At 40.8% G+C, this 142,532-nt stretch overlaps 12 protein-coding genes and 2 long non-coding RNA genes across 16 annotated transcripts; 3 read left to right on the top strand and 11 right to left on the bottom strand.

The window, feature by feature from the left end:
* Positions 1-13,785: 13,785 nt before the first annotated feature.
* On the top strand, positions 13,786-14,829 carry LOC115686737 (uncharacterized). The gene has a single exon (XM_030612124.2). The coding sequence runs from the start codon at positions 13,836-13,838 to the stop codon at positions 14,613-14,615; it is 780 nt and encodes a 259-aa protein (XP_030467984.2). The 5' UTR covers positions 13,786-13,835; the 3' UTR covers positions 14,616-14,829.
* A 10,784-nt stretch (positions 14,830-25,613) lies between these two features.
* On the top strand, positions 25,614-29,237 carry LOC130134496 (receptor homology region, transmembrane domain- and RING domain-containing protein 2-like). Its single transcript, XM_030612191.2, has 4 exons — positions 25,614-25,915; positions 26,272-26,502; positions 27,776-28,180; positions 28,779-29,237. The coding sequence occupies exons 1-4, from the start codon at positions 25,774-25,776 to the stop codon at positions 29,195-29,197; spliced, it is 1,197 nt and encodes a 398-aa protein (XP_030468051.2). The 5' UTR covers positions 25,614-25,773; the 3' UTR covers positions 29,198-29,237.
* Positions 29,238-34,315: 5,078 nt separating this feature from the next.
* Positions 34,316-39,487, top strand: LOC115686788 (receptor homology region, transmembrane domain- and RING domain-containing protein 2-like). The gene is made up of 4 exons (XM_030612190.2): positions 34,316-34,516; positions 34,898-35,128; positions 37,539-37,943; positions 38,615-39,487. Exons 1-4 carry the CDS (start codon positions 34,375-34,377, stop codon positions 39,184-39,186), a joined length of 1,350 nt encoding a protein of 449 aa, XP_030468050.2. The 5' UTR covers positions 34,316-34,374; the 3' UTR covers positions 39,187-39,487.
* A 786-nt stretch (positions 39,488-40,273) lies between these two features.
* Positions 40,274-51,287, bottom strand: LOC115686786 (tRNA nucleotidyltransferase cca2). Of its 3 annotated transcripts, none has more exons than XM_056308979.1 (16): positions 51,086-51,287; positions 50,425-50,877; positions 49,007-49,137; positions 47,653-47,773; positions 46,853-46,905; positions 46,119-46,168; positions 45,919-46,017; positions 45,112-45,221; positions 44,788-44,921; positions 43,713-43,779; positions 42,578-42,661; positions 42,327-42,389; positions 42,084-42,228; positions 41,137-41,304; positions 40,776-40,873; positions 40,274-40,704 (listed from the first exon to the last, which is right to left on the bottom strand). In XM_056308979.1, the coding sequence occupies exons 2-16, from the start codon at positions 50,722-50,724 to the stop codon at positions 40,600-40,602; spliced, it is 1,728 nt and encodes a 575-aa protein (XP_056164954.1). In that variant the 5' UTR covers positions 50,725-50,877; positions 51,086-51,287; the 3' UTR covers positions 40,274-40,599. The 3 variants fall into 3 exon arrangements, with proteins under 3 accessions (XP_056164954.1, XP_056164955.1, XP_056164953.1); XM_056308980.1 differs by having other exon boundaries at positions 50,425-50,824; XM_056308978.1 differs by having other exon boundaries at positions 50,425-50,816.
* A 3,474-nt stretch (positions 51,288-54,761) lies between these two features.
* LOC130137448 (putative receptor-like protein kinase At3g47110) lies at positions 54,762-56,491 on the bottom strand. Its single transcript, XM_056308754.1, has 2 exons — positions 55,309-56,491; positions 54,762-55,211 (listed from the first exon to the last, which is right to left on the bottom strand). The coding sequence occupies exons 1-2, from the start codon at positions 55,370-55,372 to the stop codon at positions 54,865-54,867; spliced, it is 411 nt and encodes a 136-aa protein (XP_056164729.1). The 5' UTR covers positions 55,373-56,491; the 3' UTR covers positions 54,762-54,864.
* On the bottom strand, positions 55,464-57,599 carry LOC130137498 (LRR receptor-like serine/threonine-protein kinase EFR). The gene is made up of 3 exons (XM_056308931.1): positions 56,625-57,599; positions 55,624-56,521; positions 55,464-55,523 (listed from the first exon to the last, which is right to left on the bottom strand). The coding sequence occupies exons 1-3, from the start codon at positions 57,584-57,586 to the stop codon at positions 55,464-55,466; spliced, it is 1,920 nt and encodes a 639-aa protein (XP_056164906.1). The 5' UTR covers positions 57,587-57,599.
* A 2,007-nt stretch (positions 57,600-59,606) lies between these two features.
* Positions 59,607-60,405, bottom strand: LOC130137419 (uncharacterized). Its single transcript, XR_008815864.1, has 2 exons — positions 60,174-60,405; positions 59,607-59,912 (listed from the first exon to the last, which is right to left on the bottom strand). It is a non-coding gene; the product is annotated as an uncharacterized LOC130137419 (long non-coding RNA).
* A 2,959-nt stretch (positions 60,406-63,364) lies between these two features.
* Positions 63,365-66,718, bottom strand: LOC115668799 (putative receptor-like protein kinase At3g47110). The gene is made up of 3 exons (XM_056308928.1): positions 65,095-66,718; positions 64,002-65,026; positions 63,365-63,902 (listed from the first exon to the last, which is right to left on the bottom strand). The coding sequence occupies exons 1-3, from the start codon at positions 66,684-66,686 to the stop codon at positions 63,766-63,768; spliced, it is 2,754 nt and encodes a 917-aa protein (XP_056164903.1). The 5' UTR covers positions 66,687-66,718; the 3' UTR covers positions 63,365-63,765.
* An 8,951-nt stretch (positions 66,719-75,669) lies between these two features.
* LOC115665899 (alpha-(1,4)-fucosyltransferase-like) lies at positions 75,670-116,485 on the bottom strand. The gene is made up of 5 exons (XM_056308927.1): positions 116,186-116,485; positions 114,890-115,033; positions 112,579-112,665; positions 76,361-76,534; positions 75,670-76,259 (listed from the first exon to the last, which is right to left on the bottom strand). The coding sequence occupies exons 1-5, from the start codon at positions 116,483-116,485 to the stop codon at positions 75,690-75,692; spliced, it is 1,275 nt and encodes a 424-aa protein (XP_056164902.1). The 3' UTR covers positions 75,670-75,689.
* On the bottom strand, positions 94,546-97,857 carry LOC115665071 (putative receptor-like protein kinase At3g47110). Its single transcript, XM_030586955.2, has 2 exons — positions 95,110-97,857; positions 94,546-95,010 (listed from the first exon to the last, which is right to left on the bottom strand). The coding sequence occupies exons 1-2, from the start codon at positions 97,793-97,795 to the stop codon at positions 94,847-94,849; spliced, it is 2,850 nt and encodes a 949-aa protein (XP_030442815.2). The 5' UTR covers positions 97,796-97,857; the 3' UTR covers positions 94,546-94,846.
* LOC130137470 (uncharacterized) lies at positions 105,075-107,842 on the bottom strand. The gene is made up of 2 exons (XR_008815898.1): positions 107,620-107,842; positions 105,075-105,532 (listed from the first exon to the last, which is right to left on the bottom strand). It is a non-coding gene; the product is annotated as an uncharacterized LOC130137470 (long non-coding RNA).
* Positions 108,929-112,305, bottom strand: LOC115669406 (putative receptor-like protein kinase At3g47110). Its single transcript, XM_030590619.2, has 2 exons — positions 109,558-112,305; positions 108,929-109,458 (listed from the first exon to the last, which is right to left on the bottom strand). Exons 1-2 carry the CDS (start codon positions 111,836-111,838, stop codon positions 109,112-109,114), a joined length of 2,628 nt encoding a protein of 875 aa, XP_030446479.2. The 5' UTR covers positions 111,839-112,305; the 3' UTR covers positions 108,929-109,111.
* A 1,768-nt stretch (positions 116,486-118,253) lies between the features above and the next one.
* LOC130137497 (putative receptor-like protein kinase At3g47110) lies at positions 118,254-120,548 on the bottom strand. Its single transcript, XM_056308925.1, has one exon. The coding sequence runs from the start codon at positions 120,546-120,548 to the stop codon at positions 118,254-118,256; it is 2,295 nt and encodes a 764-aa protein (XP_056164900.1).
* Positions 120,549-138,166: 17,618 nt separating this feature from the next.
* On the bottom strand, positions 138,167-141,229 carry LOC130137496 (putative receptor-like protein kinase At3g47110). Its single transcript, XM_056308924.1, has 2 exons — positions 138,613-141,229; positions 138,167-138,513 (listed from the first exon to the last, which is right to left on the bottom strand). The coding sequence occupies exons 1-2, from the start codon at positions 141,227-141,229 to the stop codon at positions 138,167-138,169; spliced, it is 2,964 nt and encodes a 987-aa protein (XP_056164899.1).
* Between the last annotated feature and the right edge of the window lie 1,303 nt (positions 141,230-142,532).

Raw genomic sequence — 142,532 nt, 5'->3', positions numbered from 1 at the left:
TAGTCCTTCTATCAACTCCGTCCAACTTGACACACGAAAAATGCTAACAAGTTTTAGGTTTTGATTTCACCAACTTGATAAATTTCGGGACTTGATTGTACTTTTGTGATAAGTTTTAGGGCTTTCGATACACTTATCCAAATAAAATATATAAATTCTTTTTGGCTTTCACTTTTTTGTTTTTTTTGGCTTTCACTTCCAGCAGCCTTCCTCTTTTCACTTCTTTTGGAGGGCCCCGGGTGAAAAAAGGGGAAGGACGCGTGTCTTCAAAGCGAGGCATAGAACGTGATGCCCACTCAATTTTGCCCTAAATATTTAGGACCCCACTCAATCTTCCTACCTCACCCCCAAACCTTTCTTTTCACCACACCGCCCCAAAGAAATCATTTATTGTCATCACGGCCACTTTGGCACTTTCCGGAATTTCTAAACTCTTACCGGGTCAAAATAGAAAAGAGAGAGAGAGAGAGAATTTTCCAAATGACTTTTTCCTTAATTTCACTTTTTTCCTTCGGAAGATTTTGGTGTCCGCAGTGGGACGATGGATTAGAGCTGGCAAACGAATTATTTGCATGAAGGCCCCTGTAGTTGAAATTCGTCACGTATCTATTCGACCACGTACTCCACTTAAGCTTTTGGCTTTGCTCGGCCACCCTTCCAAAAAGTGCTTTTGCATCTCCTCCCACTTTATCTTTCCCTTTCACTCCTTTTGTGCGTCGACAGCATTTTTTCTCCCTTTTTGGAAATTATTATTTCTTACCAAATTTCGGGCTATCTTTCGACATTTCGAATCGAAAAATTTAAGTGCTCAGCATTAGGTGAAAGGTCCTGTTGGTCCTATGCTCAACCTTAAACCAAAACGAGGGTCGACATCGACAGTCGGGATTTCCTGGTATCGGACGCGGAAATGGAAGTCTCTCGGGAAAACGGGAAGATTCAACTCACCAATTTTGCTTGTGGAGTTCACATTATAATTCCATGTTGTGCATGGTAGACAGCGCAAAGTGACGCATCAGATGATCTCGATTCGGATTGTGCGCACCTTATCGCACCTTTTGGAGCGAGGCCATACGTCAGATTAGCATTTTCGATCGAGTATAGGGGAGGGGGAGAGGGACAGGGGGAACATTCCATTCGTTCTGGAGATGATATGTTCCTGATAAGGGAGCTCGTGCTTGCGTTGCGACACCTTATGTCTGTTCTCCCACCCTTTCATGCAATGAACTAGAAAAAAAAGAAGGGTCGAGAGCTGCGGCGATGTCCTTCTCATGCTTGACAAAGGTATTTTCGCGCGGTTGGGTGTGTGTCTGCGCGACGATGGTGCGTGGAGAAATGAGTGAAAGAGAGATGTGGGGTTTCGAGGTCGAACCCGAATGTGAAATCGGCTGAGATGTATATCACAAGGATAATGTGATCGACTACACTGTTTGTATCGACCGTGTCGCGATGGATGGATATGTCGATCGACTTGTGATTCGTGATTGCTGCTGCGTATGTATTTGAAAATGCGGATGCAGGGAAAAGGATGCAGCGAGATGGAGGAAAAGGAGTGGTGTTGTCTAGTCAGATTGATCTCCACTTCTCGAATCATCGATCCTTTTCTTTATGAACTATTGTGGACCTACAAGATGAACTGAAATCACATATCATCCCGGAAAATCTGAGCATGATATGGGACACGCAAGTCTTATCCAAAGTTGGAAACATAAGAGATGTCCTAATCGATCCTCAAAAGTCCTATTGTTCTGCACGTCGAGAAATTGACGTAGACACGAGTTTGAACGAGAATAACGAGAGATGAGTTGATATAAGAAAAATATGTTTTCCGTTTGAAATGACTTTCGATTTATAAGTTTTATGTAGGTACTTTTGTTTCTGATTTACTCAATTCGGATTTAACAAGTCACGTTTCACCAGGCAATTACCGAGGAGACTGTTGCTGAGGATGCAATTTGAACTTCATTTCTCAGCCCGAGGGTCTATGTTAAAATAGTAGAAACCCATCTGTCGAGGAAAATGCAGAAGGAGATGCTAGAACTTCTCGCACACGATCTTGTCCAGAAGATAAGATTTGCCGGCGAAAGTTAGCCGGAAAACATGCTAAGAACGATGATGCTAGAGATTGTAAGATTTAGTTTACAAAATGACACGACGTACTCTTGTCGGACATTAAATAAAGCCCACGTACGACATTAATACATATCTAATTCGCGAAAGGAGTTCCAGCATATATACGTAGCATTGATTATGGTGAGAAAACCATATTATATCTGTATGGATCCACTGAATGGAACTTGGACTTCCCCTTTGACTGAAAAGGCAATCTACGTTAATGAATTTATTACTCACAAGACTAGATAAATTCTGTGTACTGCGAAATCTCTCTCTGTCTGTCTGTCTCTCTCTCTCTCTCTCTCTCTCTCTCTCTCGCTCTCTGGCATCCCCATGCAGAGTTTTTCGAACATCTTTGTGTATTTATAATTCCTAAAAGGTGACTGCTTGACTTGGAAAGCCCATACAGGAGCAGAAGAAGGTGGGCATGTGAAGGGCTTGTTTACTTGTCTCCAAAGACCCATTGGATGTAGACAGAAGCTTTTCCTCTTCCTCTTCGTTCTTTCCCTTTTGACTCTAGTATGGAGTGTAGTTGGATTCTCTCTATAAGAATTGAAAATGTGATGATTCACTAGCTGGAACATAATCGATGAAGTCAGTCTTTTGAGAGGAATCTGAAACGAAGTTGTCTGCCTGGAAGTCACCAAGGCCAGCTAAGTACTAAAACACTGTTTCAGAGGAATGGTAGGGTTGGTCACGTTGTCTTATAACTTACACACTCATTAGATTCGCTTCTAGGAGTTTGCTTTCTCCTTCAATGACACGATTATTTCATTTCTCCATCACCATGGAATACAAGAAATATCGTCCGATAGACATCCATGTGCACATGTGTTACTCATGGACTTCTTATTGTTTGAGTCATTCTATCATAATTTCCTTCGAGTTTTAAGGTAGTCGGACAATACGATGTTCCGCGAAACTCGCAAACATATGGATTTCCTTTCTAAACCTTAACGAAAGTTGAATGCATGCAGATTATAGATTTCCATGAGAATGACAAGATGTATGAAACACAGTTGACACCCCCTTAAAAGGGAGCTTCTATTGAAGACGATTCCCATTTGGATTTTCAAATCTTGCTTAAACTTGCTTGCTGGCCCAATGGTGAAGCTAGAGGATGGAGAAAACTGTCAGATGCATGGATGTCATCAGCTTAATAAGGACTATGGACATTGAAGGAAAAAAAAGTACTTGATTCTAGAGGACACCTTTCAATTGTTCTTTTCATTATCTCTTGTTTCCTAAATACATAAAAATGAAAGGAATGAGAACTGGGAACATTTAGAACTTTAGATGGATGCAACTTAGCTTAACATGTTAGCAAATCACTTTGTTACGAAATATATAAATCATCGAGTGACAGAAGGAAATTATCGATAAAATTACATAAAGAAATCGTATCAACACAAGCGGAAAGGGAAGAGCATTTCAAGATTCGATAACTTCCTGAGGAAGGTTGTCGTATGATAGAAAATCTACATGTATCTTGATATATACCGATGACGTTCGAGGGACGAAATAAAATTACGAATTACACGCATTTGTCCGTATACGTAACATACGTAAGTAATTAAAGTCATTACAGGTATTTGGAGGACGAAAGAATGATTGAGATCCTTAAAAGCAAGAGGCTCTATCTTTGCTTTATACAACAAAGTATGAATAGCATAGACTACGCATGGCTAATGGGTAAGGCCTAGTGGCATATTGTCTATGAACTATGTGAAATAAGCCCACAAAGTAAAGCATTGTACAGAACTCTTTCAGGGTTGGCTTCATGGAAGTCCATAAGAGACGGGAGCGCAACATCTTGACCTCTTTGAGAAATTTTCTTCACAAATTACTGTATCACATGTTCATAAGTACTCGTTTTTCTCTCTTTTCGTCGATTTTTGAGTGAGTCCGATAGCATCTTTCCTGCCGTTAAAGGATTTGCTGCCCTCCAAACCATTTGACACGACAAGAGCTCGTTAGCAGTGGTCGGGTCCTCCCAGATCTTTCTGTCAATTTCTCCTCTTCCTATTATTTACGTCATCTCTAAAAATATCTCCAAAATTCAATTCATTGACTACGTAAGATTATGAATGTAGTTCACTTGATTTGAGAGTCTAATGTGCCAGAGATTAACGCATGCCATACGTATTGTATCTTGAAACCTCTCCGAAGCAGAGTCAACTTGTATCTTTTCATAACATAATGATGAAGAGGTAAAGGAGGAATGATTTGGCTTCAATAGCAAGTGGATTTGGTTGATGGCCTTGAGGTGAACGGGCGACAAACAACATAATTGGAAGGCACGCGTCTGACCAAATTCTTGCTTTAGTCTCTATCGGCATCTTTCTTTTGGAAACCAATTACTAAACTATTTTGGTAGATTGAAACGAATTGAAGAGATTGCTTTCATGGGCAAATCAAGAGATGTCGCTGTCCTATGTTTGGGTACTTGCATTTGCTATTATGGGCATTGGCATACCGTCGTGCATTAGATAAAAATTGATGGTTTAGGGTTAATTGGGAGGCTGCATTATGATTTCTGAAGTAAACGCCTCCTTTTCTGCAGGGGAAGACACGAAGGGTCCTCCATCTAGTGATTAAAATGTGAGCCTAAGACATGAGTGCCCCGTCCCATAAAGTTGAAATTATCATTGTAGGTAAAGACGGATGCATGACCTAATTATGGCCTCACCTAATTGATTTTTCTATCCACGAGATAGAGTAAGATCCTATTCTATCCACGAGATAGAGTAAGATCCTATCACACACACGATCAGAAGCAGGGAAGCTGTGACGTTCGTGGTCACTGATGTGATCCTTTCTCTTATCAAAAGTTGGGATTATGACATATAATGAATTATGTAAGCAGCAATAGATTGGGTCATCTTTGATGGGGTGAACATCAAACGTATTAGCAAGGGTAGAACAACATGTGGATAACAAGAATGAGATTTATCGGAAGTGTTGTTCATTTTCTCAGAAAGAACAGGTGGGAACGAAGACCAGCATTCATTTAGAATTAGAAATATTCTCAAATTTAAGAAAACATTATACAGCACTACAAACACGAAAGACAATCAAATTTGTCCTTGTGGCAGCTTTTTCAGTATTGTAACACTGGAGGAGCACATGGTTAATAGATTATCAGTATTCATACTAAACAAAGGTAGTACCAAAAGGGCAAGTCTAGCCCCTTTGTCTAAGGAAGGAGGAAGACAAGGTGATGACATTACGTTGTGTTGAAGTATTATCTCACATCGCTTGATAATGGGTCCTAAATGTGCTTTATATTCATATAGTCTCTCTCCACCTATCAACTTAAACTTTTAATTTGGACTTCCTAACATAGTATTAGAGCAAGTGCTAAAATTCCACATGCCATGGTCAAAATTTTCGTAATCCGGCTTGCACGTGAGAGGAAGTATTGAAGTATTGTCTCGCATTGCTTGACAATGATCCCTAAATGCTCTTTATATTCATGTGGTGTCTCTCCACCCAAATGGCAGACATAAATAAGCCAAGCCACAAAGATAGACCACTAACTTCATTGTAGTAACGAAGCACAATGACTTTGTAAAATGCAAGATAGGAAATCTCCAAACCTTCCTAATGTATTTATTTTCCTAGCTTAAAACATTCAATATCTTTCTATACTGCCGGCTTAAGTTAATGACTGTTATGTAAGATATAATGACCGTTAGCCTTTTTCATTGGCAAGATTGTCCACAAAAGCACTCTTCCTCCAGCTTAGAGCTTCAAACAATTGTAAAATCTTATGCTTTGAAGCTCCGGTAGAACAACTCTTATTAATCTACAATCATTTTTCTTTCTTCTATCTCTTTAGTCAATAGGTGATTTCTGGTTGTCTCAGGCACTTTCATCGTAAACACGTTTTTACTTTATGTTAGACACATCAGTTTGCTTCCACATCTGATATAAAACTTAACATTATAGTGATAATTAATAAGATATGGGCTATATGTACAATGGGACCTATTTTCTAACAGGTTAAACTTTCGGATACAAAAACTTGTCGAACCATGGATCAAAGCAGAGGTCTAAATTTCAAATTGTGACACTTCATTCATTGCAATTCTGCCTATTCTCCCTTTCTTGTATTCTTGCCTCCAATCATTTAATTGATTTGAATTTCACGAATCATACTGATTTTCGCACTACATGAAGTATTAAGAATTATGTTATGTATACATTTTGAGACCATTTCTCCATACTTTGAAGTTCTTAAGAAAAAGAATGTTGTCTAAAGTAAATGATAATCATTCAAATGCAGATTTACCGTTTTGACATAACAGTGGGAAACACAACTTTTGAGAAAGAGTAAAAAAATTCTCTCATACCAATGGCATAGAGAGGGGTTCTCGTATCATTGAAGCCTCGAAACATGCCTTGTATTGCAAAAGAAAGAAGAATAGCATGAGCCCCTAGGATCTTAATTTCAAGTACCTTCTAGCAGGGGCCTATCCAAACAAGCAACAATTACAATTAGTTAAAACAAGACAATGCTAATCATTACTAGCTTAATTAGAGTAATCTGGCTTGCACGGGAATTGCACGTGGTTTGCATGGGAATTGCACATGGCTTGCACGTGAGACCACGTGAGAGGAGGTGTTGAAGTATTGACCCGCATCACTTAATGATGGGTCCTAAGTGCTCTTTATATTTATGTGGTTTCCTCCATCTATCAACTTAAGCTTTTTTTATTTGACTTTCTAATATTTAGTTGACACATATATCGATGGGCATGTAGGAATATTCACTGACCATTCTCTAAGAACTAACGAGAATGTAAATCGTTAAGGCTTGGAGGTAAGAGATCAACTTGTTTCGCCGGCCTCCAAAGGAGAATAAGAGATATTAAGTACCAGGTGAAATCACAAGGTTATTAATACTTTAAGGTATTGTGACACACACACACACACACATATATATATATATATATATATATATATATATATATATATATAAAAGTGATTCAATATGACCTCTAGAAACAGAATCACAGAACCAAAGAAAATTATGAATGGATGTCGCTACTCATTGAGAAAGAACATGCGCAATTGCAGCACCACTAACACCTAAACAGCAGACATAGATATGTATCAGATCTAATGCAATATTTGCAAGATCTCTTGCAACTGTTATTATCCAATCAAACAACTACCAAGAAACAAACATAATTCTTAATTTGCCAAGCCACAAAGATAGACAACTAACTTCATTGTAGTAATGAAGCACCAGTATATCCTACAAATAATGACTTTGTAAAATGCAAGATAGGAAATCATATGTGGACCTATTTTCTAACAGGTTAAAGTTTTGAATAAAAAAAGTTTGTCAAACCTTGTATCAAAGCATATGTGTAGATTTCAAGTTGTGACACTTCATTTATTTTAATTCTGCCTATTCTCCTAATATGGTATTCCTACCTCCAGTCATTTAATTGATTTGAATTTCACGTATCATAATGATTTATGCACGACGTGAAGTATTAAGAAATATATTATGTATACAATGTGAGCCTATTTCTCCATAATTTTAATTTTTTAAGAAAAAGAGTGTTGTTTAAAGTAAATGATAATCACTCAACTGTAGATTTATCATTTTGACATAACAATAGGAAACATAATTTTTGAGAAAGAGTAAGAATATCATCTCTCATACCAGTGGCATAGAGAGGAATTCCGGTATCCTTTAATTAGAGTTCCTTTTTACTCTGGATAAGAATTGCGATATTACCTTTTATATTTTTCCTTTTTTACATTGGTATAAGAATTGCCATATAAACATCTATTATTACTAGGTTTAATATGTTATTGATAGATTAAGGTTGGCGTTATTTCCATCATTTTAATGGCTCTTGACATCAAGACAGCTTGAGAGAAGCGGCCTTAGCATGGTATACCGCTCTTGACATAGAGGATTTCACGGAATGGGACCATTTGGTGGGAAAATTTATCTGTCAATACAAATTCAATGTTGAAGTGCTCCCGGCTAGGGAAGACCTTGTCAGAACGGAGAAACGGAGGAATGAAGAGTTCATAGCTACATCGCCTTGTTTTTAAGCCCCGGGATAGTAATCCCCATGAGCTACAATCAAATTGAGTTCAATTTCCTTTCTAAAGGATTAATTCTAACTAATGCTAAATTAGGGGGAAATCATAAATTTTCTTAAACAATGTGTGTACGATCTAACAAAATTAAACTAATTCTAATACTAAAATCTAACAACCTAACCAAAGCAATGGTGACAGCTGGACTGGACAGCCTGTGCGCATTGGTGGACGGGATGGCCATCTTCCGAAAATTAAAAATTAGTGTCACATGTGAGTGGGTTGATGCGAAAAGGTTTTAATATTAAAAATAATTTTTAAATAAAAAAATTATTTTTAAAAAAATCCAAAAAAAGTTTTATTTTTACTATAAAAAAAAAAATATAGAAATTGGGCTTCGGAATTGCCATTTCTTGCATGTTTGGTGGGATTAATGCCACGCAGTGGTCACGCTTTCACGAATGCTGCATTTACTTCTGTTCTTCAATGAAGGCATTGTAATACATGTACATTCTAGACTACTGATTAGATTGTTGCACTAACTTGTTCTACTTTTTTTCTAAATGTTATGTCCTAAATTTGCTTCTATCTTTTTTTTTTTTGTTTGTTAATTATGTTGAAGAAACTGGAAATGGGATCTCTTGTTGAGGCTAATGCAAAGGAGGTGGGAACTGGAAGTACTGTGGGGTGTGCTTTGTAGGATCGCAGATATGGTGATTAGTATGGTCACAATCCTCACTCAAGACTGGGGAAGCTTATGTTGTCACATGTTAACATGTATGTCGATAATATTGATTTCAATATCTCGCTTGCTTTAATTATATGAACACCTTCTAATTATATCCTGATATTGTTGTGTATATGTGAAGTTGATGTATCAAGATAACTGCTCTGCACCGGCTTACCCTCATTCCTTGACTTTGATGGCCATTTTTTGCATGGTGGAGCGGCTGCTCCGCTTTGTCCAGGCGGTGGTCGGCTGCGGGAGAGAAGGAAGGAGGAAGACGGGGAGCGTGGCCGGGATGGGGGGAAGGAGGAGAGAGGGAAGGAGGCCGAGCCCCTCTCCACCGGCTCCCGCTTCGCCGGTGACGGCCGCGTAGCTCCGCCTTCATCAGCGCGCGAGCATATCTCCCGATTCGATTCGGTTCCTTCGATGAACCGCAGAAACCTGCTGGTTATCCCGCCGAAGCCCAACGAGCGGCGTCCCGCTAAGTGGATGAAGAGCCTCGACCTGCCTCTCTACTCGGACTCCGCCTCCGCCTCCTCCTCCTCCTCTGATCTCTCCCTCGACGATGAGGCCAACGCCGGTGCCATGCCGTGTCATGCGGCCTCACTGTCCGTCCGAGAGAGAATGGCGGGGAGCTGTCAATGGACAATGCTTGCGCCAAAGAATCGTTCTAACCGATTCTAAGTCGATAGAAACAAACTTTGGGCGGGAAAATTAATCAATAAAAACGAAGGAAAACTGAAGGTGATAAAGAGAAGCTGCTCGAGGAAATTCCAGAGAGAGAGAAGAGAGAGAAACACCCTAGGTAATTTCCATACATCTTTTGAGAGATCAATACATATGCTTCAGCAAATGTTCAATCTTTTCCGTGATATACGTATATCTAGCTTTTGGTTGGGTTCAAATACATTTTGATTAAACATAATTCCATCAATCGTCCGGTCTTCAGATTGAATCATTCAACACTCAATTCAATTTTTGAAGTTGCGGATTCCGTTCAGAGCATCTTGCTCCTGTGATTAAACATCCTGTTGAAGCCTCAAAACATGCCTTGCCTTGCAAAGAAAGAAGAATTGCAGGAGCTTCTGGGGACCTTAATTTCAAGTTTCTTCTAATAGGGGTTAGTATGGGATAACCCTATCCAAACAAGCAACAACTGCAATTAGGTAAAACGGTGACACGGCAATGCAAGTTATTACTAGCTTAGAGTAATCCAGCTTGCACTTGAATTGCACATTGCACGTTTGAGGAGGTGTTGAAGTATTATCTTGCATCACTTGACAATGGGTCCGAAGTACTTTTTATACTCATATGGTCTCCCTCTATTTATATTCATGTGCTCTTTATGTTATCGGGAAAATACAATTGTATCAATTCAGTCCTAAACTTTTTTTTTTTTTGCTAATTGAGTCATAAACATTTTACATTTATACCAACTCAATTCATCTAGCCAACTTTTGTCGAAAATCGCTAACATGGCGCCGCTAGCGATGACGTGGACAATTTTTATAATTTTTATGATTTTTTTATTAGTATTTTCTTTTTTTTCTTTGTTTTCCCTTTTTCTATTTTTTTTTTCATTGTGGCCGGCGCACTGGTGACCCTCGCCATCGGTGGGTGAGGTCAACCTCACCAGTGGCTGGCTGATCTGGCAAGGGTCAAGCCTCACTAGCCATGGGCGAGGCCCGATATTGCTGGATTTGGCGAGGTTGGCCTTCATGGCCTTCTACCTCGCGACCTTTGACGAGGGCTGCCCTTGCTGGTGGTTGGGCAAGGCATAACCTCGCCCATGGCCGGCGAGGCTCGACCCTCGCAAGCCCGGCCTCACCCAGCGATGGCGAGGTCTAGCCTCGCCTGGCCAATGCTAGCGACATCGCTGGTCACAATGAAAAAACATAAAAAAAGAGAAAAAATGATAATAAATTCATAAAAATTTTAAAAAATTGTCCACGTCAGCGATATTCGGTCAAAATTAGTCAAATAGATTGAATTGACACAAATTTAAAAGATTTAAGACTCAATTGACAAATAAAAAAGTTTCGGACTGAATTGGTACAATTGCAACAGATTTAGGACTCTTTTGGTAATTTCTCCTTATATTCACAATTGACCACCGATTGGGAAAGGGATTGGATGTTCTTGTGGTATGCACGCCCCGTGGTACATATGACTGAAGTTTTGCATCATTCTTCATTAATTGTTAAATTCACAATACGTGGACGAAATTGTTGATAGGAGAGATGATTTCCAACGAGCTTTGTTGGACAGACATCTCTACTTTTCTCGAGAGCAAGGCCTAGGGCTAGAGTTAGTATGCCCACGAATTGCCCTCTATTTTGCCGACGCTACACATTAGAAATTTGCATCGAAGCTTAGTAGATTGGACCATCATCAACTGGGTAGAAACTATATTGTTCACCTTATCAATTATATAATATGGTAAGCCTAGCTGTACGATCTACTCAGTCTGCTCACCATACGCTGTCTTTTATGCAAATTTGATGAACGATGTTCACTCATTCTCGTGTTGATTACGGAAATGATCTTATCATCCCATGCATACAAATCCAAGGTATGTAGCTTCATCTTTAGTTAGGTGTCCCTAGGTTGACTGAAACTAAACGAAGTATATTGTCAGAACGAGCACGTATGCTTGCGTTGATGGTCACATCTCATCCACAAGGAGATATTGATCAAATTTGACGGAGAGAATCGCTTAATCGTGTTGCTGCTTTCTTGACTGCTTGATGTCCGCTGTAATATGTAGTAATTACATTCTATGGTCTATGAAATTCAACATTGTATTTCCTTCTGTTGTCCCCTCGACTCTTTTGTTCGTGTATAGGAGAACAAAGCAATCAATAAACCATTTCAAAGAATGGTTCTGGAGTTTGCAATTTTAAAAGCTAGCGGATATATTTCCAATACCAAATATGGCTTCAAGTACAAGTATTCGGAATTGTAACACTTTCAGAATTCTCACATGTTGAGACGAAAAAGTTCTGAGCTCGAATTTTTAATCTTTTCATTTGCCTTGCCTAATTATCTTATTGTAAGTTATCAGTGACTAGGGCCACATCTCGTAACCTCAATCATATTGGATGGAAGCCAAGGAGTCAATAGTTGGATAAGAGCTCATATATAACAATTTGTGGTGCGTGGGATTTCGAAACTCGGGGCGCAAAGGCATATCCTTGAAAAAAATATCGCTATAGAGAAACCAAACTAAGTTTTAGTAAGTATGCTTAACAAATATGCAGGACACTCTCAAGGGATGTTTCTAACGTAATTAATAAGTATGTTCAAGATTTTCAAAACATCGAACACATATATATTATGAGAAAAAGTGGTGTGTGGAAGACTGTAAAGTTTTCTTGGTGCTTCAACACAGCTCAATTCAAGGGCACTCGTTGCTTAAAACCTCATATTTTTCCGAGACGAAAAATTAGGTCGTGCTTATTTGACGCCATAACCACTACTTGCATGCTTTTGGGAAGAAAACGAATCGTGCGCTGTTGGAACAGCCTCACGTCTACCTCCTCTTGCCCCTCTTTTGCCTTCTCTCTTCTGACTTCTCTTGTGAAATAATAGAATGGCATCAATCATGACCTATCATAGCAGGCTTAGCTGCATACAAACAGACAAATAGTAGTTTTTCTCCCTGCCATGCTTAGGTCCAACTAAATTATTATCTTACTGGGATGTCATTCTTGAAAATGGTAGTGAGTTGCTGTCGAAACAGAGAAAGTCGCAAAGAAAATGTCCATTCCAAGAACATCCATGGAAGCAAGGGACAAAACATTAGGACAAGTCATGAGGCACATAGGTTGTGCTGTGGAATAGTACAGGACATTGACCCAATTCTCTCTCGTGGGTGTCTCGGAGTTCTTCAATTTAATGCAGTGGGAGCAATGAATGTGAATTGGAGAGGATGGTGAAGATATCTAACTACCTCTCCAGATTCTTCGAATGGTTTGTCTGATGTTTTTTTCACTCCCCTCCTCCCTTGAGTGAAACTGAAGAGGCAAAGTCTCTTAACCGGTGGACGAAAGCTTGACTGGTCGCTCACTTTTTCTAAGTAATGCCTAGTCAACATGTCGGCAAGAGTCAATGTTGATATATGAAAGACCCAATAAACATTACTTCTTTCGTTCATGTATGGAATCAAACCAATCTCAGAGAGAACAGTAAAGTTTCACGGGTTCTTTCTGTCCAAGCGCAGGAACGGTGATAAATAAAGAATTTAAATCTATTTATTCATATTTCGACTTCCACGAAGCTTCACCGATGAGGAAAATGAGAATCCCTACCGGCTAAAGCATATTGAAAAGTCATATTCGAAGAAATTCGGATGTACGACTTGGGGTTGCAAGGACAATCTATATGTTTACATCCATTAATTCGCAAGACTAGTTTTTATTCAACCCCACACCCTAGGATGTATTGAGATTTTCCTTTCAAAGCACAAACACTTTCTATCCAATATGGTCTGTCCACATACATATTGGTACCATACGTGGACTGAAGTTGAAGTTAGGCACTGTACGATTACCTCTTGTTCTTCTCGGAAGATGTACAGAAACATTTACTCATTCACATCACACTGTCCTACAAGCTCCATCAATCACCCTCCAAAATTAAAACTTTATATTATCTACTGGGTCATATTGCACATAAAATGTGGCTCTATCACGACCACCTCCACCACCATATATTTCCCATTTTATCCCCTAAGTCCTTGTTTATCTTTCCTCTGTGCCACCGCTGACAAGGGGTCCTCCCCTATTCAATAGCCCGCAAATGCCATAGAAAAACAACACATTTCTTTTCCCTTTTTTTTTTTTTTTGGTCAGAACATTTCTTTTCCCTTTCAAAGCCCTCAAATCATATTAATCTCTCTCTCTGTCTCTCTCGTTATATATGGCACATGCATGAAGAGTCTGAGGAAGAAAACAAAGTCCACAACCACGCTCGGTATCCTCTCTCTGGCTTCAGAATCGAAACCTTAATGGATTCCTCATCAACATGTCTCGGGACTCGACCTCGTTCTGTCCGTAAAGAGTGCGAACCCAGCAACAACATCAACCCCAATTCATCGTATCCATCGAAATCACCACCCTCTTCCTCGTCTTCTCGCAGAAGAAGCCCTTCCTTCTCTTCCTCTTCCTCTCTTTCCTCGTCTTCCTCCCTCGGATCTTCCCAGTTCCCCGAGGAGCTCTCGTTCAGCCCTGGCACGCCGCTCCGTCTCTCCGGAGTCCCGTTTTCATGGGAAAAGATCCCGGGGATTCCCAAGAAGCAGAGCTCCAGGAGATCAAGAGATTGTCCGTCTTCCCTGAGCAGCAATCTCCTCCCATTGCCGCCTTCCGCTACTCCACCGTCGTCGAAGCGATACACCAATGAAGAAGTCAGGCTGAAGAAGAAGGTCCACGGCGCCGCAGCGGTGGCGGAGAGGTACCAGTGGGACCCATTCGTGGCGGCATTAGTCGAGTGCTCGAAGGACCACGACCAAGCTCAAGATGCAACTACCGATAACGGAAATAATAAGCTCTGGACGGGCACTAAGGTCTCCAGGAGCATAGGCGACCGGTTCGGACTCATTGGTCTCTACGCATCTTGCAAGAGGGCGTGCCCCGTCTCGGAGTCGATCATCTACCTCCCGAGATCAAACCAAGCGTCCTACGGCCTGATCAATCGGCAATCACATTGAATTCGACCGCACACGGACACTCCGGGGCATCGCCTAGAGATAAGTCCTACATGATGTCGAAATTTCCAGATTCGAAAAGTTCTGTTGTTGTTCTTGTATGGTTTAATCACCTCTTCGTTACATCCACTTTCTGTGTCATTGTGAGAGGAAGTACCAATTGTAATGTTTATATGAAGTTCTATATAATGTGATATGAATTATCGACTTGAGACAAGCAGAAGTGCGCTAGCCTGAATGAACTGGAGGTGCACTGCTTTCCCTTTTTTCAAACCTTATTCCATGGATCATGTTTTGACAGAGTCCATGATGTTTTGTACGTTGATTTGCTGTACATCATGTGGGTGAATTTGATCTAGATTCTAAGGATAAACAGGTCGAGTAAGGCTCACCAGAGAGCCTCCATGTGGGAAGCACACTGAGACCAGTGCAGTAAAAGACAAGCATCAATTCGCTGGGGAACATATATTTTTCTTATTTTTCTGTGGAATATAATGTTTTTTTCCATAGTATCTGTTCAGAGCTGACAAATTTTTTTAAAGAACTGCATTGGGATGGGGGCCTGAGAGGTTGTTGACCAACCCTACTTGTTCTCTCACTCATTTGTCTAGCTCCTCTTTGAGATCTGAGAACTCAAGAACATAACATAAAATTTTGTCTTGAGGGGCACTTGCTAATATAAATTTCTCTTTGTATTCATAAATCACTCTCATTTATCTAACTCTTGAATAATTTGTTTTTGGAACCCCGTTATAACTATTCATTTGGCAAGTCAAAGTGGAAATTAAAAAAAGAAGAAGTAGCTCCCTTATTTTTGGCTTTGTCACTGTGGTTGGACTGTCACGATAGCTCACTAAGTGGACTTGATGATGATGGCTGTCGGTGGAGGTTCCTAAGCGCGATTACATTCATTTCTTGAACACACATATCTTAGAAGATTTAAGAGTTAAGTGTTGAGGATTTTGTATTATTGGACTGTTTTAAATTGAACTTTTGAACAAATTGGAAGGTCGAATGGGGCCCAAATCATTTAATATAGGCTTGATGTAAGAAGATCTCTGACAAGAACCACCAAGATTTCTGCCGAAAGTCCATGATCCATTCTCCACCTTACTTTTTTACATGTAGAGAAATGTACCCAAAGTGGCCGGAAAAAGAATATTTGGAAATGATGATGACATGTTCTTAATGAGCATCAAAATGTATGCTCATAATTAGGTTAGACAATCTTGTAGAAGAAGCAATGAATCAAATCATCATGGCCCATCTTTTCCTTCTTTTCGATTCTTTATGCTATCAAGTTTGCAAAATTTTCGTTCATCCTAATCAACTACGTAGCGATATTTGCTAGCAATAACATAATAGAGGCAATCAATCCATTTAGATGTCTGACCAAAAAACAGAGATGGATCTAATATATAATTTCGTGTCATTTCAATATTTTTTTTCTTTTGAAATCTCTTTTAACATGATAATCCTTTCACTAGAACAATAGATTTGAACGGATAAAAATGCCTTCTTTTCAAAGCATCTAAGAATTTCTTTTTCCAAACATAGACTTTTCGATCCTAGGGTTTCGATGGCCTAACAAAAAGGAAACTACAGGGCCTTGGATTGAACAATTCCAATGTCTCCAAAGCCTGTAAAAGGTGACCATTGGATCTATGTTGCAGGTCTTTGTCTTAGAGACAAAGTTTGTGTTTTTCCACTTTTCAAGAGCCTTGTGGGCATTTTCTTTTTGTCAATTCCATGGGAGAAATCAGTACACAAAAAGCAAGTCCACTATAAAGGTCCTCGGAGAGAGAGAGAGAGAGAGAGAGAGAGAGAGAGAGACCCATTTCTCCATCTTCATCATTCGATTGATTGGCACGCCATGGGAGTAGAGCCACCACTACTCATCAACACAATGTCCAGTCAAGCCACACGCACATACAGATGAATGTGTCGTGAAAAAAAAGTATTTGATTCCTGAAAATCGCAACTTTTGCTCAATTCTCGATTCAGTTAAGAACTGTTTTTTATCTAAAAAAAATCACAAACTTCAAATCTAATCTCAAATGTGCTCCGAACTCTTTTTATCTAAAAAAGCATAAACTTTCAATCTAGCCTCAAATATGCACCCGTGAACTCTACGTCCAAAAATCGTCATTGGCATGTCTACGTCGGTAATAAATCCACGTCAGCAGAGTGACATAGAAAACTATTCCCAAAACAAAACAATTCTTTAATATGAAAATTAGGGAATTGGGACGACTAGCAAAGATTTGGAATTGAGGGCTAATGGGAGCAAATTTGAGACTAGAGTTAAAGTTGATGAATTTTTTTCAGAATTAATACCACGAAAAACCCTAAACTGGTACGCATGTGACAATTTTACCCCAAACTAATATTTTGATCACCAAAATTCTCAAATTGGTACACCTATAACAAATTTAAGCTTAGTTTATTTTCGTTAAATTTTACTGTTAAATTGCTTTATTAAATGACACGCGGCAATTAACGGATGTACCAATTTTTAGGGGTGTGCAATCGGACCGGATTTATCCAGAAACCGGACCGGTCCACCCGAAAAACAGGTTCGGGAACCGGTTCCATTTTTTGGGAACCGGTTAGAACCGGTTCGGTTTCCGGTTCCAAGTAAAAATCGACCCGGACCGGTTTTAGAACCGGTTTTGAGATAATGTAAAAAAAAGTAAAAACCCTAGATCATGTTACCCTACCCAGCTACCCAGTCTGTCTCTCACGATTTCTCTCTTCTCTTTTCGCGACCTCCCCTATCTCTTACAGTTTCTCTCTTCGCAAGCGCCTCGTCAATCGCCGCAAGAACACAACCCAGCTCGTCGCCTGCCTGGGTGTTGAAGAGGGCTAGGGTTCGGTCATCTCGGCGTCCGTACTGTGCGTGTGTTTTTTCCGCCTTTTTGGCTTGCCAATCCGGTAGATCTGTAAGTACGCGACGAAATTTTTTGTGGATTTGCTTGTTTTGCTTTTGGATTGTTGATTTTGATGGATTGTAATTTCAATTGCTCATTTTAGGGATTGTTACTTTTGGCGGATAGTGATTTTTATTATTCATCTTTTACTTTGAATCGTTTCATTGCTACCTATATTATTTTGCTAGAAGAAAATGAAACCGGAAAAAAGAACCAAAAAAACAGGTTCTCGGGTAGACCCTGAAACCGGATCGGAAAAACAGGGTCGGTTCCAAAACAGGGTTCAGGGAAAACAGGGTAGGTTTCAGGTTCCAAAAATCGAGAACCAGTTATAACAGGGTTGGTTTCAGGTTCCAGGTCTGGACCCAATCCACCCTGGAACCGATCACCCCTACCAATTTTATGTTTTACCCTCCGTTTATCACAGACGTACCAGTTTATGATTTTTTGTTGTATTAATTTAATTTAATGGAAACTAACGGAAGGTACATTTATCACAAATGTACCAATTCGAGGTTTTTGGTAGTCAAAAAATTAGTTTGGGGTAAATTTGTCATAAGTGTACTAGTTTGAGATTTTTCGTGGTATTAACCTTTTTTTTATACAAAAAAAAGTTCATGGCAAATTTGAAACTAGACCTAAATTTGGAGTTCGTTTTTTTTAGATAAAATAAAGTTTGGGACAAGACTGGGATTGGACCTAAAGTTAGGGTTTTGTTTTAGACAAAAAAAAAAAGTTCAAGGCAGAATTAGACCGGACCTAAAGTTGGGGTTTTTAAGGGACTTAGGCTATGGAAGAACCAAATACAGAGACCCAAAAATCAATATTATGATAGAACAATGTCGATTACAAATGATTTATTGAGTCATGCGACAAATTGCGGATGCATTCAAACAACTGAAATTACAATTCTTTTGATTTTTTTTAAAATAAAATGAAAATAAAAGTTATAAAACCACGCTATACATTGCCGATAAGTTGCCGGTCTCAATGGAGCTTGTTGAGTGATGCAAAATCGGATTGGGTGGGCACTTCATGATCTACAATCTACATAAACTTTAGGGAGACGAAATAATTAATATTTCCTCCACTCATTTGGTAAAATCCGAAATGATTATGTAATGTACTGTCCTTTTAATTCTCATTATCTACGCAATTATATATTAATCAGTAGCGACGTGCACAAGTTATACGATGCTAATGCCTAGAGAATCTCTAGCTTAAAATAATGGGTCGTGCATCTCAGTAGCAATAGCAAGCACTATCGTATCATAGTCATCATGATCTTCACCGAGTGCACAAAATTAGAAATTAATTAGATGATAAAGTCGCTATATCAAAGGCAAGTTTGAAATTTCTTTGCCGACGATCACGCACCACAATTGGGAAATAGCGTGAAACATCTTACATAGCTAGTGGGACCTAATTGAATAAATAGAATATAGTAAGTACGGGAAAGCTAAATTTGCTCACAGGTATAAAATATACGGATGGCCCAAATGGAGGGGACCGAATTTGAGGTTGGGAAGGATAGTAAGGGTACGCTTTTTTTTTTTCGCGGAAAGCGAGTGTTTCGAAAAATATTTTCTTAAAAATTATCGTCTTTATCGCTCACAAAAATGAATCAACGAAAAATATTTATATCGTCAATGAAAATATCAAATAAAAACTATTTACATCTGACTAATTATTTCAAGCGAAATAAATGATTATATTTAGAAAAATATTTTTCGAATCATTTAATTTTATGCGAAACAAATGAAGTTTAAGATAATTCGGGATATTCATAAAACTTATTTTCCTAGGTAGTCTAGGGTATGCGAAGGATTACTTGACACGTGTATATAAGATTTGGATACTTGGTGGATCTTTTAAGTCTAAAGTTGACTGATTGCGTGACTTTATTACTGAATTAGCGCAAAATAGGTTGGAGGTGGTACGTAGCGTAACTACTCAAAGTCAATAAATGAGGGCAAATTGAACTTCATCTCTTTTGAGATAAAATTATATAATGTGCTTCTTTAGGGCATGCACATGGTTGACTAAGTTTTCTTTTCTTTTGACAAGATCGTAAAGAAATTCATTTCTACTGAAAAGCGAGGCTGTGAATGCCTTGGCATGGGAACTTCCAAATAAGCCATTGTCGTTATGTCAAAAGATGTATCTTGTAAGTTAATTCTCATATATATAATCTAAGAACACTCTCTTTTAATTTAGTGCGCAATTCGATTCATTCCTGTCCTTCACCATCCTAAAAGTCCGTTGGGAGCCGCTTCTTATCAAGCCCTCTTACCTCGATGATCACTCTCTAGCCTTGTCGGATCTGCTCATTACAGTAGAGATATTGACTAGCAACCTTTGCTCATGGACAGATGAGAGAAAAAATGTCAGAAAAGTTCCAAACCTATTATATTTATGCCAATTTGATCTTAAACATTTTAATAGTGTCAATTTAGCCCTAAACCTTTTAGTGCCAATTCAATCATTCGGTTAATTTTGGCTGGATATTGCTAACGTAGACATCGACCGGCCTACATGACACAGCCGGCGCTGACGTGGATAACTTTTAAAAATATTTTAATATTTTTTCAAACTTTATAATTTATGTTTTTTCTTTTCTTTTTCCTTTTCTTTTCTTTTTTTCCATTCCCTTCCTCCAGCCGATCACTGGACCTCTAGCGAGCCTTGCCAGATGGCCGCGAGGGTGGCCTTACGCTAGGCTAGCAAGGGCTCGAGCCTCGCCAAAGGCTGACCCTACCACGTAGGTTAGCCGCTGTCACGTTAGCAATATCATGTCAAAATTAGTCGGAAGGACTGAATTGGCTCTAGGTCAAAAAGTTCAGGACTAAATTGGTATTATTAAAAGGTTTAGGACTATTTGATCAAAAAAAATATTTATGACTAAATTGGCACAAATGCAATAAGTTTAGAATTTTTTCGACACTTTTCCTGAGTTGTATAGCCTCACTTTGCTTCCTACGAATTATGTTAAGTATAATCGGGATAGCTTTGTCAATCTACTAAATATATCCGGTAGCTATTCGATCAATTTACGCAAATAAGCTATTCGATCAATTTACTGAATATAGAATGAGTAGCTATCGATCGCCTTCATCACTTGAAAATGGCCTTGCATATGTAGGTAGGACGTTCGCTCACAATGTGTCATTTTTAACGTACCATTCAAGTCACTTAATGAAATTTCGGAGTAGCCAATGGGAGATATTGCTTGTCTAGAGAAGTAGATGTACACATGTTGTCACGCCCAGAATGTTTTGGAACATTTGATTTCTGCTTCCTTAGATCGACCGACAATGGCAGCATGGTAATAATGGACTAATCACCTGATTAATGCTCTGCAGATTTAGAGTAACCTTAAAGCTTAATTGATTAGCTCTAAATGCTGATGCGTTTTCTCAGCAGGTGGAGTACGGAGGACGGGGACGGGAGCCGGGTGCTTGGGGGGACCAACTTTGAATATAAACTATGACTTTATTCATTGGAATTAAATGTATCAATTAGCTTTTGTGGACAATTAATTATCAAAATAAACTAATATAACATAGTTTTTGATTCATAGGATGCATTTGTTTCGCAGAGAATATGAAATCGAATGATTTGAAAAAGATTTTCCAAAAAATGATCACTTGAATCATTTACAAAAATGAATGAACGAAAAATATTTTTATCGTCTGTGAAATGTTTAGACATCAGCTATTATCGATAATGGAAATATTTTTCATTAAATAGTTATCTCAAGTGATCATTTTCTAAATCATTTATTTTTTGCAAAACAAACGAAACCGTTCACTATGTAATAGTGATGGTGGAGTTTACTAGATTATCTCAACAGCAATTTTTTTTTTTGTAAGGTAAGTATTATATTGACTTTTCAACACACAAATTACAAGGGAGTAGCCGAATACAAAAACCTCGAACCTGAGAAGACAAAAGATGTCCCGACAGGTGCAAAGGTGTTGCGATTAAGGGAGAAGCACCAAGAGTGCACTAAGCGGCAAGGACAGCCATCCCGCAAAAAGAAAGGAAAAACAGCAACTTCCATTGGTAGAAGTTTGATGATTGTCTTTCCTTCGATTTGTGGTTAGGTTTCTTGCTTCTCTAATTTCAATCAAGTTGGTAAAATGTTGGGTATTTCTAAGTTAGCTTAAGCTCCGTTTGTTTTGTGAAAAATTTGACATTTTTAGAAAATATTTTCCGGAAAGTCATTTCCCAGGAAAGTCATCTTCCAAAAAAAAAATAATATTTTCCGGTGTTTCCCTTATTAATGCTATGCAAATTGGAGTAATCTTGAAGCTGAATTTTTTTTTTTGGTCGGTATCTTGAAGCTTAATTGATTAGCTCTAAATGCTGATGCCTTTTCTCAGCAGCGAGAGTATGGTGGACGGGGACAGGAGCTGGGTGCTTGAGGGACCAACTATGAAATGAAAATAAACTATGACTTTACTCATTGGAATTAATTGTATTAATTAGCTTTTTACACAATTCATTATCGAATTAAAACTGGTATATCATAATTTTTATTCGCAGGATGCATTTGTTTCGCGAAAAATGTAAAATTGAATGATCTGAAAAAAAAATTTCAAAAAAGTAATCGCTTGAATCACTTGCATAAACGAATGAACGAAAAATAAAATTATCGTCCTTGAAAATATTTAGACACCAACTCTTATCGATGATGTAAATATTTTTCATTAAATAATTATTTCAAGCGATCATTTTTCAAAAAAATGGTTCTTATATCATTTATTTTTCGCGAAATAAACGAAATCGTAAATTGAATTCCACTCTCGGTAGAATATACTAGATTATCTCAACAGCAACTTCCATTGTTTGAGGTTTGACGATTGTCTTCCCTTCGATTTGTGGTTAACTTTCTTGCTTCTCTAATTCAATCAAGTTGGCAAAATACTGGGTATTTCTGAGTATCTATTTTCGCTACAGCAATAATCAAATTATAGTCAACAGATAATAATTGCCTCGAATAGTGCTGCCGAAATGTCCTAGACGAGGCTCGTCTAAAGTCACAGTCGAGAGAATGAATGTTTGCTACAGTACTCGCCATGAAGCACTCAAGTTTGCCTCCCTGTCTGGTACGCGGCATGACATGTGGGACAATTTTGGGTCGTGGCGCATATTTGACCAATAGCCTCTTAAGTTAACTTAATGATTTGCTCTATGCCAAGTTCCTATCTCGTTTGATTTTAATTTCGAAAAAATTAATAATGAGAAATGACACGAAAATTATATTTCTTCTTGAGTTTAAACTTGAGAAAAGGACAAATTGAAGAAAGTATTTCCGATTATGCTTTATCATCTCCCGATTTCTATATTCTATTTATTTTGAAATGTTAGAAAATGGATGAGAAAATTTTTATCAAGATTGGATGTCTTATTCAGTTTAAACTTAAAAAAAGGATAAATTTAGCTTCGCTAACATTACTTATCGTCAAAAAAGTTTCTTAAATGTTTTTATAAACAGCAAAATTTTAAGCCGGATATAAAATTTCACGTAAATATTTCAATGATCAACGATTCTTATTGGCAAGCGTAATTGTCCAATAAAATTGGGACATGTGTATATATATGATAGAACAATTAAATATGAACGGCGATATTGGTCAGTTCGATGAGCTAAATCATATTAACATTTATCCATATCAAATAACTCCCGCTACTTTAGTATTACAAATATTAATATTTATTTCAAACTCGCAATAAAATATTCAAACAAAGAAAAATTACATTGCAATTAAGTTAAAACATAGATAATTATATATTGCTTATCTTTATTCGAGCAAAACGAGAAACCAAGTAACTAGTTTTCGATGAAATTGGGTTAAGTGGCAGGGCTTGCTCCGAAGAGTCCAAAAAGATTGGACTCATAGAGGCTAAAAGATCATTGGAGGTCATATGCCTATTTTTTTTCAGTATGATAGATCATATATGTTTTGCCTTCAACCTGTTCATGAAATCTTAATTTTCGTTTTTACTTCCCTTTACTCTCTTAATGAAGAAGAGATAAACGATAACAATGAAAAGAAAACAAACTAATGTTTGTAAATTCTAAAATGGTTACTTGCGTATAAATATTACATCGCGGGGCCTAGTATAACTTGGTTCAGTCTTCGGGTTTATATGCAATTGCACCATGACGGGGCTGTCGGCGTTCAGATACGAGCTCGCAAGCAGTGGAAGCGCGATGCTAGTCAGATCTGCACAAGAAAGGTAGTGAGGGTAAAACTAGAATTTTATATAGCTTAGCGATGGCAAAATTAGAAGAGAAAAAAAAGTCATTTAGTAAGCAACATTCTGGAAAAAGGCAAATGCCAATGGTGGGTAGGACTTGCATTGGGAAAAGAGCATTTGGAAATACTAGCTTTGCTTCAAAGGTCTTTGCATTTTCATTGCCAAACACCTCGGCATTTTGCCAAAGGCTTTTATGGATTTGCCGAATGTAGCCGACATCTCTACTTTATATAAATCGGTTAGAAAGGAGCATGCCATATTAAATAATTTTGCTCGTCTTGGATAAATCCAGATACGGCCCTGTCTAAGAACAACGTATGGTAGTTAGAGATTTGATTTTAAGATGCAATCTCATGTCGATGAAGGTGGAATTCAACGGGGTTGTCGTTTTCTCGACATGAATTAGTAACTCGGTGCTATTGCCTTTTATTGTCGAGTTATTAAGTAACGGCCCCGAGAATTATATCCCCAAAAATAAAATCGATCATTCGAATGATGATGTGAATTTCATACAATTCAATGTTCATTCACTATCCTGAAGTCGCTCCTCCGAGCATTCCATTTCTCAAATTTCTCCCTCAGTTTGCCAATACTCAAAGATATTAGTATGAGAAGATCTCATTATGGATCATACAAAAAGTAGATAAATACGATAAGGGGCTTCAATTTAAATCTAGGCTCCGTTTGTTTTGAAGAAAATGAATGATTTGGAAAATATTTTCCTAAAACTGATCACGTATATTTTTTGAAATAATTGGTTAATAAAAAATATTTTTATTATCAACAATAATTTATGTCCAAACATTTTAATAGATGATGAAATTTTTTTTCGTTTCTTCATTTTTGTACAAGTCGATATAAGCGACCTTTTTTAAGAAAATGTTTTTCAAATCATTCGTATTTCGCGAAACAAATGAAATGATGTAATTTCGTATTGTCTCCGTATTTAACTAGGATAATGATAAGAATTAAATTATATCCGATGAGAACCCACAAATGGTCCGACGCCAATCACAAACGGAACTGGATAATCACACACTCATCAAAGCTTATCAACACACTCTTATGCATAAATTAGTATTAGATTAGTCCAAAAAAAATTAGATTCAAAGCATACCCTCGGGATTAATCTTGCCACCGCATAAAGTTCTATAAATGGCCGTTTTCAACTACCGTCATTCGAATCGATGAGTTATTAAATGGGTCGATTTCGAAACGGAACAAAGATTCGAATGCGTAAATTTTGATCTTATTTATTTGGTAAGTGCACCATATTTTATATGCGGGTTATCGGTTTCACAGATTATGTTTATTACTGTTTAATATGTATAATTTTAGGGATGGATGGAGGACAAAAGCCAAAAAGCACCTCCTCATTAAGTACTGCTAAGCGCTCTCCAGATGGTAGGATTTTCAAATATTTATATTTAGAGATAATGATATAAATAATCTCTGAACTTTGACTCAATATACAATATGATCCCTGAACTTTTAATTTATTCAATATGATCGTTAAAATTTTGGTGTATGTTCAATTTAGTTCCTGAAGTTCAAGGACCACATTAACAAATTAAAAATTTATGGATCATATTGCATATTAGATCAAAATTTAGAGATTATTCATCTCATTATTCCTTATATTCACCCCTACAATGAAATTTGCATTATCATAACCACAAAATAGAAATAAAATCCCTTTTTCCGTATTGCAAGAAAAGCATCCTTTCCTCTCCATCCCATGCCAGGAAATGACGCTGGCGTCTTCAACCACTGGACATTGTTCTTTGTTTTTTCCAAATTTGGAAAGCATTAGAGAGTGAGAGAGAGAGAATCGAAAGTTTCAATTTTTCCCTTCTCTCGAATGGAAGCTGATGTGATTATGCCACTCCCCATCCGCTCCGCCTGCCTCCTCCTGGAAAATTAGGGTTTTGCAGCTTCCGGGATTTCCCCCCTTCTCGGGTCACATGGATATCTTGAACCGCGCGAGCGTGCTGGGTGTGCTCCTGTGGCTCGCTTTGCTGGAATTCAGCCGCACCACGTCGGCGAACGTGGTTCTGATCGGCAACAACGTCACTCTGTCCTTCGCCGCCCTTGAAGCTAATTTCGGTGAGTCCTTTTCTAGCCCGGCGGGTTTTGTGTTGTCGTGCCCGTGTTCTGCAGTTGGTTCTGCGTTTGATAGCTGAAGACAGTTGAGAAATTCGTTTCTTTCATTTATGGTTGTCGGTTTAGTCCTTTGTTTGGCATTAGACTCCGTTGCCTCTGTTTCTTCTCAGCAACAATATACCAGCGGAAAGAGTTTTTCCATCCATAGTGTTGCAAAAAGGATGCGCCTTTAGTTGTGATAATGACTGAGATTATGTAATTTGTATGTATGTCAATTTTGTTTTGCTACTTGGGTTAGGGGAGATTGTATATTTTTTTCCCCTTTGATTGACAATTTTTTTCCTTCTTGGTCATCTCAGCTCCGCCGGTTAAAGGTTCTGGGGTTTGCGGCGTGCTGTATCTTGCGGACCCGGTTGATGCGTGCTCTCGATTGGCGAATGAGGTCGCCCGGTTGCCTAATGCGAGCTCCCCTTTCGCCCTAATTGTTAGGGGAGGATGTAGATTTGAAGAAAAAGTTAGGAGAGCTCAAAAGGCCGGATTCAAAGCGGCTATTGTCTATGACAACAAAGCTGAGGGCGGCTTGGTGCCAAGTAGTGACCTTTGATTTTATTAGCTTGCTACTGCGTTAATAAACTCAAGTGGAAAAGAAGAAATATTTAGTTGCTAGATAATTCTTAATCGTTTATCGCTCTGATTTTATGATGCTTTCTAGAGACCTGTGACCGCAAGTGAGATGCTTAGGATGTCAAGCAGCTTATACTGAGGTTTTGATTTATTATTTCTTGACCGTTGAATGACTCCTCTTTCGTACCTTAAATGACTAGAAATCTAGAAATTTTGCTCCTGCATAGATATCTTTTTTCAGTGATTCAATTAGTTTACTTGGTCAGGTTTGATCTAGACTTACTGGGAAAAAGATGTGTTCTTGGCATGGTTACTCGGTCAGTTGTATGAATTTCGTCTGACTCGGAAGCCAGAGGTAGTTCATATATGACTCAGCCTAAACCCAATATGGATCCTGAAATAACACAACCTTTTCAGAATCTGGCATAGGAAAGGGGATTTCACGCCCTTTCATTTTGTACCTACTGGTAGCTCCTCAGGCCAACTTTTATTGGTGATGGATGGATGACTAAACAATAATTTTAAGATAATTGTGCCAAGTCGCTAGACCGGTAGCATTGCACTATTTTACTATGTATCCAAAGCTCTCAGTCATTTTATTAGAGTAAGAAATGGAGTACATCAGAAATGTACAAGGAAAGAAAGAAGGAAAAAATAGGCAAAAAATAAAGGAAAACATCAAAAGACTATAAGAAGTCAAAGCAAGATGTCCAAAGCCGAATGAATGAGTACAAGACAGATGCAACCAAAGATTCTAAACCCTCAAAACAATCTTTTTAAGGTTTTTAGGTTGTGTTGGTGAATATGGCGGTGTTGTTTCTATGCTAGGGCACCTGGCGATGTTCACCTAGCCTAGGTGGAAACTAGTTGGGTGAAAATGATTGGTTGATGTATTGGGTTATTCAGTTTGTTATTATTTCGATAGAGCTTATTTGGGAGATTTAGTACTTCAATGTGAACCATGCCGGGAATCAAGAGCAACCTCAGTCGAGGTCTGAAGTCGTGTGGATAATTTATTTGGATATTAAATATGCTGTCTAATCATGACGATTAAATTTGATGCCATTTACATCTTTGCCTGTGAGTGATTCTCGTAGCTCGTGTTTTGTGCCCTGTGTTCTATTTACTCCAAAATTGTGCTTTTGTCATCAAATATTCACATTCCTCTGTTTTTTCTAGGGTTGAATATGGTTCACTGTTGAGGTACATTTCTAATGTCAGTTGGCCTGCTACATGCAGTGGCTGGAAACTCAGCTGGGATAAAAATCCATGCCGTGTTCGTTTCTGAAGTTTCGGGAGTATTACTTCAAAACTATGCTGGTTCAACTAATGTGGACCTATGGATAATTCCAAGCTCTGAAGACTCAGCTTTGTCGATCATGGCTCTTTCTTTTATTTCCTTTCTTGCCATGTCAGCAGTTCTTGCCGCGTGCTTCTTCTTGTGTAGGCATCGCATAAGACGAGAAAGGCCTCGAGCTCCTCGTGTGAGGGTCTTCCATGGAATGAGCAGTCGCTTAGTGAAAGCAATGCCAAGTCTCATATTTACTGCTGTTTCAGATGATAACTGCACATCGAGGACATGTGCCATATGCCTTGAAGACTACATTGTTGGAGAGAAGCTCAGGATTTTGCCGTGTTGTCACAGTAGGTGTTTCCTTGACAATATGATTGTCAATCGAGTATTATGTCTGCTGATCATTGGGAATTATCTTAGTTCTCTAGCAAGCATCACAAGCACTTTCAATTTCAAGCTCGACAGTAGTAAATTTTTGGGCATCAGTTGCATGATTTTTACCTGAAATTTTTTCTCTGCTTAGACTTTAATAATGGATGCCTCGCTCCAGTTCTCGAACGTGCAGAAAAAGACATAGTCTCTGTCTCTACCTCCTAGAAAAGAGAGAATGTGGATGATGTGTCTTTTCTTTGGGCTATTATATTGGCTCGATTTCTGGTGTGCTTAGGAGGAGTCCTATTGCGTATGTTTCAACAGCAATTTCTTTAATTCGCTTGAGTGGCACACAAGATTTTTCTCTCTATGATTCTCATTCTGACTTTCCTGTCTCTGCACGGTACTCAGAGAACTTAGGGAGTTTCTATTCGCTACTATTCTTATTGTCCTTCAGATGCTGCATTGCTGCTCAATAACTTTATATCAATTTAAGCTGTCTTATTCATGCCTATCTTTATTTAGAATGATATATTCACTCACACAATCTCATATGGTATCATTGACTGTGGACAGAGTTTCATGCATCATGTGTCGACTCGTGGCTTTCATCGTGGAGAACTTTCTGCCCCGTTTGCAAGCGTGATGCAAGAACTAGCACGGGCGAACCCCCAGCATCCGAGAGCACGCCATTGCTCTCATCGAGCCCTGCGTCTGCGGCTTCCTCCTCTGCTTTGTCTTCTGCTAGATCATCGGAGGCATCATCGTCAGCCATCCAAATAGCCGCCGGAGCGTCACGGCCTCCATCTGCTTCTCACACTACATCTCTCTCGAGCACTTATCTGCAGCAGTCTCTTGGGTCCTATGGACAATCTCCTCCTCCGAGCATTAACCGTAGCTCGGTTGACCCCAGGAATGCATCGTCACGATATCCCCCTATATCACCTGTTAATTCAATATTTGGGACTGGATTTAAAGCCGGAGGCTTTTTGTAAATAAAATAAAGTTCGGGCAAGACTGGAATTGGACTTAAAATTTTGAATTTTTTTTAGACAAAAAAGTTCGGCATAAAAATCGGCTCTTTAGAAAAAATGGGAACTAGAACTCAAATAATGGGTAGGCGGAAAACAGGCTGGAACTGGACCTAAGATATGGTGGCTCGTGTATCTCATAAGCAATAGCAAGCACTATCATATCATAGTCATCATGATCTTCACCGAGTGCACAAAATTGGAAATTGATTAGATAATATAGTCGCTAGATGAAAGGCAAGTACGAAATTTCTTAGCCGACGAACACGCACCGCAATTAGAGAATAGCGTGAAACATCTAACATAGCCGGGTGACCGAATTGAAATTGAATAAATAAAGTCTAGTAAGTACGGGAAAGCTAAATGTGAAGGATTGCTTGACACGTAGATATAGAATTTGCATAATTGGTGGATTTTTAAGTCAATTAATGTGGGCAAATCGAACTTCATCTCTTGAGTCTGAAGTATATAAAGTGCTTCATTAAGGCTTGCACAAGGTTGACTAGCTTTTCTTTTCTTTTGCCAAAATCGCAAAAAAAAAAAATCGTTTATACTGAAAAGGGAGGCAGTGAATGTCTTAGCATGGAAACTTCCATCGATAAATGTTGTCGTTACGTCAAAAGACGCATCTTGTGAGTTGATTCCTATTTTCATGTATATAATCCAAAGGAGGTGGGGGATGAGCGACCCAATAAGGAGGTAGATTCAATCTATGGCCTTGCAAAGCCAATCCGCTCCTCTTTTAGAATCCCTTGAACAATGGGGTAAAGAAAGGTGCTTAGATTGGCCCGAGACTCGGCAGGCGTCCATGATAAGCACACTGGACTTCCCAAGGGTGACGATCTACGCTCTTCACCAAAGTTCACTAAAACTGAACTGTCTGACTCAAGTACAACCACTTCACTCTTCATGGATTCAAGGAGGGAGAGAGAGTAGCAAGTAAAGCTGGGGCTTCCATCTGCGAAGTCCATGGACAGGGCAAGAACAAGTGCTCTACTGCCTTGGCCTCTCGGTTGCACAGGGAGCATGTATCGTCAGGTAATATCTTCCTTCTGTACGAATTTTGTCTCGTAGGAAGAGCATTATGACATAACCTCCATGTAAAATTTCTGGTTTTGTGTTCACATGCCAAATTCTATTCCATAATTCACGGGGTGGCTGAAATGACGATGATACTTGTGCTCTTGTATTCTGGATATCGGCAATTCTCTATTTATTATATGCACTATTAACCGTGAAGAGGCGCGACTCAGTTCCTGTCCATACAATTTTGTCTCATGCAATATGGGTCTTCAGGGGAATTGTTAATATGGGTCTGAAGTATAGCCCACTTTGCTTCCCATGAATTATGTTATTGGAATGAATATATCTGGTAGGTCCTAAGAAAAATCCTTATCAAATTACGCGAAGAAGCTATTCGATCAATTAAGGACTTATAGAACGATTAGCTATCGATCATCTTTGCTCACTCAAAAACGTCCTTGCATTTGTATGTACCACGGTTCCCTCGCGACCTGTCATTTTCAACGTACCATTCAGGTCACTCAACGAAATCTTCGAGTAGCCAATGGGAGATATTGCTTGTCTAGACAAGTAGATGTCCATGTGTTGTCACGCCCAGAATGTTTCGGAACATGTGATTTCTGCTACTTTAGATCGACCGACAATGGCAGCTACGTAAAAAGGGACTGATCACCTAGGTTGTCAACGCTCTGCAGATTTGGAGTAACCTCGAAGCTTAATCGATCTGCTCTAAATGCCGATGCTTTTCTCAGCAGCTGGAGTATGGTGGACTGAGATTAATGCTTAATTTACTTTTACAGACAACCAAAATTAATAGACAAAATCAGTTTTTCTTATCAAAAGAGACTAATAAAGCATTAGAACATGATTTTTATTCGTAGATTGTAATCATCCATTCACTATGTGATGGAGATGGTGGACGTCTGGTGGGGTTATCCCAACAGCAACTTCCATTCGTTGCGGAAGTTTGGCGATTGTGTTCCCTCCTATTTGTGGTTACGCTTCTTGCTCCTCTAATTTAATCAAGTTGGCAAAATAATTGGGTGTTTGTAAGTGAGCTTATTTTATCTATCTTCACTGCAACAACATTCAAAATATAGTCAACCATATTTACCTCTGCGCTCTTATAAGGATTTGAGTGCTTTTGGTTCGACTTTTGAGGAAAGTCTTTGATAAATTGCAAAAGATTTTAGGTTAAAGGAGTTTTTTGAAATGTAAGTAGCGTTTGGTAAATTGTAATTTAAAAGTGCATTAGGAAGCAACTTTGGAACCTAAAAACCGGCGAAGGGCTCAACGGTTGACAAGCAGTCTAGGGTAGCCAAAAGTTGCACAACCCTGAGTAACTGTTATCTAGGTCGTGGGACCTTAGGCAAGGCCGTCGGCAGCAAGATCTGGCCTCACCGGCATTTTAAGCCTTCACCAGCGACGTTGCATGAGAGAAGGATATTTTCGAAATTATGAAAGTTTAGTGAGGGCGAAAGTTGGAAAAAAAATGTATTAGCATTTCGGAAATAGTGAAAACCCAAAATGCCTCTGGACCTGCTTTGGGCTAAAGGTTTTTAGAAGCCTTCAGCAATGCAATTGCATCTCCCAAAAAATTTCACAAAAATTTTGTCAAACACCATTTGTCTTGAGCTAGCAGCCTTTTGATCCCCAAAGGCCTTTCGCTTTACATTGCCAAACGCAACCTTAATGTCATATTATAATTACCTCTAATACTGCGGTTGAAACGTATTAGACGAGTCTCATCTATTGTATGTGGTTGAAGTTGGCACCAAGAGGATATTCATTTCAGTGCTTGTCACGAAGCGCTTCACGTGGCACTTCACTTCGCCTCTATATTTGTCACATGGCGCGCATTTGACCGATAAGCTTTTAGGTCGATCATTTGTCGTCTCTGATGCGTATAAATTATTGGATTTACATTTCAGGAGACAAATAAAGAGAAAATTGTATGAAGATTTCGTCTTTAACACTTGAAAAAAAGGAACAAATTAGAAAAAGTATTTTCGATTGTACTCTATCATCACCGGTTTCTATATTCTATATTGAGTTTAAATGTTAGAAAAACGGTTCACTTCAGTGCCGATTCCGACAATTCGTCCCACGTGGCTTTTATGGGAAATTGTCTGTCCGATGTGGCATAACTATCTCTCTCTCAACTTCTTCAATCTCTGTGTTCGCATCCATTGCTGCACTTTCCATGTGATTGTTTCTGAAACCCTCGGATGAGACAACTTCAGCTTTTGCAACACCATATCGAAACAAACGCTCGTGCTGATCCCATTCGGCCTCTATCTATCTTCGCATTCTTCGCTGTCCATTGTCGAATACTCATCGCACCCTGGAAAAATCAGAGCCGCCGGAAATGGCGAGCCTTTCGAAAGAAGAAGGTGGTGATCCAGGTCGGTTTTTGCGGGTCACCGGCGCCGAAAGAGGCGACGAACTTCTTCGCGGCCTTGGGATGGTGGTCACGAGTTGTTCGCGACGGCAAGGAATCCGAAGCCCCGCATAATCAAACGCTAGAGTGCTCCGAGCGGAGAATCCGACACATTGTACAAGCCCGAGCAAATCTTCGTCTTTGAAATCGAAGCCCCGACCGTGAGTTGGGGCAAGAACAAAATAGCCGACGACCTCAATTTAAGGTTTCAACTGAAGTTTAACCCGCAAATTAGCCCCGATTCGTCGATTTGGAGCAAGAGCACATCGCCAACGATGTCGATTCCGCACTATTCGGCTGGTTGGATTCCTCCGACGAGGCACGTGGCTCGATTAACAATAAATTAATGCCGCGTCGAATTTTTCATTGAGAAAAATCGCCGATGACACTAACGATTATAGAAAGAATTATTATAATACTTATGGTGTTCTTATCTTTAATGTTCTTACCTCTACAGGTACGTAAATATGACAAGGGGCTTCATTCAAATCTCAAGCATGTGAACACGATGCAGTTTTGTGTGCGTCTTTTCATGTGCTGACGGTGCAGAGAGAGCGGTTTCGGGTTAAAAACCAGTAGCCGACACTGGATGGGACGCAGGTCGGAATTCCATCCACGTTCTTGTCGTATGACAATAATGACAATCATGAACCAACCTAAATCGTTCGGTGAGAACCCACGAATGGTCGGACGACAACAGGCCCATCGGACAGCGACTTCGCGGCCAGCGTGGGATTCCGGATGATCATCCATCCACTCATCCAATCTTATCAACACCCCGCCACAATTCTCTTATGCACTAATGAGTGTGGCCACGATCATGTGATTGCATTCCCCAAAATTTAATTGAATTGGAAACAAAACAGTTCTGTAATTGCCCGTTTTCGACAGTCCCCGTCTTTTGTTTTTGCCCGTAAAATGAAATCAGCTCTCGGAATTTCGATTCGCATGCATAAAAAAAGAATCGGGCACTATTACATGAGTCGATCTTGGAACATACAGAAGAGCCGGATGCATAAATATTAATTTTCTTTCGTTCAGTAATTGCGTCATCATTTTATACTCGTGTCGTCGGTTATAATCTCTCAAATTATCAAAGACCATGTGTATTGCTGTTTAATAGATGTATAATTTCATCATTTTATACCTCCGAAAACGAAAAAAAAAAAGTAACGAACTGCTGAGCAGCACTCTCTAGATGGGGTGGTACGGTTTTCAAAATATTTATAATTTATCCCACGACAAAATTTGCATTATCATAATACCCAAAGAAAAAAAAAAAACATACCCATAAAAAAAAAAAAGAACATTCCGAATTTTAAAATCATTTCCTTTCCCATCCCACGCCAGGAAAAGACGCTGGCGTCGTCTTCAGTCTCGGGAATTATTTTTATTTCTTTTTTCCAAATTAGAAAGCATTAAAGAGAGAGAAAGAGAGAGAGAGAGAGAGAGAGAGAGAGAGAGGGGCATCGCAAAGATTCAATTTTTACCCCTTTTATTTTGCTCTCAATCCCTCTCTCTCTCTGTCGAATTCATTCAGCAAATCTCATGGAAGCTGATGTGATCATCCTCCCACTCCCCATCATCATCATCCTCCTCCTGCTGCAAAGCTAGGGTTTTTCGCAGCTCCGGGATTTGCACTTCTTCCCCGGGGCGTCTCCGGTTTGATGATAAGGCCATGGGGATTCCCTACCGCCGTAGCGTGCTGGGTGTGCTCCTGTGGCTGGCTCTGCTGGGATTCGGCCGCCCGGCGTCGGCGAACGTGGTCCTGATGGGCAGCGACGTCACTCTGTCCTTCGCCGCCGTCGAAGCTAACTTCGGTGAGTCCCTTTCTGGCCCGGCGGGTTTTGTGCTGTCGTGCCCGTGTTCTGCGGTTGGTCCCGCGTTTGGTTGCTGAGGAAAGGTGAGAAATTTGTTGTCTTTCGTTTGTGAATGCTGGTCTGGTCCTTTGTTTGGCCACTGGACTCCGTTGTCTCTGTTTCTTCCCGGCAACTATACGCCAGCGGAAAGAGTTTTTTCGTCCGTGATATTGCAGAAAGGATGTGCCTTTAGTTGTGATAATGACTGAGATTATGTAATTTGTGTATATGTCTATCTTGTTTTGCTACTTGGGTTCGGTGAGCTTGTGTGTGTGTGTGTGTGTTTTTTTTTTAATTTTTTTTCCTTTGATTGACGTTTTTTTTCCTTCTGGGTCATCTCAGCTCCGCCGGTTAAAGGTTCTGGGGTCTGCGGCGTGCTGTATCTTGCGGACCCGATTGATGCGTGCTCTCGATTGGCGAACGAGGTCTCCCGGTTTCGAAATGCCAGCTCCCCTTTTGTCCTAATTGTTAGGGGAGGATGTACTTTCGAAGATAAAGTTAGGAGAGCTCAAAAGGCCGGATTCAAAGCAGCTATTGTCTATGACGACAAAGCTGAGGGCAGCTTGGTGCCAAGTAGTGACCTTTTCTACGCTGATTGATTTTATTAGCTTGCTACTAGATTAATTAACTGAAGTGGAAAAACAAAAATATCTAGTTTTTGGATAATTCTTAATCGTTTATCACTCTGACTTTGTGATGCTTTCTAGAGACCTGTGAGCTGTGACTGCAAGTTAGATGCTTAGGATGTCAAGCAGCCTTTACCTTGGTTTTGATTTATTATTTCTTGACCATTGAATGACTCCTCTTTCGTACCTTATGTGACAAGAAACCTAGAAATTTTGCTCTTGCGTAGACTTAAGTAGTTTACTTGGTCAGGTTTGATCTGGACTTAACTGAGAGAAACATGTGTTCCCGACATGGTTACTTGGTAAGCTGTATGAACTTTCTTCTGGCTTCCTAGCCAGAGGTAGTTCATAAATGACTCCGCCTAAACCCAATATCAATCCTGAAATGACACAACCTGTTCAGAATCTGGAATAGGAAAGGGGATTTCACGCCCTTTCATTTTGTACCTACTGGTAGCTCCTCGGGACAACTTTTATTGGTGATGGATGGATGACTAATCGATAATTTTAAGATAATTGTGCCAAGTTGCTAGGCAGGTAGCATTGCACTATTTTACTATGTATTCAAAGCTGCCAGTCATTTTATCATGTAAATGAGAAATATTGCCTGTTACAACTCTCAGAAATTTTCTCTAATACAATTTCTTTGGTCGTGTAAGTTATAACTTAATACACACAAAACCTTAATTGCTCCTAGAAGAAAATGGTAAATGTGTGGCTGGGATAGAGAGTAAGATAACATTTCCACTCGCTGATTGTTTTAGCCTAGTCAAATTGCAGTTTCATATTTGAAAACTCTGTGTGTGGTTTAGGAGTAACAGAAATTCCTTTTACTGAAATAGAGATGACTCCTGGCCGAAAAATAAATATGACTTTAATATTAATCTAAGGATCGCAGTTTGATATCGAATTTTCTACCATTCAAAAAGTTCGTTTTGGCTCCTTGCTGCTTGTTGATGTGGCAAATCATATGCTTGGAGAAAAGTTGTCTTGCTCTGATTTGTAGGCAGTGTTGGTGCTTAAGGCTTGTAGTCTCTATGCTAGGTCACCCAGGTTTTCACCTAGCCTAGGTGGAAACTAGTTGGACAAAAGTGATTGGTTGATGTGTTGTTTAGTTCTGTTTGTTATACTTCCAGTAGGGCTGATTTGGGAAATATAGTTTTCCAAAGCAAACTGGAATGATGCCAGACATCTAAAGCAACCTGAGTAGGGTATGAAATCGTGTGTAATTGGTTCTGGACTTGCTTTGGTAGAATGAGTGCAATAGGATTGATCCTAACCAGAGGTCCTATAATGACTCTGTCTAAACCCAACAGGGATCCTGGGATTAAAATAAACTGTTGAAAATTGAGAAGAGGAAGTAGGATTTCATGCCCTTTCCATTCTCTCCACTACTAGCGCCATGGGCCAGCTTTATTGAGATGGATGGATAACTAGTGATAATGGTATAACTATCATGTTAGTAAGAAATATACCTGATTACAACAAGCGGAATTCGCCCTAATAGAGTTTGTTAGGTTTAGCTCGATAGACAGATTTGTATTACTCCTGCAGGAAACTGATTATTGTAGATATCATATTTTCTACCATTTAAAAACTTAAGTTGAGACATCACTTAGGATGCGACTTTTTGACTCCCTGCTGCTTGCTTAATGTTGGCATGTCGTATACTTGGAGGAAAGTTGTCTTGCGCTGTTTTTTTTTTAATTTGACAGGCAGTGGGGGATTTTATTAGAGTAAGAAATTCGAGGACGTCAGAAATGTACAAGGAAAGAAAGAAGGAAAGAAAAGACAAAAAATGAAGGAATTCATCAAAAGACTATGAGAAGTCAAAGCAAGATGTCCAAAGCCGAAAAAAAGAGTAGAAGACAGATGCAACCAAAGATTCTAAACCCTCAAACTATCTTTTTAGGGTCTTTAGGTTGTGTTGGTGAATATGGCGTGTTGTTTCTATGCTAGGGCACCTAGCGATGTTCACCTAGCCTAGGTGGAAACTAGTTGGATGGAATTGATTGGTTGATGTGCTGGGTTATTCAGTTTGTGATCCTTTCAGTAGAGCTGATTTGGGAGATTTAGTATTTCAATGTGAACCATGCCGAGCATCAAGAGCAACCCCAGTCAAGGTCTGAAGTTGTGTGGATAATTTATTTGGATATTAAATATGCTGTCTAATCATGACAATTAAATTTGATGCCATTGACACCTTTGCCTGTGAGTGATTTATGCCCCGTGTTCTATTTTCTCCAAAAGTGTGCTTTGATGTCATCAAATATTCACATTCCTTTGTTTTTTTCTAGTGTTGAATATGGTTCACTGTTGAGGTGCATCTCTAATGTAAGTTGGCCTGCTACACGCAGTGGCTGGAAACTCAGCTGGGATAAAAATCCATGCTGTGTTCGTTTCTAAAGTTTCGGGGGAATTACTTCAAAACTATGCTGGTTCAACTAATGTGGACCTATGGATACTTCCAAGCTTCGAAGACTCAGCTTGGTCAATCATGGCTATTTCATTTATTTCCCTTCTTGCCATGTCAGCAGTTCTTGCCACGTGCTTCTTCGTCCGTAGGCATCGCATAAGACGAGAAAGGCCTCGAGCTCCTCGTGTTAGGGAGTTCCATGGAATGAGCAGTCGCTTAGTGAAAGCAATGCCGAGTCTCATATTTACTGCTGTTTTAGAGGATAACTGCACATCTAGGGCATGTGCCATATGCCTTGAAGACTACAATGTCGGAGAGAAGCTCAGGATTTTGCCGTGTCGTCACAGTAGGTGTTTCCTTGCCGATATGATAGTCAATCAAGTTTTATGTCAGCTGACCATTGCGAATTATCTTAGTTCTCTAGCAAGCATCATGAGCACTTTCAATTTCAAGCTCGACAGTAGTAAATTTTTGGACATCAGTTGCATGATCTTTACCTGAAATTTTTTTCTGTGTAATGCTTACACTTTAGTAATGGATGGCCTGGTTCTGGAACGTGCAGAAAAAGACATAGTCTCTGTCTCTTCCTCCAGTTTGCTGGTCATGGCAAAGGGCTCTGAAAGGTTGTCAATTTGGTTAATCCTAGCAAAGAGAGAATGTGGATGATGTGTCTTTTCTTTGGGCTATAGTTTAGCCCCCATTTCTAGTGTGCTTAGAAATCTTATTGCGTTTGTTTCAACAGCGATATCTTTAGTTCACATGAGTGGCACATAAGATTTTTCTCTCTATGATTCTCATTCTCAGTTTCCTGTCTCTGCACGGTACTTATAGAACTTAGGGAGTTTCTATTTGGTACTATTCTTATAGTCCTTCAGATGCTGCATTGCTGCTCAATAACTTCATATCAATTTAAGCTGTCTTTTTCAGGCCTCTCTTTATTTAGATTGAGCTGTTACCGAATCTATACCGATATATTCACTCACACAATCTCATACGGTTATCTTCAATTGTGGACAGAGTTTCATGCATTATGTGTCGACTCATGGCTTACATCGTGGAGAACTTTCTGCCCAGTTTGCAAGCGTGATGCAAGAACTAGCACAGGCGAACCCCCAGCATCTGAGAGCACGCCATTGCTTTCATCGAGCCCTGCTTCTGTGGCTTCCTCCTCTGCTTTGTCTTCTGCTAGATCATCAGTGGCATCATCGTCAGCCATCCAAATAGCTAGAGCGTCACGTCCTCCATCCGCTTCTCGTACTCCATCTCTCTCGAGCACTTATTTGCAGCATTCTCTTAGGTCCTATAGACAATCTTCTCCCCTGAGCATTAGCCATAGCTCTGTTGACCTCAGGAATGCATCGTCTCACCGGTCTCAAGGATCCTACTTGGTCTCTCCCTCTCCCCACTCGCTGGGTTATCCCCCTATATCACCTGTCAATTCAAGATACATCTCACATTACATTCCAAGCCCGAGCAATGCTTCTGCAAGTTTTGTCAGTTCTAGTCACCATCATCACCCGTTACACCACAGTGAATCAGCTGCAAGTTTCTCACCTTTTGCGTCCGCTCAGTCCCTTCCAGGGTGTTGATTGGTATTTGGTTCATAGCAGATTGCCTTTACTGCTTGCTATCCAATCCAGTCTCCAAGTCTCGAGCAATAACCCAACGGTATCGCTAAATTATGCCGGATTCAGTTCATACATCTGTGTACATGTCTTGATTAGGTCTGAACCAGAATGTCACAAGCTTCCTTCCCATTGTAAATTGTACCATGAGTTTGAGTTTTTGTTATCTGTTAAAGTGACTGACATGGTCCGTGCACATTACGGCTCGTTATTTTTTGATACAAAGTGTGCGAGTGTATGATGGCTGTGCAGATTTAGTTTTCTAGTCTCTTTCTGTATAGAATAACTGCTAACTTCGCAGATTCTTCTAACTTTCTGGAGTCTTGTATGCGAGAGATGCACTTGGTATCTAATCAGCACTGAGCTTTTTTCCCCCTTGATAAACCTTCTTTGCTTTGTTAGTGAATCTTACTGCCTGTTTGTTTCTGATTTTGTCTTGCGTAGCAATACTCTCAGGTCTAGGAAATTACCCATCATGGTGCTTCTCTGCTTTTTCTTTTTCGCAATACCCGCACTGTGACTGTCAGGAGAGAGTCTGATGTTTGGTACCGTTCGAGGTGTGCTTAGCCCCCCAAAAAAACCAACTTCTTGATACTATAAAAGCAAGGTTAGTACGTCTAGCAGATTAAGTTAGCAAATGTTACTATAATTATCGCACTACCTTAAGTTAGAGATGTTCGCAATACGGTAGTTTAACTGTTTCCTGTTGTACATATGACAATTACCTAAGAAAATCGATGTCGGTAAATTTCTAGTATATTTGGTAAATTATCGAATGTGCAGTAAATTTAGTGTATTGTTAAATGCACCGGTATCACGCTAAGTTAGTAATTAACTTTTTTCATAGATCGGCTGTCCGTTTGAGGACACAAGCTATAACAGGTAAATACCAGCGATGATGGGTTGCCGCTTTTATTTCCCAGTGATAAATCCTCTTTCCAGTCAATTGAGGTCGACTTTGGTCGATAGATCACCACAAATCCAGCGGCCAAACCCAAAAACCTCCCCCACACAAGAGCCAAAAACCAGCGGCTAGTGTCAACACGAGTAATGGTAGCAATTTCTCATACTGACACGATAACATAATTCAAACACGACGAAATATCTAACCATAAATTTAACTTCCATAAGAGATGCATCCTATCTATCATGTAAAAGAGGATATTCGTCGTCGAAATTTCTATATACCACCAACAGCTTTTGAATTTACATCCTAAACTGGCCAGACGTCAATGTAATTTTGAAACTAGTCTTCTGATGCCGTATGCTGTAAAGTTTCCAAAAATTTCTGGACAAACCGTAGGTGCGCTCCAGACCTTGCGAAACATGTTTGAACTACAAAAAAATGCCATAACTTGCTGAGACCTTTCCATTAATTTACTCCATTTTTATTCGCTTCAAATGAGTTTGCCTCATCCATCCAAGGCACTCATCCGCAGTTCCAGCCGGGTTTGCCAGCTGCCACGCGAGTAGCTTTTGTTGCTGAAAAAAGAGATAACAAGTCAGCTTCAATTTCATGATTTAGTAGATTGGTGCAGAAAAGTATGGCTTACCCATTCCTTAACCAATGGACCTCCAGATTTGAGCTGCAGAACACTCATAATATCCTTTCCTGTGACTAGAGGCTTCTCTTCCCATATTTTATCCAGGCCTGCATATCATGCAAATGGAATGCATATCGGAACAATGCTCGAAACAAATCCCAAGACTATTCTTCCTAAAGATTCCACTGAAATTCTAATAAAAGTTGAATTCATGCAGAAAGTACACATGCAAACTCAATTTCTCTGGGAGTCTTTTCTCATAAATACCAGTGGCACAGGGAGGGGTCAGAGCATAAATCCTTTATGAGCAATCCACAACGAATGGATGAACTTTTGTAAGACAAAGGAAGCAAAGGACCTCTGGACGTACCTAATTTGACAATAGCATTCTCAACTGCCTGGAACAACTCTTTTCTCTTGTCTAATTCGTAGTGCTTGAACATGCCATCTTCAGAGCAGTCAATAGGAGAGGGATAAGTCAGCACAGCAATCAATAAGGCTACTCGCCAGAAATCCTTGACTTCTCGCAGGAGAAATCCTGCATAGACAAGAAACAGTACCGCATAAGTATTTACTAAAATGACACTACAAAATAACAAACAGATTGACAAATGCAACAAACCGAAAAGGAGAAAGGTGAACCAAGTAGATACGGTCCTCTTAAACTACTTCAACACCAAAAGTTACATGCTTGACCTGTTCATCGGACAAACCATGTGCTTGACTCATACTGGGAAGTAACAGTCTAGTATCGCTCTCAAGGTTAAAAAGGCAAGAAAAAAGAAAAGGTAAGGAAACCTAGGTACATTTTGACGTCCATAAACACATTGAGTTCACAATATTTACAGCATAAGTATTGCTAGAACAATAGAAGAAGATATTGATGTACAAATTACCGTATCAGTTTTGACGTGAAAGTGATGATCTCGGCCATTATACAGAATTCTATAGTCCTATACAGATGAGGATTCCAATTCCCACATACTGTGGCACTTCTCATTTCCAACTTCTAAGAAAATATTCACGATTCCCTACCACCCTTAACTGGATTTTTTCCCCGTGTCGTTACGGAATTTTAAAAAATAAATTGATAAAACATGGCACATATCATCATTTAGATCAGTGATGCCTAAGAAATAATGGATAAGTCAATTAATAACTGCCCTGAATCTCTTGTGCTTTCACTAAAAGAAATTTTAGCTCTAGAATCCTGATGAATTAGTTCATTACTCCAAATGTTCTTTCATTGAGTGACAAAATAGCAGACCAAAAAAATTTCAGAGTAACCAGAGAAAAACTGCTCTTACGCATTCTTACCTGTTACTACCCGCAGCTTTGACGAAGCAGGGATATCAACAAGTTCACTACCCAGATCATCTTCATTGAGCTCTCCGTCAACATTTGATTCAAGAAAAGGAATCAAGCCAAGCAGTCTCGCCACAGCAGAGTGTACACCAACGACCTTAAATGTTGAGATTTTTACTACTATTAAGTCATAGCTGCATTAAAAATAAACAGCTCATCAAGTACAAATTTCATTGGGTGTTTATATGAACTAACTCTGTCAGCATCGCTAGCCTTTCGCTTGAGAGAGTTTCGAAAAACATAGTTGACAATTGGAATCTGCAAAAGAAATTAAATAACTGTGATTGCAATAGAAAGGGAACAATACGTTAAAAACAGGGACAACTTCTTGTTCCCAATTTAAGTCCAATCCAAAAGTTGAAGCTCTTTGGTAAAAGGAGAAGACCCATTATTCCAATTAGAAGACACGCGCACATGCAAATTGAAGAAAGGAAAGATGAAGGTACCTTCTTGCCTTTGCTATCTCTGTATGTGATGGTTCTGAAAGGGCAAAAGAGAGCTGCATACAAGGACAACCTTCTTTGTTCGTCCTGAAAAAGGTATAGCTACTGAGTAATCAAAAGCACATTACTCCCAAGGAAAGTTCAAGAAGAATATGCACATTGAGTTACACAGATGAACAGATCAAGCAACAAGAAGTAGCAGAAGCAATGATTACAGATAGTACATGGTTTGCCTGAGCATAGGACAAGAACTTAACTCTATCAATTAGACCATGTAAAAAAAGAACAAATCTAGTAAACCAATCACGATGAGAATGCCTGTGGCTGGTAAGAAGTAACAAAATCTAAACAAGAGAAAATAGTCACTGGAACGCCCGAGCATATACAATAACTTTTTTTTGGTCGAATTTATAATAGAGTAATAGTATTATAATAAAAAACAGAACTTATAAAATTCAAGCGGCTAGGGATTGCAGGAGATCAGCATGACTACAATAATTCTTTGCATGTTTTTACAATTTTCTTTTCTCAAAGAGACATTGATCGCAGTAAACCCGCAACATAATGCAATTGTCAATCAAGCACAGGTTTCTGACCACAAAAAAAAATCAAATGCAGGTTCAGAAAGAAACAAAGGAGGAACTACAAGGAAGCAAAATAAATGAGCAAATAATAGATTCTGAAAAATTTAACTCGGTTCAGACAGGATGAGTGGAGCCAATTACATTTAGTAAACTTATCTCCCGCTAACAAGTACAGCCAATTTTGCATCACAACTCCTAAAGTAGCCTGTTTTGACTAAAATATAAGAAGATCATAATGATAATCAAGCAATCAAGTGCTTCAAATTGATCCTTATCAAGTCTAAATTTCTAAAGCCATATGATGACATCTTCCATCCAAAATATAATGAAAATCACACGACTCTGCTAAAGATTCAGCATAGAGCATTTCATGTGCCGCATATTTCATCTGTCACAGCGAAACCAAAATCAAGCAGCCCATTTTGAGCCTATAAGCCAAAGAGTAGTTTAGATACCATAAAGCCATTTAGCTGCACATAAGCTTTTGTATGAAAAACACAAAAAACAAGCATGTACCAGCACGAAATAGCATAAATTTAAGGATTAGCACGCACAGTAAGAGACAACGATCCAAGTAGCTGCAGAAGGCTCCATGCAGCATCCATATAAGCCAAGCAGAGCCTAGAAACATACCAACAGATGCAATCTGTAAGCAACTACGCACCAACACAACAATGAGAATAAGAGAAACTACAAAGTTCTACAGTGAAAGTCTAAAAGCAGTAGGAAGCTCTGGAGATTCGTGTAGAACTGAAATTACTAACTCGATTTAGAAATGGGACATATCAACCTTAATTGAGATTATCATGGAAAGAAACATGAGAACAGTGGAGAGTGTCCAATGCCTCCCAACAACTTGAAATATATTGTCCGCGAAACCAAGAAAAGTTCTAGGAGGTGTGTAGCAATTTGAATATTAGCCTTTCTCGATGCTTTTCATACAACCCTTTTGGATTTAATTTGATATCTTTTTAGCTGGCTTCCTTCTCTCATTGTCTTCAACTTGTCTTTCCTTTTTGCAGTATATTTGGTATACTTTAGCAGTGTGCCTTCTTCTCTTAATAAGCTTCTACACTTACATCAAAAGAAACATTTAGTACACTTGATTTGTTCATCCAGTAAGTTATAGCATGGCTCTAGCATCTAGACCCAGTTGGGTAAATTTTAAGACACAAAAGCTTTTGAAGTTGCCACCATACTTTAGATTTCACTTCTTTCCATGAGCGTAGAGAAACAAGAGCCTAGCATAGTGGCAATCAACTCTCACTAATACCAAGAGATCTTGTAGTTGCCCAGTAAATTCTCTTTTGTCACAAAAAGTTCCACTATGTTTTCTTCTTCCCAAACCAGTTTTGTCAAAATTGTAACATATTCCCCAATACAAGCAACTCTACTGAAAACTATCCAGAGTCTAACATTCATAAGCCAAATCATTTTCTTCTTCCTCATAACTAATTTGCTGGACAACTAGATACTCACAATTCACAAAAGTGGAATAATTTAGATTGCAACAAACCATATCCTAGCCTGATGTTGTTGAATGTTCAGTTATTAGTAACAGTGCATTAAATATGTAGATATCAATCATGTCTAGCCAGATGATCATAAGAACCAATCCAACAAACCAACCTATCGCAATCTTCTGGCAATGTCGGTTCATGTTCATGTTCATGAGGTAGACTGAAGACAACCCAAAACAATTGCAACTCATTGATGTAAGCAATAGCTTTAATTGGCTCATTGCCCGATATCATCAGATCAACCTGCCAAACCGAAGAAGGGGAAAAACATTAATCCCATCTCATCAATGAGAAGTAACATTCAAATGAGAAATACAAACCATATAGGGATGTTGAGAGAAAAGATAAAAGGCCACATGTACAAGAAGAACTCTCACCAAAAAACATTTATAAGAGATAAAGCAGACAATAGAGGAATATTATAGACACATACTTCTGTTCCAATGCGCTCTCTACTGATTTTAGCTCCAAGTGCATCTTTGACATCATTGGATGCGGCAGCTCGCTTCAGCTCTTCATCCAACGTAAATCTGAACCTTGCGCCTATGAACACAAGATGATGAACATGGAGGCACAAAGATGACCTCCCTTTGATCTCGCAAAACTCTTGTACAAATTAAAGAAAAATAAGCATCCACATTACATGGCAGAAGAACGAAAAAAAGAAGGCTTCTTTGTAAGATGAGCTGCGAAAACGCCAGGTTTACGAAGCTCATCTAAAAATAAGTCATTAAGCATTCCCAATTCAGGGATTGTGGGGATGCAAGAGGATCCAAGAGTCTTTGAAAGAAAAGAATCGTACACAAAGTACAAAAGGTAGGCTCATGGTTCTAGCACACTCTATTGTAGGTATATCTTTCATGTGATCATTAATTTCTTGATTAAAACCTTTTACCTACCTATGCAGTCACATGTTTACACACGTAATACATCCATTTGTACATTAAAAATAAATGTGAATAGAAGGAAGACGGCAGTTGGTGCATGAATGTGTATCAGACTGTCACATGCAACTCTTAACACAATTTCATGCAACTAGTCCAAAGGTAACAAGCTATGGCATTGACAAAGATATAATAAAACTTCCCATGTTTATTTATATAATACATCCATTTGTTCTACTAACAAAAAAATAGCAATGGGTCGCATTATAAATGGCCTCAGGCACACTGAATAAGAATATCCAGAACTAAATAGACGCAAGAAACAAAAGCCCAACAAAATTTAAATAAAACAGCACCAAAGCGAACTGCACGAAGAACTCGCAGAGGATCATCCAGAAACGTTTCCTTTGGGGCTAGAGGTGTCACAATTTTTCCTGATTTAAGATCATCAATCCCTGTACAGGGAACAAAAATTCAAAAAGCAGAAGAATTGATATAGTTTAATTCCCAACAAGTTCTCATGAAAAGAAAACCAAGTCAAAAAATCTATTCTAACCTCTCCCAGTTAAATCTTCAACTGAGCTGGTGTTGATATTGTAAAACAAGCTGTCAGAAAAAAAAAAAAATAGGTCATCAGAAAACTGGACCAGTATAGAGTGGAATGATACGAATAAGAGTAGCAAGCTGTTTGAAGTACAGAAGCAGATTGAAGTTAGCAAATTTCATATTTTAAACATATAAAGAAGCAATAGCTATCCGGATGTCCAGTCATGTCTAAAATAGAGAGCGGATTATAGTATTCAAAGTCCAATTTCATTAACATGAAAATTTCTCAAATTAATAAACGGCATGTGGTGCTAAACCACTTTATAAGCTAAAAAAAAAGATATCCAAACAAAGATATGAAAGACCGTACATTCCATGACTTCTTGCCAGCTGACCAGAAAACCAAAATGACCAGCAATTCCTCTTTAATTATAATCTATTTAATTAGCATTAAATGATCCACAGGCAGTAAGTTTCGAGCTACATATACTTCACGGAAGAGCAGACTATGTCCACTGTCAGTAACTAGAAATAAGGTTGGATAGAGTGATAGAAAAATTTGTTTTGTATCAAATATAAAGTAATAGAATGATTTGATGCTTTCAAAATGGATTTAATTAACAGGTGTTAGATCAAATACCACCAAAAACTAAGCAATGAATTGTTCTGAGATAAACAGACTCGGATGCAATTAACATTTTGATTCAAGAGTAATTTATCAGTTACATAAAGCAGAAGAGACACCTGTTTATAGTTAAATCCCTTCTATAAGCATCCTCTTCTGCAGTTCCAAATTCCTGTAAGAGAAGTCAAATTGAACGATCATTCACAAAAGTAACAACCAAGAAACTAGCAAGATTTTCGGGTCATAAATAGTTGAACAAAAGTGCAATCACATTGGAAGCACCAGTGCATGGAGAGAGAGAGAGAGAGAGAGAGAGAGAGAGAGAGAGAGGAGAAAGCGATAAATAAACAAAAGTTTGCTCCAAGCATTGACAATCTAAGAGAAAACACTATGGTAATGTTGAAAACGAATGGCCATGGACATAAAATATAAAGGCCTTTAGCTCATTGCATTTAGCTTTCATGATGATTCTTAGGCCCTCTTATTTTATGATGATATACTAGACGCTTATAAGAAAAAAACGTTTGTTCAACAGGTCTTTTGAGTGAATTAGCAAAAGAAAGGAAAATAGTATAGAGGAAAGTTCCTCGACCAAGACTGTTCAAGAATCGACATATGATTGCTAGAATTCAAGTCGCTTTACTGTTGATTCTGAGCTACATACTTGTCATTCGTAGACTTGCATTCATTAAGTACGAGTACCAACAAGGAGCAAGCAAGCCACTGCCCTATTGATATCACCTAACTAATTTGCTTGTCTTTCTTTCCCTAAAAAAGAAAGTTTACGAAAGAGATAAAAACTATTTTTGCTATTTACTGGTAATGATACCATCTAGTAAGCCATGACTAAACAAGATAATAAGATACAGGTAGAAAGAAAATATACAACAGATGAATTAACAGCTGTACTGCTGCATACCATCTGGGTGGGAATGCGGCTATTCTCACTGTACTTTTCAGACCTTAAGTTAACAAAATCAATCCATATATCATAGAGGCGCATCCTCGCTGTTTCCAGATGTTTCGACTGGTCTGGGTTGCTGCAAAACTAAATTTATATAAAAAATGTCTTCAAATACCCAATCAGAATGGAGACAGCATCTACCACAACAATATACCACAACCTAATTAAATCAGAAAATATGGGCATATATTCATGTATAAGAATTTCCAAATTCAACTTTGGTGACAAAACCATATTTCATGACTAACATACAAAAACAAGTTAAGATAGAATTACAGGAGGCGAAAAAGAAAGGCCCTTCTGCAGAGCTCATGATAACAGTAGACCTACCAGATAATAAGACCAAAAGAAAAAAAATCAAGGGGCAAAAAATGGAGCAGAAAAGGGGTATTCTCAAAAGTGCATACTTCATCCTGCACACACTCCTTATTCCACTTAAAGTGAACCATTTGTTCTTCACTTAATCATATTTCAAAGCCCTTGGAGAAATAAACGTAAGAGGGCCAATTAATCTCAATATGAAAAAGATTTTGAAAGTGTCGATTCCCTCCAAGAGTGGCTTTATCTCTTAGGAGACTGCCTTACAAATCATGAGGTGATCAACTTCTGATGACAGTCTTCCTTTGTAGGGATATAGAGTTTGTAAGATATGCACAAAATCGGCAATTGGAACCCTTCTTTGACTTATTTGATTTACTTAATAGTTTTTGCATTGTGATTAGAGGTCAGTGAAAAGTAGTGTGGCCACACGGATAGAAATGGATTGTTTCCAGTAAAACTTGCTAAAAGCTACAAGGGTCTGGCACATCCTAAACCACATGCATGCCAATCCTAACACATAGATCATATTCAAGATATAGGATCCACTGTATATAAAATGTCTAGCACTTCAAAATTCGTGAAGTAAAAAAAAACAGTTAATCATGAAGAATCAAAAGTCTTTTATCTCCAAAACAGCAATCTCTACGCCTTCAAAACACTCTTTTAATCCTCTTCCTTCGCACTTCATTGCTTGATCCCGAGGTCTTAGTTATTTAACAAAGTATTGTAGACCTATTCCTCTTCATTTTATACTCTAGTGAACACTCCTTCCGAGTCTTTCCTTTTTTTCCAGTGCCGAAGAAATCACTATGTAAGAAATGGAGTGCATAATAAACAAATAATCACCACTCACATTATAAATTTCTGGTGCAGAGTAAACAAATGACCAACACTCACACATAAACTTCAAGTCAAATCATACATTCACACATTAAAATATGGAAAGCTAATATTTGAAGGCAAAAGGCAAGTACAAAGCTCAATGTACCTCGGGATAACAGCCAGACCTTGTGCCTCTTCCCCTGTTGATGCCAGATATCGGGTAACCTTATCAACGAATGTACTGCCCAACATGTCATCAATTGCAATATCGATGTCATAACACTCTTTCCCCAGAAGCTGTAAAGATGAGATAACGTGAGTTTGTTCATCATCTTCTTCAAAGAATAGGTTTAACACAATAAATCCATCAATTTTCACAATATCATTCACATCGATTCAAGTACAATAATCGTATCGTTTCTCTTCAAATCGTTCCAGCTTGAACATGATAAATGATTCTGAGCAAGAAATTTTGCTAAAAATGACAGATATCAAATCATTTATAACAGTTGGAAAGCATCTTGGGGGCTTTCTAGGAACATATAATCATTCTCTACTCAAACAATTACCCTGGCACCTTGTCAAAGGTTGGGAAAGGTCCTATCTATTGAGGGTTGTAGCAAAGGGACATCACCACCCAATAAGAGGTGATAGTGATGCTTTTGGAATGCAAAGTTAGTAATCAGTATCATATATAATCTGAATGTGTGCATATAAAAAAGAGAGTAACTCAGAGATGCGGTGCCAAGGGAATGCTAACTCTTCATAGAAGTAAATTTCACCTGTCTAAATGTCCATCACTAAAATTACGTGACATGTAAGGGCACCCAACTGGCTCAGATGGCAGAGGCTGAGAGTAATAAACCACCGAAAGCGGCGAGTAATCATGGAAAATAGGCTATTGTAGACTTTTTGAAAGAGTACCTCTTCTTGTTTTTTGTTTTGTTTATAGGTATTTTTCATGTGGGTTAGGAAAACATCTTACTTCACTGGCTAATAGTGCTGACTGCTGAGGCAATTGCCAAAAAAACTAGCAGATACCTATTTTTCCCAAAATGCAGCCTTTGAAAATTATGAAGTTCACATTATTGTTGTAACTTGTAAAACTAAACCCATTTAAAAAAGACTGCCGAATCAACCATTCGCATTCCTAAACTTGAAGAGTTATTGCGTACATCACCATAGAGTTATCCCCTACAAATAATAACGCCCGATGACTAAATAAATAAAAAATGCAGTCTCAATCCCAGTAACTTAACAAACAAGAACCACAACGATAAAGACCTCGATTAGTTGATGTTCCTACCGATCTTAGAAACAAAACTTCACACGTAATAACGGCAGCACTGCATTTTCTAAAATTCACACTCCAAAGAAAAAAAAAAAACACCAATCAAACAAAGAAAACACGTGTTTTATGGGAAGGGAAAAGTAAGAACTTGAATTGGATAAAACTAAACATGTAATTGGAGAAAAATATCTCAAAAGAAGCACAACACAACATGCTTATACACGATCACTACCGCAAAAGAACTTAAAAGCACATCGAAGCGAACACCCTACTGCACTACCAAATACACCAACCTTATCACGGACCCAGCCACCGGCGACGCGCAGCTCGGTCGAGAGATCAAAATGGCGAATGGTGGCGAGAAGCCTATCAAAGATCATCTTCTCCTTCTCTGTCAGATCGATCTTTTCCTTCACTCGCACTGCCGGCGAATTCATCGACATCAATTTGCAACTCAAGAACCCTGCTCCTTTAGTTGGGTTTCGCGCCTTAAGGGGACTCCAAAGGCTTCCAAAAGCGAGAGAATTGCCACCACCGACGATGCTTCTAAGAAAAAGACTTGAACTGTTGCCGTTCAACAATGCCGCTCTCATTGTCCGCCCTCACTCATGCTGGAAACGCCCTTTGCTTCAATTCATCCAGTTTTTCCCTTCCATTGCCAGGAGAATTCGGCGCTCGCGAGGGCCTTGGTTTCTGCAGGGCAAAACCGAATTCCTTTTTCCATTCATACTCGAGTATTGCAAACTCTAATGAGCCGAAACAAAGTTTCGATTTTTCACAAGTGCGCCATACGATGCTGAGGATCAATTCCATATATGTAACGACCCCCAAGCCCACTCACAGTTCCAGACAAGAAGCAATGGAGAGAAAATACAGCGACTGATGCCTTGAAGACGAAATGCCGCCGGAGCATGTCCGAGTAGAGAGACAGAGAGAGAAGGCGATGAGGAGTACCTGGAGGGGGTCGCTCAGCTCGGCTCGGCTGCTGTGAGGTGGCCGGTGCGATGGGCGACGTTAAGCATAAGTACGGCCGCTGCTTTCGGAGGCGAAGGCGGGAGTTAAGACGGCGAACGAGCGGAGGCGACACGGCGACGGCGGGCGGAGCGGAAGCGCAGCGGCGGAGGGGCGGGAGAGACGGACAGGCGCCCAGAGATAAAGAGAAACTGAAAAGCTCTTCCAGACGATGACGCGTTATTTGAAAGCGATGATAAAATTAAGGGAAAAAGCCAAAAAAAAAAAAACGCTAAATTATATGCGCATGTTATCCCTAAACTTTTGTTGTTGATGTCACGGAAAATCATAAATTTGTATTCGTGTGACACATTTATCCCAAACTTATATTAATATAACACATTTACGTCAAACTTTTTTTAACATAAAAAACCCCAAACTTCTATTCACGTGACATATTTACTCCGGATGGTTTTTGTAATAATTTGGAGTAACTGTGTTACACGGTTATAAGTTTTGGGTTTTTTATACCTAAAAAAAAAAGCTTAGAATAAATGCGTCACACAGGATAAGTTTGGAGTTTTTGATATCACAAAAAAAGTTTGGGATAAATGTGTAACAGTAAACAAAATTTAGGGTTTTTGGTTGCTTTTTCCCTAAAATTAATAATCTCATTTTTAGTTCTTCAACTTATTTAAATTATGCTCCCACAAAAAAAAACTTATTTAAATTATACAATTGAATTCTCAAATTGTTAACATTTATGGCTAGTTTGTTTAGTTGGAAAATGAATAATTTAGAAAATATTTTCCTAAAAACGATCGCTTGTATCACTTATAAAAATGAATAAATGAAAAATATTTTTATTATTTACGAAAATATTTAGACATAAATTGTTATCGATAATGAAATATTTTTTATTGGCAAATTATTTTAAGCAATACAAATGATCGTTTTTAGGGAAATATTTTCAAAATCATTTTTATTCACGAAATAAACGAAATCTAAGTATCGACAAAAAAAAAAAACGGAGTCTAAATGTATCACCTAGGATTTCATATTGTTCAAATGGCCCTCTTCCCACTGCAAAAACAAGAAAATAGCCGCCACCTAAAATCAACCTTGGCGATATTTAATAATCTTGTTGACTTTACTTTTACTTCTCCTATTAATCCACAATATGAATTATCATTTAAAAATTAATTGGCAATGACATATTTTATAACCTTTTATAAGATACACCTCTGTTTTACATTCTCTACACTTATAAATCTATAAATACACATTAAAATGATGCATCTATCCATCTCAACAAATAGAGAAATGTGTCCCAAAGGATTTTTGTATAGTATGTATATGTCACGGACCGAGATTCTCTAGTACTCATGTATCCTTGTGAGTGGTGTTCAGGGTTATCAAGTGAAGAGTGAGGATGCAGAAGAACTGAATATAACTGGGTCGTGGGAGTGGTGTTAGGATAGTTGGTGCTGGGAGTTATAGGATGGAACAAATATACCCTTAGAAACTCTGAAAACAAGGTTGGCCTCCCATGACAGCCCAAAACCAGTCGTGGTACGTAAAATTTTTTGCGTTTATCACTCAATCGACTAGACGCCCGAACTATGCTAGACTTGGTACGATTTGATACGAGAAAACTATTCGTCGTATTGTTCTTTGGAACAACTATTGAACAAGGGTTGACCTGGTGAGAACAACTCAACAGGCGTCGCACATCCGCGACCAAAGAATTACTGGCCCATGACATATGCATGTACTTGTAAATTCTAAGGAGTTGTTTAATTCAATTTAATGGCATTATTAGAAGATTGTGGACTGAAAAGGGCATAGCTCAATTTTGTCAATTCTAATTTTGATAGATTGTCAATTTTGATATATCAAGTATTTTCCGCATTATAGAAATTATATAAATTCTCAACAGTTTTCCTTTTCTAATTTAATTAAAATTTTTAGAATGTTAAAAAAGATAAATTTGATTGCTATTTTTCTAACCTATTCTTTTTAATTTTTTTTTCAACTTTCTTCGAGGTCCAATGAAAAGTTATTCATTAGAAAGTTATTATAGAAACATGTTTATGTCTCTATATATAGTTCCACGTATCCTTCGATGACTATAAAGATTCAAAGTTACCAATTTTTTTACACTCTTATTTATATAATTGTCAAAAATTTTCAGAAATAATATCTTTGATTATTTATCAGCGTACTAACTGTGCACAACGCCCAAGTCTCTGTGTAGTTTAATTTGATGAAGGTCTTATTTCATCAACTCGGTTGATGAATTCATGTTGATCTCAATGGAGCATGCTGATGTGGCAACTTTAATCAATACCATACTATTGACCCGAAATGAGCACACACTATTTTGTAAAAATATAGACGAAGTTGGTCGTCCTTCCTTGAAATAATTGATCTCTCCTGACATATTGTTTTAATATAAAAAAAAGTGATTCAAGAGCTAGTTTTATCATGCCATCCCAATCCCATTCCATAGTCACCACCAATGTTGCATTGATCATGCGAAGGAATACTTCGCTAGTAATCCCTACACCTTCATTCCCCAGCTACGTACTTTGGTTCATAGACCGTTGTGCCGAACGCAAGCATAGACACATTTTAGCTTTTGATCGAGTTATGCTTGTGTCGGTAACTCGTCGTAAACAATTTTGGGGTGAAGCTGCCCTTGCTTCTGTATACACTATCAATCATCTTCCTTCACCGGTCATGCAAAACAAATCTCCTCTTGCACGGCACTCCCCCCGACTTAGACTCCTCTCAAACCGATTGGTTGCGCATGCTCTGTCCTTCTTCGACCTCGTGAAAGCATCAAACTTGAGCTGTGTGCATCGCCTCTTTGTTTCCTCGGACTTAGTATCGAACATAAGGGATATAGATGTTGGAATCCTCTCTTTACTCATCTTCAAGTATCTCGTCAGGTTCTTTTCGAAGAATGCGCAATGTTTTCATCGCGTTGTCTCCTCAACTTTCTTATCTTATTTTATTAATCTTGATATTTAGTTATTCTTGGATAACTTAACTCCAGGTTCTTCAGGGCTTGAGTACGTTCCCACGACTCCTGCCACGCCTTTGGTCGAGTCTCCCTCATATGTGGATTTGAATATTGAGAACAAGCGTCACTTTACTCAATCACATATTTTTTGAGGAACTATTGATCTTGTCCATGTCCCTTCTGACGTTCAAACCGCCGATGGTCTTACAAAGGCTCCTTTTCTTGCTTGATTTTCTAGTTTCCAAACTCCACTTGATTTGGTTAGAATGATCATGAGTTTGAGGGGAGATATTATAATATTATCAGAATATTTGGATATTTCATTAGATTGACACAATAATGTATTACAATTGAAAGGTATTCAACGATATGTGAAGGAAAGGAAGTAATCTAATAAGAAACTATTTACCTAAGCAATAAGCAAAATTACATAGTCAATTTTAATTTCATCAAATATGACATCTCGAAATAATTTGACAATATTTTGATAATCGTCAAACAAAACTCTCTTTTTGCGACCAAATGCACGTAGCACTCACATTATCTAATGTTAAAAAAATTAAGATTAATAGGAATTACTTAAATTTATTAGAAATAAGGAAAAATTATAAACAGAAAATTCAGAAAAAAAAATAGTGAGATAGAGTACATACATTGAACTAGTATTGGTTCTGGCCCCAGTGGTAAACAGCAAAAATTAAGACAGAGAATAGGACCATCCAAAATTTTATGAACTTGCTTCAACCGTGCCTCCCTACTCGGCTCCATACCTAGCCCTGATCTTATGCAGTTCCTTGCGTACTTCGGCCATGCCCATTCGATCCCGTGGTGATTCCAATGAACACGCAACTCCAACCGTTAGGACGGAGGCAATGCAGTCTCTCATTTTCTCGGTGTCCCGCTCGTCTTCTCCATTAAAAATGGCCGAGTCCACGATCTCCGCGGCTCGGTATGGCAGAGCCACCTTAACAAAGGTGTGGAGATTCAAATGGTCCTTGAAAGCCTCTTCTGTGGGTCTCCTCCCAGTGAACATTTCCAATAAAAGAATGCCGTAACTGTACAAATCGCCTTGTGTGGTTGTCATGTCCCCCATGCCATACTCTAATAAAGTGTACATCAAGCAATACGCAATGAATCCAAATTCGTCTCAAGACCAACGCAGATAAAACTCAGACAATTAATGAGAAAATTTTCTTACCAGGAGGGACATAGCCTATGGAACCCCTCACTGCCACTGAGCTGCTACGGTTGTCAATGTCCATGGCCTCTGTTGTCGCGGCGGAGCTGATCTTCGCCAGCCCGAAATCCCAACTTGCCCCATCATTTCTTTGTCCAGAAGGACATTACTCGGCTTCAGATCTCCGTGTACAATCTTTGGGCTACAATCCTCGTGAAGATATTCGATTGCGGAAGCTATGTCAATGGCAATGTCTAACCTCTGCATTAGTCCCAAATGTCCTGGTTTTCCATGTTCATGTTCATGCATAACGTCTTCTTTGTTTCCTTGGTGTACCCAATTCGCTAAGCTCCCATTAGCCATGTATTCGTATAATAGAGCTTTGAAATCGTTGCCGCGATAGTCCACGCTTGAGCACACGTTCAAGATCTTCACGAGATTTCGGTGTCTTATGGCTCCTAAGGTTTGACATTCCGAGACAAAGCTCTTCGAAGCACCTCTGTGGCCCATGTTGAGCACTTTAACCGCCACCCAGCCGCCTTCCTGTGTAGTTCCTTTATAGACAGTACCATATCTCCCTGTACCGATCACATTGGTCTCAGAGAATCCATCCGTGGCTCTAAAGAGTTCCTCATAAGAGACCCTCGAGAATCGGTGTTCAAACGGCAATTCAGTTGCAGAGAGATTTTCTTTCGACTTCTTTCTCCGGTACCAAATGATAAACAAGCAAAGACACAGAATGAAGCCTGACAAGATGGCAGCCCCTGTGGCGATTACTGTAACTTTTTTTGTCGAAAATGGTTTAGAGGTGTTTGATTTGCAAGAAGGAAGGTTTAGTTCTGCAATACCTCCACAGAGATTACTATTCTCAAAAATGGACACTGCACTAGCATTGAGAAATACTCCTTGCTTCGGAACTTCTCCTTCGAGCTTGTTTAAAGATAGATTCAAGTAATTCAGATCCGTAAGTTGAGCGAGAAACCTCGGGATTTCACCAGAGAAGTCATTATGGGAAACATCCAACTGTTGTAAGCCCCGTAATGTGCCTAAAGCCGGAGGAATTTCGCCATCAAAGGAATTGACTGCAAAGCTGAGCCGTTCCAATTGCAAGCACTCGCTGATGGAGCTAGGAATTGGTCCGGTCAGCTTGTTGTAAGATAGATCCAGTTCGACAAGATTGGCCAAGGACCCAACTTGAGATGAAAGAGATCCGCTCAACTGGTTTTGTGCCAAGCTGAAGATAATCGAAATGGTAGAAAGACTAGGAACCTCCCCTGGAATTGAACCACTCAGATAATTGTTCGAAAGCTCAAGCTCGATTAGCTGCTTGCAATTACCAAGACTGTGGTATTTCCCCATAGAAGTCGTTGAACGACAGGTAAAGGCGATTCAATAGCGTCAAATTGCCGATCGATGATGGGATCTCTCCCGTTAACATGTTTCTGCTTAAGTACAATTCGTGCAAGTTATGGAGTGCTCCGATAGAAGAAGGAACACGACCGCCGAGCGAATTGTACTCTAAGCCAAGAAAGGACAGGTAAAAGAGATTGCCAATACCTGGAGGAATGGTTCCGAACATTGGGTTGTACCCCATAGAAATTAGTGTAACGCTGTTGGAAAGATTGCCAATGGAATCCGGCAACGGACCTTCAAGAAAATTGAGGTCCACCCCAATAATTTCCAGCCTTGAACAATTAGTCAATGAGGTAATGAAACTGAAGTCATCTCGCAACTGGTTAGAACTAAAATACATTGCTTCAAGAGCTTTTAGCCTTCCAAGATTTGCGGGCATCGGTCCGTGAAAACTGTTATTGTTAAAGTAGATGTACTCAAGGCCGGAGGCATTCGATAAGGACGGAGGTATAACGCCAGTAAACAAGTTGTTACGAAAATTAAGAAAAGTGAGAGATGGAAGAGTGTTGCCGATATAAGGGGGAATGCTCCCTCTCAATTGATTCTCACCGGCGCTGAAGGAGAAAATGCTGGAGATGTTAAAGATTGCGGGAGGGATCTCGCCGGTGAGTTGGTTAAACGCCAATCCAACAAACCTCAAACCACCAAGCTTGGTCAATGTCTCGGGAATCTCTCCTCGCAGCCCATTTTCTGTGACGGAGAGCGTGTAAAGTTGGGAGAGATTTCCAATAGAATGAGGAATAGATCCTGTAAGACTGTTGATAGCCAAACCTAAAGCTCGAAGCTTTGACAAAGAGCCAAGATCATCATGAATTTTGCCCACAAGTTGGTTATCAACGAGATTCAAACTCTCAAGGTTTGAGCACTGAGAAAGATTGGTGGGCATTTGTCCGCCGAAAGAGTTGTTACTAAGAACGAGAGGCGGAGGCGAAACAAATGGCCAATACTTTGTGGAATTTCGCCGCGAAAGCTGTTGCTCTGTAGAACGAGGCTTCTCAGGAAAGAGAGGTTCCCGACGTGAGGTGATCGAAGACCGCCCAAGCTTTTTGACGTCAGTTCAAGGGACACGACCCTTCCGGGATGCCGTCCACTGCATACGACACCTTGCCACTCGCAGTGATGAGAAGAGTCATTCCACGAGCTCAGAAATCTGAGCGGATCCTCATGCACACTGTCTCTGAAGTAGATCAAAGCGAGCCGATCCGTCTGGTTGGTTTGCATCGCTAAGCTCGTCCATAATGGGAGTTGGGCATAGTAAAACAGGAACATAATCGCCACATGCTTTTCCATTGCGACTGGGGTTTGTGTCCTAACAAGCTGGCAGCTGCAAGCGAAGTCTCTTCCGGATTGAACTAAATAAGAAATGAAGACGTTCAAAAGCATATGTGTTTCCATTGATTAGACACATTTTAACGGAGGCTTCATCATATCGGATCATCTTCTCTAATTGACGAAAGAATTGAAATGCAGATAATTTTGTGGCACGGGCCGCTCGAAAGATTGCTAATGTGCAGCTAAAATTCGCAAACGACTCGCCTTGAACATGAAATTACAACATCTCTGTACAACTGAATTAACTGAAACTCACAAATTACAACATCAGATGACCAAAGTAAAGAAACGTACCAGAAGCGGCGGCGTCGAGGTCTGGAACAGCAACGCGTCGAGCTTGTCCGCAAGAACCGGAGATTTAGTCCACAAGCAGCTCAGCCCACGCCGGCACGGATACAAATTGTCCAAATTGTCGGGGATCCAGATCCACCCTTTGACCAGAACACTGACGTGGCTCAGCCGCAGCTCGCCGCACCCCGATTCACCATTGAAAGCCGCGAGTAATCATGGAAAATAGGCTATATTGTAGACTTTTTGAAAGAGTACCTCTTCTTGCTTTTTCTTTTGTGTTTAGGTATTTTTCATGTGGATTAGGAAGACGTCTTACTTCACAATCGGCTCGGGTCGGTTTTGGTTTTCCTCCGCATTCCACTGTCTTTGGAGTTTCTCACCATTTCCGGAGTACTTAATTACAACACCCATGACATTTGAATATAACCTTCACACGATAAGCCTCCCTCTATAATATCACCCATTTGAGTCATTGTCATCCCCCGGAATTTCTTTCATGGCCTACTGTCCGATAGACTATTTGAAGTTGTCATGGCTCTTATGTAACGAAAATAAAATAAAATAAACCCAGGAACGAAAACAATTTAAAAAAAAAAAAACAAGTCGAAAGGAGAGCCAATGACTCTCAGGTCCTGGTCATCCGATCCAACGGCCAATGTTCGGCAGAAAGAAATCCAACGGCCAATAGACCCCACCTATCAGTCCACAAAGCGAATGGGCGGCCCTTCTCTCACGTTCAACTGGACCCAAAGACTCCCCTTTTTCCGTCCCATGGATGGACGACGGCCCCTTCTCACATGTTCAAATGGACCCCAAGGAAACATAGACAAGAGATGGCCTCACCTAAATGTCGTGGTCGTTGTAATTAAGTAAGGATTGGCGCTGTCTCCGGAAATGGTGAGAAACTCCTTAGATCGTGGAATGCGAAGGAAAGCCGAAACCGACCCCAGCTGATTTGTTTGCCAAAATATAGGCAAACAAAAGAAAAAGAAAAAAAAGAAAACACGCATTTTATGGGAAGGGAAAAGTAAGAACTTAAATTGGATATAACTAAACATGTAATTGGAGAAAAATATCTCAAAAGAAGCACAAGACAACATGCTTATACACTATTAGTACCGCAAAAGAACTTAAAGGCACATGCCGCACATCGAAGCGAACACCCTACTACACTACCAAATACACCAACCTTATCACGGACCCAGCCACTGGCGACGCGTAGCTCGGTCGAGAGATCAAAATGGCGAATGGTGGCGAGAAGCCTATCAAAGATCATCTTCTCCTTCTCTGTCAGATCGATCTTTTCCTTCACTCGCACTGTCGGCGAATTCATCGACATCGATTTGCAACTCAAGAACCCTGCTCCTTTAGTCGGGTTTCGCGCCTTAGGGGGACTCCAAAGGCTTCCAAAAGCGAGAGAATTGCCACCACCGACGATGCTTCTAAGAAAAAGACTTGAACTGTTGCCGTTCAACAATGCCGCTCTCATTGTCCGCCCTCACTCATGCTGGAAACGCCCTTTGCTTCGATTCATCCAGTTTTTCCCTTCCATTGCCAGGAGAATTCGGCGCTCGCGAGGGTCTTGCTTTCTGCAGGGCAAAACCGAATTCCTTTTTCCATTCATACTCGAGTATTGCAAACTCTAATGAGCCGAAACAAAGTTTCGATTTTTCACAAGTGCGCCATACGATGCTGAGGATCAATTCCATATATGTAACGATCCCCAAGCCCACTCACAGTTCCAGACAAGAAACAACGGAGAGAAAATACAGCGACTAATGCCTTGAAGACGAAATGCCGCCGGAGCATGTCCGAGTAGAGAGACAGAGAGAGAAGGCGATGAGGAGTACCTGGAGGGGGTCGCTCAGCTCGGCTCGGCTGCTGTGAGGTGGCCGGTGCGATGGGCGACGTTAAGCATAAGTACGGCCGCTGCTTTCGGAGGCGAAGGCGGGAGTTAGACGGCGAACGAGCGGAGGCGACACGGCGACGGCAGGCGGAGCGGAAGCGCAGCGGCGGAGGGGCGGGAGAGACGGACAGGCGCCCAGAGACGAAGAGAAACTGAAAAGCTCTTCCAGAAGATGACGCGTTATTAGAAAGCGTTGATAAAACTAAGGGAAAATCTCAAACGCTAAATTATGCACACGTTAACCCTAAATTTTTTTTACATTTACCCCACATTTGTACCAATATGACACATTCACCCCAAACTTACTATAAACTTATATCCATGACATTTTGATATAAATATATCACACGAAAATATATTTAGGATCTTTAGTGTTACAAAAAAATAATTTGGGGATGGGTATTAATTTGAAGTTTTTGGTGTAAAAAAAAACAAGCTTACAGTAAATTTATCACATAGGTACAAATTTGGAGTTTTTGATATCACAAAAAAAAAATTTGGGGTAAATGTGTTAAATTGGACATAGTTTAGGATTTTTGGTGGTTTTTTTCCTAAAATTAATAATCTCATCGTTAGTTCTTCAACTTACTTAAATTATACTTCGACCAAAAAAAACTTATTTAAATTATACAATTGAATTCTCAAATTTTCAACACCTATGGCTCGTTTGTTTTCGTTGGAAAATGAATAATTTGGAAAATATTTTTCTAAAAATGATGACTTGCATCACTTATAAAAATGAATGAATGAAAACAAATTTCATTGTCCATGAAAATATTTAGATATAATGATAATGAAAAAATTTTCATTTGCTAGTTGTTTTAAGCGATACAAGCTATTGTTTTGAGGAAAATCTTTTTTTAAATCATTTATTTTTCATGAAACAAACAAAATTTATGTATGAAATTAAAAAAAAATGGAGTCTAAGTGTACCACCTAAGATTTTATATTGTTCGAATGGCCCTCTTCCCATTGCAAAAACAAGAAAATACCCGCCACCTAAAATCAACCTTGGCGAAATTTAATAATCTTATTGACTTTACTTTTACTTCTCCTATCAATCCACAATATGAATTATCATTTAAAATTAATTGGCAACGACATAATTTATAACCTTTTGTAAGATACACCTCCACTTCACATTCTCTACACTCATAAATCTATAAATACATAATAGAATAATGCATCTATCCATCTCTAAATCATTTGAGAACAAGTAGAGAAACGTGTCGCAAAAGGATTTTTGTATAGTATGTATGCATGTACTTGTAAATTCTAAAGAGTTGTTTAATTCAATTTAATGGCATTATTAGAAGATTGTGAACTTAAAATGGCATAGCTCAATTTTGTTAATTCTAATAGTAATTTCTTATTTGATATCTACAAGTATTTTCCTCATTAAAGAAATTAGATAAATTCTCAACCATTTTCCTTTTCTAATTTGATTTAACTTTTTAGAATGTTAAAAAAGGTAAATTCAATTGCTAGTTTTCTAACCTATTCTTTTTAATTTTTCCTTTTTAACTATTTTTTCAACCTTCTTCGAGGTCCAATGAAAAGTTACTCATTAGAAAGTTATTATAGAAACATGTTTATGTCTCTATGTGTAGTTCCACGTATCGTTCGATGATTATAAAGATTCAATGTTACCAATTTTTTTACACTCTTATCTACATATAATTATCAAAAAAAAAATTGAAATAATATCTTTGATTATTTATCAGCGTATTAACTCTGCACAACACCCAAGTCTCCATGTAGTTTAATTTGATGAAGTCTTATTTCATCAACTCCGTTGATGATTTCATGTTGATCTTGATGGAGCATGCTAACGTAGCAATTTTAATCTATACCATACTATTGGCCCGAAATAAGTACACACTATTTTGTAAAAATATTGATGAAGTTCCATATCCCTCCTTGAAATAATTGGTCTCTTCTGACATATTGTTTTAATATAAATAAAAAAAAGTGATTCAGGTGCTAATTTTATCGTGCCATCCCAGTCCTTTTCCACGGTCACCACCACTGTTGCATTGATCATGCTGAGGAATACTTCGCTAGTAATCCTTACACTTCATTCCCCAGCTACGTACTTTGGTTCTTTGATCATGTCCATATACATCACAAACAAGACTGTCCTGCCGAGTGCAAGCATAGGCACATTTTAGATTCTGGTCGAGTTATGCTTGTGTCGGTATCTCGTCGTAAACAATTTTGGAGGTGAAGCTACCCTGCTGCTGTGTACGCCATCAATTATCTTCCTTCACCGGTCATGCAGAACAAATCTCCTCTAGAACTTGTGCACGGCACTTCCCCCCAGTTAGACTCCTCTCAAACCGGTTGGTTGCGCGTGCTCTATCCTTCTTCGACCTCGTGAATGCACCAAACTCAAGCCATGTGCATGACCTCTTTGTTTCCTTGGACTTAGTATCGAGCAGAGGGATATAGATGTTGGAATCCTGTCTCTACTCATCTTCAAGTCTCTCGTCATGTTCTTTTCGAAGAATGCGTAATATTTTCATCACGTTGTCTTCTCAACTTCCATATCTTATTTTATTGATCTTGATATTGAGTTATTCTTGGGTAACTTAACTCCAGGTTCTTCAGGGCTCCAATAAGTTCCCACGACCGTTGCCACCCCTTTGGTCGAGTCTCCCTCACCTGTGGATTTGAATATTTAGCATCACTTTACTCGACCACATATTTTTCGAGGAACTGTTGATCTTGTCCATGTCCCTTCTGATGTTCAAACCGCGGATAGTCTTACAAAGGCTCCTTTTCTTGCTTGATTTTCTAGTTTCCAAACTCCACTTGATTTCCTTAGAACGGCCTTGAGTTTGAGGGGAGATAATATAATATTATCAGACTATTTGGAGATTTCATTGGATTGATACAATAATGTATTACAATTAAAAGATATTCATCGATATGTGAAGGAAAGGAAGTGATCTAATGAGAAAACTATTTACCGAGGCAATAAGCAAAATTGCGTAGTCAATTCGAATAATTTGAAAATATTTTGATAATGATGTTATGACGTCATCGGCGGCAATTGTCAAATAAACCTCTCTTTTTGAGACCAAAGGGACGTAGCACTCACATTATCTAATGTTAAAAAAGTTAAGATTAATAGGAATTACTTAAAATTTATTAGAAATAAGGCAAATTAGAAACAGAAAATTCAGAAAAAGAAAATAGTGCGATAGAGTACATACATTGAACTAGTATATGAGTTTGGCTTTGGCCCAGTGGTAAACAGTACAAATTAAGACAGAGAATAGAACCATCCGAATTTTTATGAACTTGCTTCAACCAAGCCTCTCTACTCGGCTCCATACCTAGCCCTGATCTTGTGCAGTTCATTGAGTACTTCCGCCATGCCCATCCGATCCCGCGGCGATTCCATCGAACACGCAACTCCAACCGTTAGGACGGAGGCAATGCAGTCTCTCATCCTCTCGGTTTCCTGCTCGTCTTCTCCACTACAAATGGCCGAGTCCACAATCTCCGTGGCTCGGTGTGGCAGAGCCACCTTAACAAAGGTGTGGAGATTCAAGTGGTCCTTGAAAAGCCTCTTCTGTGGGTCTCCTTACGGTGAACATTTCCAATAAAAGAATGCCATAGCTGTACGCATCACCTTGCGTGGATACTGTGTCCCCCATGCCATACTCTAATATCGTGCACATCAAGTAATATGCAATGAAAATCCAAATTCGTCTCAAGGCCAATGCAGATAAAACTTAGACAATTAATTAGAAAATTTTCTTACCCGGAGGGACATAGCCTATAGAACCCCTCACTGCCACTGAGCTGCTACGGTTGTCAATGTCCATGGCCTCTGTTGTCGCGGCGGAGCTGATCTTCGCCAGCCCAAAATCGCCAACACGCCCCATCATTTCGTTGTCCAAAAGGACATTACTCGGCTTCAGATCTCCGTGTACAATCTTTGGGCTACAAGCCTCGTGAAGATATTCGATCGCGGAAGCTATGTCAATGGCAATGTCTAACCTCTGCATTAGTCCCAAATGTCCTGGTGGTCCTTGTTCATGTTCATGCCTAACGTCTTCTTCATTTCCTTGGTGTATCCAATTCTCTAAGCTCCCATTAGCCATGTATTCGTATAATAGAGCTTTGAAATCGTTGCCGCGATGGTCCACGCTTGAGCACACGTTCAATATCTTCACGAGATTTCGGTGTCTTATGGCCCCTAAGGTTCGACATTCCGAGACGAAGCTCTTCGAAGCACCTCTGTGGCCCAAGTTGAGCACTTTAACTGCCACCGAACCACCTTCCTGTGTAGTTCCTTTATAGACAGTACCATATCTTCCTTTACCGATCACATTGTTCTCAGAGAATCCATCGGTGACTCTAAAGAGTTCCTCGTAAGAGACCCTCGAGAATCGGTGTTCAAACGGCAATTCAGTTGGAGAGAGATTTTCTTTCAACTTCTTTCTCCGGCACCAAATGATAAACAAACAAAGACACAGAATGAAGCCTGACAGGATGGCAGCCACTGTGGCGATTACTATAACTTTTTTGGTCGAAAATGGTTTAGAGGTGTTCGATTTGCAAGAAGGAAGGTTTAGTTCTGCAATACCTCCACAGAGATTACTATTCTCAAAGACGGACACTGCACTAGCATTGAGAAATACTCCTTGCTTCGGAACTTCTCCTTCGAGCTTGTTTAAAGATAGATTCAAGTAATTTAGATCCGTAAGTTGAACGAGAAAGCTCGGGATTTCACCAGAGAAGTCATTATGGGAAAGATCCAAGTCTCGTAAGCCCCGAATGTGCCTAAAGCCGGGGGAATTTCGCCATGAAAGGAATTGACGGCCAAGCTGAGCCGTTCCAAGAGCAAGCACTTGCTGATGGAGCTAGGAATTGGTCCTGTCAGCTTATTGTAAGACAGATCCAGTTCGACAAGATTGGCCAAGGACCCAACTTGAGACGGAAGAGATCCGCTCAACTGGTTATGTGCCAAACTGAAGATAATCGAAATGGTAGAAAGACTAAGAACCTCCTCTGGAATTGAACCACTCAGATTATTGTTTGAAAGCTCGAGCTTGATTAGCTGCCTGCAGTTACCAAGGCTCTGCGGTATTTCCCCGTAAAAGTCGTTGAACAGCAGGTGAAGGCGATTCAATAACGTCAAATTGCCGATCGATGACGGGATCTCTCCCGTTAACATGTTTGCGCTTAATTCCAATACGTGCAAGTTATGGAGTGCTCCGATAGAAGAAGGAACACGACCGCTGAGCGAATTGTTTGCCAAGCCAAGAAAGGACAGGTTGAAGAGATTGCCAATACCTGGAGGAATGGTTCCGAACATTGGGTTGGACGACATAGAAATTGTTGTAACGCTGTTGGAAAGATTGCCAATGGAATCCGGCAACGGACCTTCAAGAAAATTGCGGTCCGCCTCAATAGTTTCCAGCCTTGAACAATTAGTCAATGAGGTAATGAAACTGAAGTCATCTCGCAACTGGTTAAAACCAAGGAGCATTCTTTCAAGAGCTTTTAGCCTTCCAAGATTTGCCGGCAGCCGTCCGTGAAAACTGTTAGAGTAAAAGTAGATTTTCTGAAGGCCGGAGGCATTCGATAAGGACGGAGGTATGACGCCAGTAAACAAATTGCTCGCAAAATCAAGATAAGCTAGAGGACGAAGAGTATCGCCGATATAAGGGGGAATGCTCCCTCTCAATTGATTGTCACCGGCGCTGAAGTAGAAAATGCCGGAGATGTTGAAGATTGCTGGAGGGATCTCACCGGTGAGTTGGTTATACGCCAATGCAACAAACCTCAAACCACGAAGCTTGGACAATGTCTCGGGAATCTCTCCTTGCAACCCATTTTCTGCGACGGAGAGCGTGTAAAGTTGGGAGAGATTTCCAATAGAATGAGGAATAGATCCTGCAAGACTGTTCTTAGCCAAACCTAAAACTCGAAGCTTTGACAAAGAGCCGAGATCATCAGGAATTTTGCCCACAAGTTGGTTATCAATGAGATTCAAAATCTCAAGGTTTGAGCACTGAGAAAGATTGGTGGGCATTTGTCCGTGGAAGGAGTTGTTACTAAGGTTGAGACGGCGAAGGCGAAACAAATGGTCAATACTTTGTGGAATTTCGCCGCGAAAGCTGTTGTTCTGTAGAACGAGGCTTCTCATGAAAGAGAGGTTTCTGACATGAGGCGATAGAAGACCGCCCAAGCCTTTGGACGTCAGGTCGAGGGACACGACCCTTTCGGGATGCCGTCCACTGCATACAACACCTTGCCACTCGCAGTGATGAGAAGAGTCATTCCACGAGCTCAGAACTCCGAACAGATCCTCATCCACACTGTCTCTGAAGTAGATCAAAGCGAGCCTATCCGTCTGGTTGGTTTGCATCGCTGAACTCGTCCATAATGAGATTTGGGCATAGTAAAACAGGAACATAATCACCACATGCTTTTCCATTGTGACTGGAGTCTGTGTCCTAACAAGCTGCAAGCAAAGTTTCTTCCGGATTGAACTAAATAAGAAATGAAGACCATCAAAGGCATATGCGTTTCCAATGATTAGAAACCTTTTTACACACGTATTGCGAAAATTATGGGTTTTGAAAAGTCAAAAAGTTAAAGGGAAAGAGGGGCTTCGCGTATACGCCACGGAAACTTCATCAAGTCCAATCAACTTCCAGTCGGATCATATTGACCATTATTGGCCGACTAGAACATACTTCACATCATATCAAAATTGTCACTGTTTTTTTTGGTAAGGAGCATATCAAAATTGTCACTTGGTGGGTCATAAAGTAAACCTTTGAAATTGTAAACCATAGGTTTTCAACGTTATAGGTGTGAATTGCTCTTTTAGAAAGGGTCAGTTGTGAACCCAAAGGAATTGCGAGGGAAGAGCCATTGATTTGGCGGATTAACATATGGCAAACCGGATCTTGCTCAGAAAAAAGAAGAGAAGAGACCAAAAATGAACAGGTGGATGCGTACCAAGTTGTTCACCGAAAAACAACACAAATGGTTTCGGAACTTTGATCAAATATGTATTGCCGCCTTTGAACTTTTCATTTGTTCAATATGCTCCATAAACTTTAGTCCAATGTTCAATATGATCCCTGAAATTTTAAACATTTTCATATAGTTTAAGGATTACATTGAACATTTACCAATAGTTTAGAAATCACGTTGAACAAATTAAAATTTAGGGACGAAACTACACATTGAGTCAAACTTCAGAGATCACAATACATAAATTAAAAATTCATGAACGGCATTGCACATTGGACCAAATTTAGAGACAATTTGTGTTATTATCCTATTTTCATAACAACTAGATGCATGCAAGTATTGTCTACTGACAAGATAGTAACGTTTCAAGAGAATATAGTAGAATCTGATAAATAAAAAAAAAAGAGAATATAGTAGAAGTCCTGGAACCCTAGAAAAGTTGTTTTTGCTATTTCTCAACAACTTCCGATCTCGCATGAAGAAGTGTCTAAATAGACTTTTTACTTTTTTTACTTTTTGTGTAATTTAAATTTTACGAATGACGCACTTTAAATGTTTTTATCCTGAAACATCTAAAACTTTCGCCAGAAATAATATATTATCACATAGATTCACATACAGTGTGTTTCGTAGTTTTTCTAAAATTTGGATAATATTATAAATTTTGATGGGAATATAGAAAAAAGTATTTTTCACTTTTTACTTAATCCTAAGCAGACAAGGACTAAGTTAACAAGAATGAAATAGTAATAGGCTTCGGTAGTGTTATATAAAATAGTTCCTCTTTGAACCTTTTAATTTCCAGGTAAATTTTAAAAACTTAACTGGAGTACTAAAAATACACTAAATGTTCTCAAAATAGTTATTAATATTTGTTTAGAGGAAAACACGGGCCCATTGGAGCCTCCAATGGGCGGAGGCATGAGAGTTGGCCCCTATCTTGGGGTGCACGCCTAGAAAAATATAGTGGCCGGAGGTATTCCTCTGTAAGACAACTACTTGTCCGAATTATGTAACGTTAAACACGGGAGTGTTCCCTGGGGTGAGTGAAGCAAAAACTTTCCCCTAACGAGGGGGCCAAGGCGTGCGGGATTTCTGCCCTCTCTCCTAGGAATACCCCCTAATTTTACGTTCCAGAATTCAAACGGGATAGTTTAGGGGCATGCTCAGGTCCAAAATATTTATTAATATCTATTTAGAAGAAAACATGGACCCGATAAAAATTGAAATCCTCTCAATTATTTCACACTAGCAACCCATAAAAGTTGATGTACATGATATAAATGTACAACCCTTTGAGGAGAACACAATGCATCTTCATATAGGCGCGAACCCCTCGTTACCGTCCGTGCCCCCCTCATTATTGCCCGCGCAACTCTCACCGCATACGGCTCGCACAAAGGCTCCTAAATCCATCCCGAGCCTTTTCTTCCACCTCTCCTCTCCCATCCTCAATCAGAGAAATGTCGGCATCGCGACACAACGGAGCTCTAAGCCAACACGCCGCCGGGACGGGGCGAGAGAAGGTCGTCATCGCTGTCAGGGCAGAGAAGGTCGTGTCCAAAGTCACATTGGCGTGGGATCTCTCCCACTTTGTTCATCCCGGCGACAACGTCACCTTGCTCGCCATCTTCGCATGCAAACAACCAAGTTAGTCTCATTCCCCGGAGCAAAAGGTCGAGTCTTTACTGAAATGATTGGTTTCGCTCGCGTTTTTATGGAGTGACTGATTGCGGCTTAACGCGTCCGTCGTGTCGTGTCATGTCGTGTTGTGTGGTTGAAGGTCAAATTAGGCTATGGAGCTTCACGAGAATGACCAGGGATTGTGGGACCAACAACCGAGAGAAGCAATTGGATCGGATTTCCCAGATCTCCAACTTGTGTTCTCTAATGGTCATGCAGTTTCATGATCAAGTCGAGGTCAGTCAGGGACTTGAAACTTATGAGTTTTGCCCGTCGCAAATGTAATTGCGGCTTTCCTCCTCTACTGTCGAGCTAGTAGCACTTGGTGAATTCGTTTGAACTTAGCTTGACCTGTCAATCAAATGGTATAGTAGAACGGAAAAACAAAACTTTACTTGAGCGAGCTAGGTGCATACTTTTGCATGCAGGACCAGGCAAGCAGATTGGGTCGAAGCAATGAACATGACATCTTACATGATTGTTGACACCTCATTTTTTGTTAAGAAAATAATTACAAAAAATACAATAAATAGCAAAAATGCAAAAAAAAAATAGTAGTAACTCAATAATAAAGAGCATGAGGATATAAATAAATGGGGCCACAGATTCAATAAATAAATAAAAGTTTTTTAAAAAAATAAAAATTAAAAAAACTATTAAAAAAAAGAAAAGAAAAGAATCGTGAAACCATATCGGTTTGGTTTCTTCTCTTCTTGCTCGCGTCTGTTTGAGCCATTCACGGAACCCAATCCGGTTGAATAAATATATAAGTTTAACCAAGACCAAGAGTTGGACTTTAAAGTGCCGCAGATTGGTCGAACCAAAGAAAGGGGCACACACATATTTGTCTAATTTTATATTTACTCGCGGGCTCATGGTTTGTGTAGAGGAAAGAAAACAAAAGGAAAAGTATAGTGTTCTCTTTTGCTTAGCCCCACGTTGTCCATTTTGTTTCTCTGTAAGAGTGGCGGCCAGTGAAGGTTGAAAATGGGCTCCTTCAACGAGAAGTGAATAGTAGCTGCACTCTGAGTTAAAGAGGGGTTCCTTCATAGTTGTAGCCGCACGGCAAAATGGACGATTTGATGGCAGCATAGTGACTTCTGGAGAGCCGCGCCGCGGAGAAAGAAAATCAAGAATGCACGAGGTTCTTGATTTTCGGCCGTTTCAAAGAGACCTCCTATTTGGTCGTGGGCAAAGCGAGAACACCCTATAATTTATGCTATGAGTTTTCAACATCCAAATATGAATTGTTTATTTGTTAACACTTTGGGTTTACATTTAAGTTAGGTGTGGAAAACACTCGACTGTGCTGAGCGATTCCAACTCCGGTTCTCCGATTATAGCGAATTTTTGTTGTTGGTGCTCTCTGTAGATATAGGTACCGACACTCGAACCAAATCGAGTAAATCTTTGGTGTCCTTTATCGTTTTTCATTTGTTTTTTCGATGATTTTGCATTGACTTAATTGCAAGATCCTGATTAACTTCCGCATTCGTTAATTTCACAGCAATTGGTATCAGAGCTTGATAATAGCATATTCTGGATTGTGAAAAATTTTGTTGTCGCAATTATGTGTGGAGCAAAAGTAGAAATTGAGAAATTTAACGTGAGGAACAACTTTAGGTTATGGAGCATTAAGATGGAAGCGCTATTAACAACTCAAAGTTTGGCCGAATCATTGGAGGGCAAGAATAAATTGCCCGAAATAATATGTTCATGAGGAATGTAAGGAGTATAATTTGTTTCATAGTTTTTTTTAATCGAATAGTATTTTAAATTTTGATGGAAAAATAAAAAAGTACTTTTCACTTTTTACTTAATCCTAAACAAACAAAGCCTAAGTTAACAAGAATGAAATAGCAATAAGCTTCGGTAGTGTTATATAAAATACGTTCTTCTTTGAACAATTTAATTTCTAGGTAAAATTTAAAAACTTAAGTGGAGTATTAAAAATACACTATATATTCTCAAAATAATTATTAATATCTGTTTAGAGGAAAACATGACCAGGTAAAATTTGAAATCCTCTCAATTGTTGTTTCGCACCATCCACCCATAAAAGTTGAGATACGTGATATAAGTGATATAAATGTACAACTCTTTGAGAACATAGACGCGAACCTCCCTCGTTACTGTCCATGTGACTCTCATCACATACGGCTCGTACAACTCCTAAATCCATTCCGAGCCTTTTCTTACACCTCTCCTCTCCAATTCTCGATCAGGAATTCGACTTGAAGGATAGATTGAACTCGAAAATGACAGAATAAGCACGGCAACAATTGATCAACAATCTGGCTTCACTTTACAAAATCGGAGAGAAGTCCAAACACGAAGATCATGATGACTTTGCATTCATTAATATAATGATTTCGTTAGAGGCATGTTTTTTTTTTTTTGGTTGTGAAGTTAGCGGCATGTTTACATCAATGTTGCGGAAGCCAAGCGATCTAACAATAAAATTGACAGAATAAGAAAATAAATCGGACACTAGATTTACGTGGTTCGGTCGTAGTGACCTACGTCCACGGGGAGAGCAGCACGGAATTCCACTATAGATCAAGCGATACAACGGAGATTACAACCACACTCGAGTCACTCAAACACTCTTGGTGTTTCTCAAGCCCCAATTACACCCAATAACGCACGCAGTGTTTAGCCCCACAATTCCTCACGAAATAATCTCTCAATCTCGCAAAAGAATTGTACACAAATCTTAACACAAGATTTAATCGCTACGAACACTTGAACTCTTGAATGTAATTTGCCGAAGAAAGACCCACGAAACTCTCTGCCAAGCACTCTATTTCGGCGCTTCAAGTCTTCTTCTTAACCTCACGGAGCAACCCACAGTATATATAGCTCGTATGGCCACCGCCTCTTTTGTGACCGACTCCAGTAGCATCTGATTTCCTTTTTCTTTTTTCTCATTCAATTGTCCGCACGTATTGGACAAAGAAACAAAATCCCAGTGAGAAATTCGGTCAACAAGTCAACTTTCCACTTCTTCTTCTTTTTTTCGTTGCTTTCTTTCTTTGTCTGACACATTGACCGAGTCAAAGTTCAACATAAAGTCCATGTGGACTTTCCAGTTTGAGAACAAGGACTCCAACGTGCATTAGGAAAATGAATTTCAAATATTTCCTTTTTGCTCGATTTCGGAGATCCGCAAAATATCCAATTCGGAATATTTAGATTTCTGCTTCGGGCTTAAACTCGAGACATATTTTCAACAATCTCCACCTTGGCTCAACGTTTGAGCCAAGTCACAATCGCTTTGATAGAATCCGAATTCCGCTACTACTCTCCCACAGCCCCAATGGGCTCAACCGCTACAGACATCTTTCAAGTCCAAGCCTCGCTTGAACTTCGCCATAGCCGCGGACCTCATTAGAATGCCAACTCCACATGCACCTTTAACCGCTCCACAAGGATTTTCCGACACAACCTCCTCAATCGCAGATAAAGCAAAACCATCATTGCATCCATATCTGTTCGGAGATCGAATACGCACCTTGTCAATATCAGCAGTTACAGCAACTGTTGGCTCAATAGGCTCCACCTCGCTACAAGCACCATCTATGTCGATTACTTCGTTAGCACCCGCTACCTCAGAAGTTTCTGGTTGCAACTCCACCTCAAGCTGAACACCGTCCAGATCCGTATAAACACTGCTATAATCACTCCTAACCAGAAGTACTGGAGACTCGTCAAATGTAACTTCTCTGCTGATAATAGGTGAATTTAATTCCGAGCACCACAACTTATAGCCCCTCTCACCTTGTGCATAACCTAGGAACACGCACTTCATTGCCCTTCCATCGAGCTTACCACCACTAACTCGAACATAACATGGACAACCAAACATTCTAAGAATAGAATAATCAGCAACGTTACCTGACCACACTTCTTCGGGAGTCCGACATTCAATCGCAGTCGATGGAGATCTATTCATCAGGTAGCTCGCCGTACTAAGCGCATCCGCAAGGAATCTTCTAGCCATACAAGCACTAGAGAGCATTTTATGGGCCGTCTCTAGTAATGTTCTGCTCATCAACTCTGCAACATGTTGTGGTTCATTGGCACTAGTGCGGTGTTTCACTATGCCTTCCTTCATGCAGAATTCGTTTAACAGCTTCGAGCAAAACTCCATACTATTGTCAGTCCGCACCTGCTTGATCGTTTTACCAGTCTCCTTTTCGATCAAAACTTTTAACTGCATGATCCTGACAACAACATCAAACTTGTGCCTTAGCACAAACACCCAAGTCTTCCTCGAGTAGTCATCAACAACTGTTAGCATAAATCTGGCATTCTTCCTCGAAGGAAATCGCGACAACCTGCGAACATCCAAGTGAATCAATTCTGCAATATCCGTGGTTTCTCTGACAATCGTACTAAACTGCACTTTCCGCCGTTGATCTAAATCACAGTACCTGCATACATTCAGTTCGTTAGCCACATAACCACATAGCAAATTTTCTTCACTTAGAACCTTCGGGCTTCTCTCGCTAATGTGCCCAAAACGCATATGCCACAATTCAGACTCTCGAACCAATGTTTTCGACGTCTCCTCAGCAAATTCCGTCACTGTCTCACCTTGAAGCTCATACAGGCCACTATGCTTGATTCCTTTCATTATCATCAAGGCACCTCGAATAACTTTCAGAAGTCCACATTCTGAAGAATACCGACACCCAGCTGAATCCAGGGCACTTAAGGAAATCAGATTTTTCTTCAACTCTGGAACATGCCTCACTCCAGTCAATGTCCACACAATACCATCATGCATTTTGATTCTGACATTACCAACACCAATAACATCGCATTCAGAATTGTTCCCCAACTGCACTTTACTACTATCCGTGCACTAATAAGTAGTAAACCAGTTCCTGTTTGGTGTAGCGTGAAAAGAACAACCAGAATCCATAATCCATCCGCCAAACGACAAATTATCAGTGACAGACAAGACATAATCAGCATCATCCGAATTACCATCAGCTATAGCTACAACATCATCCGTAAGATCAACTCTAATTCCTTTATCCTTATCGTTTCTCAGCTTAAGGCAATCCCTTCTAAAATGCCCCCTCTTGCCACAACTCCAACAGACAATACCACCAGTTCTAGACTGACTTCGTCTATTCGAGTTCATACGACTTCTCTTAATACGTGTACCAGTTCTTCCTCTATTTTCACCTACTAAAGCAGCGGATACATGTTCGCCAGATTCTCTTCTACGGATGTCCTCACTCAGAATTAAATCTCGAACACTATCAAACGTCAAACTTGTCGACCCAGAGGAATTACTAACAGTAGTAACAGTAGTATTCCAACTATCAGGCAATGAGGATAATAGAATCAAAGCACGTACCTCATCTTCAAAGTCAATCTCAACTGAACTCAATTGACTAACGATCACATTGAATTCATTAATATGATCGGCAACTAACGCACCTTCGCTCATCTTCAAATTAAACAGACGTCGCATCAAATAGACCTTGTTGATCGCAGAGGGCTTCTCGTACATGTCCGACAGGGCTTTCATCAAACCTGCAGTGGTCTTCTCATTCACGATGTTAAACGCGACGTTACGAGCCAACGTCAGCCGAATAACACCCAATGCTCGTCTATCCCGCAATTCCCAATCAGCTTGCTTCATCGTCTCTGGCTTCTCCCCAGACAAGGTCAAGTGCAGTTTCATCTGATATAGATGATCCTCAGTCTGCATCTTCCAGAAACCAAAATCCTTCCCATCAAATCTGTCGATTTTCACTTTTCCTTCTTCTGTCGCCATCGATTCGCTTTAACTCAGCCAAACCAGGCTCTGATACCAATTGTTGCTGAAGCCAAGCGATCGAACAATAAAATTGACAGAATAAGAAAATAGATCGGACACCAGATTTACGTGGTTCGGTCGTAGTGACCTACGTCCACGGGGAGAGCAGCACGGAATTCCACTATAGATCAAGCGATACAACGGAGATTACAACCACACTCGAGTCACTCAAACACTTTTGGTATTTCCCAAGCCCCAATTACACCCAATAACGCACGCAGTGTTTAGCCCCACAATTTCTCACGAAATAATCTCTCAATCTCGCAAAAGAGTTGTACACAAATCTTAACACAAGATTTAATCGCTACGAACACTTGAACTCTTGAATGTAATTTGCCGAAGAAAGACCCACGAAACTCTCTGCCAAGCACTCTATTTCGGCGCTTCAAGTCTTCTTCTTAACCTCACGGAGCAACCCACAATATATATAGCTCGTATGTCCACCGCCTCTTTTGTGACCGACTCCAGTAGCATCTGATTTCCTTTTTCTTTTCTCTCATGCAATTGGCCGCACGTATTGGACAAAGAAACAAAATCCCAGTGAGAAATTCGGTCAACAAGTCAACTTTCCACTTCTTCTTCTTTTTTTCGTTGCTTTCTTTCTTTGTCTGACACGTTGACCGAGTCAAAGTTCAACATAAAATCCATGTGGACTTTCCAATTTGAGAACAAGGACTCCAACGTGCATTAGGAAAGTAAATTTCAAATATTTCCTATTTGCTCGGTTTCGGAGATCCGCAAAATATCCAATTCGGAATATTTAGATTTCTGCTTCCGGCTTAAACTCGAGACATATTTTCAACATACATCAATGTCTAATCTACCATCTCCTCGTATCCATCTCTCTCTTTATATATGTTAATGGCCATGGACTAAACTTATAAAACACCGATGGATAAGGAAACAAAACGGGTATTCAAAAAGAATCAACTCTTATAAAGCTTTCGCGTTTCCCCCGCCTTTCTTGCTAATGCACTCACATAATCGGCACGGCAAGGTGTCGAGGCTTGTCGCACGTGTGCTTCCATAATTACCTAATACACCACATCTCCTCCACGCGTGGTATTCGGCGTACGCCACTGGATCATTCGCAAGGGACTTCACGAAAGTTGCCAATTCCTCCACGGAGCTGAACTTGTTCCTGTCTATGATCGAATGCGGAGGGACAAAGTCCATGACACTGGGGGCACCAAAATAGATGGGGACCGCCCCGGAATCCAGAGCATAAAATAGCTTCTCCGTCACGTAACTTTCCGTCCAAGTGTTCTCGATTGCAAGAACAAACTTATAATGAGACATGGCGTAATGCAAATGATCCCACCATTTTGGAGCGACACTGGTATCGTTGGCACACTCGGGAAAGAAAGACAGCGCCTTGTCGAGACCGCTGACATTATTTAGGCACTTGCCAAATGAATGGTGAGGCAGCAACTTGAGGAGCTTTTTTGCGAGTTCGTTCCTTTGAGCAAGGAAACGAGAGGAAGACCAATAAACCAGTGTCTCCTGGGGTACAAAAACAGGATTTAATACATTTAAAGGATCATAAGTTAATAGGGAGAGAATCAAGATGAGACTCGAGAGGGATTGACGAGATGATCACTCACATTGTCCTTATAAGAAGAAACGCGGTAATTTCGACCATTGTGGAAAAGTGATCCGGCATAGGTTGACTGGACATCGTCTTTTGCATGGTAACTGATGAATATATCTTCTCGGCCTGATCTCCTTTGGCTAGCCTCCAGATCCATGTATACACGAAGTGGATCTCCATTGCGCCGCTGATATTAGCATGTTCAGGAGAAAAGTGTCAAAAAAAGTCCTAAACCTTTTGTATTGGTACCAATTTAGTCCTAAACCTTTTTTTTATACCAATTCAGTCCTAAATCTTTTTTTGTGCCAATTCAATCCTAAATCTTTTGCATTTGTGCCAATTCAAAAGGTTTAGGACTAAATTGGCACAAATACAAAAAGTTTATGACTTTTTTGATACTTTTCCCGCATGTTCAGTGAGAGAAGAATCTCTCAATTAAAGCAGCAGCAGCATCACGTCAAACAAATTTCATGGAAGCAGATATCAATCAGGAAAATTAAAGAAATCCATTCATGTATAAGCATTTAAGCTGATTGTGAGCTGTGCCAGTGAAATAATTCAAGTAGAGTGATTATTACCAAAAAGCAAAAACGATCAAGACAAACAGCAACAAGAATAGGACATGAAGAATCTATAAACGTAGAAGCATGAACCCCATCTGACCAGGAATAAAAATAATCCACCATAGAAATTGATGAAGTTAAACATGAGGATTTCACAAATAACTATTTCCTATTCCGTAACAAATGTCTAGACAGCAGGGCAATTTCTTCTCACCTTTTTATTGGGTGACCTAAATATGACAACACGGAAAAGTGAAAAAATAGTGGAGGATTTCATGAGAAAAGAATCGAGTGCAATAGATAAAAACAATTTGCAATAGCTAGAACCGCCTAGTCTCTGTTTCCAGGGTCACATATCAGCATTTCAATCATATATTTGCACATGCACATATAGATGGATGGGTAGCAGTCACAAAGAGGAGGCTCAATAGTTTTTATGGACAAAAGCAAAGTAAAAAGAGCAAGGACAGCCACCACGTTACATGAAAATAGGATACGAATGAGTATTTCCAAGAAAATTGGTAAGCTCCTGTTGAGCAAAACCGGCGCTGAACCGAATAAATGCAAGCTTCAAGGGACAGCTTCCAGGTGCTTATTTTTCAAGCTTCATTGCATTGTCCATGTGTCACACTTTAGTTAAAAAAAAAAAAAAAACCTTTATGTTGGACCGCTATGGTTCACAAGTAGCACTCGACCAAAAAAAAAAAAAGCAACTCAATTGGAAACTCAACCAAAGAATAGCTCCCAGCGAAGGCAACCTAAACCACTAGGACCTCTACCACAAGACTGACCAAAGGTGATTTCAAGATCACATTCATGGATATTTTAACTTGACCACGCCCATGTAGCAATCTCAGACCAAGTTCATATAACATTACTTTGACAAAAGCCAGTAGTCGCAAATCCTTTGGTCGAAAACATTCAAGACTCTATGAGTTCAGTGGGTTGGCTCAAGGGCCTTATGCCACTGTGCCTTACAATGCCATACAATTCAAGATCAATCAATGATCCAACCTCTTGAAGCTTTTGGTAATATTCCATACAGCTTCTCTGCAATATCTAAGATTTTGGAAACATTACCAAAAGCAAGAATGTCTAGTATACCAAAGAGGTTAGGAATGGTTGGGGCTGAGGACTAGGTAACTGGTTCAACAACTTTTTGCCAATGATGCAATAATTCTTCACAAGAAGCATATAGGGTTGTTGCTCGACCTAAGGCGCAATCTTCTTCACTTCAAGATGAATATTAACCAGGAAATAATCTTGTTAATTGAGAACATGCAACTTCATGAAGATTCTAACTGAAATTTTGGGTTCCGCAATTGGTTTTCTTTCCAAAAATTCTTTGCCAGTAGACAAGACGACACAAACTAACAAATTTTCTGTTTGTTAGGACATGTTTTGTATTGGGATGACATGAAGAATGGGCCTTCCTTAGGTGCTGAAGTGGTAGGTTTTACCAAAAGGATAGCATGGGAGAGAGTCTTCCATTTATCTATAGGAAAGGAGGTTGCACTTTGACAAGCGCTCTCCACGAGTCCACAATGCTCCACTTATTATATACCCATCTTCCAATCCAATACCATTGTCAAATGACTATAAAATCCTAAACGGAATTCAGTGAAACCACACCGAAGTGCAAAGTATGTGGCCAGCAGCTTGGCGAGGTTTCCAAGTTAAAATTACTTCAGCTCGTAGACGTTTTTTCCCCCACTCAAAACAAAGTGGCATTACCACGCCTGCTAGAAATAACACTGTGCTTGGAGGATTCACATTTCAGTCATCTAATACTCTTGTAATGGATAGCTAACTGTCCAAGAAGGGCATGTTCGTCCCCGGCAATGGAGATTTTTCCAGATGTAGAATTGCGTTGATGATAATCCTTCCCCAAAAAGATATCGCAGTCTGATTTGATTCTTATTCCGTTCTTCCCAGAGCTTTGAGATTGGGTGAGAAGAAAACTCGATGCCTTTGTAATTTAGTGTTGATCTGGAATACAGATACATTAAACAGATACAAGATTATGAATTCCATCACTCCAAAATAGGCTATTGTAGACTTTTTGAAAGAGTACACCTTCTTGTTTTTTTCTTTTGTATTTAGGTAATTTTCATGTGGATTAGAAAAACATCTTACTTCACGATCAGCTCGGGTCGGTTTCGGCTTTCCTCCGCATTCCACGATCTTAGGAGTTTCTCGCCATTTCCGGAGACAGCGCCAATCCCACGTTTGAGTCATTGTCGTCCACCGGAACTCCAATTGTTAACATTTTATGGGGCATTATTCTTGCTAATTGGTCGGAAGATGGAAGTGAAAATGACAAGAGTCCTTTCGCGTTAATTGCTAAATGAAGAAAATGATACTCTGTTTGTCATTATTTTCAAACTCCGATAGAATTTCTTTCTTGGCCAACTGTCCGATAGACTATTTGAAGTTGTCATTGCTCATATGTAACCAAAATAAAATAACCCAGAAATGAAAACAATAAAAAATAATAATAATAAAAACCAAAGAACAAGTCGAAAGGAGAGCTAATGACTCTCAGGTCAGTCTCATACCGGTCGTCCTTTGCATATCAGTCTCAATCCAACGGCCCAAGATGGGCCGAAGACTTGCACAGTTTTTGTCCTGTCAACATCAAGCTGATGTTGACCTTACAGTCGATGTTAGTCCTGGTCATCCGATCCAACGGCCAATGTTCGGCCGAAAGAAATCCAACGGCCAATAGACCCCCCTTTCTCAGTCCCACAAAGCGAATGGGACGGCCCTTCTCTCACGTTCAACTGGTCCCAAAGAGTCCTTTTTCCGTCCATGGATGGACGACGGCCCCTTCTCACACGTTCAAATGGACCCCAAGGAAACAGAGACAAGAGATGGCCTCGCCTAAATGTCATGGTCGCTGTAATTAAGTAAGGATTTGCGCTATCTCTGGAAATGGCGAGAAACTCCTAAGATCGTGGAATAAGGAGAAAAGCCGAAACCGACCCGAGCTGATTTGTTTGCCAAAATATAGGCAAACAAAAAAACAAAGAAAGAAAACACACGTTTTATGGGAAGGGAAAAGTAAGAACTTGAATTGGATATAACTAAACATGTTATTGGAGAAAAATATCTCAAAAGAAGCACAAGATAACATGTCTATACACGATTAGTACAGCAAAAGAACTTAGCGAACACCCTACTACACTACCAAATACACCAATCTTATTATAGACCCAGCCACCGGCAACGCGCAACTCGATAAAGAGATCAAAATGGCGAATGGTGGCGAGAAGCCCATCAAAGATCATCTTTTCCTTCTCTGTCAGATCGATCTTTTCCTTCACTTGCACTTGTCCACATTGATTTGCAACTCAAGAACCCTACTGCTTTAGTCGGGTTGCGCGCCTTAAGGGGACTTCAAACGTGTCCTGAAGCAAGAGAATTGCCACTACCAAAGAAAAAGACTCGAACTGTTGCCGCTCAATAATGGCGCTCTCATTGTCCTCCCTTACTCATGCTGGAAACGCCCTTGCTTCAATTCACTCAGTTTTTCCCTTCCATTACTAGGAGAATTTGGCGCTCCTGAGGGCCTTGCCTCTGCAGGGCAAAAGCAAATTCCTTTTCCCTTCGTATTCGAGTATTGCCACTCTAATTTGGAAAATATTTTCATAAAAACGATTGCTTATATCACTTATAAAAATGAATGAATGAAAAATATTTTCATCGTCCATAAAGATATTTAAATATAAATTGTTATCGATAATGAAAACATATTTCATTAGCTAATTATTTTAAGCGATACAAGCGATCATTTCATGAAAATATGTATCGAAATCATTCATTTTTCGCGAAACAAATGAAATCTAAGTATTGACAAAAAAAAAATTCTAAGCGTATCACCTAATGATATCCAGCCACGAAAAGAAAAATATCATCCAAAGAGAATTCTAAGAGCTGGACTTTATCATGCTTCAAAAAACCGTATCACCTAAGAGTTTATATTGTTCAAATGGCCCCCTTCCCATTGCAAAAACAAGAAAATACCCGCCACCTAAAATCAACCTTGGCGAAATTTAATAATCTTATTGACTTTACTTTTACTTCTCCTATTAATCCACAATATGAATTATCATTTAAAAATTAATTGGCAATGACATAATTTATAACCTTCTATAAGATACACCTCTACTTTACATTCTCTACACTTATAAATCTATAGATACATACTACAATAATGCATTTATCCATCTCTAAATCATTTGAGAACAAATAGAGAAACGTGTCGCAAAGGATTTTTGTACAGTATGTATGCATGTACTTGTAAATTCTAAAGAGCTGTTTAATTCAATTTAATGGCATTATTAGAAGATTGTGGATTTAAAATGGCATAGCTCAATTTGTTAATTCTAATAGTAATTTCTTATTTCATATCTACAAGTATTTTCCGCGTTATAAAAATTATATAAATTCTCAACAGTTTTCCTTTTCTAATTTGATTTAACTTTTTAGAATGTAGAAAAAAGACAAATTCGATTGCTATTTTTCTAACCTATTCTTTTTAATTTTTCCTTTGTAACTATTTTTTCAACCTTCTTCGAGGTCCAATGAAAAGTTATTCATTAGAAAGTTATTATAGAAACATGTTCATGTCTCTATGTGTAGTTCGACATATCGTTCGATGACTATAAAGATTCAATGTTACCAATTTTTTAACACTCTTATCTATATATAATTGTCAAAAAAAATTGAAATAATATCTTTGATTATTTATCAGCGTATTAACTTTGCACAACGCCCAAGTCTCCATGTACTTTAATATGATGAAGGTCTTATTTCATCAACTCCGTTGATGAATTCATGTTGATCTTGATGGAACATGCTGACGTGGCAATTTTAATCTATACCATACTATTAGCCCGAAATAAGTACATACTACTTTGTAAAAAAATAGATGAAGTTCCATGTCCCTCCTTGAAATAATTGATCTCTTCTGACATATTGTTTTAATATAAATAAATAAAAAGTGATTCAAGAACTAATTTTATCATGCCATCCCAATCCCTTTCCACAGTCACCACCAATGTTGCATTGATCATGCTAAGGAATACATCGCCAGTAATCCTTACACCTTCATTCCCTAGCTACGTACTTTGGTTCTTTGATCATGTCCAAGTACGTCACAAATAAGACTGTTGTGCCAAGCGCAAGCATAGGCACATTTTAGATTTTGGTCGAGTTATGCTTGTGTCGGTATCTCGTCGAAAACAATTTTGGAGGTGAAGCTGCCCTGCTGCTGTGTACACTATCAATCATCTGCCTTCACCCGTCATGCAGAACAAATCTCCTCTCAAACTCTTGCACGGCACTTGTCACGCCCCGTACCCCACGAAGCGCGAACATCCCACCTGCGGTCGATAAGTTGGCTGCGACGTCCCAGGAAGCGTCGCCGACCCACACCCATACAGAGATCAAACACAAGCGGAAGCATAAAATAAACAAACCCAGACAATTACAATATAAGCCAAGGATAGCCATCCAATAAACAAGATTCAACGCAGAAAATATGTACATGCTTATATTACTATTTTAAAACTCTTTTTTTTCAGTGTTCACGACAACCAAAAAGGAAACACCAACAGCTGGGAATAACCCAAACAGCCACTTCTCCGTTCTGCTCCATCCCCACCGGGGTGCATGCTCGACGACTGCTGGATAAAAGGCGGTATTCCCAAAAAGAGGTGATGACCTCGGCATCCTACTACTGGGGGTCTGAAAAGTTTCGGTTTACACAACCGTGAGACGAATCTCAGTGAGTTCAACCCCTAAACCTAGGCTAGGCTAGCATGCAATCTCCTGACTGGAAACAATTATTCAAATCACAATACCACAATAGTCAAACAATTATCTGACCCTGCAGGTTAGGCAGATCCACATAAAATAATCACGGCACATGCGTGGCACGCATAATTACACGTATGTCAATCACAAGCTCACACACCAAGTCTCACACACTCGCATGCCAATCAATGCATGTTTATGCATGCAAATGTCATTGACATGTCATGCACATTTCTTTGGCCCATCGCCCACACCGGCACACTTGCCCAATTAATTATTATTACGACTCGAGTCATCAATTTTTCATGGCCCGGTGCGTCTAGCCCGCTTCAAAGTGCATGAGGCGCAAGATCCGATCTCGGCCCAGTGTCTCTAGCCTCGCTTCAAAGTGCATGAGGCGCAACACTGTTCTCCTTGCGAACTGCAGCCTCGCTTCAAAGTGCATGAGGATGGTCGCCTTCCGGACGTACATCGGGCATCGTCCCGCTTCAAAGTGCATGAGGACGGTATCGACCCGAAGGTCCTTAGGTGATCACACAGCTCATTATTATCCGAACCCGCCGTATAACGCTTCGTGGTATTTTAGGTGATCACATGCTCATGGCAGACACGCATTCTCGCACAATTTTCATCACATGCCTCACTCTTGGCATACGCAATGCGTGTCCATGTTATGCAATGCAATGAACCACGAGCACCAATATAATTCAGACAACCCGGGCATACCCGGCAATTTCACCGATGAACTCCTAAATTGGTCATTAACCCCTATTATCCTCCCCAACGATTCTCATTAATCCACTAAATTTTTCCGATAATAAATTCTACTAATCGGTCCTCAACCCAGTCTCAAATACACACTGCTATTATCTAAGCCAGTCAAAAATGCACCGATAATACCTAAACCAGTCCAGGAAAACGCAACATCAGTCCTAATCCGGGTTTAGGAATTTTACTCACCAAAACAAGGGTCACGACGACGGGGAATGGTGGCCGATCAATGATGAACAGTGAAACCGGCGGCGGAATTCCCGGCGGACGGCGGCGCGGTGTACGGACGGAGTGAACAGTACCCCTACGGACGGCGTGAACAGTACACCCCCGTACGAACACACCGTACGGGGCGACTGGGAAACGGTGGCGAAGAAGCGCCGGTCACGGCGGCGACGGGGCCGTACGGTCTGGATGAACAGTGACCGTACGGACGTGAACAGTACTGTACGGTCACTGTGCGGGCTGGGCTGAACGGCGACGTATGGACGTGCTGAACAGCCGGGTGTCGACGGAACGGCGATCGGAGCTCCGGCGAAGCTCCGGCGGTACTGTTCACAGAATGGAAAATGAGAAAAAGAGAGAAAAAGAGAGAGAATGGACGGAACCGAGGCTGAGCTGAAGCGGGGGACCAAGGGGGTCGACGGCGAGGCACGGCGGTCGGCGGCGTGCTCCGGCGAAGCTCCGGCGAGAGAGAAAATGAGAGTGAAAATTTGAGAGAAAATGAGAGAAAGTGAGGGGAAAATGGAGAGAAAATTTTTCTGAAGGCTGGTCTAGTCGTGGGAGTGAGAGAGGAGAGAGAAAAAATGCTTATCTTAGTCAAAAACTAGGGCCTAGGGTGCCATGTGTCAAAAATCAAGCCAATGGACAATTTTGCCCTTGATCCAAAGGCTAGGATTTGCCCTAATCCAATAATTTAGGGGTGAAATGGTCTTTTGCCCCTAACCATGGTTGACCAGACCTGGTTTAACCTTAACTCACCTTGGTTAATCCCAAAATTAAATCCAATTTTCGGAATTAATCAAAAATGGCCTAGGGGCATTTTCGTAATTTTCCAATCCCGAACCGAAATTCCAATTTTCGCACATACGCGTTCCATATATGCGTGGCCAACATAATATGGCGTCGGAATCGCGAAATTCATCGCGCAAGCCCTCGAAAATCCACGTCAAAGTTTCGGGAATAAAATAATATTATTTTTCCAATTTTTGTCGAAATTCCAGTTTTTGTCCAAAATGACTCCTGGTAAGCGTGGCCACCCAAAAATGGCATCGGCCACGAAAAATAACCTCATTTGGTCTCGAAAAGCGACGCCGCATCCCGGGGGCAAAATCGTAATTTTTTCACCCCTGACCAAAATTCCAATTTTTACTCGTACTAACTCCACATGTGAGTGGCCAGCGTAATATGACGTCAGATTCCCAAAAATAGTCTCTTAAGCCTTTGAAAATCGATACCGAAATCCGGGCCCAATTCCGTGAACAAAACCCGCTAAACTTTCAATTTCAAAGTCTCTCACTAACGGGTGGTCATTTTAGAGGTTACGCGTATCGACCTAAGGCTATTCGTATCGTGACGGTCTCGATCATTGAGAGAATGAGAAATTATCATTAGTTCCAGAGGTCACAATCATTAGGTTCAAGTTCCGGATCGGTTGACCACGTGCACTTTTGGTCTTGCAGAATCACCTGCGTCCCAATCGTACATCGTTGGCCTTGGCCAAACCAAATCCATTACTCTTTCCTAAGATCGGCCCACGTTGGCCCAAAATATTTCCTCAGCGTCTCTCGTGATCGGTATCCCTTTCGCGATAGGGTCCCCGGTCCACGTACCATCTTCTAGTTAGCCATACCCTATTGGTTAGTATCCCGAGAGTGATCGCCTCCGGGGTGAGACTTACTAAAATGAAATGCGAAATAATATCGGTTTCATTGATCCCGGAAATTACATCGAAATTCGGGCTGTTACAATCTTCCCCCCTTACAAAAATTTCGTCCTCGAAATTTGCAATCTATCCTTATCTACTCAAACAACTTGGGGTGTTGACGTCTCATCGCTTCTTCGCTTTCCCACGTGGCACCTTCTGTTCCGTGGTGCTCCCAGACAACTTTGACCATCGGGATCGTTTTGTTCCTCAAAGACCCGTTCTTTTCTATCTTCGATCCCGATCGGTCTTTCCACGTACGATACTCTATCGTCCACTTCTATCTCCTCGTACCGCAAGACATGAGTCGGGTCTGGTTCATACTTTCTTAACATCGACACGTGGAAAACATTGTGTACTTGGGACAAATTGGGCGGCAAGGCAAGTCGATAGGCCATCTCTCCAATCTTTTCCAAAATCTCAAATGGCCCGACATACCTAGGACTCAGTTTTCCCTTCTTGCCGAATCTAGATAGTCCCTTCATAGGCGATACCTTAAGGAACACGTGATCTCCAACCCGAAACTCCAAGGGTCGCTCGTCTTCTGTCGGCATAACTTTTCCGACGACTCGCTACTGTCCCGAGTCCGTCTCGAATAACCTCAACCGCCTCAACGGTTTGTTGGATCAATTCTGGACCCGTGATACTCCGTTCACCCACTTCATCCCAACATACTGGCGTCCTGCACGCCCTACCATATAAGGCTTCAAACGGTGCCATCTGAATGCTCTGCTGATAGCTATTGTTATAGGCAAACTCCACCAAGTGTAACTGTTCCTCCCATTTGCCTTGGAAATCTATCACACAAGCTCTCAAAGATATCCTCCAGGGTTTGAATGGTCCTTTCGCACCGGCCATCTGTTTGTGGATGGTATGCCGTGCCGAATCAGAATCTTCGTTCCTAAGGCCGTTTGTAAACTTTTCCAAAAGTTGGCCGTAAATCTCGGATCACGGTCCGAAGTGATCGTATCGGTACTCCATGCAACCTCACGATCCGCCTCACATACAAGTCTCGCATATCTTTCCAACTCAAAGTCCTTTCGCACACCGAAAGTGCGCCGATTTAGTCGGGCCTATCCACTATCACCCAAATTGAATCATGTCCTCTCTCGGCTTCTCGGCAATCCGACACGAAATCCATTGTAATATGTTCCCATTTCCACTCCGGGATTTCTAACGGTCTCAATAATCCTCCAGGCTTACAATGTTGTGCCTTCACTTGTTGGCACGTCAAACACTTAGCTACGTGCCTGGCCACATCCACCTTCATCCCATTCCACCAGTAGTGTTGTCTTAAATTCTGATACATCTTCGTACTTCCCGGGTGGATACTGTAATTGCTCCTATGAGCTTCCGACAAGATTTCTTCCTTAAGTTTCACATCATCTGGTACACAGAGTCGCCCTCTAAACTTCAGAACTCCATTCTCGGACACTTGAAAGTCCGGTTTCCTCTTAGCTGCATCCATCTCAATAATCTTTTGGATTTCTGGGTCCGTAGACTGTAGTTCCTTAATCTTGATCTGAATCTCTGGCTCAATCCTCAAGGCGGCTGGTAAATTCGATACGTGACTCATCTCCATCTTAAACTCTGAATCCCTGAGTCTTTCCAATAAGGTCCATTCCTTGACCATTAGATGCGCCAAACTAGACTTTCGACTCAGAGCATCTGCCACTCGATTGGCTTTTCCAGGATGATACAGGATGTCGCAATCATAATCCTTTAGAAGCTCCATCCATCGGCGCTGCCTCATGTTCAACTCTTTCTGCGAAAAGAGGTACTTGAGGCTTTGATGATCCGTATAAATCTGGAACTTCTCCCCACATAAGTAGTGCCTCCAAATCTTAAGTGCAAACACTATAGCAGCTAATTCCAAGTTATGCGTCGGGTAATTCATCTCGTGTGGTCTCAACTGACGCGACGCATATGCTACCACTTTTCCATGCTGCATCAGCACACAGCCCAATCCTCTTAGCGAAGCATCGCTATAAATCTCAAATCCTCCTGGGCCCGACGGAATGGTCAATATAGGAGCAGTTGTCAACCGGTGTTTTAGTTCCTGAAAGCTCCTTTCACACTTGTCATCCCACTCAAACCTCACCTCCTTCTTAAGCAGCCTTGTCATTGGCATGGCTATTGATGAAAATCCTTCTACGAATCGCCTGTAATAACCAACCAATCCTAGAAAACTTCGAATCTCCGTTACTGACGTCGGTCTAGGCCACTTGGTAACTGCTTCAATCTTAGCTGGATCCACAGAAATCCCATCCCAAGAAACGATATGTCCAAGGAATCCTACTCTGTTGAGCCAAAACTCACACTTGCTGAACTTAGCATATAATGCGTGCTCTCTCAAAGTCCGTAGCACTTCAGTCAAGTGTATCTCATGTTCCTCAAGGCTCTTGGAGTACACTAGTATATCGTCAATAAAAACTATCACAAACTGATCCAGGAATTCCTTGAACACACGATTCATCAAATCCATGAAAGCGGCCGGGGCATTCGTTAATCCAAAGGGCATAACCGTAAATTCATAATGCCCATACCGAGTCCCGAAAGCGCTTGGGAATGTCCTCATTTCGATCCTTAGCGATGGTACCCGGTCCTCAAATCTATCTTGGAAAACACTGAGGCTCCTTGCAAACATCAACAGTCATCAATTCTCGGCGGTGGGTACTTATTCTTCACTGTCACTTGATTCAACTGCCGATAATCTATACACAATCTCAGAGTTCCGTCTTTCTTTTTGACAAACAGGACTGGCGCTCCCCATGGGGACGCACTAGGGCGAATAAAACCTTTATCCAGTAATTCCTGTATCTGGACCTTTAATTCTTTCAATTCTAATAAGGACATCCTATATGGCGCTTTCGAAATCGGCTCTGTTCCTGGCGCCAATTCAATCACAAACTCTACCTCTCGCTCAGGCGGTAAACCCGGCAATTCCTCAGGAAACACATCGGGAAAATTGCTTACTACGGGTATATCTTCCAACTTAGGTTCAACAACTGTTGGATCCACAACATTCACCAAATACCCTTCACACCCCTCGTCCAACAGTTTACTTACCTCGAGCGAGGAAATCCAAGGGATCGAGGTTCCTCCTCGGTTTCCCTGAAATACAAAACTAGGGCGTCCATCCGGATTAAATTGGATCGTCCTATCGCTGCAATCCACTACAGCTTTCTGTCGGACTAACCAATCCATTCCAATAATCACATCAAAATCGAACATGGCTATTACTGCCAAGTCGATGTTTTCTTCTTTACCTCCAATAATTATCTTACAGTTAGGACATCCAAAAGAAACTAGCAACCTATCATTCACAGGTGTCGACACGCAAAGCACATGCTCAAGCAGCACTGGTTTCATACCAACCAACTCAATAAATTGCTCTGAAACGAACGAATGGGTTGCTCCCGGATCAAACAATGCATACGCGGCATGATCACACAAAGAAATCGTACCTGTGATCACGCCCGGCGCATTCTCAGCTTCCTTGCGCGCCATTGCATAAATCCTTCCTTGAGCTAGCGGTCGTCCCTGATTAGCCGGTGGGGGAGGTCCGGCTTGATTTCCAGCTCGTGGTGGCGGCACTCTGGACGGTCCTGATGGTTGCATCTGTGGGCAATCGCGGATCCGATGTCCCATACTCCCGCACTTAAAACACGCGCCATATCTACCCAACTGGGGATTCGGTTTTCCGATATTCCGTCTGGCTGGTGGAACAAATCGCCTATTTCCAGTCATAGGCCTCTTTCCCAAACGGTGATTATCTCGATTTTGAGCAAACCGCGATCCTGAAGCGGCTGCCCTTTCCTGCTGATCTCGTTCCATGATCTGAGCCCGTCTATGCATCTCTCCGTAATCTTTGATGTCATGGGACAAGATCAGACTTCGAAGATCCGGCTTCAGTCCATCCCGGAATCTTCGCACTCTATCCCTCGGATTCTCCACCATAGTCGGTGCAAACTTAGCCAATCTTGCAAATTCGGCCTCATATTGATCCACAATCATTTGTCCCTGGCGCAAGCGCATAAATTCCATCAACTTCTTTTCTTGCGCATTCTCCGAGAAATATTTTTCGTAGAAATTTTCCACAAACGCAGCCCAAGTCGGGGCCGTTCCTACCGGAAACACTCTATTCTCCACGGCATTCCACCAATCATTAGCACCCTCTTGAAACCGGTAAACCGCCAATGTCACCTTCTCTCATCGGTGCACCCTGAACTTTGAAGGTTTTCTCCGGTTCCTCAATCCATCTTGGTGCAGCCTCGGGGTCACCGCGACCATGAAATTTAGGCGTGGCTTCAATTTCATAAACTGTTCTACTAACTGGGGCATCTGCCTAACCCCGGCTGGCTGAGCCTGTCCAGCGTTAGCTTGATTCTCATCTACCGCAGCAGCGGCTACATTATCTCGCCTTTGAGTCTGCCTATCCAGCACGTTTCCAATCCTTTCTAATACTCGCAGAACTTCTTCCATACGTGGATCTTCCATGGGTCTAACATCAACTTGGGGGTCTACTGCAGCTCCCATATTAACTCCCAGATTGTCTACTGCTCCAACTCGAGCACGACCTCTACCTCGGATTCCTCTTCCTGCACCCCTTCTGGGAATTCTTCCTATACCTCTCCCCTCGCTACTCATCTTGGCTACTCGATTCTACGACTACCTGCTATAATTCCACAAAGGAATTAAAGACTTAAATGAATCTATCCCAGTCTAAGTCTTAGGCAGGTATTGAACAACACTTAAACAATCAGCATGCGGTCTAACAATTATCCAACACATCACCCAAGGGATTCGCGTACTCACCTCGAATCCTGCCGCACCTGTACTTACGGGTCACACAATCACAATTCAAAAACAATCACAAGCTGTCAGGAGATGCATGTAGCACACGAGGTCACCCTACTGGCTACCCAGGGTCTCATCGCTCCTTATCACTCCAGGCTTCGACCTAATTGGACCGAGCTGACCTTGCTCTGATACCAATTCAAATGGGGATGTCACGCCCCGTACCCCACGAAGCGCGAACATCCCACCTGCGGTCGATAAGTTGGCTGCGACGTCCCAGGAAGCGTCGCCGACCCACACCCATACAGAGATCAAACACAAGCGGAAGCATAAAATAAACAAACCCAGACAATTACAATATGAGCCAAGGATAGCCATCCAATAAACAAGATTCAACGCAGAAAATATGTACATGCTTATATTACTATTTTAAAACTCTTTTTTTTCAGTGTTCACGACAACCAAAAAGGAAACACCAACAGCTGGGAATAACCCAAACAGCCACTTCTCCGTTCTGCTCCATCCCCACCGGGGTGCATGCTCGACGACTGCTGGATAAAAGGCGGTATTCCCAAAAAGAGGTGATGACCTCGGCATCCTACTACTGGGGGTCTGAAAAGTTTCGGTTTACACAACCGTGAGACGAATCTCAGTGAGTTCAACCCCTAAACCTAGGCTAGGCTAGCATGCAATCTCCTGACTGGAAACAATTATTCAAATCACAATACCACAATAGTCAAACAATTATCTGACCCTGCAGGTTAGGCAGATCCACATAAAATAATCACGGCACATGCGTGGCACGCATAATTACACGTATGTCAATCACAAGCTCACACACCAAGTCTCACACACTCGCATGCCAATCAATGCATGTTTATGCATGCAAATGTCATTGACATGTCATGCACATTTCTTTGGCCCACTGGCCCACACTGGCACACTTGCCCAATTAATTATTATTACGACTCGAGTCATCAATTTTTCATGGCCCGGTGCGTCTAGCCTGCTTCAAAGTGCATGAGGCGCAGCATCCGATTTGGCCCAGTGTCTCTAGCCTGCTTCAAAGTGCATGAGGCGCAACACTGTTCTCCTTGCGAACCAGAGCCTGCTTCAAAGTGCATGAGGATGGTCGCCTTCCGGACGTACCGGGCATCGTCCTGCTTCAAAGTGCATGAGGACGGTATCGACCCGAAGGTCCTTAGGTGATCACACAGCTCATTATTATCTGAACCCAGCGTATAACGCTTCAGGGTATTTTAGGTGATCACATGCTCATGGCAGACACGCATTCTCGCACAATTTTCATCACATGCCTCACTCTTGGCATACGCAATGCGTGTCCATGTTATGCAATGCAATGAACCACGAGCACCAATATAATTCTGACAACCCGGCATACCCGCAATTTCACCGATGAACTCCTAAATTGGTCATTAACCCTATTATCCTCCCCAACGATTCTCATTAATCCACTAAATTTTTCCGATAATAAATTCTACTAATCGGTCCTCAACCCGGCCTCAAATACACACTTGCTATTATCTAAGCCACCAAAAATGCACCGATAATACCTAAACCAGTCCAGGAAAACGCAACATCAGTCCTAATTCGGGTTTAGAAATTTTACTCACCAAAACAAGGGTCACGACGACGGGGAATGGCGGCCGATCACTGATGAACAGTGAAACCGGCGGCGGAATTCCCGGCGGACGGCGGCGCGGTGTACGGACGGAGTGAACAAGAGACTTCTACGGACGGCGTGAACAGTACACCCCCGTACGAACACACCGTGCGGGGGCGACTGGGAAACGGTGGCGAAGAAGCGCTGTCACGGCGGCGACTGACGGCCGTACGGTGCGGATGAACAATGACCGTACGGACGTGAATGCATCTTGTACGGTCACCGTGCGAGGCCGGGCTGAACGGGGACGTATGGACGTGCCGAACAATGGTGTCGACGGAACAAGCGATCGGAGCTCCGCGAAGCTCCGGCGGTCTGTTCACGAAATGGAAAATGAGAAAAAGAGAGAAATGGACGGAACCGAGGCTGAGCTGAAGCGGGGGACCAAGGGGGTCGACGGCGAGGCACGGCGGTCGGCGGCGTGCTCCGGCGAAGCTCCGGCGAGAGAGAAAATGAGAGTGAAAATTTGAGAGAAAATGAGAGAAAGTGAGGGGAAAATGGAGAGAAAATTTTTCTGAAGGCTGGTCTGGTCGTGGGAGTGAGAGAGGAGAGAGAAAAAATGCTTATCTTAGTCAAAAACTAGGGCCTAGGGTGCCATGTGTCAAAAATCAAGCCAATGGACAATTTTGCCCTTGATCCAAAGGCTAGGATTTGCCCTAATCCAATAATTTAGGGGTGAAATGGTCTTTTGCCCCTAACCATGGTTGACCAGACCTGGTTTAACCTTAACTCACCTTGGTTAATCCCAAAATTAAATCCAATTTTCGGAATTAATCAAAAATGGCCTAGGGGCATTTTCGTAATTTTCCAATCCCGAACCGAAATTCCAATTTTCGCACATACGCGTTCCATATATGCGTGGCCAACATAATATGGCGTCGGAATCGCGAAATTCATCGCGCAAGCCCTCGAAAATCCACGTCAAAGTTTCGGGAATAAAATAATATTATTTTTCCAATTTTTGTCGAAATTCCAGTTTTTGTCCAAAATGACTCCTGGTAAGCGTGGCCACCCAAAAATGGCATCGGCCACGAAAAATAACCTCATTTGGTCTCGAAAAGCGACGCCGGCATCCCGGGGCAAAATCGTAATTTTTTCACCCCGGACCAAAATTCCAATTTTTACTCGTACTAACTCCACATGTGAGTGGCCAGCGTAATATGACGTCAGATTCCCAAAAATAGTCTCTTAAGCCTTTGAAAATCGATACCGAAATCCGGGCCCAATTCCGTGAACAAAACCCGCTAAACTTTCAATTTCAAAGTCTCTCACTAACGGGTGGCTGTTTAGAGGTTACGCGTATCGACCTAAGGCTATTCGTATCGTGACGGTCTCGATCATTGAGAGAATGAGAAATTATCATTAGTTCCAGAGGTCACAATCATTAGGTTCAAGTTCCGGACTGGTTGACCACGTGCACTTTTGGTCTTGCAGAATCACCTGCGTCCCAATCGTACATCGTTGGCCTTGGCCAAACCAAATCCATTACTCTTTCCTAAGATCGGCCCACGTTGGCCCAAAATATTTCCTCAGCGTCTCTCGTGATCGGTATCCCTTTCGCGATAGGGTCCCCGGTCCACGTACCATCTTCTAGTTAGCCATACCCTATTGGTTAGTATCCCGAGAGTGATCAGCTCTGGGTGAGACTTACTAAAATGAAATGCGAAATAATATCTGTTTCATTGATCCCGGAAATTACATCGAAATTCGGGCTGTTACAGCACTCCCCTCGAGTTGGACTCCTCTCAAACCGATTGGTTGAGAATGCTCTGTCCTTCTTCGACCTCATGCACACACCAAACTCCAGCCATGTGCATGACCTCTTTGTTTCCTTGGACTTAGTATCAAACATAGGGATATAGATGTTGGAATTCTCTCTCTACTCATCTTCAAATCTCTCGGCATGTTCTTTTCAAAGAACGCGCAATGTTTTCATCACTTTGTCTCCTCAACTTCCATATCTTATTTTACTAATCTCAATATTGAGTTATTGTCGGATAACCTAACTCCGAGTTCATCAGGGCTCGAGTAAGTTCCCACGACTGTGGCCACGCCTTTGGTCGAGTCTCCCTCATCTGTGGATTCGAATGTTGAGAAAAAGCGTCACATTACTCGACCACAAATTTTTTGAGGAACAATTGATCTTGTCCATGTCCATTCTGATGTTCAAACCGCGGATAGTCTTACAAAGGTTCCTTTTCTTGCTTGATTTTCTAGTTTCCAAACTCCACTTGATTTCCTTAGAACCACCATGATTTTGAGGGGAGATATTTTAATATCATCAGAATATTTGGAGATTTCATTGGATTGACACAACAACGTATTACAATTAAAAGGTATTTAATGATATGTGAAGGAAAGGAAGTAATCTAATGAGAAAACTATTTACCTAGGCAATAAGCAAAATTACATAGTCGATTTTAATATAATCAAATCTGACATCTCGAAATAATTTGAAAATATTCTGAAAATGATGTTACGAGATCATCCTCGTCAATCGTCAAATAAAACTCTCTTTTTGCAACCAAGGGCCCGTAGCACCCACATTATCTAATGTTAAAAAAATTAAGATTAATAGGAATTACTTAAATTTTATTAGAAATAAGGAAATTCAGAAAAAAAAAATAGTGAGATAGAGTACATACATTGAACTAGTATATGAGTTTGACTTTGGCCCCAGTGGTAAACAATACAAATTAAGACAGAGAATAGAACCATCCGAATTATTGTGAATTTGCTTCAAACCATGCCTCTCTACTCGGCTCCATACCTAGCCCTGATCTTGTGCAGTTCCTTGAGTACTTCGGTCATGCCCATCCGATCCCGCGGTGATTCCAACGAACAGTCAACTCCAACTATTAGGATGGAGGCAATGCAGTCTCTCATCCTCTCGGTGTCCCGCTCATCTTCTCCATTAAAAATGGCCGAGTCCACGATCTACGTGGCTCGGTGTGGCAGAGCCACCTTAACAAAGGTGTGGAGATTCAAATGGTCCTTGAAAGCCTCTTCTGTGGGTCTCCTTCCGGTGAACATTTCCAATAAAAGAATGCCGTAGCTGTACACATCGCCTTGTGTGGATACCATATCCCCCATGCCATACTCTAATATAGTGTACATTAAGCAAAATGCAATGAAAATCAAAATTCATCTCATGGCCAACGCAGAAAAAACTTAGACAAATAATGAGAAAATTTTCTTACCGGGAGGGACATAGCCTATGGAACCCCTCACTGCCACTGAGCTGCTACGGTTGTCAATGTCCATGGCCTCTGTTGTCGCGGCGGAGCTGATCTTCGCCAGCCCAAAATCCCCAACTCGCCCCATCATTTCGTTGTCTAAAAGGACATTACTCGGCTTTAGATCTCCGTGTACAATCTGTGGGCTACAATCCTCGTGAAGATATTCGATCGCGGAAGCTATGTCAATGGCAATGTCTAACCTCTGCCTTAGTCCCAAATGTCCTGGTTTTTCATGTTCATGTTCATGTTCAACGTCCTCATCATTTCCTTGGTGTATCCAATTTTGTAAGCTCCCATTAGCCATGTATTCATATAATAGAGCTTTGAAATCGTTGCCGCGATAGTCCATGCTTGAGCATACGTTTGATATCTTCAAGAGATTTCGGTGTCTTATGGCCCCTAAGGTTTGACATTCCGAGACGAAGCTCTTTGAAGCACCTCTGTGGCCCAAGTTGAGCACTTTAACTGCCACCCAGCCGCCTTCCTGTGTAGTTCCTTTATATACAATACCATATCTCCCTCTACCGATCACATTGTTCTCAGAGAATCCATCTGTGGCTCTAAAGAGTTCCTCATAAGAGACCCTCGAAAATCGGTGTTCAAACGGCAGTTCAGTTGCGGAGAGATTTCCTTTCGACTTCTTTCTCCGGCACCAAACAATAAACAAGCAAAGAAACAGAATGAAGCCTGACAAGATGGCGGCCGCTGTGGCGATTACTGTAACTTTTTTTGTCGAAAATGGTTTAGAGGTGTTCGATTTGCAAGAAGGAAGGTTTAGTTCCGCAATACCTCCACAGAGATTACTATTCTCAAAGACGGACACTGCACTAGCATTGAGAAATACTCCTTGCTTCGGAACTTCTCCTTCGAGCTTGTTTAAAGATAGATTCAAGTAATTTAGATCCGTAAGTTGAACGAGAGAGCTCGGGATTTCACCAGTGAAGTCATTATGGGAAACATCCAACTCTCGTAAGCCCCGTAACGTGCCTAAAGCCGGAGGAATTTCGCCATCAAAGGAATTGACTGCTAAGTTGAGCCGTTCCAATAGCAAGCACTTGCTGATGGAGCTAGGAATTGGTCCCGTCAGCTTATTGTAAGACAGATCCAGTTCGACAAGATTGGCCAAGGACCCAACTTGAGATGGAAGAGATCCGCTCAACTGGTTATGTGCCAAGCTGAAGATAATCGAAATGGTAGAAAGACTAAGAACCTCCCCTGGGATTGAACCACTCAGATTATTGTTCGAAAACTCGAGTTCGATTAGCTGCCTGCAGTTACCAAGACTCCGTGGTATTTCCCCGTAGAAGTCGTTGAACGACAGGTAAAGGCGATTTAATAACGTCAAATTGCCGATCGATGACGGGATCTCTCCCGTTAACATGTTTCCAATTAAGTACAATGTGTGCAAGTTATGGAGTGCTCCGATAGAAGAAGGAACACGACCGCCGAGCGAATTGTTTGCTAAGCCAAGAAAGGACAGGTTGAAGAGATTGCCAATACCTGGAGGAATGGTTCCGTACATTGAGTTGTACGACATAGAAATTACTCTAACGCTGTTGGAAAGATTGCCAATGGAATCCGGCAACGGACCTTCAAGAAAATTGAGGTCCACCCCAATAATTTCCAGCCTAGAACAATTAGTCAATGAGGCGATGAAACTGAAGTCATCTCGCAACTGGTTAAAAACAAGGAGCATTCTTTCAAGAGCCTTCAGCCTTCCAAGATTTGCGGGCATCGGTCCATGAAAACTGTTATTGTTCAAGGAGATGAACTGAAGGCCGGAGGCATTCGATAAGGACGGAGGTATAACACCAGTAAACAAATTGCTCCCAAAATTAAGAAAAGTGAGAGATGGAAGAGTGTTGCCGATATGAGGGGGAATGCTCCCTCTCAATTGATTGTCACGGGCGCTGAAGTAGAAAATGCCGGAGATGTTGAAGATTGCTGGAGGGATCTTGCCGGTGAGTTGGTTAAAGGCCAATTGAACATAGATCAAACCACGAAGCTTGGACAATGTCTCGGGAATCTCTCCTTGCAACCCATTATATACGACAGAAAGCGTGTAAAGTTGGGAGAGATTTCCAATAGAATGAGGAATAGATCCTGTAAGACTGTTCTTAGCCAAACCTAAAACTCGAAGCTTTGACAAAGAGCCGAGATCATCAGGAATATTGCCCACAAGTTGGTTATCGATGAGATTCAAAATCTCAAGGTTTGAGCACTGAGAAAGATTGGTGGGCATTTGTCCACCGAAAGAGTTGTTACTAAGATCGAGACGGCGAAAGCGAAACAAATGGCCAATACTTTGTGGAATTTCGCCGCGAAAGCTGTTGTTCTGTAGAACGAGGCTTCTCAGGAAAGAGAGGTTTCCGACATGAGGCGATAGAAGACCGCCCAAGCCTTTGGACGTCAAATCGAGGGACACGACCCTTTCGGGATGCCGTCCACTGCATACAACACCTTGCCACTCGCAGTGATGAGAAGAGTCATTCCACGAGCTCAGAACTCCGAGCAGATCCTCATCCACACTATCTCTGAAGAAGATCAAAGCGAGCCGATCCGTCTGGTTGGTTTGCATCGCTGAACTCGTCCATAATGAGATTTGGGCATAGTAAAACAGGAACATAATCACCACATGCTTTTCCATTGTGACTGGGGTCTGTGTCCTAACAAGCTGCAAGCAAAGTTTCTTCCGGATTGAACTAAATAAGAAATGAAGACCATCAAAGGCATATGCGTTTCCATTGATTAGAAACCTTTTTACACTCGTGTTGCGAAAATTATGGGTTTTGAAAGTCAAAAAGTTAAAAGGGAAAGAGGGGCTTCGCGTACATGCCACGGAAATTTCGTCAAGTCGAATCAACTTCAAGTCAGATCACATTGACCATTATTGGCCGACTAGAACATACTTCACATCATATCAAAATTGTAACTTCGTGGGTCATAAAGTAAACCGTTGAAAATGTAAACCATAGATTTTCAACGTTACAGGTGTGAATTGCTCCTTTAGAAAGGGTCAGTTGTGAACCCAAAGGAATTGCGAGGGAAGAGCTATTGATTTGGCGGATTAACATATGGCAAACCGGATCTTGCTCAGAAAAAGAAGAGAAGAAACCAAAAATGAACAGGTTGATGCGTACCAAGTTGTCCACCGAAAAACAACGCAAATGGTTTCGGAACTTTGATCCAATATGTATTGCCGCCTTTGAACTTTTAATTTGTTCAATTTGCTTTATGAACTTTAGTCCAATGTTCAATATGGTCCCTGAAATTTTAAACATTTTCATATAGTTTAAGGATTACATTGAACATTTACCAATAGTTTAGAAATCACATTGAACAAATTAAAATTTAGGGACGAAACTACACATTGAGTCAAAGTTCAAAGATCACAATACATAAATTAAAAATTCATGAACGACATTGCACATTGGACCAAATTTAGGGACAATTTGTGCTATTATCCCATTTTCATAACAGCTAGATGCATGCAAGTATTGTCTACTGACAAGTTAGTAACGTTTCAAGAGAATATAGTAGAAGTCCTGGAACCCTAGAAAAGTTGTTTTTACTATTTCTCAACAACTTCCGATCTCGCATAAAGAAGTGTCTAAGTAGACTTTTTACCTGTTTTACTTTTTGCATAATTTAAATTTTACGAATGACGCACTTTAAATGTTTTTATCCTGAAACATCTAAAACTTTCACCAGAAATAATATATTATCACCTAGATTCACATACAATGTGTTTCGTAGTTTTTCTAAAATTTGGATAATATTATAAATTTTGATGGGAATATAGAAAAAAGTATTTTTCACTTTTTACTTAATCCTAAACAGACAAGGACTAAGTTAACAAGAATGAAATAGTAATAGGCTTCGGTAGTGTTATATAAAATAGTTCCTCTTTGAACCTTTTAATTTCCAGGTAAATTTTAAAAACTTAACTGGAGTACTAAAAATACACTAAATGTTCTCAAAATAGTTATTAATATTTGTTTAGAGGAAAACACGGGCCCATTGGAGCCTCCAATGGGCGGAGGCATGAGAGCTGGCCCCTATCTTGGGGTGCACGCCTAGAAAAATATAGTGGCTGGAGGTATTCCTCTGTAAGACAACTACTTGTCCGAACTCTGTAACGTTAAACACGGGAGTGTTCCCTGGGGTGAGTGAAGCAAAAACTTTCCCCCAACGAGGGGGCCAAGGCGTGCGGGATTTCTGCCCTCTCTCCCGGGAATACCCCCTAATTTTACGTTCCAGAGTTCAAACGAGATAGTTTAGGGGCATGCTCAGGTCCAAAATAGTTAATTGAGAACATGCAACTTCATGAAGATTCTAACTGAAATTTTGGGTTGCGCAATTGGTCTTCTTTCCAAATTAAAATTCTTTTCCAGTAGACAAGACGACACAAACTAACAAATTTTCTGTTGTTAGGACATGTTTTGTATTGGGATGACATGAAGAATGGGCCTTCCTTAGGTGCTGAAGTGGTAGGTTTTACCAAAAGGATAGCATGGGAGAGAGTCTTCCATTTATCTAATGGAAGGGAGGTTGCACTTTTGACAAGCGCTCTCCACAATGTTCCACTTATTATATACCCATCTTCCAATCCAATACCATTGTCAAATGACTATAAATCCTAAATGGAATTCAGTGAAACCACACCGAAGTGCAAAGTATGTGGCCAGCAGCTTGGCGAGGTTTCCAGGTTAAAATTACTTCAGCTCGTAGACGTTTTTTCCCCCACTCAAAACAAAGTGGCATTACCACGCCCGCTAGAAATAACACTGTGCTTGGAGGATTCACATTTCAGTCATCTAATACTCTTGTAATGGATAGCTAACTGTCCCAGAAGGGCATGTTCGTCCCCGGCAATGGAGATTTTTCCAGATGTAGAATTGCGTTGATGATAATCCTTCCCCAAAAAGATATCGCAGTCTGATTTGATTCTAATTCTGTTCTTCCAAGAGCTTTGAGATTGGGTGAGGAGAAAACTCGAAGCCTTTGTAAATTAGTGTTGATCTGAAATACAGATACATTAAACAGATACAAGATTATGAATTCCATCACTCCAAAATAGGCTATTGTAGACTTTTTGAAAGAGTACACCTTCTTGTTTTTTCTTTTGTATTTAGGTATTTTACATGTGGATTAGAAAAACATCTTACTTCATAATCAGCTCGGGTCGGTTTCGGCTTTCCTCCGCATTCCACGATCTTAGGAGTTTCTCGCCATTTCCGGAGTACTTAATTACAACAACCATGACATTTGGATATAACCTTCACACGATAAGCCTTCCTCTATAATCACACGTTTGAGTCATTGTCGTCCACCGGAACTCCAATTGTTAACATTTTATGGGGCACTATTCTTGCTAATTGGTTGGAAGATGGAAGTGAAAATGACAAGAGTTCTTTGGCGTTAATTACTAAATGAAGAAAATGATACTCTGTTTGTCATTATTTTCAAACTCGGATAGAATTTCTTTCTTGGCCAAGTGTCCGATAGACTATTTGAAGTTGTCATTGCTCATATGTAACCAAAATAAAATAAAATAAAATAACCCAGAAATGAAAACAATAAAAAAAAATAAAAACCAAAGAACAAGTGTCGAAAGGAGAGCCAATGACTCTCAGGTCCTGGTCATCCGATCCAACGGCCAACGTTCGGTCGAAAGAAATCCAACGGCCAATAGACCCCACCTATCAGTCCACAAAGCGAATGGACGGCCCTTCTCTCACGTTCATCTGGACCCAAAGACTCCCCTTTTTCCGTCCATGGATGGACGATGGCCCCCTCACACACGTTCAAATGGACCCAAAGAAAACAGAGACAGAGACAGTAAGGCCCGTTTGGTAACTTATCAAATAGTAAAAATTTCTGTTCTTTTGTTCCTAAAATCAGTTTGGGAGCAGAAATCCGTTTGTTAAATTTTTTTGTGCCGGGCATAATTTTGCAAAAAATTGTTCCTTAATCGAGTTTTAGGCAACGAATCAAGAAACAAAAATAAGTAGGCTTCTTGATTCTGAACAATTTTTCCATTTCTGATTCTTCTTGATTTTCTTCTTTTTTTTGGTTTGTTGTTGTTCTTCGGCTTGCCACCCACCACCCGCCGGCCACCCGCGACCGGCCACAGGCCAAGGCTGGCGAGGGTGTCGCGGCCCTCTCCGGTGGCCGACGAGGGTCCCCCTCGCCGCCTGGGCGAGGACGGCTCGCGGCCGCTACGGCGAGGCCTCGCCCAGCCAAGGCGAGGCCGACCTCGCCGTCGCCACCAAGGTCCGTCGCCACCCAGGTCCGTCGCCTGGGTGGCGACAGCGAGGCCGGCGGTGAGGACCCCGATGCCCTCACTGGCCATGGCCAAGGATGGGAAGGGAAAGAAAAAAAAAAGAAAAAAAGAAAGAAATATTAAAATATTTTAAAATATTAATAAAATGAAATTTTGTGTAGTTACCATACGCATTTATGTTCTTTTTCTATTATAAGAATAGAAATTTTTGACAGTTACCAAACGTCTTTAAATGCTTAGAAATTGTTTCCGGGCACGGAATCAAAAAAAATCATTTCTGAGCAGAATCTGTTCCCGGGCATAGAATGGTTGCCATGCGCAGCCTAAGAGACACAGATGGCCTCACCTAATTGTCATGGTTGTTGTAATTAAGTAAGGATTGGCACTGTCTCCGAAATGGCAAGAAAATCCTAAGATCGTGGAATGCGGAGGAAAGCCGAAACCAACCCAAGCTGATCTGATTGCCAAAATATAGGCAAACAAAAGATAAAAAAGAAAACACGCATTTTATGGAAAGGGAAAAGTAAGAACTTGAATTGGATATAAATAAACATGTAATCGGAGAAAAATATCTCAAAAGAAGCACAAGATAACGTACTTATACACGATTAGTACCGCAAAAGAACTTGAAGGCACATCAAAGCGAACACCCTGCTGCACTAGTAAATACACCAACCTTATCACGGACCCAGCCACCAGCGACACACACCTCGGTCGAGAGATCAAAATGGGGAATGGTGGCGAGAAGCCTATCAATGATCATCTTCTCCTTCTCTGTCAGATTAATCTTTTCCTTCACTTGCACTCGTCCACATTGATTTGCAACTCAAGAACCCTGCTGCTTTAGTCGGGTTTCGCGCCTTAAGGCGACTCCAAACGCGTCCTAAAGCGAGAGAATTGCCACTACCGACAATGCTTCCAAGCAAAAGACTTGAACTGTTGCCGTTCAATAATGACGCTCTCATTGTCCTCCCTTACTCATACCGGAAACGTCCTTGCTTCAATTCACCCAGTTTTTCCCTTCCATCGCTAGGAGAATTCGGCGCTCGCGAGGGCCTTGCTTCTGCAGGGCAAATGCAAATTCCTTTTCCCTTCATATTCGAGGATTGCCACTCTAATTTGGAAAATATTTTTTAAAAAACGATCGTTTGTACCACTTACTAAAATGAATAAATAAAAAATATTTTCATCGTCCACGAAGATATTTAAACACAAATTGTTGTCAATAATGAAATATTTTCCATTGGCTAATTATTTTAAGCGATACAGGTGATCATTTTTAGGAAAAAAAAATTCAAATCATTCATTTTTCGCGAAACAAACGAAATCTAAGTATCAACAAAAAAAAAACAAAGTCTAAGCTTTCACCTAATGATATCCACCCATGAAAATAAAAATATCATCCAAGGAGAATTCTGAGTGTTGGACTTCATCACGCTTCAAAAAAGTGTATCACCTAAGATTTTATATCGTTCAAATGGCCCTCTTCCCATTGCAAAAACAAGAAAATACCCGCCACCTAAAATCAACCTTGGCGAAATTTAATAATCTTATTGGCTTTACTTTTACTTTTCCTATTAATCCACCATATGAATTATCATTTAGAAATTAATTGGGAATGACATAATTTATAACCTTTTATAAGATACACCTCAACTTTACATTCTCTACACTTACAAATCTATAAATACATATTAAAATAATGCATCTATCCATCTCTAAATCATTTGAGAACAAATACAGAAACGTGTCGCAAAGGATTTTTGTATAGTATGTATGCATGTTCATGTAAATTCTAAAGAGTTGTTTAATTCAATTTAATGGCATTATTAGAAGATTGTGGACTTAAAATGGCATAGCTCAATTTTGTTAATTCTAATAGTAATTTCTTATTTGATATCTACAAGTATTTTCTGCATTATAGAACTTATATAAATTCTCAACAGTTTTCTTTTTCTAATTTGAGTTAACTTTTAGAATGTTAAAAAAGATAAATTCGATTGCTAGTTTTCTGACCTATTCTTTTTAATTTTTCCTTTTTAACTATTTTTTCAACCTTCTTCGAGGTCCAATGAAAAGTTATTCATTAGAATGTTATTATAAAAACATGCTTATGTCTCTACGTGTAGTTCCACATATCGTTCGATGACTATAAAGATTCAATGTTGCCAATTTTTTTATACTCTTATCTATATATAATTATCAAAAAAAATTGAAATAATATCTTTGATTATTTATCAGCGTATTAACTCTGCACAACGCCCAAGTCTCCATGTACTTTAATTTGATAAAGGTCTTATTTCGTCAACTCCGTCGATCAATTCATGTTGATCTTGATGGAGCATGCTAACGTGGCAATTTTAATCTACACCATACTAGTGGCCCGAAATAAGTACACACTACTTTGTAAAAAAATAGATGAAGTTCCATGTCCCTCCTTGAAATAATTGATCTCTTACCACATATTGTTTTAATATAAATAAATAAATAAAAAGTGATTCAAGAGCTAATTTTATCATGCCATCCCAATCCCTTTCCACAGTCACCACCAATGTTGCATTGATCATGCTGAGGAATAATTCGCCAGTAATCTTTACACCTTCATTCCCCAGCTACGTACTTTGGTTCTTTGATCAGGTCCAAGTACATCACAAACAAGGCCGTCGGACCAAGCTCAAGCATAGGTACAGTTTAGATTCTGGTCGAGTTATGCTTGTGTCGGTATTTCGTCGTAAACAATTTTGGAGGTGAAGCTGCCCTGCTGCTGTGTACACTATCAATCATCTTCCTTCACCGATCATGCAGAACAAATCTTCTCTCGAACTCCTGCACGGCACTCCCCCCGAGTTAGACTCCTCTCAAACCGATTGGTTGCACATGCTATGTCCTTCTTCGACCTTGTGAACGCACCAAACTCGATCCGTGTGCATGACCTCTTTGTTTCCTTGGACTTAGTATCGAACATAGGGATATAGATGTTAGAATCCTCTCTCTACTCGTCTTCAAGTCTCTCGTCATGTTCTTTTCGAAGAACGCGCAATGTTTTCATCATGTTGTCTCCTCAACTTCCATATCTTATTTTACTAATCTCGATATTGAGTTATTCTCGGATAACCTAACTCCAGGTTTGTCAGTGTCACGCCCCGAACCCGAATGAGCACGCAACATCCCTCTGGGGTTGTCAAGCATGCGACATCTCAGGACTTGTCGCCGACCCAACTTAACTCAAACGAGGAACGCGAGCGAAAGCAAATTCGAACTCACCATACAACATACAATGAAACAGGGTAGTAGAGAGAGACGAACGATACACATCAACAAACCGCTTTTTAAAAACATAATGTTACTTACAAACGGCACAAGGTACAAGCCTTACTAGAGGTCACTATCGACGGACCACGCACAACAAAAAGGATCGGGTGGTTGGTGAGCTTAACTCCTCTACAAAAAGGGGCACTCACGGGGTAACTCGACCTATTCTCAATCCCCGTAGTACCTTGGCAGCGTCTCCGGATCAATCATGGTCGCGGGTCTGAAATGGTTATATTACAACAATGAGAATAAATCTCAATAAGCAACTACCTAAGCCTCGCTTAGGCCAAAGCGTACCTCCGAACAATTCTAAACATGCAATTCGAACAATCGACGTGCCATAAACAATCACAGGCGTCCTTACCTCGCCTCGGCACATACACAAGCCCTGCACGTTAGAATATCGCCATAACATGGCCAATTGCTCATCAAACAAGCACACTTCAAATCATGGCATAATCATAAGAAACATACTCAATATTCCGGATTTCGAGCATTCACCAATGCATAGCATACGTTCACATGTATCCAGGTTATTAACGGCCCCTCGGGCCACCGAACTCCCACCGGTCTACTGGCGTAACCAAGTATCGTCCCGCTACGTCGGCAACGGCAACGTTGGGGATCGAACACCCCCCGGCAAGCCGGGTACCCAACGGCATTCCACTTAGGAGCATCGATCCGGCCTCCACCGCGATCGGCATCGTCTGGGATCAAACACCCCCCGGCAACCCCGGGTACCAGACGGCATCCGAACTCCCGCCGGGCATCGTCTAGAACTCCCGCCTAGACGGAACGTGATGTGATCATGCACATACATTATCCACTCAATGCCAATTTTTATCTTTGAGAATTGGTCACAGGCCAACCAATTACTTACTCAGCCAATAAAATGCCACACTTTTCATTGATAACCCCGCCTTTGAATAATTGCCCGAAAATGAGAAAACCGAGTATACACATAAATGGGGGCAAAAGTACACCAGAAGTGCCATAACTTGTGTATGGCGATCACTTTGGTGCCAAAACTTTTTTTCGGATCACTTTGGTGCCAAGTCGGAGGAAAAGAGATCACTTTAGTGCCAATTTGGCCGGAAATTCGACGTGGCATTTTTTATTATTTTTTGACGCCTACGTGGCTCGCCGGAGGATGAGTCAGCGTGTACAGTCAGCATTTTTTATTTTAAATAAATTTTTCCAGCATGTACAGTCAGCATTTTTAATTTTAAATAATTTTTTTCCTTTTTTTTTCTCTTCTTTCCTTTTTCTTTTCTTTTCTTTTTTTTCTTTTCTCCCCTCGCCGGCCGGTTGCCGGTGGCCAGCCGGCCACCGGCGAAGCTCGGGAAGGGCTGGGCGAGGGCGACCTTGCCCATGGCCGGCTAGGGGCGGCCTCGACAACACAGCGAGGCCGCCCTCGCCGGCCCAGTAGGGCCGCCCTCGCCGGACTGGCGAGGCGACCTCGCCGGCGTCGCGGCGACCCTCGCCGGCGTCGGGCGGGGAAGCCCTCGCCTGGGCGGGCGAGGGTCGCCCACACCCGACTCAAGCGAGGGTCGCCCTCACCGGATCTCGCGAGGGCGACCCTCGCCGGATGCCGCCTAAGCGAGGGCTTCCTCGCCGGACGCCGACGAGGGCCGACTTAGGCGAGGGTGACCCTCGCCCACTCAGGCGAGGGCTTCCCTCGCCAGATCCGGCGAGGGCAGCCCTCGCCTGGGCCGGCAAGGGGTGGCCTTGCTTGTCGCCGGCGAGGCCGCCCCTCGCCGGCCATGGGCAAGGCCGCCCTCGCCCAGCCCTTCCCGGGCTTCGCCGGTGGCCGGCCGGCGAGGGGAGAAAAGAAAAAAAAGAAAAGAAAAGAAAAAGGAAAGAAGATGAAAAAAAAAGGAAAAAATTTATTTAAAATTAAAAATGCTGACTGTATACGCTGGAAAAAATTATTTAAAATAAAAAATGCTGACTGTACACGCTGACTCATCCTCCGGCGAGCCACGTAGGCGTCAAAAATTAATAAAAAATGTCATGTCGGATTTCCGGCCAAATTGGCACTAAAGTGATCTCTTTTCCTCCGACTTGGCACCAAAGTGATCCGAAAAAAAGTTATGGCACCAAAGTGATCGTCGTACACAAGTTATGGCACTTCTTGTGTACTTTTGCCCATAAATGGGTGATTCCGGGCAATTCTGGGCAGTAACACAGTCACCGAATTTCCTTTAAAATAAATAGTAAATCAACTTCAAAAATTCTGAAATTTGGATATTCTATACAAAACATCTTGATAAACATTTTTTATGGAGGACACAAAATCCATTTCTGACTGTAAACGCCTCGTTTTGACACTCAAAGCCGGACAGAACCTGGTTCGCTCGGACAGCCCCTCAGACCATCAAAAATACAACTCACTCAGTACCCAAATCACTTTGGAAAGCTCTTAAATTTTTATATGCCATAGACACGGATGTTATTAACGATTTTTGTGAAGAATGTTTGTTGAAAAGAGGTCTGGAAAAATTTATAAAAAATCGGAAAGACAAGAAGGTCGGGTGAACAATAAATCCGGCGGACTGAATTCAGTCCAAAAATGGACTTATGAATGACCCTAAATGATCTCTAAAAATTTCAGATTTAATATATGTCATACTTCAAGATGTTATGAACAACTTTCATGAAGAACACTTCCTCAAATTCGGCACCCACAAGTCACAGAAAAAATAGTAAAATCCAGCGACGCAGCGGCAACCTTACCGGAAATCAACCAACAAGCACCACCAAGCGAACCAAGCACAACCAGCCGCTAAACCAACTATCCACAGCCCTTAAAACATCCCTAACATGTCCATTAGTCATCTCTTAGCCTAGTCAAGGGTTAGGAAGCCACTTACTTGGAAAAACCCAAGCAAACCGAGCAAGAAATGAAAGAAATGGTGGTGCGGTGGGCAGCGGCGGTCTCCGGCGGTGAGCAGCGGTTTCCGGTGACCTGGACGGCGGCTGCGGGTCAGGCGTGCAGCCAGAAGAAGCCAAGAAGCAGCAAAGCAGAAGCAGTAGGAGCAGCGAACCAGCAAGAAGGAAAAGAAAACAGAAGAAGAAGCAGAGAGGAGGAGGAGTCGGCCACGTGAGGGAGGGAGAAGGAGAAAAAGTCAAGGGAGAGAGAGAGAAAGACATTATGAAAAGAGAGAGAGAAGGGGTACAAACTAGATCCTAACCCTCTCAAGTGTGATTTAAGGGCCACAATTCCATCTTGTGGGTCAAGCCAAGATCTAAAGGCTCCCAATAATCCCAATTCTAAATTTAAATAAAAGGATAAAATGCATAAAAAGGATTTAAATAAAGAGAAAGGTATATTGGCCTAAATTCACACCCGGTCGAAATTTCACTTTTCACCAATTCCGGGCAATATCGACGCTAGCCACAATAATATCGACACCGTCCAATTAAATTCGTCATGAAACTCCGAGAAATTCGACACCAAAGTTCGGGCTCTAAATAACGGCCAAATTCAATCGGATGCGATTTTAGCGAAATCTCAAATTTAAAAATAACCCGAGAGTGATCAGTTCTGGGCGAGATTTAACTATAAGCGCACCGACGAAATACACGTTTTATAAATCTAAAAACTAGGTCGAAATTCGGAATATCACAGTCAGGGCTCAAGTAAGTTCCCACCATTGCGGCCACGCCTTTGGTCGAGTCTCCCTCATATGTGTATTCGAATGTTGAGAACAAGCGTCACGTTACTCGAACACATTTTTTGAGGAACTATTGATCTTGTCCATGTCCATTCTGACGTTCAAACCGCGGATAGTCTTACAAAGGCTCCATTTCTTGCTTGATTTTCTAGTTTCCAAACTCCACCTGATTTCCTTAGAACCACCTTGATTTTGAGGGGAGATATTATAATATTATCAGAATATTTGGAGATTTCATTGGATTGACACAACAACGTATTACAATTAAAAGGTATTCAACGATACGTGAAGGAAGGGAAGTAGTCTAATGAGAAAACTATTTACCTAGGCAATAAGATAAATTATAGAGTCAATTTTAATTTCATCAAATCTGACATCTCGAAATAATTTGAAAATATTCTGATAATGATGTTACGATATCATCCTCGTCAATCGTCAAATAAAACTCTCTTTTTGCAACCAAAGGCACGTAGCACCACATTATCTAATGTAACAAAAATTAAGATTAATAGGAATTACTTAAATTTTATTAGAAATAAGGAAATTCAGAAAAAGAAAATAGTGAGATAGAGTACATACATTGAACTAGTATAAGAGTTTGGCTTTGGCCCCAGTGCTAAACAGTACAAATTAAGACAGGGAATAGAACCATCCGAATTATTATGAATTTGCTTCAAACCATGCCCCTCTACTTGGCTCCATACCTAGCCCTGATCTTATGCAGTTCCTTGAGTACTTCGGCCACGCCCATCCGATCCCGCGGCCATTCCATCGAACATGCAACTCCAACCGTTAGGACGGAGGCAATGCAGTTTCTCATCCTCTCGGTGTCCCGCTCGTCTTCTCCATTAAAAATGGCCGAGTCCACGATCTCCGCAGCTCGGTGTGGCAGAGCCACCTTAACAAAGGTGTGGAGATTCAAATGGTCCTTGAAAGCCTCTTCTGTGGGTCTCCTTCCGGTGAACATTTCCAATAAAAGAATGCCGTAGCTGTACACATCGCCTTGCGTGGATACCATATCCCCCATGCCATACTCTAATATAGTGTACATTAAGCAATATGCAATGAAAATCCAAATTCATCTCATGACCAACGCAGATAAAACTTAGACAATTAATGAGAAAATTTTCTTACCGGGAGGGACATAGCCTATGGAACCCCTCATTGCCACTGAGCTGCTACGGTTGTCAATGTCCATGGCCTCTGTTGTCGCGGCGGAGCTGATCTTCGCCAGCCCAAAATCCCCAACACGCCCCATCATTTCGTTGTCCAAAAGGACATTACTCGGCTTCAGATCTCCGTGTACAATCTTTGGGCTACAAGCCTCGTGAAGATATTTGATCGCGGAAGCTATGTCAATGGCAATGTCTAACCTCTGCATTAGTCCCAAACGTCCTGGTTGTCCTTGTTCATGTTCATGCCTAACGTCTTCTTCATTTCCTTGGTGTATCCAATTCTCTAAGCTCCCATTAGCCATGTATTCGTATAATAGAGCTTTGAAATCGTTGCCGCAATGGTCCACGCTTGAGCACACGTTCGATATCTTCACGAGATTTCGGTGTCTTATGGCCCCTAAGGTTCGACATTCCGAGACGAAGCTCTTCGAAGCACCTCTGTGGCCCAAGTTGAGCACTTTAACTGCCACCCAACCACCTTCCTGTGTAGTTCCTTTATAGACAGTACCATATCTCCCTTTACCGATCACATTGTTCTCAGAGAATCCATCGGTGGATCTAAAGAGTTCCTCGTAAGAGACCCTCGAGAATCGATGTTCAAACGGCAATTCAGTTGCAGAGAGATTTTCTTTCGACTTCTTTCTTCGGTACCAAATGATAAACAAGCAAAGACACAGAATGAAGCCTGACAGGATGGCAGCCACTGTGGTGATTACTATAACTTTTTTGGTCGAAAATGGTTTAGAGGTGTTCGATTTGCAAGAAGGAAGGTTTAGTTCTGCAATACCTCCACAGAGATTACTATTCTCAAAGACGGACACTGCACTAGCATTGAGAAATACTCCTTGCTTCGGAACTTCTCCTTCGAGCTTGTTTAAAGATAGATTCAAGTAATTCAGATCCGTAAGTTGAACGAGAAACCTCGGGATTTCACCAGAGAAGTCATTATGGGAAAGATCCAACTCTCGTAAGCCCCGTAATGTGCCTAAAGCCGGAGGAATTTCGCCATGAAAGGAATTGATGGCCAAGCTGAGCCGTTCCAAGAGCAAGCACTTGCTGATGGAGCTAGGAATTGGTCCTGTCAGCTTATTGTAAGACAGATCCAGTTCGACAAGATTGGCCAAGGACCCAACTTGAGACGGAAGAGATCCGCTCAACTGGTTATGTGCCAAGCTGAAGATAATCGAAATGGTAGAAAGACTAAGAACCTCCTCTGGAATTGAACCACTCAGATTATTGTTCGAAAGCTCGAGCTCGATTAGCTGCCTGCAGTTACCAAGACTCTGCGGTATTTCCCCGTAAAAGTTGTTGAACAGCAGGTGAAGGTGATTCAATAACGTCAAATTGCCGATCGATGACGGGATCTCTCCCGTTAACATGTTTGCGCTTAATTCCAATACGTGCAAGTTATGGAGTGCTCCGATAGAAGAAGGAACATGACCGCTGAGCGAATTGTTTGCTAAGCCAAGAAAGGACAGGTTGAAGAGATTGCCAATACCTGGAGGAATGGTTTCGAACATTGGGTTGGACGACATAGAAATTACTATAACGCTGTTGGAAAGATTGCCAATGGAATCCGGCAACGGACCTTCAAGAAAATTGAAGTCTACCCCAATAATTTGCAGCCTTGAACAATTAGTCAATGAGGTAATGAAACTGAAGTCATCTCGCAACTGGTTAAAACCAAGGAGCATTCTTTCAAGAGCTTTTAGCCTTCCAAGATTTGCCGGCGGCCGTCCGTGAAAACTGTTATTGTTAAAGTAGATGTACTCAAGGCCGGAGGCATTCGATAAGGACGGAGGTATGACGCCAGTAAACAAATTGTTCCCAAAATTAAGATAAGTGAGATGAGGAAGAGTATCGCCGATATAAGGGGGAATGCTCCCTCTCAATTGATTGTCGCCGGCGCTGAAGGAGAAAATGCCAGAGATGTTGAAGATTGCTGGAGGGATCTCACCGGTGAGTTGGCTAAACGCCAATTGAACAAACTCCAAACCACGAAACTTGGACAATGTCTCGGGAATCTCTCCTTGCAACCCCTTTTCTGAGACGGAAAGCATGTGAAGTTGGGAGAGATTTCCAACAGAACGGGGAATGGATCCTGTAAGATTGTTGCCAGCCAAACCTAAAGCTTGAAGCTTCGGCAAAGAGCCGAGATCATCAGGAATTTTGCCCACAAGCTGGTTATCAATGAGATTCAAAATCTCAAGGTTTGAGCACTGAGAAAGATTGGTGGGCATTTGTCCGCGGAAAGAGTTGTTACTAAGACCGAGACGGGCGAAGGCGAAACAAATGGCCAATACTTAGTGGAATTTCTCCTCGAAAGCTGTTGTTCCGTAGAACGAGGCTTCTCAGGAAAGAGAGGTTCCCAACGTGAGGTGATAGAAGACCGCCCAAGCCTTTCGACGTCAGGTCGAGGGACACGACCCTTCCGGGATGCCGTCCACTGCATACGACACCTTGCCACTCGCAGTGATGAGAAGAGTCATTCCATGAGCTCAGAACTCTGAGCGGATCCCCATGCACACTGTCTCTGAAGTAGATCAAAGCGAGCCGATCCGTCTGGTTGGTTTGCATCGCGAAGCTCGTCCATAATGGGAGTTGGGCATAGTAAAACAGGAACATAATCGCCACATGCTTTTCCATTGGGACTGGGGTTTGTGTCCTAACAAGCTGGCAGCTGCAAGCGAAGTCTCTTCCGGATTGAACTAAATAAGAAATGAAGACCTTCAAAAGCATGTGTTTCCATTGATTAGACACATTTTAACGGAGGCTTCATCAAATCGGATCATCTTCTCTAATTGACGAAAGAATTGAAATGCAAATAATTTTGTGGCACGGGCCGCTCGAAAGATTGCTAATGCGCAGCTAAAATTCGCAAACGACTCGCCTTGAACATGAAATTACAACATCTCTGTACAACTGAATTAACTGAAACTCACAAATTACAACATCAGATGATCAAAGTAAAGAAACGTACCAGAAGCGGCGGCGTCGAGCTCTGGAACAGCAACGCGTCGAGCTTGTCCGCAAGAACCGAAGATTTAGGTAGCGCATGATAATCATTCTGGTTTTGTCCAGAACTAGTTTTCTGTTCCTAGAAACAGTTTTGGAACAGAAACCCGTTTGGTAACGCAATATTATTTTTCTATTTCTGGGACAATTTTTTGTTCCAGAACCGATTCTGAACCAGAAATCAGAACAAAAAAAAAGTAGGTTTTCTATTTTTAGACAAAAAATGAGAATCATTTCTGAGAGAACTCTTTCTTCAAAACACATATTCATCTTGAAGTCACGATATTTGAGGTGAGAAAAAAAAGCAAAAAATCAAAAATTTCAAAACTTTACATAATGGTTTAGAATCTGTGGCTACCCACTTTGAGCGAAATTTAAATTTTTTTAGGTGCCGAAAAAAATAAAAAATAAAAAAAAAATAAAAATTTTAAAATTTCAAAATTTCCACAAAATGGCTTAGAATACCTATGCCACCCACTTTGAAATAAATTTAATTTTTTTTAGATGCCAAAAAAAAAAAATAATCAAAAAATCTAAAATTTAAAAACTTCACATAATGTCTTAGAATACCATTGCCACCCAATTTCAAATAAATTTTATTTTTTTAGGTGCCGAAAAAATTAAAAAAGCAAAAAATAAAAATTTCAAAACTTCACAGAATGGCTTAGAATACCCGCGCCATCCACTTTGAAATAAATTTAAATTTTTTGTCTTTGAAAAAAATAAAAAAATAAAAAATTTCAAAACTTCACAAAATGGCTAGAATACCTGTGCCACCCACTTTGAAATAAATTTAATTTTTTTAGATGCCAAAAAATAAAAATAAGCAAAAAAGCAAAAATTTCAAAACTTCACAGAATGGTTTAAAATACCTGCGGCCACCCACTTTGAGCCAAAATTTATTTTTTTTAGAAGCCGAAAAAAATAAAAAAAAAAGCAAAAAATCAAAAATTTCAAAACTTCACATAATGGCTTAGAATGCATGTGGCCATTCACTTTGAGCGAAATTTAAATTTTTTTAGGTGTCGAAAAATATAAAAAATAAAAATTTCAAAACTTCACGTATCGCTTAGAATACCCTGCCACCCACTTTGAGCGAAATTTAATTTTTTTAGGTGCCGAAAAAAATAAAAATAACCAAAAAAGCAAAAATTTCAAAACTTCACATAATGGCTTAAAATACCTGTGGCCACCCACTTTGAGCGAAATTTTATTGTTTTAGGTGCCGAAAAAAATAAAAAAATAAAAAAAGCAAAAAATCAAAAATTTCAAAACTTCACAGAATGGCTTAGAATGCATGTGGCCATCCACTTTGAGTGAAATTTAATTTTCTTTAGATGCCGAAAAAAAAATTAAAAAATCAAAAAAATCAAAAATACCATTTGGGCACCTAAAAAAAATTAAATTTCACTCAAAGTAGGTGGCTAGAGGCATTCTAAGTCATTCTGTGAAGTTTTGAAATTTTTGATTTTTTATGTTTTATTTTTTTTTTTCGGCACCTAAAAAAATTTAAATTTCGCTCAAAATGGCTGGCCACAGATATTCTAAGTCATTCTGTGAAGTTTTGAAATTTTTGATTTTTTGCTTTTTTTTTCACCTCCAAAAATTAAAATTTTACTCAAAGTGGGTGGCCACAAGTATTCTAAGTCATTCTGTGAAGTTTTAAAATTTTTGAGTTTTTGAATTTTTTTGGGCACCTTAAAAAAATTTAAATTTCACTCAAAGTGAGTGGCCACATGTATTCTAAACTATTCTGTGAAGTTTTGAAATTTTTGATTTTTTGATTTTTTTTGGGCACCTAAAAAAATTTAAATTTCACTAAAAGTGGGTGGCCACAGGTATTTTAAGTCATTCTATGAAGTTTTGAAATTTTTGAAAAAATTCAACAAATTTCCTATTTTCCCGAAATCTGAATTTTTTTTATTTTTTGAAATTGTGATGAATTTTTCTAGAATTTTTCAATTTTTTTGGATTTTTTGAATTTTTTTGAGATTTTTAGTAATTTTTTGGATTTTCTAATTATTTTTATTCCATTTCTAAAAAAATGGATTTTTGTTCCTGGAAATAGAATTTTGTGTTGTTTATCAAACGGGTTTTTGTTTCAGGAAATAGAAATTTTGTGCTGTTATCAAACGGGTTTCTGTTCCAGAAATAGAAATTTTTTGTCATTATCAAACGGGTTTCTTTTCTTAAAAACTCATCCTGGAAACAGAAATAGATTTTTCTCTTTCTGTTTCAGGAACTCATTCTGGAACAGAATGGTTATCATTCGCTACCTTAGTCCACAAGCAGCTCAACCCACGCCGGCACAGATACAAATTGTCCAAATTGTCGGGGATCCAAAACCACCCTTTGACCAGCACACTGACGTGGCTCAGCCGCAGCTCGCCGCACCCTGATTCACCATCGAAAGCCGCGAGTAATCATGGAAAATAGGCTATATTGTAGACTTTTTGAAAGAGTACCTCTTCTTGTTTTTTCTTTTGTGTTTAGGTATTTTTCATGTGAATTAGGAAGACATCTTACTTCACGATCGGCTCGGGTCGGTTTTGGTTTTCCTCCGCATTCCACTATCTTTGGAGTTTCTCGCCATTTCCGGAGTACTTAATTACAACAACCATGACATTTGAATATAACCTTCACACGATAAGCCTGCCTCTATAATATCACACATTTGAGTCATTGTCATCCCCCGGAATTTCTTTCTTGGCCTCCTGTCCGATAGACTATTTGAAGTTGTCATGGCTCATATGTAACCAAAATAAAATAAAATAAACCCAGGAACGAAAACAATTAAAAAAGAACAAGTCGAAAGGAGAGCCAATGACTCTCAGGTCAGTCTCAAACAGGTCGTCCTTCGCATATCAATCTCAATCCAACGGCCCAAGATGGGCCGAAGACTTGCACAGTTTTTGTTGACTTGAGCGGCCTGTCAACATCAAGCCCCGTTGACCCGGAGTCTTCGCTGATGTTTACCTTTACAGTCGAATGTTGGTCCTGGTCAATTGGTCATCCGATCCAACGGCCAATGTTCGGCCGAAAGAAATCCAACGGCCAATAGACCCCCCCCCCTTCCTCAGTCCACAAAGCGAATGGACGGCCCTTCTCTCACGTTCAACTGGTCCCAATGACTTCCCTTTTTCCGTCCATGGATGGACGACTGCCCCTTCTCACACGTTCAAATGGACCCCAAGGAAACAGAGACAGAGACAGAGATAGAGATGGCCTCACCTAAATGTCATGGCGGTTGTAATTAAGTAAGGATTGGCGCTGTCTCCGGCAATGGCGTGAAACTCCTAAGATCGTGGAATGCGGAGGAAAGCCGAAACCGACCCGAGCTGATCTGTTTGCCAAAATATAGGCAAACAAAAGAAAAAGAAAAAAAAAAAGAAAACACACGTTTTATGGGGAGGGGAAAGTAAGAACTTGAATTGGATATAACTAAACATGTAATTGGAGAAAAATATCTCAAAAGAAGCACAAGACAACGTACTTATACATTATTAGTACCGCAAAAGAACTTATAAGGCACATCAAAGCGAACACCCTACGACACTACCAAATACACCAACCTTATTACGGACCCAGTCACCAGCCACACGCAGCTCGATAGAGAGATCAAAGTGGCGAATGGTGGCGAGAAGCCTATCAAAGATCATCTTCTCCTTCTCTGTCAGATCGATCTTTTCCTTCACTTGCACCGCCGGCAAATTTGTCGACATTGATTTGCAACTCAAGAACCCTGCTGCTTTAGTCGGGTTTTGCGCCTTAAGGGGACTCCGAACGCTTCCTAAAGCGAGAGAATTGCCACCACCGGCGATTCTTCTAAGAAAAAGACGTGAACTGTTGCCGTTCAATAATGACGCTCTCATTGTCCTCCCTTACTCATGCTGGGAACATCCTTGCTTCAATTCACTCAATATTTCTCTTCCATTGCTAGGAGAATTCGGTGCTCGCGAGGGCCTTGCTTCTGCAGGGCAAAAGCGAATTCGTTTTCCCCTCATATTCAAGTATTGCGACTCTAATTTGGAAAATATTTTTATAAAAACGATCTCTTATATCACTTACAAAAATGAATGAATAAATTAAAAGTATTTTTATCGTCCATGAAAATATTTAGACATAAATTGTTGTTGATAATGAAAATATTCCATTGGCTAATTATTTTAAGCGATACAAGCGATCATTTTGAGGAAAATATTTTCCAAATCATTCATTTTTCACGAAACAAACGAAATCTAAGTATCGACAAAAAAAAAACAGAGTCTAAGTGTATCACCTAATGATACCTAGCCATGAAAAGAAAAATTTCATCCAAAGAGAATTCTGAGAGCTGGACTTCATCATGTTTCGAAAAAATGTATCACCTAAGATTTTATATCGTTCAAATGGCCCTCTTCCCATTGCTAAAACAAGAAAATACCCGCCACCTAAAATCAACCTTGGCAAAATTTAATAATCTTATTGGCTTTACTTTTACTTCTCCTATTAATCCACCATATGAATTATCATTTAGAAATTAATTGGGAATGACATAATTTATAACCTTGTATAAGATAAACCTCCACTTCACATTCTCTACACTCATAAATCTATAAATACATATTAAAATAATGCATCTATCCATCTCTAAATCATTTGAGAACAAATACAGAAATGTGTAGCAAAGGATTTTTGTATAGTATCTATGATTTTGTACGGTATGTATGCATGTACTTTTAAATTCTAAAGAGTTGTTTAATTCAATTTAATGGCATTATGAGATAGAGTATATACATTTGAGTTTGGCTTTGGCCCCAGTGGTAAACAGTAAAAATTAAGACAGAGAATAGAACCATCCGAATTATTATGAACTTGCTTCAACCAAGCCTTTCTAGTTGGCTCCATACCTAGCCCTGATCTTGTGCAGTTCCTTGAGTACTTCGGCCATGCCCATCCGATCCCACGGCGATTCCATCGAACACGCAACTCCAACCGTTAGGACAGAGGCAATGCAATCTCTCATCCTCTCGGTGTCCCGCTCATCTTCTCCGTTAAAATGGCCGAGTCCACGATCTCCGTGGCTCGGTGTGGCAAAGCCACCTTAACAAAGGTGTGGATATTCAAATGGTCCTTGAAAACCTCTTCTGTGGGTCTCCTTCCCGTGAACATTTCTAATAAAAGAATGCCGTAGCTGTACACATCGCCTTGCGTGGATACCATATCCCCCATGCCATACTCTAATATAGTGTACATCAAGAAATATGCAATGAAAATCCAAATTCATCTCATGGCCAACGCAAATAAAACTTAGACAATTAATGAGAAAATTTTCTTACCAGGAGGGACATAGCCTATGGAACCCCTCACTGCCACTGAGCTGCTACAGTTGTCAATGTCCATGGCCTCTGTTGTCGCAGCAGAGCTGATCTTCGCTAGCCCGAAATCCCCAACTCGCCCCATCATTTCGTTGTCCAGAAGGACATTACTCGGCTTTAGATCTCCGTGTACAATCTTTGGGCTACAATCCTCGTGAAGATATTGGATCGCGGAAGCTATGTCAATGGCAATGTCTAACCTCTGCCTTAGTCCCAAATGTCTTGGTTTTCCAAGTTCATGTTCATGCTCGACGTCTTCTTCGTTTCCTTGGTGTATCCAATTTTATAAGCTCCCATTAGCCATGTATTCGTATAATAGAGCTTTGAAATCGTTGCCGTGATAGTCCACACTTGAGCACACGTTCGATATCTTCACGAGATTTCGGTGTCTTATGGCCCCTAAGGTTTGACATTCCGAGACGAAGCTCTTCGAAGCACCTCTGTGGCCCAAGTTGAGCACTTTAACAGCCACCCACCCGCCTTCCTGTGTAGTTCCTTTGTAGACAGTACCATATCTCCCTTTACCGATCACACTGTTCTCAGAGAATCCATCGGTGGATCTAAAGAGTTCCTCATAAGAGACCCTCGAGAATCGGTGTTCAAACGGCAATTCAGTTGCAGAGAGATTTTCTTTCGACTTCTTTCTCCGGTACCAAATGAAAAACAAGAAAAGACACAGAATGAAGCTTGACAAGATGGCAGCCGCTGGGGCGATTACTATAACTTTTTTTGTCGAAAATGGTTTAGAGGTGTTCGATTTGCAAGAAGGAAGGTTTAGTTCTGCAATACCTCCACAGAGATTACTATTCTCAAAGACGGACACTGCACTAGCATTGAGAAATACTCCTTGCTTCGGAACTTCTCCTTCGAGCTTGTTTAAAGATAGATTCAAGTAATTCATATCCGTAAGTTGAACGAGAAAGCTCGGGATTTCACCAGAGAAGTCATTATGGGAAACATCCAACTCTCGTAAGCCCCGTAACGTGCCTAAAGCCGGAGGAATTTCGCCATCAAAGGAATTGACTGCTAAGCTGAGCCGTTCCAATTGCAAGCACTTGCTGATGGAGCTAGGAATTGGTCCCGTCAGCTTATTGTAAGACAGATCCAGTTCGACAAGATTGGCCAAGGACCCAACTTGAGACGGAAGAGATCCGCTCAACTGGTTATGTGCCAAGCTGAAGATAATCGAAATGGTAGAAAGACTAAGAACCTCCCCTGGGATTGAACCACTCAGATTATTGTTCGAAAACTCGAGTTCGATTAGCTGCCTGCAGTTACCAAGACTCTGTGGTATTTCCCCGTAAAAGTTGTTGAACGACAGGTAAAGGCGATTCAATAACGTCAAATTGCCGATTGATGACGGGATCTCTCCCGTTAACATGTTTCTGCTTAAGTACAATACGTGCAAGTTATGGAGTGCTCCGATAGAAGAAGGAACACGACCGCCGAGCGAATTGTTTGCTAAGCTAAGCAAGGATAGGTTGAAGAGATTGCCAATACCTGGAGGAATGGTTCCGTACATTGGGTTGTCCGACGTAGAAATTAGTGTAACGCTGTTGGAAAGATTGCCAATGGAATCCGGCAACGGACCTTCAAGAAAATTCTCGTCCACCTGAATAATTTCCAGCCTTGAACAATTAGTCAATGAGGTAATGAAACTGAAGTCATCTCGCAACTGGTTAGAACCAAAGTTCATTACTTCAAGAGCCTTCAGCCTTCCAAGATTTGCGGGCATCGGTCCATGAAAACTGTTATTGTTCAAGTAGATGTACTGAAGGCCGGAGGCATTCGATAAGGATGGAGGTATAACACCAGTAAACAAGTTGCTCCGAAAACTAAGAAAAGTGAGAGAAGGAAGAGTGTCGCCGATATATGGGGGAATGCTCCCTCTCAATTGGTTGACACTGGCGCTGAAGTGGAAAATGCCGGAGATGTTGAAGATTGCTGGAGGGATCTCGCCGGTGAGTTGGTTATACGCCAATGCAACAAACCTCAAACCACGAAGCTTGGACAATGTTTCGGGAATCTCTCCTTGCAACCCATTATATACGACAGAAAGCGTGTAAAGTTGGGAGAGATTTCCAATAGAATGAGGAATAGATCCTGTAAGACTGTTCTTAGCCAAACCTAAAACTCGAAGCTTTGACAAAGAGCCGAGATCATCAGGAATATTGCCCACAAGTTGGTTATCGACGAGATTCAAACTCTCAAGGTTTGAGCACTGACAAAGATTGGTGGGCATTTGTCCGCGGAAGGAGTTGTTACTAAGATCGAGACGGCGAAGGCGAAACAAATGGCCAATACTTTGTGGAAGTTCGCCGCGAAAGCTGTTGTTCTGTAGAACGAGGCTTCTCATGAAAGAGAGGTTTCCGACATGAGGCGATAGAAGACCGCCCAAGCCTTTCGACGTCAGGTCGAGGGACACGACCCTTTCGGGATGCCGTCCACTGCATACAACACCTTGCCACTCGCAGTGATGAGAAGAGTCATTCCACGAGCTCAGAACTCCGAGCAGATCCTCATCCACACAGTCTCTGAAGTAGATCAAAGCGAGCCGATCCGTCTGGTTGGTTTGCATCGCTGAACTCGTCCATAATGAGATTTGGGCATAGTAAAACAGGAACATAATCACCACATGCTTTTCCATTGTGACTGGAGTCTGTGTCCTAACAAGCTGCAAGCAAAGTTTCTTCCGGATTGAACTAAATAAGAAACGAAGACCATCAAAGGCATATGCGTTTCCATTGATTAGACACCGTTTTACACGCGTATTGCATAAAATGTTTTGAAAAGTCAAAAAGTTAAAGAAAAAGAGGAATTTCGCGTACGTGAAGGCTTCGTCAAGTCGAATCAACTTCGTCAAGTTGAATCATTTTGACCATTATTGACCAACTAAAACATACTTCACATCATCTGATATATCGTCACTTTGCGGGTCATAAAGTAAAACATAGGTTTTCAACGTTATAGGTGTGAATTGCTTTTTGAGAAAGGGACAGTTGTAAATCTACCCCGTTAACTTTTTGAGAAACATAGGCTCGGCCCCGCCGGCAACTAGCGAGGTCGGCCTCGCCCAACGCTAGCGAGGCCGAGCCTCGCCATAGGTTTTCAACGTTATAGGTGTGAACTGCTTTTTCAGAAAGGGACGGTTGTGAACCCAGAGGAACTTCAAGAGGAGAGCTATTGATTTGGCTGATTAACAGATCGCAAACCGAATTTTGCTCAGAAAAAGAAGAAGAGACAAAAAAAGAACAGGTGCATGCCTACCAAATTGTTCACCGGAAAACAATACGAATGGTTTTGGAACTTTGATCAATATGCAATATCGTCTATGAACTTTTAATTTGTTCAATGTGCTTTCTGAACTTTAGTCTAATATTCAATGTGATCCCTGAAATTATAAGCATTTTCATATAGTCTAGGAATTACATTGAACATTTATCAATAGTTTAGAAACCATATTGAACAAATTAAAAGTGTAGAGACGATACTACACATTAGGCCAAAATTCAGATATCACATTATATGAATTAAAAATTCATAAACGACATTGCACATCTGACTAAAATTTAGGGATAATTTGTGCTATTATCCCATATTCGTAGTTACTACTAGATGCATGCAAGTATTGTCTACTGACAAGGTAATAACGTTTTCAAGAGAATAGAGTAAAAGTCCTCGAACCCTGAAAAGTTGTTTTTACTGTTTCTCAATAACTTCCGATCTCGCATAAAGAAGTGTCTAAATAGACTTTTTACCTTTTTTACTTTTTGCGTAATTTAAATTTAGCGAATGACGCACTTTAAATGTTTTTATCCCGAAACATCTAAAACTTTCACAACAAATAATATATTATCACCTAGATTCACATACAGTTTGTTTCGTAGTTTTTCTAAAATTTGGATAATATTTTAAATTTTGACAGGAATATAGAAAAAAGTATTTTTCACTTTTTACTTAATCCTAAACAGACAAGGACTAAGTTAACAAGAATGAAATAGATATAGGCTTCGGTAGTGTTATATAAAATAGTTCCTCTTTGAACCATTTAATTTCTAGGTAAACTTTAAAAACATAAGTGGAGTATTAAAAATACGCAAAATATTCTCAAAATAGTTACTAATTTTTGTTTAGAGGAAAACACGGGCCCATTGGAGCCTCCAATAGGCTGAGGCACGAGAGCCGGCCCTTATCTTGGGTGCACGCCTAGAAAAATATAGTGGCCGGAGGTACTCTTCCTGAAGACAACTGTTTCGTCTGAAGTCTCGTTAAACACAAGGGTATTATTCCCTGAGGTGAGAGAAAAAAATACTTTCCCCCAACGAGGGGGGCAAGGTATGCGGGATTTGTGCTCTCTATCCAGGGAATACCCCCAAGTTTTATGTCACAGAATTCACGCGAAGTAGTTTAAGGGCATGCTCACGTTCAAAAGAGTTATTAATATCTAATTAAAGGAAAACATGGGCCCGATAAAAAATGAAATCCTCTCAATTGTTTCGTACCAGCTACCCGTAAAAGTTGACGTACGTGATATAAATGTACAACCCTTTGAGGAGAACACAATGCATCTCCGTATAGACACGAACCCCCTCGTTACCGTCTGTACCCTCCTCATTACTGCCCGTGGGACTCTCACCGCATACGGCTTGCACAAAGGCTCCTAAATCCATCCCGAGCCTTTTCTTCCACCTCTCCTCTCCAATCCTCGATCCGAAGTTCCAAGAGACCCGAATTGTACTCGAAAATGACAGAACGAGCATGGCGACAATTGATCACCAATCTGGCTTCGCTGCACCAAATCGGGGAAAAGTCCAAACACGAAGATCGTGATGACCTTGTATTCATTAATATGATGATTTTGTTAGAGGCATGTTTACATCAATGTCTAATCTACAATCTCCTCGTATCCATCTCTCTCTTTATATATGTTAATGGCCATGGACTAAACTTATAAAACACTGCGCATCCGTCGGATGATGAGGAAACAAAACGGGTATTTAAAAAGAATCAACTCTTTATAAAGCTCGCGCGTTTCTCCCGCCTTTCTTGCTAATGAACTCACATAATCGGCACGGCAAGGTGTCGAGGCTTGTCGCACGTGTGCTTCCATAATTACCTAACACACCACATCTCCTCCACGAGTGGTATTCGGCGTAGGCAGTAACTTGAGTAGCTTTTTTGCGAGTTCGTTCCTTTGAGGAAGGCAACGAGAGGAAGACCAATAAACCAGCGTCCCCTGGAGTGCAAAAACAGGATTTAATACATTTAAAGGATCATAAGTTAATAGGGAGAGAATCAAGATGAGACTCGAGAGGGATTGACGAGATGATCACTCACGTTGTCCTTATAAGAAGACACGCGGTAATTTCGACCATTGTGGAAAAGTGATCCAGCATAGGTTGACTGGACATCGTCTTTTGCATGGTAACTGATGAATATATCTTCTCGGCCTGATCTCCTTTGGCCAGCCTCCAGATCCATGTATACGCGTAGTGGATCTCCATTGCGCCGCTGATATTAGCATGTTCATGATAAAAGTGTCAAAAAAGTCCTAAACTTTTTGCATTGGTGTCAATTTAGTCCTAAATATTTTTTTTTACTAATTCAGTCATAAACCTTTTGCATTGGTGCCAATTCAGTCCTAAACTTTTTTTGGTGTCGATTCAGTCCTAAACCTTTTGTATTGATGCCAATTCAGTCCTAAACCTTTTGCATTGGTGCCAATTCAGTCCTTCCGACTAATAGCTATTCATGTGTCGAAGGACTGAATTGGCACCAATGCAAAAGGTTTAGGACTGAATTGGCATCAATGCATAAGATTTAGAACTGAATTGATACCAAAAAAAGGTTTAGGACTAAATTAGCATAAATACAAAAGATTTATGACTTTTTTGATACTTTTCCCGCATGTTCAGTGAGAGACGAATCTCTCAATTAAAGCAGCAGCAGCAGCATGTCAAACAAATTTCATGGAAGCAGATATCAATCCGGAAAATTAAAGAAATCCATTCATGTATAAGCATTTAAGCTGATTGTGAGCTGTGCCAGTGAAATAATTTAAGTAGAGTGATTATTACCAAAAAGCAAAAACGATCAAGACAAACAGCAACAAGAATAGGACATGAAGAATCTATAAACGTAGAAGCATGAACCCCATCTGACCAGGAATAAAAGAGCCTAGCCAGTAGCATTCTTTTTACTAATTCAGTCCTAAACCTTTTGCATTGGTACCAATTCAGTCCTAAACCGTTTACGTTGGTGATAATTCAGTCCTAAACCTTTTGCATTGGTGCCAATTCAGTCCTAAACTTTTTTTGGTGCCAATTCAGTCCTAAACCTTTTGTATTGTGCCAATTTAGTCCTAAACCTTTTGCATTTGTGCCAATTCAGTCCTTCCGACTAATAGCTATTCATGTGTCGAAGGACTGAATTGGCATCAATGCAAAAGGATTAGGACTGAATTGGCACCAAAAAAAGGTTTAGGACTAAATTGGCACCAATGCAAAAGATTGAAAACTTTTTGACACTTTTTCCAGAAAATAGGATACGAATGAGTATTTCCAAGAAAATTGGTAAGCTCCAGTTGAGCAAAACTGGCGCTGAACCGAACAAAAACAAGCTTCAAGGGACAGCTTCCAGGTGCTTATTTTTCAAGCTTCATTGCATTGTCCATGTGTCACACTTTAGTTTAAAAAAAAAAACCTTTATGTTGGACTGCTATGGTTCACAAGTAGCACTCGACCAAAAAAAAAAAAAGCAACTCAATTGGAAACTGAACCAAAGAATAGCTCCCAGCGAAGGCAACCTAAACCACTAGGACCTCTACCTACAAGATTGACCAAAGGTGATTTCAAGATCACATACACGGATATTTTAACTTGACCACGGCCATGTTGCAATCTCAGACCAACTTCGTATGACATTACTTTGACAAAAGCCAGTAGTCGCAAATCCTTTGGTCGAAAACATTCAAGACTATAAGTTTAGTGGGTTGGTTCAAGGGCCTTATGCCACTGTGCCTTACAATGCCATACAATTCAAGATCATTCAATGATCCAACCTCTTAAAGCTTTTGGTAATATTCCAGATAACTTCTCTGCGATATCTAAGATTTTGGAAAAATTACCAAAAGCAAGAATGTCTAGTATTCCAAAGAGGTTAGAAGTGGTTGGGGCTGAGGACTAGGTAACTGGTTCAACAACTTTTTGCCAATGATGCAATAATTCTTCACAAGAAGCATGTAGGGTTGTTGCTCGACCTAAGGCGCAATCTTCTTCACTTCAAGATGAATATTAACCAGGAAATAATCTTGTTAATTGAGAACATGCAACTTCATGAAGATTCTAACTGAAATTTTGGATTCCGCATTTGGTTTTCTTTCCAAAAATTCTTTGCCAGTAGACAAGACGACACAAACTAACAAGTTTTCTGTTGTTAGGACATGTTTTGTATTGGGATGACATGAAGAATGGGCCATCCTTAGGTGCTAAAGTGGTAGGTTTTACCAAAAGGATAGCATGGGAGAGAGTCTTCCGTTTATCTAAAGGAAGGGAGGTTGCACTTTGACAAGCGCTCTCCACAATGTTCCACTTATTATATACCTATCTTCCAATCCAATACCATTGTCAAATGACTATAAAATCATAAACGGAATTCAGTGAAACCACACCGAAGTGCAAAGTATGTGGCCAACAGCTTGGCAAGGTTTCCAGGTTAAAATTACTTCAGCTCGTAGACGTTTTTTCCCCCACTCAAAACGAAGTGGCATTACCACGCCCGCTAGAAATAACACTGTGCCGGGAGGATTCACATTTCAGTCATCTAATACCCTTGTAATGGATAGCTAAGTGTCCCAGAAGGGCATGTTCGTCCCCGGTAATGGAGATTTTTCCAGATGTAGAATTGCGTTGATGATAATCCTTCCCCAAAAAGATATCGCAGTCTGATTTGATTCTTATTCCGTTCTTCCCAGAGCTTTGAGATTGGGTGAGAAGAAAACTCGATGCCTTTGTAATTTAGTGTTGATCTGGAATACAGATACATTAAACAGATACAAGATTATGAATTCCATCACTCCAAAAGAGGCTATTGTAGACTTTTTGAAAGAGTACACCTTCTTGTTTTTTCTTTTGTATTTAGGTATTTTTCATGTGGATTAGAAAAACATCTTACTTCATAATCAGTTCGGGTCGGTTTCGGCTTTCCTCCGCATTCCACGATCTTAGGAGTTTCTCGCCATTTCTGGAGTACTTAATTACAACAACCATGACATTTGGATATAACCTTCACACGATAAGCCTTCCTCTATAATCACACGTTTGAGTCATTGTCGTCCACCGGAACTCCAATTGTTAACATTTTATGGGGCACTATTCTTGCTAATTGGTTGGAAGATGGAAGTGAAATTGACAAGAGTTCTTTGGCGTTAATTACTAAATGAAGAAAATGATACTCTGTTTGTCATTATTTTCAAACTCGGATAGAATTTCTTTCTTGGCCAACTGTCCGATAGACTATTTGAAGTTGTTATTGCTCATATGTAACCAAAATAAAATAACCCAGGGGAAAATTCCATTTTGATATCCAAAATGGGGTCAAATTCTCAATTTGGTACCCAAAGTGGACAAAGTGTCAAATAAGGGTCTGAAGTGCTTAGTCAGTCTCAAATAAGGGCTCGAAGTGCCCAAAAAGTCTCAAATAAGGGTTTGGGTCTCCGGCCGGTCAAAATGTTTGCCGGCGGCCAAAAACGGTACTGTTCCGGCACCGGAACAGTGCTTTTATTATTTTTTTTACGTTTTTTTCTTTCTTTTTTCTTTTTTCTGTTTTTTTCTTTTCCTTTTCCTTTTCCTTTTCTCTTTTTTTTCTCTTCCCTCCGCCGGCCTCGGGCGAGGCCGCCTCACCGGCGTCGGGCGAGGCCCGCCCCGCCCCGGGCGTGTGAGGGTCGCCCTAGCGGGGTCGAGGCGAGGGCGACCCTCGCGCACCCAACCCGGGCGAGGGCGGGCCTCGCCCACGCCGACGAGGCGACCCTCGCCACTGGGTCGCCCTCACGGGCGGGCGAGGGCGAGGCGAAGGCCGCCCGCTGGGCGGCGAGGGTCGCCCTCGTTGGGGTCGGGCGAGGGCGGCCCTCGGCGCCCAGCCCGAGGCGGGCGGGCCTCGCCCAACGCCGGCGAGGGCTACCCGGGCGAGGTCGCCCTCACCGTGTGTCGGGCGACAGGCGCCCGCACTGGGTGGGCGAGCGAGGGTCGTCTCGCCCGCCCGGCTCGAGCGAGGCGGGCCTCGCCCCGCGCCGGGCTAGGGTGACCCGGGCGAGGTCGCCCGCGGGCGTCCGGGCAACGGGCACCCTGGGCAGGGCGGGCGGGTCGCCTCGCCCGACCCCGGCGAGGCGACCCTCGCCCGACGTCGGCGAGGCGGCCTCCACCTAAAATTGGGCGAAGGGAAGAGAAAAAAAAAAGAAAAGGAAAAGGAAAAGAAAAAAATGTAAAAAAATAATAAAAAAGTCTTGTGCTTAGGTCTTAGAACAAGACTTTTTGGCCGCCAGTGACATTTTGGCCAGTGGCGACCCGGACCTTATTTGAGACTTTTGGGGCACTTCGGGCCCTTATTTGAGACTGATTAAGCACTTCAGACCCTTATTTGACACTTTGTCCACTTTGGGTACCAAATTGAGAATTTGACCCCACTTTGGATACCAAAATGGAATTTTCCCAATAACCCAGAAATGAAAACAATAAAAAAAAATAAAAACCAAAGAACAAGTGTCGAAAGGAGAGCCAATGACTCTCAAGTCCTGGTCATCCGATCCAACAGCCAACGTTCGGCCGAAAGAAATCCAACGGCCAATAGACCCCACCTATCAGTCCACAAAGCGAATGGACGGCCCTTCTCTCACGTTCATCTGGACCCAAAGACTCCCCTTTTTCCGTCCATGGATGGACGACGGCCCCCTCACACACGTTCAAATGGACCCAAAGAAAACAGGGACAGAAACAGTAAGGGCCCGTATGGCAACTTATCAAATAGTAAAAATTTCTGTTCTTTTATTCCTAGAATCAGTTTGGGAGCAGAAATCCGTTTGTTAAATTTTTTATGCCCGGGCATAATTTTGCAAAAAATTGTTCCCAAAATCAGTTTTGGAACAGAATCAAGAAACAAAAAAAAGTAGCTTCTTGATTCTGGAACAATTTTTCCATTTCTGATTCTTCTTGATTTTCTTCTTTTTTTTGGTTTGTTGTTGTTCTTCGGCTTGCCATCCACCACCCGCCGGCCACCTGCGACCGGCCACAGGCCAAGGCTGGCGAGGGTGTCGCGGCCCTCTCCGGTGGCCGGCGAGGGTCCCCCTCGCCGCCTGGGCGAGGGCGGCTCGCGGCCGCGACGGTGAGGCCTCGCCCAACCAAGGCGAGGCCGACCTTGCCGTCGCCACCAAGGTCCGTCGCCTGGGTGGCGCCAGCGAGGCCGGCGGTGAGGACCCCGACGCCCTCACTGGCCATGGCCAAGGATGGGAAGGGAAAGAAAAAAAAGAAAAAAAGAAAGAAATATTAAAATATTTTAAAATATTATTAATAAAATGAAATTTTGTGTAGTTACCAAACGCATTTCTGTTCTTTTTCTATTATAAGAATAGAAATTTTTGACAGTTACCAAACGTCTTCATATGCTTAGAAATTGTTTCCGAGCACGGAATCAAAAAGAATCATTTCTGAGCAGAATCTGTTCCCGGGCATAAAATGGTTGCCATGCGCAGCCTAAGAGACACAGATGGCCTCACCTAATTGTCATGGTTGTTGCAATTAAGTAAGGATTGGCACTGTCTCCGGAAATGGCAAGAAACTCCTAAGATCGTGGAATGCGGAGGAAAGCCGAAACCAACCCAAGCTGATCTGATTGCCAAAATATAGGCAAACAAAAGATAAAAAAAGAAAACACGCATTTTATGGAAAGGGAAACGTAAGAACTTGAATTGGATATAAATAAACATGTAATCGGAGAAAAATATCTCAAAAGAAGCACAAGATAACGTACTTATACACGATTAGTACCGCAAAAGAACTTGAAGGCACATCAAAGCGAACACCCTGCTGCACTAGTAAATACACCAACCTTATCACGGACCCAGCCACCAGCGACACGCACCTCGGTCGAGAGATCAAAATGGGGAATGGTGGCGAGAAGCCTATCAATGATCATCTTCTCCTTCTCTGTCAGATTAATCTTTTCCTTCACTTGCACTCGTCCTCATTGATTTGCAACTCAAGAACCCTGCTGCTTTAGTCGGGTTTCGCGCCTTAAGGCGACTCCAAACGCGTCCTAAAGCGAGAGAATTGCCACTACCGACAATGCTTCTAAGAAAAAGACTTGAACTGTTGCCGTTCAATAATGACGCTCTCATTGTCGTCCCTTACTCATGCCGGAAACGTCCTTGCTTCAATTCACCCAGTTTTTCCCTTCCATTGCTAGGAGAATTTGGCGCTCGCGGGGGCCTTGCTTCTGCAGGGCAAATGCAAATTCCTTTTCCCTTCATATTCGAGGATTGCCACTCTAATTTGGAAAATATTTTTTTAAAAACGATCGTTTGTACCACTTACTAAAAAGAATAAATAAAAAATATTTTCATCGTCCACGAAGATATTTAAACACAAATTATTGTCAATAATGAAAATATTTTCCATTGACTAATTATTTTAAGCGATACAGGTGATCATTTTTACGAAAAAAAATTTCAAATCATTCATTTTTCTCGAAACAAACGAAATCTAAGTATCAACAAAAAAAAAACAAAGTCTAAGCTTTCACCTAATGATATCCACCCATGAAAATAAAAATATCATCCAAGGAGAATTCTGAGTGTTAGGACTTCATCATGCTTCAAAAAAGTGTATCACCTAAGATTTTATGTCGTTCAAATGGCCCTCTTCCCATTGCAAAAACAAGAAAATACCCGCCACCTAAAATCAACCTTGCCGAAATTTAATAATCTTATTGGCTTTACTTTTACTTCTCCTATTAATCCACCATATGAATTATCATTTAGAAATTAATTGGGAATGACATAATTTATAACCTTTTATAAGATACACCTCAACTTTACATTATCTACACTTACAAATCTATAAATACATATTAAAATAATGCATCTATCCATCTCTAAATCATTTGAGAACAAATACATAAACCTGTCGCAAAGGATTTTTGTATAGTATGTATGCATGTTCATGTAAATTCTAAAGAGTTGTTTAATTCAATTTAATGGCATTATTAGAAGATTGTGGACTTAAAATGGCATAGCTCAATTTTGTTAATTCTAATAGTAATTTCTTATTTGATACCTACAAGTATTTTCTGCATTATAGAACTTATATAAATTCTCAACAGTTTTCTTTTTCTAATTTGAGTTAACTTTTAGAATGTTAAAAAAGATAAATTCGATTGCTAGTTTTCTAACCTATTCTTTTTAATTTTTCCTTTTTAACTATTTTTTCAACCTTCTTCGAGGTCCAATGAAAAGTTATTCATTAGAATGTTATTATAAAAACATGCTTATGTCTCTACGTGTAGTTCCACATATCGTTCGATGACTATAAAGATTCAATGTTGCCAATTTTTTTATACTCTTATCTATATATAATTATCAAAAAAAATTGAAATAATATCTTTGATTATTTATCGGCGTATTAACTCTGCACTACGCCCGAGTCTCCATGTACTTTAATTTGATAAAGGTCTTATTTCGTCAACTCCGTCAATCAATTCATGTTGACCTTGATGGAGCATGCTAACGTGGCAATTTTAATCTACACCATAATAGTGGCCCGAAATAAGTACACACTACTTTGTAAAAAAATAGATGAAGTTCCATGTCCCTCCTTGAAATAATTGATCTCTTACCACATATTGTTTTAATATAAATAAATAAATAAAAAGTTATTCAAGAGCTAATTTTATCATGCCATCCCAATCCCTTTCCACAGTCACCACCAATGTTGCATTGATCATGCTGAGGAATACTTCGCCAGTAATCCTTACACCTTCATTCCCCAGCTACGTACTTTGGTTCTTTGATCAGGTCCAAGTACATCACAAACAAGACCGTCGGACCAAGCTCAAGCATAGGTACAGTTTAGATTCTGGTCGAGTTATGCTTGTGTCGGTATTTCGTCGTAAACAATTTTGGAGGTGAAGCTGCCCTGCTGCTGTGTACACTATCAATCATCTTCCTTAACCGATCATGCAGAACAAATCTCCTCTCGAACTCCTGCACGGCACTCCCCCCGAGTTAGACTCCTCTCAAACCGATTGGTTGCACATGCTATGTCCTTCTTCGACCTTGTGAACGCACCAAACTCGATCCGTGTGCATGACCTCTTTGTTTCCTTGGACTTAGTATCGAACATAGGGATATAGATGTTAGAATCGTCTCTCTACTCGTCTTCAAGTCTCTCGTCATGTTCTTTTCGAAGAACGCGCAATGTTTTCATCATGTTGTCTCCTCAACTTCCATAGCTTATTTTACTAATCTCGATATTGAGTTATTCTCAGATAACCTAACTCCAGGTTTGTCAGTGTCACACCCCGAACCCGAATGAGCATGCAACATCCCTCCGGAGTCGTCAAGCATGCGATATCCCAGGACTTGTCGCCGACCCAACTTAACTCAAACGAGGAACGCGAGCGGAAGCAAATTCGAACTCACCATACAACATACAATGAAACAGGGTAGTCGAGAGAGACGAACGATACACATCAACAAACCGCTTTTTAAAAACATAATGTTACTTACAAACGGCACAAGGTACAAGCCTTACTAGAGGTCACTATCGACGGACCACGCACAACAAAAAGGATCGGATGGTTGATAAGCTTAACTCCTCTACAAAAAGGGGCACTCAAAAGATGGGGTAACTCGACCTATTCTCAATCCTCGTAGTACCTTGGCACTGAGAAAGATTGGTGGGCATTTGTCCGCCGAAAGAGTTGTTACTAAGAATGAGATGGCGGAGGCGAAACAAATGGCCAATACTTTGTGGAATTTCGCCGCGAAAGCTGTTGTTCTGTAGAATGAGGCTTCTCAGGAAAGAGAGGTTCCCGACGTGAGGTGATAGAAGACCGCCCAAGCCTTTCGACGTCAGTTCAAGGGACACGACCCTTCCGGGATGCCGTCCACTGCATACGATGCCTTGCCACTCGCAGTGATGCGAAGAGTCATTCCACCGTTTCCACGAGCTCAGAACTCTGAGCGGATCCTCATGCACACTGTCTCTGAAGTAGATCAAAGCGAGCCGATCCGTCTGGTTGGTTTGCATCGCTAAGCTCGTCCATATTGGGAGTTGGGCATAGTAAAACAGGAACATAATCGCCACATGCTTTTCCATTGCGACTGGGGTTTGTGTCCTAACAAGCTGGCAGCTGCAAGCGAAGTCTCTTCCGGATTGAACTAAATAAGAAATGAAGACCTTCAAAAGCATATGTGTTTCCATTGATTAGACACATTTTAACGGAGGCTTCATCAAATCGGATCATCTTCTCTAATTGACGAAAGAATTGAAATACAGATAATTTTGTGGCACGGGCCGCTCGAAAGATTGCTAATGTGCAGCTAAAATTCGCAAACGACTCGCCTTGAACATGAAATTACAACATCTCTGTACAACTGAATTAACTGAAACTCACAAATTACAACATCAGATGACCAAAGCAAAGAAACGTACCCGTTGAGCTTGTCCGCAAGAACCGGAGATTTAGTCCACAAGCAGCTCAACCCACGCCGGCACGGATACAAATTGTCCAAATTGTCGGGGATCCAGATCCACCCTTTGACCAGAACACTGACGTGGCGCAGCCGCAGCTCGCCACACCCCAATTCACCATCGAAAGCCGCGAGTAATCATGGAAAATAGGCTATATTGTAGACTTTTTGAAAGAGTACCTCTTCTTGTTTTTTCTTTTGCGTTTAGGTATTTTTCATGTGAATTAGGAAGACGTTTGTCGCGACCTAAAATTTCTCAAGCTAATAGTTATTAAGACTAAGCCTAACTCGAGCCCTCCCAAATCCTACCAATTCGCAACTTAGGGTTTAAGTTTTTAACATGACAAAAGTTTTCATGCTTGGAGTCGCCACTAATCTATTTGTGGTAGGTCGATTAGAAACCTAAATAAAACATAGGGAGATATGTTTTGTTCCTACGAACCAGAGATTCTAAGCTCGGGGATTTGATTACGCTAGATCTAGTCTAACGCTACCTTTTCTTTTCAAAAAATGTCTATGCAGGCAGTCTGAATCCATTTTGTTACCTAATCACTAACATGTGAGGTGTTCATGCGGGTGCGCAAACCACCAATTTAACACCTAAGAAAGCAATAAATAAATTGCAAGATTAGGAGAATGACGTACCTTAGAGCATCGCAAGCATCTGCATTGTTAGTAGAAAATCATACAGACAATCCTAATATGATTTCTAATTAACAAAGCAAGGCACTCGATGTGTTCTTTAGGGTTTGCGCTTTATTAAAATGCAAACTAACCTATATGCAATGACGTGCAAAAATGACATGCGATTAATGCAACCTAGCATGTAAACTATATGTCATGCGACGACGTGACTTAATTCTAATGACGGACAAATGATTTATTTTTGGTATTTTTCCAATGAAATTCGAAATTAAAAAAATGTCTAAAATACCACGCAATCTAACAACTCTTTTTTTGATAGTTTTTATTAAAATTCGAAATTAAAAGTTACTCAAATTAAGAATGCAATCTATCTCAATCTATCCTAAAGTAACTCATTCTTTTGGGATTTTCATGGAAATTCGGAATCTTAAAATAACCTAAATAATCTATTAGGATTATAATAACACCTAATTTAAACTAGGAAATAAATTATCTCAAGTCCTAATTTAAATTAAATAATTATCCTATCTTCTAGATACATTTAGGGTTCCCTAAACATGCAAAACTTCTAATTTAAATCCTAACTAACATATTTTTGGATTTTCTTTATTTAAAAAAAAACAATCAAACAAAGATAACAACTGCATTCAAACAATCCACGCAATCCGCAAGATTTTTCTTATCAAATTTGAATTAGAAAAAGAAATCAAATTAACAGTCATATCTATAGGGTTATAGATATCGACGGAAAGCTGATTGTTCGAGTTTGGAAAGCGAATAAAATCTATTATCGTATCCAAGTGATTATGAATAAGATAACGATTTCCCGTATCGCCGCGTATCGTACCTTAGGGATAAGGTCGGATAGTTGTCAAGATACGTTGCCAAATTAGAAATATTTCCTAATTTTGAGTATTTTAGAACATTGTGGACAAAGCAAGCATTATCCTAAGGTACTTAGTCAATCACGTAATATTCACTGAATATTCAAAATATTCAAACTAAGAATTTAAATATTTTGAAAATATACCGGATAGAGATTTTTACCTGATTTGCGGATTTCTTTCCAAATTTGAATTTGCGGCGGATCAGGATCGCGGATCGGAACGGTGGCCGACGGATCGACGGTGGTGGCGACGGCGATGGCGACAACGGGTGTGACGGCGGTCAGGAGTGGCTTGGCTAGGCTCCGGGCTCGCGGGGTATCTTGGAATTGGACTCCCTAACTTTAGTGGTCAGCAAAGCAAAGGAGTGGTGGAACGTGGATAACCTGCAAGAAAGAAAAAAAACAATCTTTTTCTTCTATCTTTTATTGCTCCTTTATGCCCCTCCCTCTCTTCGTATCTTGCATGGACTAATGGCCGGACTACACGCCAAAGGAACTTCAAGGACGCTTGTGGAATTTTGGGCACGTTGCAACAAAACAAGCACACTAGGAGGAACGTAGGGATTGGACTGGAAACTCGTTGGCTTGACTAGTGCAGGGTTGGACTGGAGACTTGACGACAAAGAAGAGTCCAGCTACAGCGGCACGAGACCGTCAGGGGCAGCAGCTCAGCTACTTCGTCGATGGCATCAAAGGATCCCAGTCTCGGGGGCAGCAGATCGTGTGGAGCTTCGCGGCTTCGTCGTCGATGAGAAGGCGTTGAGTTGGGTCACTGTTTTATGGCAGCAGCGGCGGCAGGGATCGTCGTTGAGCAACGGCGGCAGCAAGCTACTCACAGTCACAGGTCTGGCCGTGAGCAGGCGGCGCGGGCGGGACGGTGAGGCAGCACGGGCACGAGGCAGCGTGGCGATGAGGCGACACTTTCTCACTCTTGCTCTTTAGTCTCGTTCTTTCCTCACGTGCATCTCGTGCTCTTCAGAATTGTCTTCCGGAAATTATCAGAGCTCCCCTTGATTGAGGGGTATAATCACATATTTATATCGCAACCATAAGTTAATTGGCCGGGCTTCTTAGTCCTAATGGGCTTAGGCTTAGGCTTTTATCCTTTAATTTTTATTTAATTCCAAATAGGCTGAATTAATTTGGGCTTTTCTCTAATTAAACTTGATGGGCTGATTTAAGCTCAAATTAAGACTACCAAGGCCTTTTAGACTTGTGATTTTCGGCCCCCGTCTTCCGAGCGAGACGAGCTTTGTTCGGTACTCGAGCTTGATTTATGCGATGGATTTTCAACTTACTTACTGCCGCCGGTCCGATGTTGAATGCAATTAAACTATATGATCCTAAACTATATGCTATGCAATTTTGATATTTTTGTTTAGGGGTTAAAATTTAATTCCTAATTTTCTATGCAATTAATCTCTAAATGGTTAATCAAAATTTAGGTGTCAACAACGTCTTACTTCACAATCGGCTTGGGTCGGTTTTGGTTTTCCTCCGCATTCCACTATCTTTGGAGTTTCTCGCCATTTCCGGCGTACTTAATTACAACAACCATGACATTTGAATATAACCTTCACACGATAAGCCTCCCTCTATAATATCACACATTTGAGTCATTATCATCCCCCGGAATTTCTTTCTTGGCCTACTGTCCGATAGACTATTTGAAGTTGTCATGGCTCATATGTAACCAAAATAAAATAAAATAAACCCAGGAACGAAAATAATTTAAAAAAAAACAAGTCGAAGGGAGAGCCAATGACTCTCAGGTCAGTCTCAAACAGGTCGTCCTTCGCATATCAATCTCAATCCAACGGCCCAAGATGGGCCGAAGACTTGCACAGTTTTTGTTGACTTGACCGGCCTGTCAACATCAAGCCCCGTTGACCCTGAGTCTGTCGTCCTTCGCATATCAATCTCAATCCAACGGCCCAAGATGGGCCGAAGACTTGCACAGTTTTTGTTGACTTGACCGGCCTGTCAACATCAAGCCCCGTTGACCCGGAGTCTTCGCTGATGTTTACCTTTACAGTCGAATGTTGGTCCTGGTCAATTGGTCATCCGATCCAACGGCCAATGTTCGGCCGAAAGAAATCCAACGGCCAATAGACCCCCCCCCCCCCTTCCTCAGTCCACAAAGCGAATGGACGGCCCTTCTCTCACGTTCAACTGGTCCCAATGACTTCCCTTTTTCCGTCCATGGATGGACGACGGCCCCTTCTCACACGTTCAAATGGACCCCAAGGAAACAGAGACAGAGAATGAGATAGAGATGGCCTCACCTAAATGTCATGGCGGTTGTAATTAAGTAAGGATTGGCGCTGTCTCCAGCAATGGCGTGAAACTCCTAAGATTGTGGAATGCGGAGGAAAGCCGAAACCGACCCGAGCTGATCTGTTTGCCAAAATATAGGCAAACAAAAGAAAAAGAAAAAAAAGAAAACACACGTTTTATGGGGAGGGGAAAGTAAGAACTTGAATTGGATATAACTAAACATGTAATTGGAGAAAAATATCTCAAAAGAAGCACAAGACAACGTACTTATACATTATTAGTACCGCAAAAGAACTTATAAGGCACATCAAAGCGAACACCCTACTACACTACCAAATACACCAACCTTATTACGGATCCAGTCACCAGCCACACGCAGTTCGATAGAGAGATCAAAATGGCGAATGGTGGCGAGAAGCCTATCAAAGATCATCTTCTCCTTCTCTGTCAGATCGATCTTTTCCTTCACTTGCACCGCCGGCAAATTTGTCGACATTGATTTGCAACTCAAGAACCCTGCTGCTTTAGTCAGGTTTCGCGCCTTAAGGGGACTCCGAACGCTTCCTAAAGCGAGCAATTGCCACCACCGGCGATGCTTCTAAGAAAAAGGCATGAACTGTTGCCGTTCAATAATGACGCTCTCATTGTCCTCCCTTACTCATGCTGGAAACATCCTTGCTTCAATTCACTCAATATTTCTCTTCCATTGCTAGGAGAATTCGGTGCTCGCGAGGACCTTGCTTCTGCAGGGCAAAAGCGAATTCCTTTTCCCTTCATATTCAAGTATTGCAACTCTAATTTGGAAAATATTTTTATAAAAACGATCTCTTATATCACTTACAAAAATGAATGAATAAAGTAAAAGTATTTTCATCGACCACGAAAATATTTAGACATAACTTGTTGTCGATAATGAAAATATTCCATTGGCTAATTATTTTAAGCGATGCAAGCAATCATTTTCAGGAAAATATTTTCCAAATCATTCATTTTTCACGAAACAAATGAAATCTAAGTATCGACAAAAAAAAAAAACAGAGTCTAAGTGTATCACCTAATGATACCTAGCCATGAAAAGAAAAATTTCATCCAAAGAGAATTCTGAGAGTTGGACTTCATCATGTTTCAAAAAAGTGTATCACCTAAGATTTTATATTGTTCAAATGGCCCTCTTCCCATTGCAAAAACAAGAAAATACCCGCCACCTAAAATCAACCTCGGCGAAATTTAATAATCTTGTTGACTTTACTTCTACTTCTCCTGTTAATCCATAATATGAATTATCATTTAAAAATCAATTGGCAATGACATAATTTATAACCTTGTTTAAGATAAACCTCCACTTCACATTCTCTACACTCATAAATCTATAAATACATATTAAAATAATGCATCTATCCATCTCTAAATCATTTGAGAACAAATACAGAAATGTGTAGCAAAGGATTTTTGTATAGTATCTATGATTTTGTACGGTATGTATGCATGTACTTTTAAATTCTAAAGAGTTATTTAATTCAATTTAATGGCATTATGAGATAGAGTATATACATTTGAGTTTGGCTTTGGCCCCAGTGGTAAACAGTAAAAATTAAGATAGAGAATAGAACCATCCGAATTATTATGAACTTGCTTCAACCAAGCCTTTCTAGTTGGCTCCATACCTAGCCCTGATCTTATGCAGTTCCTTGAGTACTTCGGCCATGCCCATCCGATCCCACGGCGATTCCATCGAACACGCAACTCCAACCGTTAGGACAGAGGCAATGCAATCTCTCATCCTCTCGGTGTCCCGCTCATCTTCTCCGTTAAAAATGGCCGAGTTCACGATCTCCGTGGCTCGGTGTGGCAAAGCCACCTTAACAAAGGTGTGGATATTCAAATGGTCCTTGAAAACCTCTTCTGTGGGTCTCCTTCCCGTGAACATTTCTAATAAAAGAATGCCGTAGCTGTACACATCGCCTTGCGTGGATACCATATCCCCCATGCCATACTCTAATATAGTGTACATCAAGAAATATTCAATGAAAATCCAAATTCATTTCATGGCCAACGCAAATAAAACTTAGACAATAAATGAGAAAATTTTCTTACCAGGAGGGACATAGCCTATGGAACCCCTCACTGCCACTGAGCTGCTACAGTTGTCAATGTCCATGGCCTCTGTTGTCGCAGCAGAGCTGATCTTCGCTAGCCCGAAATCCCCAACTCGCCCCATCATTTCGTTGTCCAGAAGGACATTACTCGGCTTTAGATCTCCGTGTACAATCTTTGGGCTACAATCCTCGTGAAGATATTCGATCGCGGAAGCTATGTCAATGGCAATGTCTAACCTCTGCATTAGTCCCAAATGTCCTGGTTTTCCAAGTTCATGTTCATGCTCGACGTCTTCTTCGTTTCCTTGGTGTATCCAATTTTCTAAGCTCCCATTAGCCATGTATTCATATAATAGAGCTTTGAAATCGTTGCCGCGATAGTCCACGCTTGAGCACACGTTCAATATCTTCACGAGATTTCGGTGTCTTATGGCCCCTAAGGTTTGACATTCCGAGACGAAGCTCTTCGAAGCACCTCTGTGGCCCAAGTTGAGCACTTTAACAGCCACCCAGCCGCCTTCCTGTGTAGTTCCTTTGTAGACAGTACCATATCTCCCTTTACCGATCACATTGTTCTCAGAGAATCCATCGGTGGATCTAAAGAGTTCCTCATAAGAGACCCTCGAGAATCGGTGTTCAAACGGCAATTCAGTTGGAGAGAGATTTTCTTTCGACTTCTTTCTCCGGTACCATATGATAAACAAGCAAAGAAACAGAATGAAGCCTGACAAGATGGCAGCCGCCGTGGCGATTACTGTAACTTTTTTTGTCGAAAATGGTTTAGAGGTGTTCGATTTGCAAGAAGGAAGGTTTAGTTCTGCAATACCTCCACAGAGGTTACTATTCTCAAAGACGGACACTGCACTAGCATTGAGAAATACTCCTTGCTTCGGAACTTCTCCTTCGAGCTTGTTTAAAGATAGATTCAAGTAATTCAGATCCGTAAGTTGAACGAGAAACCTCGGGATTTCACTAGAGAAGTCATTATGGGAAAGATCCAAGTCTCGTAAGCCCCGTAATGTGCCTAAAGCCGGAGGAATTTCACCATGAAAGGAATTGATGGCCAAGCTGAGCCATTCCAAGAGCAAGCACTTGCTGATGGAGCTAGGATTTGGTCCTGTCAGCTTATTGTAAGACAGATCCAGTTCGACAAGATTGGCCAAGGACCCAACTTGAGACGGAAGAGATCCGCTCAACTGGTTATGTGCCAAGCTGAAGATAATCGAAATGGTAGAAAGACTAAGAACCTCCTCTGGAATTGAACCACTCAGATTATTGTTCGAAAGCTCGAGCTCGATTAGCTGCCTGCAGTTACCAAGACTCTGCGGTATTTCCCCGTAAAAGTTGTTGAACAGCAGGTGAAGGTGATTCAATAACGTCAAATTGCCGATCGATGACGGGATCTCTCCCGTTAACATGTTTACGCTTAAGTGCAATACGTGCAAGTTATGGAGTGCTCCGATAGAAGAAGGAACATGACCGCCGAGCGAATTGTTTGTTAAGCCAAGCAAGGACATGTTGAAGAGATTGCCAATGCCAGGAGGAATGGTTCCGAACATTGGGTTGTAACCCATATAAATTACTCTAACGCTGTTGGAAAGATTGCCAATGGAATCCGGCAACGGACCTTCAAGAAAATTGAGGTCCACCGCAATAATTTCCAACCTTGAACAATTAGTCAATGAGGTAATGAAACTGAAGTCATCTCGCAACTGGTTAGAACCAAAGTTCATTACTTCAAGAGCCTTTAGCCTTCCAAGATTTGCGGGCATCGGTCCGTGAAAACTGTTATTGTGAAAGTAGATTTGCTGAAGGCCGGAGGCATTCGATAAGGACGGAGGTATAACACCAGTAAACAAATTGCCCTCAAAGTCGAGATAAGTGAGAGATGGAAGAGTGTTACCGATATATGGGGGAATGCTCCCTCTCAATTGATTTTCACCGGCGCTGAAGCCGACAATGCCGGAGATGTTGAAGATTGCTGGAGGGATCTCGCCGGTGAGTTGGTTATACGCCAATGCAACAAACCTCAAACCACGAAGCTTGGACAATGTTTCGGGAATCTCTCCTTGCAACCCATTTTCTGCGACGGAGAGCGTGTAAAGTTGGGAGAGATTTCCAATAGAATGAGGAATAGATCCTGTAAGACTGTTCTTAGCCAAACCTAAAGCTTGAAGCTTCGGCAAAGAGCCGAGATCATCAGGAATTTTGCCCACAAGCTGGTTATCAATGAGATTCAAAATCTCAAGGTTTGAGCACTGAGAAAGATTGGTGGGCATTTGTCCGCCGAAAGAGTTGTTACGAAGACCGAGACGGCGAAGGCGAAACAAATGGCCAATACTTTGTGGAATTTCTCCGCGAAAGCTGTTGTTCTGTAGAACGAGGCTTCTCAGGAAAGAGAGGTTCCCTACATGAGGCGATAGAAGACCGCCCAAGCCTTTCGACGTCAGGTCGAGGGACACGACCCTTCCGGGATGCCGTCCACTGCATACGACACCTTGCCACTCGCAGTGATGAGAAGAATCATTCCACGAGCTCAGAACTCCGAACAGATCCTCATCCACACTGTCTCTGAAGTAGATCAAAGCGAGCCGATCCGTCTGGTTGGTTTGCATCGCTGAACTCGTCCTAATGAGATTTGGGCATAGTAAAACAGGAACATAATCACCAAATGCTTTTCCATTGTGACTGGAGTCTGTGTCCTAACAAGCTGGCAGCTGCGAGCGAAGTCTCTTCCGGATTGAACTAAATAAGAAATGAAGACCTTCAAAAGTATATGTGTTTCCATTGATTAGACACATTTTAACGGAGGCTTCATCAAATCGGATCATCTTCTCTAATTGACGAAAGAATTGAAATGCAAATAATTTTGTGGCACGGGCCGCTCGAAAGATTGCTAATGTGCAGCTAAAATTCGCGAACGACTTGCCTTGAACATGAAATTACAACATCTCTGTACAACTGAATTAACTGAAACTCACAAATTACAACATCAGATGACCAAAGTAAAGAAACGTACCAGAAGCGGCGGCGTCGAGGTCTGGAACAGCAACACGTCGAGCTTGTCCGCAAGAACCGGAGATTTAGTCCACAAGCAGCTCAGCCCACGCCGGCACGGATACAAATTGTCCAAATTGTCGGGGATCCGATCCACCCTTTGACCGAACACCGACGCGTGGCTCGGCCGCGACTCGCACCCCGATTCACCATTGAAAGCCGCGAGTAATCATGGAAAATAGGCTATTGTAGACTTTTTGAAGGAGTACCTCTTCTTGCTTTTTCTTTTGTGTTTAGGTATTTTTCATGTGGATTAGGAAAACGTCTTACTTCACGATCCGCTCGGGTCGGTTTTGGCTTTCCTCCGCATTCCACTGTCTTTGGAGTTTCTCGCCATTTCCGGAGTACTTAATTACAACAACCATGACATTTGGATATAACCTTCACACGATAAGTCGTCCCCCGGAATTTCTTTCTTGGCCAAACTCTCCGATAGACTATTGAAGTTGTCATTGCTCATATGTAACCAAAATAAAATAAAATAAAATAACCCAGAAATGAAAACAATAAAAAAAAATAAAAAAAACCAAAGAACAAGTCGAAAGAAGAGCCAATGACTCTCAGGTCAGTCTCAAACCGGTCGTCCTTCGCATATCAATCTCAATCCAACGGCCCAAGATGGGCCGGAGACTTGCACAGTTTTTGTTGACTTGACCGACCGGCCTGTCAACATCAATCCCCGTTGACCCCGAGTCTCCGCTGATGTTTTTACCTTAGGCTCGATGTTGGTCCTGGTCATCCGATCCAACGGCCAATAGACTCCTCTCCCCTCCCCTCTCAGTCCACAAAGCGAATGGACGGCCCTTCTCTCACGTTCTAACTGGACCCAAAGACTCCCCTTTTTCGTCCATGGATGGACGA

The sequence above is a fragment of the Syzygium oleosum genome, unplaced genomic scaffold (assembly GCF_021117445.2).
Source record: "Syzygium oleosum isolate NSW1041296 unplaced genomic scaffold, Sole_v2.1 Sole_v2.02, whole genome shotgun sequence".
Taxonomy (NCBI): domain Eukaryota; kingdom Viridiplantae; phylum Streptophyta; class Magnoliopsida; order Myrtales; family Myrtaceae; genus Syzygium; species Syzygium oleosum.
The sequence above is the reverse complement of the archived record's forward strand: the minus strand, read 5'-3'. Positions and strand labels throughout refer to the sequence as shown.

Coding starts and splice junctions, on each gene's coding strand:
- LOC130137497 (XM_056308925.1), bottom strand. CDS start 120,548: ATGCAAACCAACCAGACGGATCGGCTCGCTTTGATCTACTTCAGAGAC.
- LOC115669406 (XM_030590619.2), bottom strand. CDS start 111,838: ATGCCCACCAATCTTTCTCAGTGCTCAAACCTTGAGATTTTGAATCTC. Junction 109,459..109,557: donor CATAGGCTATGTCCCTCCCG/GTAAGAAAATTT, acceptor ACACTATATTAG/AGTATGGCATGGGGGATATG.
- LOC115686786 (XM_056308979.1), bottom strand. CDS start 50,724: ATGAGAGCGGCATTGTTGAACGGCAACAGTTCAAGTCTTTTTCTTAGA. Junction 47,774..49,006: donor GGTCTGGCTGTTATCCCGAG/GTACATTGAGCT, acceptor TTAGTTTTGCAG/CAACCCAGACCAGTCGAAAC. Junction 45,222..45,918: donor TCTTCGTGCAGTTCGCTTTG/GTGCTGTTTTAT, acceptor TTGTGTTCATAG/GCGCAAGGTTCAGATTTACG.
- LOC115665899 (XM_056308927.1), bottom strand. CDS start 116,485: ATGAGAGCGTCATTATTGAACGGCAACAGTTCACGTCTTTTTCTTAGA. Junction 112,666..114,889: donor TGAGCTGCTTGTGGACTAAG/GTAGCGAATGAT, acceptor GGACAAAACCAG/AATGATTATCATGCGCTACC. Junction 76,535..112,578: donor GCTCGACGCCGCCGCTTCTG/GTACGTTTCTTT, acceptor TGCTAATATCAG/CGGCGCAATGGAGATCCACT.
- LOC130137448 (XM_056308754.1), bottom strand. CDS start 55,372: ATGGACATTGACAACCGTAGCAGCTCAGTGGCAGTGAGGGGTTCCATA. Junction 55,212..55,308: donor CATAGGCTATGTCCCTCCTG/GTAAGAAAATTT, acceptor ACACTTTATTAG/AGTATGGCATGGGGGACATG.
- LOC130137498 (XM_056308931.1), bottom strand. CDS start 57,586: ATGCCCACCAATCTTTCTCAGTGCTCAAACCTTGAGAGTTTGAATCTC. Junction 56,522..56,624: donor GGGGAAATACCACAGTCTTG/GTAATTGCAAGC, acceptor GATTATCTTCAG/CTTGGCACAAAACCAGTTGA. Junction 55,524..55,623: donor ATGGGAGCTTAGCGAATTGG/GTACACCAAGGA, acceptor CCATTGACATAG/CTTCCGCAATCGAATATCTT.
- LOC115686788 (XM_030612190.2), top strand. CDS start 34,375: ATGGGGATTCCCTACCGCCGTAGCGTGCTGGGTGTGCTCCTGTGGCTG. Junction 35,129..37,538: donor TGAGGGCAGCTTGGTGCCAA/GTAGTGACCTTT, acceptor TGCTACACGCAG/TGGCTGGAAACTCAGCTGGG. Junction 37,944..38,614: donor GATTTTGCCGTGTCGTCACA/GTAGGTGTTTCC, acceptor AATTGTGGACAG/AGTTTCATGCATTATGTGTC.
- LOC115668799 (XM_056308928.1), bottom strand. CDS start 66,686: ATGGAAAAGCATGTGGTGATTATGTTCCTGTTTTACTATGCCCAAATC. Junction 65,027..65,094: donor ATTCCTAGCTCCATCAGCAA/GTGCTTGCTCTT, acceptor CCCCGGCTTTAG/GCACATTCGGGGCTTACGAG. Junction 63,903..64,001: donor TATAGGCTATGTCCCTCCGG/GTAAGAAAATTT, acceptor GCACGATATTAG/AGTATGGCATGGGGGACACA.
- LOC130134496 (XM_030612191.2), top strand. CDS start 25,774: ATGGATATCTTGAACCGCGCGAGCGTGCTGGGTGTGCTCCTGTGGCTC. Junction 25,916..26,271: donor CGCCCTTGAAGCTAATTTCG/GTGAGTCCTTTT, acceptor TGGTCATCTCAG/CTCCGCCGGTTAAAGGTTCT. Junction 28,181..28,778: donor GATTTTGCCGTGTTGTCACA/GTAGGTGTTTCC, acceptor GACTGTGGACAG/AGTTTCATGCATCATGTGTC.
- LOC115665071 (XM_030586955.2), bottom strand. CDS start 97,795: ATGGAAAAGCATGTGGTGATTATGTTCCTGTTTTACTATGCCCAAATC. Junction 95,011..95,109: donor CATAGGCTATGTCCCTCCCG/GTAAGAAAATTT, acceptor ACACTATATTAG/AGTATGGCATGGGGGATATG.
- LOC115686737 (XM_030612124.2), top strand. CDS start 13,836: ATGCATGAAGAGTCTGAGGAAGAAAACAAAGTCCACAACCACGCTCGG.
- LOC130137496 (XM_056308924.1), bottom strand. CDS start 141,229: ATGCAAACCAACCAGACGGATCGGCTCGCTTTGATCTACTTCAGAGAC. Junction 138,514..138,612: donor CATAGGCTATGTCCCTCCTG/GTAAGAAAATTT, acceptor ACACTATATTAG/AGTATGGCATGGGGGATATG.